Genomic DNA, 132,070 nt, shown 5'->3' on the forward strand with positions numbered 1-132,070 from the left:
CCCTTCAAACAAAAATCCATGGTTTTGTTGTCGGAAAGTCCGATTGTGTGTACGGGGCATTACTCTTGCTCAACTATATGTCTCTATACTTACCAGGTACAGAGAATCCCTTTTTAGGTAAAATCTTCACCAGTGGCAAGTCGGAAATGGTTGTACATGACCAACTAACACAAACTGAGGATATACAACATAAGGTCAGAGATGGACATATCACCTACCTGAGATGTGGTTCCGGATCCCATACGATGACCAGTACATATCTTAATCATATATCGGCAGTGAGAAGCGGAGTCATTATCTGTAAGAATGGCTACTCTGACCTGTAAGGGGAAAGAAGACATAAAGGGAACATGGTGTCCCTGAAGTTGAAGTGTTGAAAGGAGAAAAAATGTGCAAGCGTAAGGATTTAGGAGACTTTGACAAGGGCCGAATTGTAATGTCTAGACGAATGGGTCAGAGCAACTCCAAAACTGCAGCTCTTGTGGGATGTTCCTGGTCTGCAGTTGTCAGGACCGATCAAAAGTGGTCCAAGGAAGGAAATCCAGCGAACCGGCAACAGGGTCATGGGCGGCCAAGGACCACTGATGCACATGGGGAGCAACGGCTGGTCTGTGTAGTGCAATATAATAAAAGAGCTACTGGAGCTCAAATTGCTGAAAAAGTGAATGCTGGTTCTGATAGAAAGGTGTCAGAACATACAGAGCCTCGCCATTTGCTGTGTATGGGGCTACGTAGCTGCAGAGCGGTCTGTACCCAGAAATTAACAATGGAAATTTGGCTACACGGTTATCTCTTCTTCAGAGGATTTGATAAAAGAGGGTCATAAGAGGCGTGGCTTTTACTTACCAATCAAAATCCATCTCTTATCTTCTCAGTGTGGGTTACGATAAACCAGCTAAAATCAGACTTCTATGGGCTACACCACTATTTATGATTGATATAACTTTCATTAACCAGCCCCTCTGCGTTCACCCTTTATGCCCACCATGATAAACAGCTCACCGGCTTACCTTCTTAAGGTCCTCCTGATCTTTCTTTCGTGCCCATACCACCACAATCAGGAGAAATCCAACTAAAGCACCAAGCAAACCCACACCCACTGGGTTATTGGCCACGTTGGCAAAGAGCACTAGACTGTCGCTGAGATCCACCACGTGTGGCATGACCAGAAACGTGCTGGCGAAGAAGGTCAGGTGGTTACACAGACAGTGGGTCTCAGAAGGTGTAGTTCGGGCACCAACCTGCAGATGTATAAGCAAGAAACATTTAGTAGAGCAGCCTTGACTGCTGAGGAGCAATGGAATTAGGTCCCAATTAACGTAACACAGTGGGATCAATTCCCCCACCACCCTTGCCCTTTACCCCATTAAATAAGACACTTACAACCATTAGGTTGGAAAGGGCAAGGCCACAGCTTTATTAAATTCCAACACATAACATGTGAACCTATTTAAACCAGTGCCAGTCACAGTCGTACTGCGAGCACTCAACCACAAGAGGGAAGTGGGGCCTGTCCATACCATAAGTGCTGGACAGACAGCCTACTTCCAATTTTCCATCAAGGGCATAGCCCATGACTAGTGTAGTCCAGATGTACCCCAATTTTACCCATACTGTTAGCCACCCATACTCCACCCTCTTACCAACTTAAATAACGAGACCACACCTTTCATCTGGAGTATAAATGGCCATAACAGCCTTTTATTAAACAACTGTATAAAATTACCTCCAATATTAACTTCAATATGAATAACATATAAACTCAGATAAAACAACATGTTTTAAACAATCTGTTGGTCAATGACGGAGCTACCCCAGTTTACCACATATCCACAAGAGGGTACTGCAGGAACATGTTTCAAAACTGATAAGGCCTCCAGCTGTACCGCTCGGAGACAACCCCCTCCCGCAGTGCAACATACCGGTATTCCTTTCAGGAATACACAGGAGGGGCCATACTATTGCTGACCCCCCACCCCTTTTAACCTTTTATTTACCGCTACCGTCACCGACCAACAACAACAAACCAGCCACAGCCCGAAAGGATGAAACCTTATCCTTAAGGGCCCCTCCACACCCTCAAGGCCCGTTCTATACCTTCCTGCAAACCCATGGTCCAAAGATCCGTCCCCACATCTGTGAGGTGGACCCCATCCCTCCTCAAATAGAGGCCTACATTTATCTCGAACTCTCTGTGCCGAATCACCATGCCCCCTTGTTGAACCAAAAACCTCCCCACCACCCTGTTGACATGTATACGAGCCTTGTTAATCCTTACCACAGACCTAGCATTGCGCCACGAAGTTCGTGCCACAATATCAGACCATAGTAACAAAGTGTTCGGATAAGTAGTGTGCAAGTGCAACAAATCTGCTTTTACATCCTCTATCAGGTCCCTGACCGTCCTCACCCCCAAATCGTTACCTCCAGCGTGTATGACCAACACATCTGGAGGTCTATCTAGCCAGGCAAATCGTTCCACCTCTGAAGCCACTCTGCCTCACATCATTCCTGGTCTCCCCAGCCACTTGATAAAAGCCTCCCTTCTCGATATGCCTAACTGGCGCCCATCTGGTCTCGCATCACCTCTCCTTGCCCCCCAACAAACGTAGGAGTGTCCCAGTATCCAGACGAGGCGTGGAGACACTCCATCTGAAACGAAAAGACAACAAGGCAGGGTGATATCACCAACGCAACAGACCAAAAACACCCACTACCCATATTGTGAAAACCAAACTTATACAACATACGGGTTTAATTTATTTTCCATTTATTTATTCATTTATTTATATATATATTATTTTTTTTATTTTTTATTTTTTTATTATTCCACTACTAATTGAGGGCGAATGTATGAACGGAATCTCTTTGATTCCCATCTACCGATCCTCCGCACCGCTGCTTCATCCAACCCGCAGCTGGCAGCTTCTGTGGCCGCCCCAATGCGGAAGGAGTGTGAGGCGTATGCCTTCTCATCCAAACCTATCATCGATAAGCATTTTCGAAACACCGCCACAAATTGAAACTTTGAAAGGTAAGCACCATTCTCATGACATAAAAATGGACCCTCACCTACCGGTCTAATCTTCCCAAATTCACCAACCGTCCTCACCGGACATACTGGCGATCCCGGTAATGCATGCAGCCACACATCTATGCCCTTTCCCAATTGGTCTGTTTTCGACCTCCTCAGCCGTAAACACACACTTCCCGTGCGTGCCCGCACGTCTTGCACCAAAATACCCCCCGCTTCCTTTTTGGATGGGCTGACCAACTCCCCTACTCGAAACGCCCCAAAAACGCCAACGAAAAAGCCGCTGTAAACAGTAAACATTCATAACTTGAGCTGCACACCAACCCTAGCTGATCACAAATTGCCAACAGGTTGGCAAAAGTGACCGGTCTACGGTTATCTCTTTTCTTGTGCCCTTTCCGGTACCCTTTTAATGCCTGCCGTACCCAAAATTCCTTCGTCCAATCCTCCATCCCCTGTAACTTAAACAGAAACGACAGCGCCGCCAATTTCTTACCAATAGACGATACCCCCACCCCATTTTCCATATTCCTGGACACAAAATAAAGGACCAATAATCTCAACTCTCCCCCGTCATCCTTTGCTCCGGATTCCCGTACAAGTCTCAACCATTCACCCCATACCTTCACATAGGCCGACCATGTGGACTCACTCACAGACTGTTGTATCCATCCTGCGATGACTCCAATGCCAGCTCCCAGATCCAACCCGGGCAAGGAATCCCTTCCTTCTCTGCAGCCGGAGCTAATTCCCTGAACTTGTCCCACTGAAAGCGAGACAGTGAATCAGCCAGCGTATTTTCAATCCCAGGTATATGCACAGCATATATAAAAATATTCAATTGCAAGCACCGTAGTACCAACTATCGCAATAGTCTTATGACAGGTTGAGAAGACGCTGACAAGCGATTGACTACCTGCACCACTCCCATATTATCACAGTTCAGCCGCAACTTTAAATTCTGACAAGCCTTGCCCCATAATTCCATAGCCAGAACTACTGGAAACAATTCCAATAGTACCAAGTTATGAAGGAAACCTGCTTCAACCCAGGATTTTGGCCATGGTTCTGCACTCCATTGACCCTTAAAGAACGCCCCATATCCAGTAGATCCCGCCGCGTCAGTAACCAATTCTACATCGAAGTTGCTTACCGGACCAGACATCCACACTGACCTCCCGTTGTATTCCGACAAAAATTGATACCATACCTTTAAGTCCTCACGATGATCCTTAGTAAGCCTAATGAAATGGGCCGGTGCTTTTACCCCAGCCGTAGCTGCAGACAGCCGTCGGCAAAAAACCCTACCCATGGGTATGATTCTACAAGCAAAGTTCAACTTACCAAGCAAAGATTGGAGATCCCTCAGCTGTATTTTCTTCATCCCATGGACCCGCCTTATTTCCGTCTGCCGATCCAGTAACTTTCCTTGCGGTAACCTACATTCCATTGCCATTGAATCAATAACAATGCCCAAAAAGCTAATCTCCGTGGTGGGGCCCTCAGTTTTGTCAGCAGCCAGGGGAACACCAAACCGTTCTGCAGTGTGTTGCAACGTTGACAATAAAATCGCACACACACTGGAAGACGGTGGGCCTATGCATAGGAAATCATCTAAATAGTGTATCATAAATTCAAGGCCGGACAACTCTCTTACCACCCACTCCAAAAAGGAACTGAAAACTTCAAACATGGCGCAGGAAATGGAGCAACCCATAGGCAAGCATTTGTCCACATAAAATTGTTCCTGCCACTTGCAACCCAGCAGCCAAAAACTGTCCAGGTGTACTGGCAGCAGCCTAAACGCTGCCTCAATATCAGCTTTTGCCATCAGTGCACCTTTTCCATAGCGCCTGACCCATCGAACCGCCGCATCAAACGAAGTGTATGACACGGTGCAGACGTCCGGGTTAATGAAATCGTTAACCGAACCCCCTTTTGGAAATGATAAGTGGTGAATGAGCCGAAACTTATTCGGCTCTTTCTTGGGCACCACCCCCAGAGGGGACAGCACCAAGTCATTCAATGGTTTTGCTTCAAATGGCCCCCCCATCCGTCCTAAAGCCACTTCCTTTTCCAATTTCTCCCCCACCACCCCCGGGTGTTGCAACGCAGATTTTAAATTCCGTGCCACTGGAGGAACCACCGCCAATGAACATGGAATTTTGAACCCCTCTCTAAAACCCTCAGTGATCAGTAACGCCGCTTTCCTATCCGGATACTTACTTAGGAAAGGTTGCATCCTTTCCACCTTCACCGGCGTCATCCCTCTTGTGAGCAAACTCCCCGGTACGTTTACCTTTTTTGAAACACCGAGACAGGGTGTGGGCTCCCCCACAGCCTGAACACTCGTGCTTGAATTTGCAGGACCCCCCAAATTTACAGGATCCTTCATTATACTGCCAGCATACCCCCCATTTTCTGCCGGCCGGTAGTCCTGAGGAGTTAGTACCCCCGGCCCCCCCTTGAAATAACTGAGGCGGGGTCCTAGCCGACGACATCAGCTTCATCCATAGGCTAATATCCTTATGGTCCCAACGCAGAGCCGGACGCACCGCTCTGCGTTGACGAAACTGCTCATCGTAACGTAACCACGCAGTTCCCCCGTACACTCTATGTGCCTCACCTATAGCATCCATATAACAAAACAACCCCGAACAATGTTCAGGGTTCTTTTCGCCAATGACACTGGCCATGATAGCGAACGCTTGCAACCAATTCACAAACGTCCGCGGTATCAATCTATATCTCCTCTTCTCCTCATCCTCCTTCTTGGAATCGTCGGGTTTAACCCTATCCAGGTTAAACTTTTCCAATGGCAACAAGGAGAAAATTTCCACGTACTCACCTTTATGAATTTTTTCTCTCACTTCAGGTTTCAAGTGTGCCCCTAACGGGCCTTCAAAACAAACATATATCTCACATTTTGCAGCATCTGCCAGCCTAACCACATCAGTCCTGCCTTTTGTTTCTGCAGCCCCCTTCTCACCTGCTGTTTCCTTGTCTGCCACCTTCTCTGGCAATGTGGTAGCTGGCACCTCTGTAACCGCAGCCCCTGTCGCCCTTTGTGCATCCCCTTGCGGAGCCTGCCCTGGTCCCTCTCCAAAGCGACCAACCAGGGCCCTTAAACCCTCCAATAGCTCCTGGAGCTGTCCCCCTGACCCCGAACTGGCGGGTGCAGTACTCGCCAGTTGTTGGTCAGTAACCTGACCCACCCCGCTCTGCGAAGGTGTCACCATCCCTCCTGCAGTTGTTGCTATCCCCCCCAGCAAGCCCTGCAAAGCATTGGTAAAGGAAAAGTTATCACTAGACTTACCGGGCTGACCAGGATTCCTCCCAACAGCCGCTGTGCTGCTCTCTCTTGCTGGTTCTGGCTGCTGTAGCCCATCTTCCTCATCGGACAACTCGTCTTCGGACTGTTCCCCTTGCACTGGGACTGGCGTCAGAGGTAGCCCCCCAGGAGAAGCCCTCCTGGAGGCCAGAAGCCCACGCTGGTGTGAGGCCTGCACCGTGCGACGAGTCACTGCTGCTCCCTGCTGCCCTGAACTTCCAGCTACCGGGCCAGCCTGGGCACTGTTTCCATCGCCATCTTGGGACACGTCCCCCCCGCCCGGTAAGCTCCGCCCATCCGCGGTGCCGCTCGATCCCCGCGACCCGGACGCTGCTGCTCTCGGCGCCGTTCTCCCCCTTCTGTCCACCCGCTCACACTCGTGCAGAGGTACTGAGGGGCTGTTCGAAATCCTCCATGCAGTGCCAGCGTGCGGGGAAGTGGCGCCATGTTGGCCCGTGGCCCCGCCCACCGCTCCGTGACCGCGGCGTGTAACCCGCCCGGGCCCCACCGAATCACCCGCGTGGCTCCTCTTGGCTGGCGGTGCCGATTGCTCCCCCCTTGGGCTCCGTGTCAGACGACCCTGTCCATGTCCTGGCCCAGGTGAATAGCGCGCCGGAGGCCGCGATCTCCGCGCACGCGCAGACGGCTCACCTTCACCCCCTGCATGGCTTGCTTCTCCCCCGAGCATCGCTGTGACCTGGCTGCGAAGCCAGTCGGATCCATTCGCCGCCGCCGCCTGCCGCAACCGCGCCAAAATCGACTCAACGTCCGCCATTGTGTCTGAGGAGCAGAGAAATTCTGCCTCCTCGTGTCTCCTTCCCAGCACACTGTTCTGTTTTTGCTCCTCCCCTCTTTTATAAGGCCACTCCTCCTTACTTTCCTGTTATCTCCTCCCACACTTTTCCTTGAAACATTAACCCTATGTGTGTCACTAGACACACTGTCATGCCCGGCCCTGCACTATTCCTCTTCTTTCCATCATTCCGGGCCTCACTTTACAGCAACTTTAACTTCTGGCAAGGTCAAGAAAACCCGCAGCAAGCTGTGACATACCATAACAGAGGTAAAAGGGGGCAGGAGGGTGGGAAGCTCTTCCAAACCGACTCTTCCAAAAGACCCAGAATTCCCTGGGGCACACGTTCCATAAGCTCAGGCCCAACCCACCCACCCATGTTACCACCAATCATTCCCCTTGTCAGGCACCTAGCCATGCCCCCATCAGTCAATGCTCTCTTTCCCTAGGGAGGGGGGGCTCAAAAGGCCTTCATTCTTAACCTTTTCGACACAAAGGAACCCTTTAGATAACTTTCCAGTCTCAGGGAATCCCTGCTAAAAATTACTATATGTACAACCTTATGATACATTAGTGCAGCCAATCTCAACCAGGGTTCCATGGAACCCTAGAGTTCCTCCAGTGTTGGCCAGGGGTTCCTTGAGCTGTCGCTAACTGTCCTCCCATCTGATGATGCCAGCATAATTCCAGATCCAACGCCACTTGGTAGAGCCAGCGACATGACTGCAAGGGTGTCATTCTGGCCATCCCTCTAAGGGTAGCAATCTTCAGACTTACCACCACCAATGTAAGGGGCATCTTCCCAATGATCCCTGATGGATTAATCTAACCACGGTTTCCCTGAGATCTGAAAATGATTTCCAGGGTTTCTCAGGAGTAAGAAGGTTGAGAAAGGCTGCATTAGTGTGATGGTCATTGGGAAGAATTACCCCCTTACAGATGGCTAAAAAAGATTAATGGTGTCAGTGGGAACTTATCTGAGAGGCAGAATTGCTCGTTGCTCATGGAACCCCTTAGCAACCTCTAGAGGAACACTGGTTGAGAAACCCTGCAGTAGATACTAAATCATATCCCAAGAACAAGATAAAACAGCTTTATCTCCTAACCTAAAGTATAAATCCACCTAAAACCAATATTACAGTTGGGGGACCACACACAGTTCTTTTATGCTAGTCGGGACGGGGACTACATTGGATATTTCTAAGTAGCTTTTTTTTTTCTTTAGCAGTGAGCCACTATGATCAAACCCAGCAAATCGTATCCTATACTTACATGACAGCCATAATCATTCCATTCTCTCATATAATCATCCCAGAACACGCACTGGCTGGCGAATAGACTGACCGCGAAGTCCAGAGACGTCCTCTGTGCCCATATACTCTCATTGGTCACCACAACACTGATATAATAAACACCAGTGCCATTAACGAACATGTCTGAGGTCAACACCCAGGTATACAACCCATCTGAATCTGCGGAAAAAGTAGAGTTTTATGATATTAACAGTACTGTTCTGCCCTTCTTTCATGTATTTGTATGTTTTGTATTGAATTGGAAGCGGTTATCATTTTTTTCTGTAGTACGATGACATCTAGTGGCAGTTTTTGGCAGCTACAACTTGTTTACTGTGTGATTTTAGTATCTCCCTCTATCCTCCCCCTCCTGCTTAGTGCTAGTTAGCTTTAGTCTTAGATAGTTGCATAGTTACATAGTCAGGTTGAAAAAAAGTCCATCTAGTTCAGCCATAAAAATAAATAAATAAATAAATAAATAATATCATACAATTCCATATACCCAATCTTATTCCCACAGTTGATCCAGAGGAAGGCGAAAAAACCCAGCAAAGCATGATCCAATTGGCTACAGCAGGGGAAAAAATTCCTTCCTGATCCCCCCGAGAGGCAATCCCTGGATCAACTTTTTCCTTTAAATGTCAGTACCCAGTTATATTATGTACATTTAGGAAAGAATCCAGGCCTTTCTTAAAGCAATCTACTGATCTGGCCAGAACCACCTCTGGAGGGAGTCTATTCCACATGTTCACAGCTCTTACTGTGAAGAAATCTTTCCGTATTTGGAGATGAAATCTATTCCTCTATATGTAAAGAGTTCCCCCTTGTCCTCTGTGTTAAAGTGAATAACTCAACACCAAGTTCACTATATGGACCCCTTATATATTTGTACATGTTGATCATATCCCTCCTTGAACCTCCTCTTCTCAAGAGAGAATAAATTCAGTAGCCTAAAAAAGAATTAGATGTGGCTAGAAACAAAAACTCTGAAATCAGGTCTGACCGAATGTCACATGGAACTTAAGTGGAAGGACACCATATCTGAGCGACCACAAACCAAAAGTGCTATTTAATTCATTTTTAATATTCAAAGCAAACTCCCCCACACATGCTTTATTTTGCTGAGAAACCACATAGAAAAGCCACACCTCCCAACTTTCTGAGATGGGAATGAGGGACACCTATTAGCAAAAGTATGTAGGCATAGGACACACCCACTGTCACGCCCCCCTTAAAGGCGAATTGTACAAAAAATATAATAGATTGGTTAAACCCACAAGTGCTTTTTTTTTACTACTATTCCTTTATATTGGCTTTTGAAATGCAACAATTTAGAAATTGGATGAAAGGTTTAGCACTGGGAAACACTTTTTGATAGATAAGTAATGCATTTTATATACAACTAGAAAAGGTACAATTTCTGGGGAAATTGTGAAAGTGTTCTTGCCTCTACAACTAGAGTGGGCGGAGTAACTGGGTGGGGTGGAGTGGCTTGAGTAACTGTGAAAAGTGTTAAAAAGCTTAATATTTTAAAAAGTATAAATAGTAGTAAAAAAGTTCCATCATTCGCTGAAAGAGCTGAACATTTTTTTCAAAAGTAATTTTTTTTTTCAAAAATGAATTTTTTTTAATCAAAAATGATTTTTTTTTCTTCAAAAATGATTTTTTTTTTCAAAAGTAATTTTTTTTTTCAAAGGTAATTTTTTTTTCAAAAATGAATTTTTTTATTTCAAAAATAATTTTTTTTTCGAAATTATTATTTTTTTTAAAGTAATTTTTTTTTCAAAAATAATTTTTTTTTTTCAAAAATATTTTTTTTTTCAAATATATTTTTTTTTCAAAAATTATTTTTTTTTTTCAAAAATTATTTTTTTTTTTTCAAAAATTATTTTTTTACTTTTTTCAAAAATTATTTTTTTTTTTTCAAAAATATTTTTTTTTTTACATGGGGCGGTCATAATGTTTTGGCTGATCATGGGGTGGTCATAATGTTTTGGCTGATCATGGGGTTGTCAGCTTTTGTCACTTCCCACTCTAGTTTTGAACATTTCGCCATTCATTCCTATGGGACCAATTTCGCCGCAAAAACGTCATTTCGTGGACCATTCGGCAAAACATTCCACAAAGTAATAACACGCCAATCGGGAACAATCCGCTCGTTTCGGTATATTATTTGTCTCTGTAGTGTGAAAACTGTGGGAGGAGTCTACAAGCATTATCAAGTCTAGCAGATGAAGTCACATGCATTTGGGGTGTCTCAGCATCTTGTGTTTACAACCACTGTTTCCTAGCAACGCTCATGCCCTGTTTATGCTTCCCAAATACTGCTTCATCAAAACTGCCCCATCAGAATTACCCCATCAAAACTGCCCCATCATATTCCTCTATTATAAATCAGTACATGGTGTGTCTGTCCCCTCCCCCGGGCTCTGTAATCAGCTGAGATGCTCCAGCCACCTCCCCCCCTGTGTATAACAGAAGCTTTGGTAACCATGGCAACAAAACAAACACTAACAGTACACTCTGATTAATGGCTAAAATTTCCTGAAATGACCTCTAAACAAATGGCCGTATTTTAAAAACTGTACATCCTACAGCGAAGATCTTTATATTGCGAGAATCACAAGACCCAGACCTAGATTTTGATGTGTAGTATGTCTCTGAAATATTAAAAATGAAGGCACAGTCGCAGTTTAGAAATTGCCCTTCAAATTTGGAGGGGGCTAGAGTGTAGTTTCAATGAATGTCAATGGACGGCGTGAGTTGCAAACAAATGGTCATATTGTGAAAACTATCAGGACTATGGCTTAGCCGTGGACATGTTTAGTGGCAGCAGGGATAGCTGAACGTTTTGATATAAGATTTGTGTAGGTGGGCTTGAAAATGAGGGAGTGGCGGCAGTTTAGAAATCATGTTCTGATTTTTCAGCTTTTGTCATCTCCCACTCTAGTTTCCCCATTCATTCCTATGGGACCAATTTCGCCGCAAAAATGACGATATTTCGTGAACCATTCGGCGAAACGTTCCACAAAGTAATAGCACACCATTCGGGAACAATCCGCACGTTTCGGTATATTACTTGTCTATGTAGTGTAAAAACTGTGGGAGGAGTTAGGGTGGTAAATTTGGCTATAATAATAAGAATAATATATATGTGAGATAACAGTAAGTGGTCTTGCTATGCAAGAACACTTAATTATATAGATCAGACCAAAATGAGGGACAAATTAGGAGGAAAGAGGGACAGTCCCTCGAAATCAAGGACAGTTGGGAGCTACAGTATGTAAAAGCATAGCTCTCAACTGTCTCTGATTTCGAGGGACTGTCCCTGATTTGGAACAAAATCCCTCTTTCCTTCTCATCTGTCCCTCATGTTGGTCTGATCTATATAGTTGTAGACAAAATGCACTTTTTATCTATCAAAAAGTGTTTCCCAGTGTTTTATCCAATTTCTAAATTGTTGCATTTGTAAATTTCAGGAGCCAATATAGGGTAATGGTAGGGTGGGGGGGGCAGGCTATTGGGAGTGAAAAATGTCCTATAGTCAGTGGGAAAAAATAATGCTCCATCGTTGGTGTCATTGGGAGGAACTGTGCCCCATCGTTGGTGTCATTGGGAGGAATTGTGCTCCACCATTGGTGTCAGTGGGGGAAATTGAACCCTAATGTTGGTGTCATTGGGAAGAATTGTACCCCATCATTGGTGTCCTTGGGAGAAATTGTATCTCCTCGTTGTCAGTCAGTGGGAGGAATTGTGCCCCATCGTTGGTGTCAGCGGGAGGAATTGTGCCCCATCGTTGGTGTCAGCGGGAGGAATTGTATCTCCTCGTTGGTGTTAGTGGGGGGAATTGTGCCCCATCGTTGGTGTCGGTGGGAGAAATTGTTCCCCATCGTTGGTGTCAACGGGAGGAATTGTATCTCCTCGTTGGTGTCAGTGGGGGGAATTGTGCCCCATCGTTGGTGTCGGTGGGAGGAATTGTTCCCCATCGTTGGTGTTAGTGGAAGAAATTGTATCTCCTCGTTGGTGTCAGTGGGAGGAATTGTGCCCCATCGTTGGTGTCAGCGGGAGAAATTGTATCTCTCGTTGGTGTAAGTGGGAGGAATTGTGCCCCATCGTTGGTGTCAGTGGGAGGAATTGTATCTCCTCATTGGTGTCAGTGGGAGGAATTGTGCCCCATCGTTGGTGTCAGTGGGAGGAATTGTGCCCCATCTTTGGTGTCAGTGGGACGAATAGTGCCTCACTGTTGGTGTCATTTGGAGGAATTGTGCCCCTTCGTTGATGTCAATGGGAGGAATTATGCCCTATTGTTGGAATCAGTGGATAAAATAGTGCCCCAAAAGCTAGATAAAAGGAAGCAAAGGGCTGCATCTGGCCCCAGGGCCGCAGTTTGGAGACCACTGCTCTCTAGCAAGCTCCCTTGCAAAATGCACAGTCTATTTGCCATTAGTAAATCAACCCCATAGTGTGTTGCAGATGCTAGAATATGGACTCTCCTATAGATCTGTATGAGTCACGTAGAATCGTTGTCCTTACCAGGAAGGGAGAAGTTCTGCAGGAGGCTGCTGTTGGATTGTTCCTGGAACCAGAGGTGCAGGGCGATAGGCACCGTGATGTCCGGCTGCAATATCAGCACCACGGTCTGGTTATCAGAGGTTACATTCATACTTAGCATTAATTTCTTGTCCTTCGTCAAGCTCATCTTTGACTCGTTGACCGGTGAGCTCTGATTCTTGACCAGTACAATCTACAAATAAAGGCATGTCAGAATCTAGCAGGCCACAATACACGGTCATTACTGGAATGTATTTTAGTAGTTTTTTTATGGTAGGCATTTTCTCTGGTTGTCAAAAAGTATTGGGACGCCTGCCTTTACACACACATGAACTTTAATGACATCCCACCGTAGGGTTCAATATTGAGTTGGCTCCGCCCTTTGCAGCTATAACAGCTTCAACTTTTCTGGGAAGGCTGGCAACAAGGTTTAGGAGTGTGTCTATGGGAATGTTTGACCATTCTTCCAGAAGCGCATTCGTGAGGTCAGGCCCTGATGTTGGAGACAAGGTCTGGCTCGCAGTCTCCGCTCTAATTCATCCCAAAGGTGTTCTATCCGGTTGAGATCAGGACTCTGTGCAGGCCAGTCAAGTTCCTCCACCCCAAACTCACTCATCCATGTCCTTATGGACCTTGCTTTGTGCACTTGTCCAAATTATTTGGTGGAGGGGGGATTATGATGTGGGGTTGATTTTCAAGGGTTGGGCTTGGCCCCTTAGTTCCAGTGAAGGGAACTTTTAAGGCGTCAGCATACCAAGACATTTTGGACAATTTCATGCTCCCAACTTTGTGGGAATAGTTTGGGAAAGGCCCCATCCTGTTCCAACATGACTGCGCATCAGTGACACATCAAGGTCCATAAAGACATGAATGAAGAACTTAACTGGCCTGCACCTGACCTCAACCCAATAGAACACCTTTGGGATAAATTAGAGCAGAGACTGTGAGCCAGGCCTTGTCTCCAACATCAGTGCCTGACCTCACAAATGCTCTTCTGGAAGGATGGTCAAACATTCCCATAGACACACTCCTAAACCTTGTGGACAGCCTTCCCAGAAGAGTTGAAGCTGTTATAGCTGCAAAGGGTGGGCCAACTCAATATTGAACCCTATTGACTAAGACTGGAATGCCATTAAAGTTCATGTCTGTGTAAAGGCAGCCGTCCTAAAACTTTTGTTAATATAGTGTATATATATATATATATAAATATATAAATATTGTATATCCATTCCAGACAAACACTATAATTTTTTCTTAAACAACCCCTTGTCCCTGAATGGTGTAGGAACTTACCTCAATGTAGTCAGTCAGGTTTGCAACATCAATGGTCCCATCATCTCCATCAAGCTCAATGTTAACCACAGGCCCGTCTATTACCAAAGGACTTAAATGACTGAATGGGTTAACAGACAGAGCTAAGACCTGCCATTAAGGAAAACGAAACATGTCGGTACAGCAAACATCAATACTTCATTTTTAACACCAATCACCCAGACACAGTGGAGGGAAATATTTTGTTAAATAGTGTGATATACACCGATCAACCATGACATTATGGCCACTGACAGGTAAAGTGAATAACATTGATTATCTTGTTACAATGGCATCTGACAGTGGATGGGATATATTAGGCAGCAATTGAACATGTTGTCCCTGAAGTTGAAGTGTTCAATAGCAGATACAATGGGCAAGTGTAAGGTTTTGAACGACTTTGACAAGGGCCAAATTGCAATGGTTTAGATGACTGGGTTTGGGCAACTCCAAAACAGCAGCTCTTGTGGGATGTTCCCGGTCTGCAGTGGTCGGTCTGCAGCAATCTGAGCTCCAGTAGCTCTTCTATTGGATCAGACTACACGGGCCAGCCTTTGCTCCTCATGTCCATCAATGATCCTTGGTCACTCATGACCATGTCACTGGTCCATGGAAGGAGAACCAGTGACATGGTCATGGGTGACCAAGGATCATTGATTGACATGAGGAGTGAATGCTGGCCCGTGTAGTCTGAAGGTCCATGGAAGGAGAACCAGTGACATGGTCATGGGTGACCAAGGATCATTGATGAACATGAGGAGCGAATGCTGGCCCGTGTAGTCTAAAGGTCCATGGAAGGAGAACCAGTGACATGGTCATGGGTGACTAAGGATAATTGATGGACATGAGGAGCGAAGGCTGGCCCATGTAGTCTGAAGGTCCATGGAAGGAGAACCAATGACATGGTCATGGGTGACCAAGGATCATTGATGGACATGAGGAGCGAAGGCTGGCCCATGTAGTCTGAAGGTCCATGGAAGGAGAACCAGTGACATGGCCATGGGTGACCAAGGATCATTGATGGACATGAGGAGCGAATGCTGGCCCGTGTAGATTTGATCCAATAGAAGAGCTACTGGAGCTCAGATTGTTGAAAAAGTTCATGCTGGTTTTGATAGAAAGGTGTCAGAACACACAGAGCATCGCAGTTTGTTGTGCATTCGGCTGTATAGTGGCAGACCGGTGAGGGTGCCCATGCTGACCCGTGTCTACAGCCAAAAGCGCCAACAATGGACAGGTGAGCCTCAAAACTGGACCATGGAGCAATGGAAGAAGGTGGCCTGGTCTAATGAATTCAAGAATTTTTTGAGAAACACAACAAGGTTATGGTTTTGACTTGGCCTCCAAATTCTCCAGGCATCAATGCAAATAAGCAACTGTGGGATGTGCTGGAAAAACAGGACCAATCCATGGAGGCCCCACCTCGCAACTTACAGGACTTAAAGTATCTGCTACTGACGGCTTGGTGCCAGATACCACAGCATACCTTCAGAGGTCTAGTGGAGTCCATGCCACAATGGGTTATGGTGGGTGGTCATAATATTATGGCTGATTGGTTTATGAGTGAATGTGGCCTATCCGTTCACTAGGAATTCGGCCTAAAGGAAGCTTGGATATGTAGGTTGCCATTCAGCATGAAAGCCAGGACACTAACATTTCCTGAGAGGCACACACTGGACTCACCATGACATTTACTGCTTGGTATGTGCTGGTCATATCACTCAGGAGAGAGCAGACAGGGAAGGTGATTCTACAGAAAGCAGGCAGGCTGGTGCTGAATGCTCCGCTTGTCAGGTCTGCCGACTTCACTCTGATGACACAAGACAAGCCACATGACTTTCACCATTTCATTACAAGTCAACTAGAAGGATTTTATTCCCAGTTTTATTTAATTTATTAAACTTTACACTGTAAGATATTGGCTTGTTCATCACAAATGATGCTTGGAATGGCAGCATTGTTTGTACGTGTCTGAGCAGGTGGGCAGTGAAAGAAAATAGCACTATATGGCATGAAGGGATACTGTATGGTATGAAGACATGGGGGCTACTGTATGGTATGAAGGCATGGGGGCTACTGCACAATATGAAGGGAAGGGTGGCTACTGTATGGTATGAAGAGAAGGGTGGCTACTGTATGGTATGAAGGAATGGGGGCTACTGTACGGTATGAAGAGAAGGGTGGCTACTGTATGGTATGAAGGAATGGGGGCTACTGTACGGTATGAAGACACGGGGGCTACTGTATTGTATGAAGACATGGGGGCTACTGTATGGTATGAAGACATGGGGGCTATTGTATGTTAAGAAGACATGGGGGCTACTGTATGATATGAAGACATGGAGGCTACCGTATGATATGAAGACATGGGGGCTACCGTATGGTATGAAGGTGTGGGGGCTACTGTACGGTATGAAGACATAGGGGCTACTGTACGGTATGAAGACATGGAGGCTACTGTATGGTATGAAGGTGTGGGGGCTACTGTATGGTATGAAGACATGGGGGCTACTGTACGGTATGAAGGGAAGGGTGGCTACTGTATGGTATGATGGAATGAGGGCTACTGTATGGTATGAAGACATGAGGGCTACTGTATGGTATGAAGACATGGGGGCTACTGTATGGTATGAAGAGAAGGGTGGCTACTGTATGGTATGAAGACATGGGGACTACTGTATGCTAAGAAGACATGGGGGCTACTGTATGGTATGAAGACATGGGGGCTACTGTATGGTATGAAGACATGGAGGCTACTGTATGGTATGGAGGGATAGAGGGCTACTGTATGGTATGGAGGGATAGGGGTCTACTGTACAGTATGAAGGAATAGGGGTCTACTGTATGATATGAAGGAATAGGGGTCAACTGTACAGTATGAAGGGAAAAGGATCTACTGTATGGTATGGAAGGATAGGGGTCTACTGTATGGTATAGAGGGATAGGGGTCTACTGTATGCTGTGGAGGGATAGGGGGCTACTGTATGGTATGGAGGGATAGGGGTCTACTGTACAGTATGAAGGGATAGGGGTCTACTGTACGGTATGGAGGGATAGGGGTCTACTGTACAGTATGAAGGGATAGGGGTCTACTGTATGGTATGGAGGGATAGGGGTCTACTGTATGGTATAGAGGGATAGGGGTCTACTGTATGCTGTGGAGGGATAGGGGGCTACTGTATGGTATGGAGGGATAGGGGTCTACTGTATGGTATAGAGGGGTTGGGGTCTACTGTATGGTATATACTATAGAGGGATAGGGGTCTACTGTACTATAATCTTAATTCAAAGTTTTTATCTTTTTTTAGGAGTGACTAGCAGTATTGGTTTACCTGGCCACTGTCATACTAGACAGATCGGAGGAGAAGGAATGGTTCTGAATAGAGGAGTTTCCAAGTGACAATAGTGCTGACTCTACAGATTCCATGGAAGAAACCGAGGATTCAATGATGTGAACCATCTTAGATAAAAGACAAAAGTAAAACTCTCTGAGAACCCTTCACAGATATTGTAGGAAGCATAGAATACGGCCTTATCAGTCATGTGGAATCCTTTGCTGCAACTCAGTGCTGCTGATCCCCTGCAGCTCCAGCCTCAGCTACACATCATTGCTGCCAATTTGACAGCCATGTGGGTGCATGGCCCCCGAACGCAACATCCTGTGCATCCCCATACGAGCAAACACAGCCCTCAGCCTCGTTATCATCTGAATATTATCATTAGAAATAACGAATGCCACATCTAAACTAATTGAATGGAACACATTAATAATAAATAATAATAATAAAAAGTTTTTATTATCATTGTTATTTATTATTATTAATTAGTTACGTTCCATTCGTTTAGAAACGGCATTCATTATTTCCGATAATTCGTAACTTCGGATAAATTCGTATTCGTTACGTTCACTAACAGCCAAATTTCAAAGGAAATTCCAATACGTAGAATTTAATAGTTAGTTATTATTTCAGATTTTCCAGTTTTCGGATTTTCGAATTTCGAATTTACGTTTTTTTCGAATATGCAAATTTACGAAATTTCGAATGTAAGAATTTACGAATTTTCGAATATTCAAATTTACAATTATTCTGATGTTTCTGAATTAACAAATTTGTTGAAATTCATTAAAAAAGCTAATTTGGAACGAAACGAATTGCACATGTTTACTCGAGAAGAGGAGGAGCCAGTAGCGCCGTGGGGGGGGGGGACCCAGAAAAGGAGGGTAGCGGCCACTCTGTGCAAAACCAACTACACAGAGGAGGTAAGTATAAGATGTTTGTTATTTTTTTTTTTTTTTTAAACAAAGTTTTACAATGACTTTAGGTCACTGATCACTGCTGTTATAGCATAAAATAAATAAATAAAAATTCCAATATATATACCATCATTTGTAGACGCTATAACTTTCAAACACTTATTGGGATTTTTTTTTTTTTTTTACAAAGCAATGTAGCAGAATAGATTTTGGCTTAAATTTATGAAGAAATTAGATTTTTTTTAATTAAAATATTGTAAAAAAAATATATTAGAATATTGTAGAATATTGCAGAATATTTAAATTAAAATGTTGTAAAATTAAATAAAATATTGGGATTTTTTAATTTATTTTTTTACAAAGGCATGTAGCAGAATACATTTTGGCCAAAATGTATGAATAAATTAGATTTTTTTAAAAATTTAAATATTGTAAAAAATATTATAACATATTGTAGAATATTGCAGAATATTTTAATTAAAATGTTGTAAAAATAAATAAAATATTGGGATTCTTTTTTTTACAAAGACAATTGGCTTAAATCTATGAAGAAATTAGATTTTTTTTTTTAAATTATATAATATTGTAGAATATTGCAGAATATTTAAATTAAAATGTTGTAAAAATAAATAAAATATTGGATTTTTTTTTTTACAAAGACATGTAGCAGAATACATTTTGGCCTAAATGTATGAAGAAATTAGATTTTTTTTTTTTATTAAAATATTGTAAAAAATATTATAGAATATTGTAGAATATTGCAGAATATTTAAATTAAAATGTTGTAAAATAAATAAATCATTGTTTTTTTTTTTTTTACAAAGACATTTGGCTTAAATGTATGAAGAAATTAGATTAAAAAAAATAAAATATTGTAAAAAAATATTATATATTATTGTAGAATATTGCAGAATATTTAAATTAAAATGTTGTAAAAATAAATAAAATATTGGGATTTTTTTTTTTACAAAGACATTTGGCTTAAATGTATGAAGAAATTAGATTTTTTTAAAAATTAAAATATTGTAAAAAATATTATATAATATTGTAGAATATTGCAGAATATTTAAAATAAAATGTTGTAAAAATAAATAAAATATTGGGAATTTTTTTTAACAAAAACATGTAGCAGAATACATTTTGGCTTAAATGTACGAAGAAATTAGATTTTTTTTTAAAATTAAAATATTGTAAAAAATATTATAGAATATTGTAGAATATTGCAGAATATTTAAATTAAAATGTTGTAAAAATAAATAAAATATTGAGATTTTTTTTACAAAGACATGTAGCAGAATACATTTTGACTTAAATGTATGAAGAAATTAGATTTTTTTAAAATTAAAATATTGTAAAAAATATTATAGAATATTGTAGAATATTGCAGAATATTTAAATTAAAATGTTGTAAAAATAAATAAAATATTGGGATTTTTTTTTTTACAAAGACATTTGGCTTAAATGTATGAAGAAATTAGATTTTTTTAAAATTAAAATATTGTAAAAAATATTATATAATATTGTAGAATATTGCAGAATATTTAAATTAAAATGTTATAAAAAATAAATAAAATATTGGGATTTTTTTAACAAAAACATGTAGCAGAATACATTTTGGCTTAAATGTACGAAGAAATTAGATTTTTTTTTTAAATTAAAATATTGTAAAAAATATTATAGAATATTGTAGAATATTGCAGAATATTTAAATTAAAATGTTGTAAAAATAAATAAAATATTGAGATTTTTTATACAAAGACAGGTAGCAGAATACATTTTGACTTAAATGTATGAAGAAATTAGATTTTTTTTAAATTAAAATATTGTAAAAAATATTATAGAATATTGTAGAATATTGCAGAATATTTAAATTAAAATGTTGTAAAAATAAATAAAATATTGGGATTTTTTTTTTACAAAGACATTTGGCTTAAATGTATGAAGAAATTAGATTTTTTTTAAATTAAAATATTGTAAAAAATATTATATAATATTGTAGAATATTGCAGAATATTTAAATTAAAATGTTATAAAAAATAAATAAAATATTGGGATTTTTTTAACAAAAACATGTAGCAGAATACATTTTGGCTTAAATGTATGAAGAAATTAGATTTTTTTTTTAATTAAAATATTTTTAAAAATATTATAGAATATTGTAGAATATTGCAGAATATTTAAATTAAAATGTTGTAAAAATAAATAAAATATTGTAAAAAATATTGTAGAAAGTAAAAAAAAATAGTTTTTTTTTGTTTTTTTTTTTAATTTCGGGTCTTTTTTTAATGATATAATAAAAAAAAAAAAAAAAAATCCAGTGGTGTTCAAATACCACCAAAAAAAGCTCTATTTGTGTGAAAAAATGTTATAAATTTTGTTTGGGTACAGCGTTGCATGTTAAAGTAGCGCAGTGTTTAATAGCAAAAAATGGCCTGGTCATGAAGGGGATAAAACTTTACGGAGTGGTTAAAATAACATAGGTTTCGCATACAATGAATTTTTTTGTTAGTGAACGGCAGCAAACATAAAATATCTCCGAAGCTTTAACAAAGTTGTTTTCGGTGAACAAACAGACCTGGTCAGATGTTAAGTTCTCATAATTCTCCAAAGATGCTTTCATTGTGACATCAAAGCCATGAAATAGAGACTGAGCTGCATCAACCACAACATCTTCGGTGACATTCACATCCTCTATCAATGTACCCGCCAGTTGCTCTCCAAGACTGTGCAGAAGGTCGCTCGCATTGACCTGAAAAAAGTAAAGCAACGTCGACTTCATCACAGCAAAGCCATAAAGTTAGCCAAGGTGAATCTGTAAAGAGTAGCCTAGAGCTCCCCCAGCTGGCTGCAATTAGTACATATGGACGGGGCGTTTATTTCAGCGGGAACGCGGGGGGGAGGGGACGCAGTGGCGGCCCCTCCAGCACTGAATGTACAGTATGTTAATAGCAAGGGGTGTTGGGCCTGCTGGAGGCTCTATTGATGCTGGCTGCTGGGGGATCTATTGCCACTGGTGGGGATCTATTTTTGTGCGAGGGTCTATTGTTGCTGGTGGGGTCTTATGTTGCTGATAGGAATTTACTATTGAGGGAGAGGTCTTTTGTTTTTGTATGCTGGAGGGTCTATTGATGCTGGCGGCTGGGAGATCTGTTGTTGTTGCCGGGGTGGATCTTTTGTTGCTGGGGGTGATAATTTGTTGGGGGGTGGTCCATTGTCACTGTGTGTTGGGGGGGGGTCCATTGTTGTGTGGGGGAACTATTATTGCTGGGGTGGGGTCCATTTAATTTCTGTATGTTTTCAATTTAGGAAGATTTCTTCTCTTTTCTTGTTCTGACGCCTCTCATCTAGACTTATTCATCTAGGTTTGCTTACCTACAAAGAAATGAAGGGTCTACAATTTTTATCATAGGTGTATTTTATATGATAGAGACAGAATATCAACCAAAAATCCAGAAAAAACACATAAAACAAATGTTATAAATTAAGTTGCAGTTCAGTGAGTAAAAAAAGGATTTGATCCCCAAGAAAAACATGACTTAGTAGTTGGTGGAGAAACCCTTGTTGGGAAGCACAGAGGTCAGACGTTTCTTGTAGTTGGTGACCAGGTTTGGACACATCTCAGGAGGGATTTTGGTCCACTCTTCTTTACAGATCTCGAAATCCTTGAGGTTTCTTGGCTGTCGTTTGGCAACTCGAAGTTTCAGTTCCCTCTATACATTTTCTATAGGATTAAGGTCTGGAGACTGGCTAGGCCACTTCATGACTTTAATGTGCTTCTTTTTGGCTAACTCCATCGTTGCCTTGGTGGTATGTTTTGGGTCATTGTCCTGCTGGAAGACCCATCCATGACCCATCTTTGGTGTTCTGGCTGAGGGGAGAAGGTTCTCATCCAAGATTTTACAATACTTGGTCCCGTCCATTGGCCCCTTAATGCGGCCAAGTTGGCCTGTACCTTTTAGCAGAGAACCAACCCCAAAGCATCATGTTTCCACCTCCGTGCTTGACTGTAGGGATGGTGTTCTTAGGGTCATAGTCAGCATTTTTCTTTCTCCAAACACGGCGAGTCGAGTTAATGCCAAAGAGCTCGATTTTGATCTCATCTGACCACAGCACTTTCTCCCAATCCTTCGCTGAATCAATTAGATGTTCATTGGCTAACTTCAGATGGGCCGGTATATGTGCCTTCTTGCGGAGGGGGACTTTGCGGGCGCTGCAGGATTTCAATCCATAGCGGCGTGTTGTGTTACCAATGGTTTGTTCGGTGACTTTGGTCCCAACTACCTTGAGATCATTCACAAGCTCCTCCCGTGTAGTTCTGGGCTGATCCCTCACTTTTCTCATGATCATCCTCACCCCATGAGGCGAAACCTTGCATGGAGCTCCAGACCGACCAACAGTTGTCTCCGTCTCCCCAAGTTTCTTCCTGATGGTCTTGTAGCCCACTCCAGCCTTGTGGTCTACAATCTTGTCCCTGATGTCCTTTGACAGCTCTTTGGTCTTGCCCATGATGGTGAGGATTGAATGGAAGAAGGAGATTCTGTGGACAGGTGTCTTTTATACACATAACGAGTTGTCGTTAGGAGCACCTTCTTACATTAACAGGACTAATCTGTGTACCGCATGAGCACCTACTGTAGCCAGTCTTTGGGAGCCAGAATTATTGTTGGTTGGTAGGGGATCAAATACTTATTTTACTCATTGAACTGCAACTCGATTCATAACATTTGTATCATACGTTTTTTTTTTCTGGATTTTTGGTTGATCTTCTGTCTCTATCATTTAAAATACACCTATGATAAAAATGATAGACCCTTCATTTCTTTGTAAGTGGGCAAACTTACATAATCTTCAGGGGATCAAATGACTATTTTCCCCGCTGTAACTCCACCCAATAAAAATTTTCTATTCCGACACACGGCTAATGTAAGAAATCAGATAAACAGGCACTCTAACGCCTTCTCCAACCCTCCAACTCCAAATGAAAATAACTCTGGCTTTGTCTACTTACCTGTGTCTCTGGTACCAAATACTCACTGGAGTTCACCAACTGTGTCAGTATATTGGAAGCTTTGGACACAAGTGACACCACCCAGATATCTTGCACCACGTCCTCCAGCTTGGCTACAAGGTCGGTTGTGGCCTGTGGGTAAAAATTTGAATTAGCTTAAAGTGTCAATAAACCCAAATCATCAAAAACTGTCAATACACGTTATATTACATGGTGTACATACTCATCATCCACTACAGCATTTGTTTTCTGTAGACTGCAAAAATCCTGTCCCTCCCTCCTAGTCTGTGTCCCCACTGCAGCCTGGGATTGCGTAGAGCAGCTGTTAACATCTACTGAGCATGCTCCAGTTTCAGTTCCCTTCTCAGCTGTTAAAGTGGTTGTAAACCCTTTACAACCACTCTAACCTACAGGTAAGCCTAGATTAAGGCTCACCTGTAGGTGCTTGAAATATCTCCCAGACCTGCACGGTCTAGGAGATATTTGCAAATCGCCGTAGGGCGATCTCTTCTGCGCACGCGCTAGAGTTGGAAAGGGCACGCTGTGCCGTTTGTAGCTCGGGTCATGCCGTCAAAGGCGGCTCCCACGCGCATGCGCCAGAGTGACGTCACGCGCCGTCACGTGACTCCAGCTAGTCACAGAGGCGGAGTTCGCGGCCTCGGAAGGAAGAGGGGTGAAGAATGGACGCTCGCTACTAGCGAGGAAGACGGGGACATGGCGGGCTTCTCCTGCAGGTGTCACATAATGGGCTACTACGCAATGCGTAGTAGCCCATTATGCTTTACCTTTGCAGGGAAACAAAGAGGAAGTAACACCCATCAGGGTTTACTTCCTCTTTAATTTCCTCTTTTTTTTTTTTTTTTTTATCTGTGCAGCCCATGTGACAATAAAGTCACCAAGGTGGGCGTATACACAGTGGTAAATGACACTGCCCTCCTTCCCTCCCTCCCTCCCCCTCCATGTCCCCCTATTGCTAAGCGCTATGGGGGTGGGATAGGAGATGTTGATCGATGGAGGCTTCACCTCCCTGTTAGCCCCCCGCACACCATAGACACAGGCTGGAGGGGGGGAGTGGCACAGCCTGTGATTGGCAGAACCTCCTCCAGATCTATTTACAGTGTGAACAAGTAAAGGCTATTTGTCAATCAATTTAAACTCCGCCTACAGCATTCTTTTGAAAAAATAATAATAATAAACATTTACTTTGAAATATAGATTTGTATGGAGCTATAAAACACTTTGTTGTTAGTAATTATTTATTTTAATTCTCTATTCTGAAAGCTTTTTTTTTTTTAATGTCATGTGACCGGCACAGCACCAATCAGGGATGTGCAAACACAGATTAATACATTAGCAGAGTACTAGAAAACTCCTCACCCGGGTATAAATTTTGCTTGGGTACAACAAACGTTGCATGACCGCGCAATTGCCAGTTAAAGTAGCGCAGTGCTGAATAGAGTAGAGAGAGATCGTCTGTTCCTAGTGAGCAGGAACAGGGATCTCTCTCCTCCTCCAGTCAGTCCCCTCCCCCCACAGTTAGATACACCTCCTTAGGGAACACTTAACCCCTTGATTGCCCCCTAGTGTTAACCCCTTCCCTGTCACTGTAATTTACACAGTAATCAGTGGCTATTTTTTAGCTCTGATCGCTACATAAATGTCACTGGTCCCAAAAAAGTGTCCGATCTGCCCGTCGCAATGTCGCAGTCCTGCTAAAATCGCTGATTGCCGCCATGAAAAAAAAAAAAAAAGAATACTAAAAATGCCATAAATATATCCCCTATCTTGTAGACGCTATAACTTTTGCGCACACCAATCAATATACGCTTATTGCGATTACCAAAAATGTATAGAAGAATACATATCGCCCTAAACGGATGAAGACATTTTTTATTTTATTTGTTTTTTGGATATTTATTATAGCAAAAAGCAAAAAAAAAAATGTATTTTTTTTTTTTTAAATTGTCGCTCTTTTTTTGTTTATATCTCAAAAAATAAAAAACACAGAGGTGATCAAATACCACCAAAAGAAAGCTCTGTTTGTGGGAAAAAAAGGACGTAACTTATGTTTGGATACAGCGTCGCACGGCCGCGCAATTGTCAGTTAAAGCGACGCAGTGCCGTATCGCAAAAAAAGGCCTGGTCATTAAGGGGGTAAATCCTTCCAGGGCTGAAGTGGTTAAAGGAGAATTGTACAAAAAATAAAAAATAAAAAATGATTGGTAAAAACCCACAAGGGCTTTTTTAACCAAAAACAAATGCAGCACTTTTTGAAAGATAAATAGTGCATTTTATATGCAACTTTATAGATCAAGACCAAAATGAGGGACAAATGAGGAGGAAAGAGGGACAGAGGGACTTTGTTCCAAATGAGGGACAGTCCCCCGAAATCTGGGACAGTTGGGAGCTATGCTGGTATCTAAGAATAGAGAGGTTTCCTTTCACTTCCTGCTGTGTCTCCGGGAAAGGAAGTGAAGGGAAATCTCACCAATGGGTCCCAGACCCCCCCCAAAAAATACAGATGTTATAACGAGTTCCTACTTTATCCAAAAATATAGCTTCAGCTATAGATACATACAGTAGCTTCCAAACTGTCCCTGATTTTGAGCGACTGTCCCTGATTTGGAATAAAGTCCCTCTGTTCCTCATTCCTCCTCATTTTTTTCTGATCTATATAGTAGTAGTTCATGCACTGCTTTGGTCCGACTTTCATGCAACTTGAGGGTCATAGACTTGAATGTTAACCCTCAAAAGTTGCATGAAAGTCGTACCTGAATGTTATACAGTGCAACAGTTGTCCACTATCACTGGTGAAAGCCAAAGTCTTATCCAAGTCGCACCCATCCAAAGTTGCACTCCAAAGTTGGATCAACTTTGGTGTCCTACAAGTGTCAATGGAGCTTAAAAAGGTTCCTGCACTACTTTGGTCCGACTTTCATGTGACTTAAGTGCCAAAGAGTGCAATGTAAACCCTCAAAAGCTGCATGAAAGTCGCACCTGAATGTTATACACGCGACAGTTGTGCAACAGTAGTCCATTATTATGATTGGTCAGAGCCAAAGTCATACCCAAGTTGTACCCATCCAAAGTTGTGTCGAAGTTGTACTCCAAAGTCAGCGCAACTTTGGAGTCATACAAGTGTGAATGGAGCTTAAAAAGGTTCATGCACTACTTTGGTCCGACTTTTATGCGACTTAAGTGCCATAGACTGCAATGTAAAGCTTCAAAAGTTGCATGAAATTCACACCTGAGTGTTATACATGCAACACCTGTCCATTATCATTGGTCAAAGCCAAAGTTGCATCCAAGTCATACCCATCCAAGGTTGCACCAAAGTCACAAGTGTGAATGGAGCCCAAAGCTCAGTTTATACTTGTACAACTTGTCATGCAACTTTGAACATCAAAGTCGTATGACAAGTTGTTCCCCACATGTTTTCCAATGGTAACAGTTCATGTATGTGTGGTTTAAATTTGCGACGACTTCAAAGTAGTTCATGCACTGCTTTGGTCTGACTTTCATCCAACTTGAGGGCCATAGACTTCAATGTTAACCCTCAAATGTTGCATGAAAGCCTTGGCTGAAAGTTTTTACATGCAACAGTTGTCCATTATGACTGGTCAAAGCCGTATCCAAGTTGCACCCATCCAAAGTTGCATCAAAGTTTCACCAAAAGTCACACCACTTTGGAGTCGTACAAGTGTGAATGGAGCGTTACCAGAAATGAGACTTACCTGTCTTATGGCGTCAAGGGTCATGTTGTTCAGAGAGTCGGCCTGCGGAGGAGTGAGGGCATCCAGATCGGGCGGAGTGACTGTCCCGGTGGTCTTTGGTTTTGTTGGTGCTGGCTTTTTGGTGGTGGTGCCTTTCCTCCAGTTTGCGAATAGGCTTAAGAAATTCGGGAGTGCAGAACGGCTCTGGAGAGGAGAAGACATTAAGGAGGGGATTCCATGGTCAATTATTTCAATTAACAACCAACTTCCCTCCTACATGTAGGCCTAGAAAATTTTAGAAAATCGTGATTTTTTTTCTTGTTGTGGGTTCACAGGCTATAGATATGAAAGGATTCCTGACCTCACTTTGACTTCAAACTAGAGATGCACCAAAAAAAATGGTGTTTTCGGTATTTTGCCGATAGAGAAAAAAGGTGCCGCTAATGGAGCTGAAAACGTGGCTTTTCCAGGATCTTACTGTGCTTACAGTGTGTGTTTTATAGGTCATGTGACACGGGTTCTTGCTGCGTTTTCCATGCATTTCAACAGGGAGTTGTGTTTTTGGTGCGTTTTTTTTTTTTTAACTGACCAAAAATTCAGCAAGCAATATTTTTACGGAAGCACAACAGACCAGTGTGAAGACCTACATACTTTATAATTGAAAGTAATACATTTCTCTGAAGCTTTTCTTGTGCTAAGGCTGGGTTCCCACTAGAGCACAGAGCGGCTCACAGCAGGGGGGTCCGGTGCGTCTCCATTCACCGGTTCAGGTCCGATTTCAGACGGAATTTTTGGCTGAATTTGGACCTGAAACGGACCAGAAGATGCACAGGACTCCTGTGCAATTCGCACCGGTGAACCGCTCCAGAGATGTGTGAGCCAGCTTTATAGAGAGGCTTTATTCGCAATGGTATGAACCTGGCCTGAAAGTGCCGATAATGGCCGACAAAAAAAAATTCATATTCATTTCAATTCATGATATTAATAAAAAGTCGAATATAATATAATTACAGTGGAACCTTGGATTACGAGCATAATCCGTTCCAGGAGAATGCTTGTAATCCAAAGCACTCGCATATCAAAGCGAGTTTCCCCATAGAAGTCAATGGAAGCGAAGATAATTCGTTCCGCATTGACTTCTATTGCATGCAATACCGCATGTGGCCAGAGGTGAGGGGGGGCGCCGGAGAGCCTTGGAAATACTCGGGGACGGCTCGGCTGAACTCGCAAAGCCTCGAAAAGGCTTGCAAACACTCGGGAACGGAGTATTTCCGAGTGTTTCCAAGTATTTCCGAGTGATTCCGAGTATTTCCGAACGGCTCCGAAGCGTTCCGAGTGTCACCGGCGCCCCCCGCACCTCTGACCAAATGCGGTACTGCACACCCCATTAACTTGAAATTCTGCTCGTTTTGCGAGACAACACTCGCAAACCGAGTCAGAATTTAAAAAAAAAAAGTTGCTAGTCTTTCAAAACGCTCGTTAACCGCGTTACTCATAAACCAAGGTTCCACTGTATATGTAAAATTGTATATTTAAAAAAAAAAAAAAAAAAAACTGTAATTTTTCTTTTCGGTTTCGGCCAAATGCATCCTGCAGTTTCGGTTTTTGGCATCAAAATTTCCATTCGGTACACCTCAGACTTCAAACGCTTGCTTTATTGCAGTTAAAGCGTTTTTAAAGATATTGAAATGGTCCGGCAACACACATTTTTTTAAAAAAAGGTTGGTGTCCATGTGTCTTCAAGGGTGGCCATACACGGATCAAACCCTACATTCTAATTCTAATTCCTAATGAACCGGCCAACACTCTGCAGATTGCCCTGTGGGCACCCTCTTGCCCGGCGTCCTTCCACTGTAAAATCAACTGAGCCAGGTGGAAAACTGTTGGCCAAGCCGCACCTGTATGTGATCAGATGCCGACACTGGTTTTTTTTGTTTTTTTGTTTTTTAATCCAACCGACGTGGCTGTTAAAATAAAACAGCCACAGCTGGAGAATTATCCAAACTCTCTCAGTCAACACTAAAGTAGCCTTTAAAGTAACTCTACTTTTGTGGGGAAAAGAAAATAGCAAATGAAAAAAAAAAAATAATAATAATATAGCGTATATAATTGCTACACAAGTCATATTGTAATTGAATGTTATTAAAAATTCCCTTTACTTTTCAGCCGCTGTAGTTTTCGGTAAAATGCAATATGGCCACCTGGAGGCGCTCTGTACACAGATGGTATACAGAACGCCCCCCCCCCCCCTCCCTCCCGATATATCATTTCCTGCTTGTGTGATTGGCTCACTGATTTTCCCAGAAGTCTGAACTAAGATACAAATTAGTTTTTGGGCATCCCCTGCAACAGAAATTTAACTTTTGGTGAGATACTCCCAAACGAAATCACGTCTAAAGGAATGCAGACCCTGCCACTTCTCCTCATTAGAGCCCTGCAGGTGCAGCAGCTTATTGATAATTACAAAACCACTCCCATACAGATTCATGGACACAGACAAACAAACAGCTACTTCTTCAGAATAACAAAAGGTAGGAATCTGCAACAAAGTTTGTTACAATCCCTTCAATGTACAAAAAATCGTCCAGAGGGGAACATTTTTTCTCAACAAAAGTTGAGTTACTCGTTAACTATTTTTAATCCTTATTAAATAGATACGAAATAGAAATGTATTTACTTGTTTTAAACAGTTTTTTTGTTTTGTTTCCTCAGTTCACTTCCTAGTTTCTGTCCTAGGCCAAAATGTCATATATCCCAGGAGTCTTCAGGAGGGGAGGAGGGGCTTTCTCAGCTAAGCACACCCTCTTGTCTGCATGCCTGAGCTAAGGGCATATGGGTTCCAGGAAGTAAATGTTACATGAATCATTTGCCCTTACTCAAAATGGCCGCAGCTAGAAATGCTAAGAGGGGGTGTTTTTAAAAGTGTTTTCTCAACCAAAGAAAGCAAAGAGACATGGATGGATGGGGGAGTTTGCTTTGAATATTAAAAATGAAGTAAATAGCGTTCTCAGTTTGTGGTGCTCAGATACATTTTAATTCCTCTTTAACAGTTAACCCTTGCAGTGCGACGTGGCCCCCGATGCAAAGGTAGATTTTCATTCTCGGATTTGGTCTTTAGTGCCATATTCAGTCAATAGGGAAGATTTAGTAAACCTGGAGAGTGCAAAATCTGGTGCAGTGCTGCATAGAAACCAATCAGCTTCCAGGTTTTAGGCCAGGTTCACACTGGTACGACATGGAAGTCAGACGACTTCCGCTCCGACTTTGCCCTACTACTTTATGTCCGACTTCTATGCGACTTCAATGACCGAGATCCGACATTGATCTGACAAAACCAGGCCCTTTGAGTCTGGTATGAATCTTGAGGGGGGACCCCACGCCATATTAAAAAAAAAAAAATGGCGTGGGTCCTCCCCCCCAAATTCTATACCAGTCCCTTACCTGAGCATGTCAGGAAAGGGGGGAGGGCAAAAAGAGAGCGCCCACCCTCCTGGACCATACATGCAAGGCCACATGCCCTCACCATAGGGGGTGGGTGCTTTGGGTGCGGGGGACTCTGAGCTCCCCACCCCAAAGCACCCTACCCCCAAAGGCCCTGGTAAGAAATTGTGGGGGGGGACCCACGCCATTTATTTTCAATTTTTTCAAGAGTTCCCCTTCAAGATCCTCAGAGCACAAGCCGCTTGCCAAAGCTGGATCAGTCAAGATGATGATCCGGCTTTGATCCGACTTCAGTGATATAAAATGAGCTGAAGTCGGACCAAAGTAGTGTAGGAACCTTTTTCAAAGTCGGACCGACTTTTGTTGGACCAGTTAAAGAGGAACTGCAGTCTGCTCACATAATTTGTAATAAAAACATCTTTGCCATTCTGAAGCTTCCCTCCAACCACTTTGCATTTTCTTTTATATATACTGGGATTCTGTATTTGCCACATATGCTGCAAAAATCTCCCTCGACTGAGTCTGGCTGTATCCATTTTAACTGTGGGCAGCTGAAGCTGCTGCCTGTTCACTTCCTGGATTTACACAGACACACAGAGGCACACCTCCAGCTCATCAGCTCTCATTGGCCCTCTTATGACTCACCCCCCTCTTCCTTCCTGGCAAACTCTCACAAGACTGAGAGAGAGAGCTGTGCATGATGTCATAAGCTTAGGGTAATGACCAGACAAGAAACAGAAAGTGGGCTGTATAAGGGATTTACTGGCAGAAAAAAAAATGTTACTATCCAAAGTTAAAACAACAACAAGGGCAGAAGATATAATAGATGGAAAGGTGAAAAAATGTCTGAAGGTCCACTTTAAGACGGCTCTCATAGGGAACCATTGATTTATACACTGCTGGGGACTTGAACCGGAAAGCTGGCTAGCTCCCACTCAGGATCTCGGGAACACAGAATGACACGCACACTAGAGGAAGTGAAGAATAAGTTCATTTATTAAGGGGGATGACCCTTGGTTTTATACAAAATAAAAGAAGGATGGATTTCAATACATTAGGGTTCGGTTACAGAGAAAAAAGGTGGCAATTCTAAGAAAAGGAGTTTATCGCCATATGACGTGACGTCTCGTAATATTTTCAGTAAAAAGGTACAAGCTAGAATGTTCTCACAATAAACCAGCCACACTAATCTGTTAGCCTGAACATTTCTAGCAAGTAAACACATTCCATGTCAAATTCAGATAATAGATATGAGATGGAAATATACAGAATAGAAACATCATTAACCCTTCATAAACGTCATGCAACATGTGCGCCCAAAGTTGGGGCGTATGTCCCTCCAGTGTGACCAGTGTGCCTAAAGCCTCGTACACACGATCGGATTGTTGGCCAACAAAACTGTGGACTTTTGTCCCAAGGGCGTTGGCCCAAACTTGTCTTGCATACAAACGGCAAGGAATTGTTGGCCAACAAATCCGAACGTAGTGACGAACTGCGTTGTTTTTCAGCTCTTTAGCACCACCCTTTTGGCTCCTTCTGCTAATTTCATGTTAGTAGAAGTTGGTGAGTGTTGTTTCCCCGTTTTTTATATCGCGCTTTTCATTTCGCGCTTTTTAGTTCGTCTCTGAACGGCCGTTCGTCAAACAGACATGTTGCGGAATCGGAGGAGATAACGTGTTATTTATTATTGGCCTTGGAGTTATGGATTTGATTGAATAATGATTTGATTTGTTATATTTTCTATATTTTTGGATGCATAGAATGCACCTTTTGGTTAAGTTCTATTGGCAGATAGCATGTCTAATTTTATTTATTTTCTTTTTTTAACGCACAAGAAAAAATTGTGTAGAATAAAGCCTCATACACACGATCGGACTTCAAACAAACTTTTCCGTGGATTTCTGTCCAAAGGGCGTTGGCCGTGAACTTGGTATGCATACACACGACAGGACTTTTTCAGCCAACTTTCACCAATTCATGTGGTTTTTCAGCTCTTTCCCGCCACCCTTTGGACAACTTCTGTATTGTTGTCTGATCTTTTGCATTGGTTCTGAGCATGCGTGTTTGTACTTTGGACTAAAGTCCTATGGACTTGTGTACACACGATAGGATTTTGCACCATAGGACTTTTGTTGCCAGAAAGTTTGTCTGTTTGCACAGTCAACATTTGTCCGATGAAAACAGAAAAAGTTTGTCCGATAGAGCGTACACACGGTCGGATGTTGCCTTAAAACAGGTAATTTGCATGTTTGTTGTCAAAAAGTCCGATCGTGTGTATGGGCCTTCATACTTGGCTATGTGTTTTGCTTCAAATGACAGTTTGGGAGTCGGCAGTTACATTTAAAAAAATACAATGTAACATTAACAAGGGACACCAACATAGTTGTATCTTTGATCTTAAAAACTACGGGATAATGGTGTTGTGGTAACTTGCCCAAATTAAAAAAAAAAAAAAAAAGCATAATAATATTATTCTTGATCTCACTAGAAAAAAAAAAGCCTTTGAAAATTTGTTTGCAATAACCAAAAAAACAGCAAAGCAGCTTCATTATTATCCCATCATTAAAGAAGAAGAGAATTGAGCGCTGCATTTCGAGATTTCATCATTTGCCGCGTCACGAATGTTAATTCTCCATTACGAACGCTAGTTTACAAGACCGACTGCTTCCGGCTCGTCCTTGCTTCCGAGCATGCGTGTTTGTACTTTGGACTTTTGTTCGACGGACTTGTGTACACACGCTCGGAAAATCCAACAACAGACACTTGTCCGCGGAAAATGTCAAAACCTGTGATCCAACATTTGTCCGCGGAAAATCCGACAACAATTGTCCGATGGGAGCGTACACACGGTCGGATTTTCCGTCAACAGCCTGTCATCGAACATTTCCCGTCGGAAAATCTGATCGCTTTCTTGTCAAAGCTTAAAGGGGTTGTAAAGGTTCACGTTTTTTCACCTTTTTCAAACATCTGACAATGCCGGCCCCCCCCAGCCCCCCGTTTTACTTATCTGACACCTCAAAAGTCCCGCGCTCGCTCCCGACATCCTCTTCGCCACTTAGCCTGGCCATTGATTGGCTAGAGTGGATGGATTGAAAGCAACGCAGCCATTGGCTCGCGCTGCTTCAATCACATCCAATGAGGCAGCGCGCTGGGGGGGCGGGGCCAAGTGATACAGTCGGAGGCTAGAGCCACCGGCTGTATCACGGGAGCGCGCCCGCAAGAACTAAAAACTATGCGAGAGAACTAGCATGAAGGTGTTTAGTTCTTGCGGGGAGGAGCTGAGACAGACACCGAGGGACCCCAGAAGACCAGGTTCGGGGCCAATCTGTGCAAAACAAGCTGCACAGTGGAGGTAAGTATAGCATGTTTGTTATTTAAAAAAAAAAAAAAATACCTTTACAACCCCTTTAATTGAACAAGCTGAAGTTAGAAGCTGATTGGCTACCATGCACAGCTGCACCAGATTTTGAGTGCTCCAGTAATAGTAAATCCCCCCCCCCATGTAAGTAACCAGACACAAGGAAGCAAATAAAAATCTTTCATAAGGAAAACTGTACAAATGCTCTCATTTATAGAAGAACAATCAAATTTTTGCACAAACCCTTTAGTGACAGGTTCTCTTTAATAACAGGCAGGAGATGTGAGTATCTCCAGTGGCTTACCTTGATATTATGTGGTCTCGGTACATCTAGAAGATAAATGTAATGATGTTCCTGTTAGTTTATTTGTTACATCGTACATTCGGAGGACATGCAGCTTAAAGGGTACATATTCATTTACAATACAAATAATAAAGAATATTGTCTGCTATGCCTTAGAAGCCAGACAAAGCTCATTAGACATCTGCTCAGCACACAAAAGCAGCAGGAAGGACAGAGAGGAGACCACAAGTACAGCCCTACTAACAAGGCAATAGGAAGATTATATTAGTACATAGGCTACTACTTACCTAGGTGGATGCAGCATCAGTCCCCCAACGGCTCTAGGACTGATAACCAAGTAATCAAAGACTGCTGATCGCTCGGTTCTCAGAGCTCCCTGAGCAGAGAGCTGGTGAACAGTCAGTCACAGGCTCTCTGCTCTGCCCCTCCTCAACCCCTCCTCGCTCTCTGGAGCGCTGGGCTGTGGAGGGGGTGGAAGCGGCCGGCTCATGCTCTCAACGGCTCACTGAAAGGCTAAGCTGGGTGCCAGTCAGGGCCGTCTTTATTATTGATTGGACCCATCCTGGGCAAACGTTTTCTTGGGCCCCTCCATGCAATTTTACTGTCCACCGGCTCTGAGACATACAAATAGCAGCTAGACTCAAAATCTGAATCGGATCAGGCAGTGCTTGTGATTGGTTGCCAGAGGTTACAGCTATCATTACCGCTTACTGACTGGTTGCTAGAGGTTACAGCATAACATTACCGCTTTCTGACTGGTTCCTAGAGGTTACAGCACACATTATGGCTCACTGGTTAGTTGCTAGAGGTTACAGCACATAATTTCTGTATGTTGATTGGTTGCTAGAGATTACTGCACATCATTACTGCTCACTGATTGGTTGCTGGAGGTTACTGCACATCATTACTGCTCACTGGTTGCTGGAGGTTACTGCACATTATTACTGCTCACTGTTTGGTTGCTAGAGGTTACAGCACATCATCTCCTCACTGCCTGCACACCATGGACTGGAGTGGTGAGGGGACCCATCAATAGATAAAAAACTTTCAGGGATCCTAGAAATCCTGGGATCAGTGGTCAATGCTGATTTTTTACCGATTACCAATATAAAGAGGAGTTTCAACACTGGCCAACAATGTAATGGGGGTTTACACTGACCACTATTGTAATAGAAGCATTCACAGTAACCACCAATGTAAGGAGGGATTTACACTGATCACTTATGTAAGGGGGGCCTTCACACCGGCCACTAGTTTGAATAAAAGGATTGTACACCAAACCCCAATATAATGAAAAGATTTACACTGACCACCAATGTAACCGAGACATTTAGCCTGCATTCACATTTGTGTGTGTTGGAAACGCATGAACAATCGCTTTCCTGATACCACAGAAACGTGCTGCCCTTTAGCAGATACACAGCAGTGCCATTAATGAATGTTAATGAAACCCTCACACATTTGCTGACATGTGCCGTGGAACCATGTGATTTTGAAAAAGCATTAGGGACTTTCTTCCGCATTTCTAGCACACAGAGCAGCCCATTGAAATGAATAGGCTGCCCTACACATGACCTACATCTTTATCCACCCTGTCAGTACACCATTGCATCCTAAAACCCCTGCTAACCTCTGCACCCCAAACCTCCCCCATCCTCTCCACTCCAACCCCCCCACCCCTTTAACTCTACCTGCTTCCTCTGCTCATCTTTGCACCCACCTTCCTTACCTCTACACATCCTCCTCCTTGCTCACCTGTGCACCCCAAACTGTAATTCCTTCAACTGCCTACCTCTACACACCCCACATAAGAAGAGAGAGGGGGCAGGGCGGGGCAGGGCGGGGCTGAGCCGCGGCTCTGCCCCTGTTGCAAGCTGGTTGCTCAGGGGAAGGAAGGGGCCAAGAGCACCGGCAAGGAACCTGAGAAGAGGAGGATCGGGGCTGCTCTGTGCAAAACCATTACACAGAGCAGGTGAGTTTAACATGTTTGTTATTTAAAGGGGTTGTAAAGGTTCAAAAATAAAAATACCAATACCAAACATGTTATACTTACCTGCTCTGTGCAGCCCCGATTCTTCTCTTCTGGGGTGCCCCCGCCGGGGCTCCTGGCTCCTCCTCTTTATTGGGTGCTCCCAGGGAGAGCCACTTTGTATGGGGGCACCCGTGCGGGCCCATTCCCAAGTTCTGCTGCTGCGTCTATTGACACAAACTCAGCCCCGCCCCCCACTCCTGTGTCACTGGAATTGATTGACAGTAGTGGGAGCCAATGGCTCCTGCTGCTATCAGTCTATCCAATGAGGAAAGAGACAGCGGCTGGAGACGCTGGTCTCGTGCACATCGCTGGAATGGATGGGCTCAGATAAGAAAAAGAGGGGGGCTCTGGGGGGCAGCTACAGCAAAGGTTTTTCACTTTAATGCATAGAATACATTAAGGTGAAAAACCTTGAGACTTTACAATCCCTTTACCACTTGCCGACCGCCACCTGTACATTTACGTCGACACAATGGCACGTACAGGCAAATAGGCGTACAAGTACGTCCCTTTTAATTTGCCACCGTGCCATCACGTGCGCTCCACCGGCGGCACGCGCGCACACCTGCTGCGAGCTCTATGAGCGTGATCGCGGGTCTCGCAGACTAGATGTCCGTGGGTATCCCAGCGATCGTCTCACGGAGAGGAAGAATGGGGAAATGCTGATGTAAACAAGCATTTCCCCATTCTGCCTAGTGACAGGAAACTGATCACCACTCCCTGTAATCGGTAGCGGTGATCAGTGTCGTGTCACACGTAGCCCCCCCCCCCCCCACAGTTAGAATCACTCCCTAGGACACACTTAACCCCTACAGCGCCACCTAGTGGTTAACCCCTTCACTTCCAGTCACATTTACACAGTAATCAATGCATCTTTAATCGCACTGATCACTGTATAAATGTGAATGGTCCCAAAATAGCACCAAAAGTGTCCGATGTGTCCGCCATATTGTCGCAGTCACGAGTAAAATGATTTGCTGATTGCCGCCATTACTAGTAAAAAAAAAAAAAAATTAATAAAAATGCCATAAAACTATCCCCTATTTTGTAAACACTATAACTTTTGCGCAAACCAAACAGTAAACGCTTATTGCGATTTTTTTTACCAAAAATATGTAGAAGAATACATATCGGCCTAAATTGGGGAAAAAAAATGTTTTATATATTTTTTGGGTATATGTATTATAGCAAAAAGTAAAAAATAATGCTTTTTTTTTCAAAATTGTCGCTATTTTTTTGTTTGTAGCGAAAAAAAAAACAAAAAACGCAGAGGTAATCAAATACCACCAAAAAAAGCTATATTTGTGGAAAAAAAAAGGATGTCAATTTTGTTTGGGAGCCACGTCGCACGACCGCACGATTGTCAGTTAAAGCGACGCAGTGCCGAATTGCAAAAAGTGCTCCGGTCTTTGGCCAGCCAAATGGTCCGGGGCTGAAGTGGGTAAGAAAAAAAAAATGCCTTTAATATCACTTTAGTCCCTGGTGACTGTGTGCATTTTTTGGGGGGATGTAAGTGCCAGAGGTAGCTACGGACTGAGTCTCAGAATACTGGCCATTCCCCTGTCCTCAGCAGAATCGTGGATTGTGAGCCTAGAGAAGAGTGTCCTCTTGTTACTATGCAGGAAATACGGTACTATGCCCTGACCCCTCTTCTGTTTAAAGCTCTTCAAGCAATACGTTTCAAAAACACTTTCCCCAGTCTAAATTATTGGAGCTGGAGTGCATGGACTGGTGCTTATGAGTAAGTGGGGCAGCCTCTATCTATACTAATGGTAAGAACCAGCTAGAACCAGTGGCTCTTGCAGGGGTAGCACTGCATTACTTTCCTGCAGCAGCAGTTGTATAGGGTGGCTAAAGAATTCTGTGCAATACAAAAGGTACCCAAAAAGATGTGCCAATGCTCTCAGTGATTGGCACTCAGCAGCAGAACTAGTCTGACACGCCCCCCTCCCCTTCTGTACAGTACAAGCCTGTGTGAGAACACTGAGGGGTGTGGCTATTACTCAGCTCTGCCAGCACAGAGCGCTGGAGTATAACAGCAGGAAGCAACATTTTTATGGAGAGAAAAATCTATTTTAAGTTTTTTTTCTAAGTAACAATCTGTCACAAGCAGGGCTTTTTTTCTCTCAGAGAATAGGTGCAGGAACTCGCCTTTTCTGAGTCACTCCTTTTCTCCGCCCCCTACCCACTTTGGAGCACTATTCCTCGGTTCTACCCCACTACCCACCTCCCAGTACTGCCCCTTTTAGACAATACAGAACCAAGTTTAACTTTGTGGTGCTAAGTAATCTGTATGGAATTTGGTAGCGATAACAGGCAAAGCAGTAAAATAGATCCCCAGTTGCCAGCAACAATAGATCCCCCTAACAACAATGGACCACCGGACCACCAGCACAAATCCCCCCCCCCCCATCAACAATAGACTCCCAGCAACACTGAACTTATTCTCTCTGGAGAAGAGACGATTGAGAGGGGATATGATTTCAATATACAAATACTGTACTGATGACCCCACAATAGGGAGAAAACTTTTTCGCGGAAGGGAGTTTAACAAGACTCGTGGCCACTCATTAAAATTAGAAGAAAAGAGGTTTAACCTTAAACTGCGTAGAGGGTTCTTTACTGTAAGAGCGGCAAGGATGTGGAATTCCCTTCCACAGGTGGTGGTCTCAGCGGGGGCATCGATAGTGTCGAAAAACTATTAGATAAGCACCTGAACGACCACAACATTCAGAGATATACAATGTAATACTGACATATAATCACACACATAGGTTGGACTTGATGTCTTTTTTCAACCTCACCTACTATGTAACTATGTAGCAACAAGAGATCTCCCCACAGCCAGCATCAATAGACTCTCCAGCAGCCAGCAACATAAGACTCACCCCTAGAAACAATAGGTCCCCAACCAGCAACAATAGACCTCCTCCGCAACAATAGCCCCCCACCCCCTGCAAAAATAGATCCCCTATATCTAGAATAGATCCCCCAGCAGCCAGCACCAATAGACCTGCAGCACACCCCAGCACCCCTTGCCCTTACATGCAGTCAGTCTTTGAGGTGCCGGAACTACGTTCCCCCATGTTCCCGCTGAAAAAAAGCCCCACACACAAGTCATAATATATGAAGATAGAGGATTTAAAAAAGATATGCATTTTAAAAAAACGACTAGTCTTGGAGAGGATAATAACTATTAAATCCACCAAAGCTGTATTGCATTTTACGCGCCCTTCAAATTTACTTAACCATCCAATGAGCTTCATCTTGTGAATAATTACCAACTGAATTGTACTTACCAAACGAACAGATAAATCCCAGTATTTCATCACAGTTTGATGCACGTTCCAAGTTATCGGAGCCTTGGAATATTAGGGGACAGAAATCATCTTTGGGCACCTCCTTCTGTCTTCGCCTATCTGTGAATAGGTGACAATTGAATCAGATTTGGGTTATTCTCTTGTATGACACTCTGACCCCAGGTTACCTCCAGGGTATGGACATTTTATGCCATGTCCATGTATGGGCGACCTCTATGGCATGCCCATATATGGGTGACCTCTATGACATGCCCATGTATGGGCGACCTTTATGACATGCCCATGTATGGGCGACCTCTATGACATGCCCATGTATGGGTGACCTCTATGACATGCCCATGTATGGGCGACCTTTATGACATGGGCAACCTCTCTTTATTGATTTCTCCTATTTTATCCAAATTTGTTGTAGGAATGTTCGATCAATGTCCGACCGTGTGTACAGGGCATTATACTTCTTGGATATCCAACAGCAACCTATCCAAGGTATAATTTCTGACTCTGGTCCTGTCCGTCTGAGAGTTTTGGTGGTTTCCATCCATCCTGTTGTGTTCTGGCTTCTCCTTTTACATGACCATATTAAAAGCAAAGTTAAAAATACAGCAATAAAAGTATGACCCATCATGGTGAGCAATGGAAGTTGTCGAGTAGACCTGGGAACTTGAGCGCAAAGATCTCAGCAATAGAGAGAGGTGCCATAACTCTTTAGGATTCATCAAAAATTTCCATTTCGAGTAGACCAGTGGTCTCCAAACTGTGGCTCATGGACCAGATGGGGCCCTCTGCTTGCATTCATCTGGCCCTTAGGGCACTATTCCTCCCACTGATACAAGGCACTATTGTTCCTACTGACACCAATGATGGGACACTATTCTTTCCATTGACACCATCAGTGGGGAAACTTCCTCTAACTGACACCAATCATGGAGCTGTATTTTTTCCACTTATACCAACGATGGGGCACTATTCCTCCCATTGATACCAACAATGTGGCCCTATTCCTCCCACAGTCACCAAAAGATTGGGCACTATTCATCCTGTTGACACTAATGATGGGGCAATATTCCTCCCATTAACACCAACAATAGGGAAATATTCCCCTCACTGACACCAACAATGGGGCACTATCCTTCCATTGATACTAATGATGCGGCACTATTGCTCCAACAGTCACCAAAAGATTGGGCACTGTTCCTCTCATTGACACTAATGATGGGGCACTGTTACCCCCCCATTGACACCAACAATGGGGCGCTATTCTCCACATTGACACTAATGATGGGAAACTACTCCCCTTACTGACACCAACAATGGGGCACTATTCCTTCCACTGATACCAATAATGGGGCACTATTCCTTCCACTGATACCAATAATGGGGCATTATTTCTCCTCCTATTGGCCTCAAGCGCTATGTAATTTTTTTTGCTCCCAGTGACCACAAAGCTTAAGATATTGTTTACTCCCATTTTCTACTCCCACTGGCCACAGTTCGGTCCCCCCTAAAGTCGGAAGGACAGGGGGGGTTGGGACCAATGTCATGTTATTTCTGTCAATGTGCCCTCATTTCTTGTATTATAGCAAGCTGAAACAAGAATTTAGGGGAAGTCTGCAGAGCAAAAAAACATGATATTGATTCTAAATAAACATATGTACCATATATGCTGCCACGCTAACATAGTGAAAATAATATGATAAAAAAACCAAAAGTCCATATCAAAATGGAATCTAGCAAAGAGTGTATGAAATAGTCCAAATCCAATGTATGTCTTGAGAAAAACATCACTGATATTGTGCAGAGTTCGTGCTACTTTATTAATGTGGTCACCACGAGAGCCATTACCATTGTAAGAAATGTACCCTTCCCAGACTGAAATGACCCCACCACAGTCTTATTCGCCTGTTATAAATACTTCCAACCGGGAGCATTCAGTTAACACCCATTGGTTCCAATAGGTCAGGCTGGCTTTCTGTCCAGGATTAGTAAGGACAGTGGTGACCATATGTATAATCGAACATCCACATGGAATCAAAGCAAGAAAAGCCACATAGTGTAAATCGGCTAAAAACTTCATCATGCCCCAGATGATGTTCTATGGGGTGAAACGTGCGTTGGGCCGAACCTACGCATGTGACACTGTCACGCTTCTTCCGAGTTGGAACCTTTTGCTATACAGCTTGAAATTTTGACTTTTTATGCGCTTAACCATTTTTATCATCTAAGTAGAATGTGTAATGTGTTTTACCATGAAGGTTTTTAGCCAATTTACACTATGTGGCTTTCCTTGCTTTGATTCCATGTGGATATTTGATTATACATATGGCCACCACCGTCTTTACTAATCCTGGGCAGAAAGCCAGCCTGACCTATTGGAACCAATGGGTGTGAACTGAATTCTCCTGTTTGGAAGTATTTTTAACAGGCGAATAAGACTCTGTGGTGGGGTGCTTTCAGTCTGGTAAGGGTGCATTTCTTACAATGGCGATGGTTCACGTGATGACTACATTAATGGAGTAGCACGATCTCTGCACAATATCAGTGATGTTTTTTTTAATCAAAGGTTTCCACAATTGGAAACAAGAGGGGATTTCCATCGTAGGATGATGGCTTTATGAGCATTGTAAAGTAGTATCCCTAAGAGGGTTCTAACCGCTCGGCTGTGGGCCAGAGGATTTACAAGTCCCGGTAAACATACATCCACTGTCAATGGGATTTGGATTGCCAGTGACTGCCAGAGTAGTTGCAGAAACCCCAATCCAAAAGGTCTCAACCAAGGAACATTTCCAAAATACATGTATAAAGTCCGCTGCTGGTGAGGCACACCTCCGGCAGGAGTTACAATTTGGGCAAGCGCATGGGCATAAAATACACTCTATGCATGATTTTGAACTGGACTAGTCTACCCCTGGCTGAAACCAGATGGGAAAAAGAGCACGCCCACATTTCCTCCCACCCCTCCGAGTCCTGTTTGGGGAAGTTCGTCACCCATTTTGCTTTTAGAGCGTCTAGGCCTATGTGCACATTAGGTAATAACATCTTATACATGCTAGACAAGGGCTTGGGTAGAGAATCATCCCTAAGCGACTCCTCCAGACTCAAAGTATAGAGGGCCACCTGGGAATTTTCAAATTGGGTATTAAAATCCGTGTCCAATTTGCAGAAACCTAAACAAATGTGAATTAGGTAGGTCGAATTTTTGTTTTAGCTCATCAAAAGTATGTAGTTGGCCCCCAGTACATATTTGACCCACATATTTAATACATTTGAAGTGCCCACACACTATGATCAGGTATTGACATAAATTCCGATAGCTTCGGGTTATACCAAAGAGGGTTATGTGGTGAGATAGGACATAGAAAATTAGCTGCTAGCCATACTTTCACAACGGTTTTCATGACCGTTGTCAAAGAAAAAGGTGCACTGGGCCCACCATAAATTAGGTTTTTTTAGCGCTTCGTAGGAGCCCAAGTAGGTCAACTCAAAAACCACTGCTGCGTTGGATTTGTCTGAGACCAGCCAATTGTGTGCATGCGACAACAAGGCAGCTAGGAAATATTTATGAAGATCAGGACAAGCCAGACCTCCCCCCCCCCCCCAGAGTCTTCGCAGTACCCTCAATTTAAATGTTGGCTGGCCTAGGCCCCAAAAAAAGGAGGTCAGGATAGTATTTATGAGGCAAGAAAAAATTTTTGGGTATCCACACAGGGGCAGTCTTCACACCTTAATCCCATAGAAAACATGTGGAGGGAGCTGAAGGTTTGAGTTACCAAATGTCAGCCTCAAAACCGTAATGGCTTGGAGAGGATCCGCAAAGAGGAGAGGGACAAAATCCCACCTGAGATGTGTGCAAACCTGGTGCCCAAACACAAGAAACCTCTGACCTTGGTGATTGCCAACAAGGACTTTGCCATCAAGTACTAAGTCATGTTTTGTGAAGGGGTCCAATACTTACGTATTTCACTCATTAAAATGCAAATCAATTTATAACTTTTTTGAAATGTGTTTTTCTGGATATTTTTGTTGTCATTCTGTCTCTCGCTGTTAGAATAAACTTACCATTAAAATTATAGACTGATCATTTCTTTGTCAGTGGGAAAATGTACAAAATCAGCAGGAGATCAAATACTTTTTTCCCCTCACGGTATATGATACATATGTTTATTTCGTTTGTCTTACTATTGGTTGCCAGCAGCTGTGTTTATGATCACTAGTTACACCAGAGCATTTTCTATATTTGTCTGATGATATTGACTCTACCCCCTGTCCACTCAACCCACAAAAAAAAAAAAAAAAAAATACATTTTGACTCTAGACATTCCAACCCTGTTGATGTTCCTGTGTACTTACGACGCTCGTGGTGGTGAAGCCTCCTTTCCACCCTGTACGGGAAATCCACCCAGTATTTTTCTCCATCATCAATCAGTGAAAGTAAGACATTCAGCAAGTTGACGTCTTCAATCTGGACCAGCTCTCCTTCCCATATCCGGCACCAGTATTCGGCTTCATGATAAGTTACCTCTTTTGGAACTATCAGGATACAGTTCTCAGCTACATACCACTGGCCGTCTGGGCAATTAGCAGCGCTCACATGAAATCCAGACATATACAGCCACAACAGAGTGCTGATAAACCACATAGCACTGGATTTACAGGACAGAACCTATATCTATCGTATGGCTGAGCCACTATGGACCTGCGGGACAGGTAAATAGGAAGCGGTAGGTTCAGGTAAGCCCTCTGTTCCTCCAGGCAGGAGATAATGAGAATGAAAAGGACAAGGCACACACAGTAGTGGCAGGTGCAGGTCTCCTAAACATACAAGACAATACTGTACAACTGTCTAAACACACACGGGGATGGTTTTGTGTGCTGCAAATGGTTTTTTATTGTACATGAAGAGGTAATAGGTCTTTACAGCATGATACATGATACAGGCAAGAAGGAAGGCCAGTAAAATTCTGGCCTCTGTGCGTAAAGTGATCTACTATTAGAATTGACAAATATCGCACATAAACCCCTTGTACCTGTTCAGAGCCCATTACTAGTATTCAATTTTTAAAATTCTTTTGCAGATATCTACTAAAAAAAAACAAAAAAAAAAAACAATGGCTGCTCTTGCTGGTTTTAAGGTGATAAGAAGGGTCAAACTCAAATTCTACCTACCCCCAGTAGCCATATGATGATTTATATCAGCCTTTCTCAACCTTTTCAACACAGAGGAACCCTTGAAATAACGTTCCAGTCCCAAGGAACCCCTGCTAAAATCTACTATATCTAAACCCATGATAGATTAGAGCAGTGGTCTCCAAACTGTGGCCCAGGGGCCAGATGTTGCCCTTTGCTTGCCTTTGTCTAGCCCTTGGGACAATATGAGCCTAAACGGATCGGAAGGGGTTATGTATGGCTAAAAAAATCGAAAGATGTTTGACCACCATAACACACTGACTGGAGACGGCGCTGTTACCTCTTTCCTATGAAGACCAGAAGTTAATTGAAGCAGCACTGAGAGAGCAGGAGTAAACAAAAAGTTTACTGGGGAATGTTTATTTTATTGTGCTAAGCTAAAAAAACGCTGAGGGTTTAATACTACACATAATTATCACTTTTCACCTGGATGTACCTTTAAACTCCGCACCCAAATCTCTAAAGTTACACATTTAATAGATTCAATTGAACAAAATAGAATTAAAAAAAAGTGATCATAAAAAGAATTCCTTTTTTTCACAATATACATATTTCAACATATCAGAAATGTGACATTTTATAGGTCCCGATTATTCTGATCATCAATAAAATACAGTTTACTGTACAAGAAAAACGATCTTCACTGTTTTTCGGGGCTCTGGATCAGCTTAGTTAAAAATTGTCTTCCACGGAGCAGAGATTCAGGTAGATCCGATGTCTGGGCAATGAATTGGTTTATCTATTGTCGACTTAAGCTGTCACAATGCCGTCTCATCAAAGGTCTGATATTCCTCTGCGACATAAAAAGAAATTAAGAGCGTTAGGCTCAGGCTAAATAATGGAGGTCCAGGAGTGTTCCAGGTGGTCTTAAAGCACCATTAATGGTCATCTACTGTTTAGCACACCATTCTGATCTTGACTCTTTCCTTAGGGTGCTTCTGTTGCAATCGGCATATGTAGAGATTTTTTTCTCAAAGAAAAGGTGCAGGAAACCCCCACCCCCCCTCTTCTGAGTCACTTCTTGTCTCTGCCCCCCTACCCACCTCTGAGCAACATTCCTTGGTTCCACCCCCTACCCACCTCCCAATACCGCCCTTTTTAGAGACTATAGAACCAAGGATCACTTTGTGGTGATAAGTAATTTGTATAGAATTTGTTAACAAGAAAAGCAGTACAGTAGATTTCCAGCAGCAATAGACCCTTCCCAGCAACAATAGATTCCCACAGCAACAATAGACCCCCCAGCAGCAATGGACCCCAACAATACACCCCGGTAGCAACAACAGATTTACCAGCATCAATAGGATCCAGCAGCCAGCAACAATACACCACTCCCTCAACAGTAGCTCCCTTCCAACAACAATTGGCCACCCCCCCCCCCCCCAGCAACTTAAGCCCAACCAATAACAATAGTTCCCCCACCAGCAACAATAGACTGCCACGCAAAAGCAATAGACCCCTCCCTCAACAAGGAGGGGATTTAAATCGCAACCCTGAATATTGATCAGGGCCTAACCAATCCCTGGTGAGGTGTGCCCAGATGGTGGCTGGGAAGCTGATAAATAGCCTGGAATCCTGGAGAGATTGTCTTTCCCCACTAGGAAGAGTTCCCAGTCTCAAGGGGGCTGTTGAGATCTCAGTGGTGCAGGGACCTTGAAGTGACTTGGAACTGACTGCAGTTCTCCAAAGGGATCTGGCCTAGAGAAGGACTTTCTCACTCACAGGATTGTGTTTGGAGGAAACTGTAAGTTGTGCAACTGTTCTGGGGACTTGTGAGTAAAGACTTTGAAACCAATCCTTGTAACTGTCTAGAGTACTTGAGACTGCACTGTTTCCATCAGGTATACAAGGCGCCCAGATGCCAAAGAGATTTACCCCATGGTCTTCAGCTGTGAGGGAATAGACTGTTCACTACCAGTGGCGGCTGGTGGGTTTTTTTTTTGGGTGGGGGGGTTGGCAGCGGGCTGGTTGCGGGCAGCGTCTCCTGTGTCCTCTCCTCCTCCTCAGTGTCCTCTCCGTCGTGTGGCTCCTCCCTCCTCCTCCTAAGCATCCAATAGGATCGCCTGTCCTTTCAGCCAATCAGGTGACGGGTCTCAAAAACCGCTTCCTGATTGGCCGGCAGGAGGATCAAGATCTGCTTCCTGATTGGCCGAGAGGAGGATCAGTGTGGCGATAGCGAATATTCATTCGCTATTGTCACACAACTGGGAGCCCACCCTTTTTTGAAGCCTATTAGAGCCTCTGGCTCTAATCACGTGCCGAGTCATGACGAATCCGGCGCCCTGTATGCATATCAGTGGGCCGGACGCATAGATGGCGGGGTGCGGCGCATGTGCGCCCCTAATGGACAGGCCACCGCCTTTCACATTAGCTTCAGGAGAAGAATTTCCTCTAATTTGAGTTTGCTATTTGTATTGGAAAATCCGAATCCCTAACCTCTCTCCTGCTACCAGTTCTAGAAGCAATAAACGACATAAAGACAACCCCTAGACTGTTTATTGGAGCCAGAGTGAATGGACTATGACCTGGGTACAGGTGGCCTTGACCAGTTCCAGTTAACATCTGTGGCCACTGCTGGGTAGCGCTACATGAAAATCCCATCAAGATGAGAAGAAACCCTACCCCTGACAGTTGTCGATGGAACAAGTGTCCCTGCGTTAAAATTTCCATCCATTCCTGTTTCAGGGTCAAGTGTAAAATGTTAGATTCCCCCCTCACTTTCTCTCTTGGTGATATTGGCCCCAGTACAAATAATGAGATTAGGTCTCCCTAAATGGAGATAAAACAGAGGTTTTAACCCTTCCCCAATCTATTAAAACATTTTGGCTGGAGTTGTCTTTAAAAAAAAAAAAAAAATGAAGGAATTTGTTTAATATAATGCTGGATTGGTAATCCAGAAGACCAACCTGGTAGTCCCAATTCTCCATCCAGAAGATCATCTTCCTCTTCATCCACCTTTTTCAGCACCAAAGCAAAGAACACTGCAAATCCCACCACCTGTCAATGACACACAATTGACTTTTGCACCGAGAAAACACCATCATTAGCAACGTAAAAAAAATTATGTATGGGAATGTTTCCTGGAAAGCTAGGGTAGAAAAGGACTTGAAGGCCATCACTCACCTTGAGAGGCTGCAGAATGAAGATGCTCTGGAAGAGTGACAGAAACATGGAGACAATCCATCGGATAGAGCTTTGCTTCCCATACAGGAATCCGTACATCATGGTGAAGTAGGTGGACACAATGCTTATTGATATCAGAAGGGACCACCCAATGTACAGGAACCACCAAGGGAGACGTTTCTTTTTTATTGCCTTCTTTTGAGGGGACCTATAGAAGTACAGTTTTACTGCATGGAATATAGTGCATGCACAGCTCAGTTTACATTATCACTGCAAGCCCTGTGTGCCGGGATGGCTGGCTCCTGCGCATGCACAGGAATTACGTCATCCCCTGCTGGCCAAAAGACAGGAACCTGGGGAGAAGATGCTTGTGCCGGTGAGGTAAGTATAAGTGACTTTAGTTCTGCTTTAGGGTGCTAACTAGCACTAACAGCATGCTTAAATGACATATAACACTGCCTTTGAAGCTACTTTTTCAAAGTCTCAAAGTGTATATCCAACCCCAAACATTTTTTTCATGTGAGTGCTGCCTGTCTGCTGGACATCTCTTTCCACAACTTCATGGTTTCCTGACATGCTTTCCAGTTTCTCCTCTGCTGTTTACTTTCAGTTTTTAAGAGCTACATATCCTATATTTGCTGCCTTCAAACAGAGATTAATGTACTGACTCCGCCTCCTAAAACCCCTCCTCTCAGCACCTCTGTAGTTCAGTAGGCAGGTTCTGTGAAATGTGTGACACCGCAGTGCCTGCTCACAAGGCATAGTGACTATGTATCAGGACCTGAATCACCTGCTGGCACTGTGATTCCCAGTGGGTGTCCCCCAGCAACCAGCAGTTTCTAGTAATCAGTCTCCACCTGATGCTGGCTGCTGGACGGGTATATAGGTCCTCCTCTGCCATTACACTTTGTGTCAGTGTTTTGCCTTGTTTGCTGCCAGATACTATATGTCATTTACCCTGCTCCTGATTTTGATCTTGCTCTTGCCCTGCATCCTGTACCCTGCTGCCTGATTTCTGCTCCCCATTTTCATGATTCCAGTTCTGGTTAGGGTTGCCACCTGGCCTGGATTCACCCGGACAGTTCGGGTTTTGAATCAGACCACCTGAAACCGGGACCAATTATTCAGACCCGACCTTGGCTTCCCAGCAGGGTTGCTGGCTGCAGTTGTCTGTTACACTCCGGGAGAGGAGAAAGGACTCGATCTACTCCTCTTCCTCCCGCCTCTACCCTTTTGTGTCTGCCCACACTGCAATCCCCAGCGCTGTGCCCCAGCAAAAGGAAGTGGGGATGGGAAATGATTTGAAGCCCAGCAGCCGCAGACACATCTGCGTGAGAGGTGCTGACTGCCAAGGGGTGAGTGAGCTCCCCATCCATCCCTGTCTGTGACTGAAGTCTCCCCTCTTTTCTCTCCTGCCTCTGAATGAGTACACTAAGGTAAAACAGGGTTCTTAGAGCACCCCTTACTTTAGAGTTCGCCTTTACATTAGAGTCCACAGAGCTCCCCCTTAAAGTGTAAGGGGCAACTCTGCGGACTCAGATGTAAGGGGAAACTCTGAAGGCTCTGATGTAAAGGGGGCTCTAGGAACGCGGATGTAAGGGGAATGCAGGGAACTCTGATGTAAGTTGGGCTTATGGTTACCAGAGACACCCTCACATCAGAGTTCCCCTTTAAACCAGGGGCTGCAGTTATTCCCCCCTTACATCAGATTCCTCTCCGTACATCAGAGTTCTCAGTGTTCCCCCATAAATCAGGGTTGCCAGAACATCCCTTATGTCAGAGCCCCCAGAGTTCTAACTTCTATCAGAGTCTGCAGAGTCTCCCCTTATAGTGTAAGAGAACTCTGCAAGTTCAGATGTAAGAGAAAACTCTGCGCATTCAGATGCAAAGGGAAACTCTGTGGACTCTTGTTATTAACTTCATAAAATTAGGAATTTTATTTAATTGCAACATATATGTATAGTTTATGCTATAAAAAAATTGCTGTGTCCCGCTAAAGTGTTCGGGTTTGACTTGAAGAAAAGGTGGCAACCCTAGTCCTGGTTTTCCCCTTCCCATCTGTTTCCTACATCTCCAATTTAACCGCGTTCCCCATTTTTGTACATATGGTATATAGTTTGTTTGTAGTTAGGCTTCCTGTTACTTAGTTAGGCAGTTTGGTTCAATGGGTGTAACTTACTACTATTTTTAAGTTTGCTGTTTGCTGGTGTGTAGATGTCTTTTGTTTACTATGCGATGGTTGTGAACATTATCAAATACTTGACTTTTCCTCCATTGTGGAGGTCTGGCACTCCAGGGGTCCCCCCACAACATGCGACTCACCTTTGTAGGGGCACTGGTGGTATGGATTTCTCCAGGACATTCATTAGCGCCTGTAGCTGTGTAGAGAACTCTTCGTACTGCTGCTTGTCTAGGACCTGCTGGTTCTCCAGTTGCCTAAGATCAGTAGACACTTTCCTGAGCTTCTGAGAGACATAATTTCCACAGAACAAGGCATGCAACTCTTCACCAGAGAGCTGAGCCAACGGTATGGAGACTGTCAGGGCTAAACAAAAAGAAAAAACCCAACACCATGAAACTTCCTAATCATGACCTAGGGGCATCTTAAAGTGAAACTTTCATATAATTCAGTAGCAGAATGCATTTCAAGCAAATGTTTTTACTTTTATCGGAAAATATTTCTTGATGTATCTTTCCCATTTCTGATTTAAAAAAAATTGGTCTCTACTTTGTTCCACAAAATAACAATTGCCGAACAAACTGAGCCGATGCCCCCCATCCACACATTTGAGGTGGATGGGGAAATCCTCCCCACTGTGACATTGACCATATGAGCTGATCGAGTGGAAATTTTCCAATAAGCCCATTCATAAAAAATTGATTGATTGAACAGGAACAGCCATACCTGGATCAAAATTTGGCCAGTTCCTTCTGAACTGGCCTGAATTTCAATCCATGTATGGCCAGTTTAAGACAGGAAATATGTTACTGGCAGGATCACCAGGTGAGAATAAACAAAAGAGCGGGCCCCCCCCCCCTCCCGCCGCGATGCGTTGCCCTCCGCCGCTTACCGGAGCCGGCAGCGGCGGAGTCGATCACCTCTGTCCCCTGGGCTGACATGGAGACGAGTGAGGGGAAGATGACCCCCACCCGTCTCCATGACACTGCAGGGCGGAAGCAACGTCACTTATGCCCATAGCTCTTAAAGGGCCATTTTATTTTTTTTATTTTTTTAAATGACAATTTTTTTTTTATTATTGCATTTTAGTGTAAATATGAGATCTGGGGTCTTTTTGACCCCAGATCTCATATTTAAGAGGTCCTGTCATGCTTTTTTTCTATTACAAGGGATGTTTACATTCCTTGTAATAAGAATAAAAGTGACACTTTTTTAAAAAAAAACAGTGCTAAAATAAAAAATAAAAGGTAAAATAAATAAGCTTGAGCACGAGCTTGCGTGCAGAAGCGAACGCATATGTGAGTAGCGCCCGCATATGAAAACGGTGTTCAAACCACACATGTGATCGGTAGAGCGAGAGCAATAATTCTAGCCCTAGACCTCCTCTGTAATGCAAAACATGCAACCGGTAGAATTTTTTAAATGTCGCCTATGGAGATTTGTAAGGGTAAAAGTTTGTCGCCATTCCACGAGCGGGCGCAATTTTGAAGCGTGCGCAAATACGGTGTGACAGAAAGTATTGCAACGACCGCCATTTTATTCTCTAGGATGTTAGAAAGCAAAAATGTATAATGTTTGGGGGTTCTAAGTAATTTTCTAGCAAAAAATAAACTGTTTTTAACTTGTAAACACCACATCTAAAAAAGAGGCCCGGTCTTAAAGTGGCTAACCATTCCTTTATAGGAAGATGGTGGCACCCAGTGGAGGTTTAGCCCGGTCTTTGAGGATGGACTGGAACTGAATTACCATTTAATGATTATGCATGGAAAAGGTGATCAGTCTGTATTTGACTTCTGTGGTTTCTGTAAACATTTGAGAAGTAAAGGTTGCTTTAACATTATGTTGGGTAGATAGACTAGTGCAAAAATCACAAACATTGAAGGTGTTGCCCAGAGCCAACCAATCAGGTCTAAGTAGTGATAGCTCTCATCAAGCCACTCTGCTGTGGCTATACACTTCCAGGCTGGCCGTTGACCCAAGCAAAAGGGGAGATCTCACCGGGGTCCCTGCAGGCTAACACGTTTCAAAGGAATGTCCTATTTCATCAGAGCCCTACTGAAGAAGGACATTCCGAATAGTGTTAGCATGCAGGGACCCCGGTGAGGTCCCCTCTAAAGAGTACAGTGCATCCAGAAAGTATTCACAGCGCTTCACTTTTTCCACATTTTGTTATGTTACAGCCTTATTCCAAAATGAATTAAATTCATTATTTTCCTCAAAATTCTACAAACAATTCCCCATAATGACAACGTGAAAGAAGTTTGTTTGGAATCTTTGCAAATTTATTAAAAATAAATAAACAAAAAAATTCCATCTATCCATCGATTGACTTGTGTACAAGCAGACTCTTGGGTTAGTTGGCAACATTAATCATTGTATTCTGTCGACAGGGAAGGCTTCCCGCGGGCAGAATACAAAAGCTCAGCGGGAGTGATTCTCCCATCCACATCATAATAAGATGAATCATGTATGGCCAAACCTTAGACTTACTTCCAGAAGGTATTTGCTTTTGCAGCAGCTGTGAGATGATCTGTAGAAGAACAGTAAATTCTGGACTTGGCTCTTGGTTTAGGTCCACTTCCATGTTATTCCACGAGTTTTGGCTCAGTGTTCGTGCCACCATTGACAAGTTCTTAAAAAAGTAAAAAAAATATTGTATGAGGAAGGAATATTTATCCCAGAGGGCAGAGAACTACCATTCATACCACTGGAGGTCAAAGACCACTGAGCCATATCTGTAACCTCACCTCTAGTATGGTGGCCAGACTCTGTTGGCTGGATGGGCCCTTTTTGGCATTGGCAGTTTTGTTGCCTTTCTTATCTCCTGATTTACGTTCCTTGGGCTGAGTGTTTCTGAAGATGTAGATGATGAGCAGGTTGACGGGAAACATGAGCAGAGCACTTTCAACCGCTATCATGATGTCTTTCCAGGATATGTTGATGTCACCTGCAATATAAGAAAGAAATATTAATGCACCTTTTTTTTGTTTGTTTTTGTTTTTACTTTTTCTTGGACTTCTTTCTTATGTTTCATGTTCATATCCCCCTGCGTGGCAATTTGTTATCTGGTTTCCCCTTTTTCATATCTCAATAAAAACATTTTACCAGAAAGAAAGGTTAATGCATAACCTAAACACAATAACAAAAATCTATGATGCTAATAACGACGTCATCCCGTAAGTGGGCGCAGTTATCCGAAGCATAGGAGTGTGGTAAATAAGGATGCTGGCTGCTTGGTATACATGCCCGGTCTGAGATTGCTAGGTACAATTGGATCGGTAGCATTTATGGCTCTGGGGTTTTTGAGTTGCTGCGCGTTAATACACATTTAATATCATTTCCTATTGGACTTCTTATATGTGGCAAGATTTATCGATTGTGTGGTTTTTGGGAGCGCCACATTTTTTAAATTTAAATTTCCTTTTTTTTTAACCTGGTGAGCCTGCCAGTGACACCCTACCTGTCCTATGGTAACAATGCCCACTCACTGTATTATATCTATTGGGAGGCAGTGTTGTCACTCTAGGAGTAGATGACAGAATACCTCTCCTTCTCCTCTTCTGCAATACATGGGGGGGGGGGGTTCTGCAGTCCAGTACAAAATTATCATCTTACAACATATCTGGCAGAATCAACACACTCAATGGTATATTTACCAGACCAAAAGGGAGAAAATAAGAGAGGTTCATTGTTAAAGCAGAACTTCACAGCATGTGAGCACCACAAACCAAAAACTCTATTTAATTCATTTTTAACATTCAAAGGAAACTCCCCCATCCCTCCATGTCTCCATGCTTTATTTTGCTGAGAAATCACTACAGTGGAAGGAAAATGATAAATGGTTTTCAACACTTTTTACAAATAAATCTGTGAAAAGTGTGGGGGGGGCATTTCTATTCAGCCCCCTTTACTCTGATACCCCTAACTAAAATCTAGTGGAACCAATTGCCTTCAGAAGTCACCTAATTAGTAAATAGAGTCCACCTGTGTGTAATTTAATCTCAGTATAAATACAGCTGTTCTGCGAAGCCCTCAGAGGTTTGTTAGAGAAATTTAGTGAACAAACAGCATCATAAAGGCCAAGGAACACACCAGACAGGTCAGGGATAACGTTGTGGAGAAGAATAAAGCAGGGTTAAGTTATAAAAAAAGTTCCCAAGCTTTGAACATCTCACAGAGCTCTGTTCAATCCATCACATGAAAATGGAAAAAGTATGGCAGAACTGCCAAGACATGGCCGTCCACCTGACCGGCCGGGCAAGGAGAGTATTTGTCAGAGAAAGCAGCCAAGAGGTCCATGGTAACTCTGGAGGAGCTGCAGAGATCCACACAGGGCCGTCTTTAAGGCAGGGCAAAAGGGGCAGCTGCCCTGGGCCCTGTCATTGTTGTGGGGCCCAAAGCAGCTGCCTCATACTTGCCAACTATCCCAGTATAAATTCCCTTGTCTCTTGAAGTTTTAGTCCTGTGCTGTGTCCTGATATCTCAGTGTGAAGTGCTGCTACTAATGCTGCCCAGCTCTGCCCTATTGCTGTGTACAGATGACTCACCTGCAGACCCTGTGTTTACATGGAAATAACCAGAATTCGGCGCAATACAAATCCCAGAGCGCTAACAGAGCGCATTCGCCGTAATACAAACCCCATATCAAATCAAATATGTAAATAGCTGCCGCAGGCGGCATAGATATGTAAATAAAGGCGGTATACATATGTATATGAATGAATGATTTGTAAAGCGCTGCAAATGCGAACTGAATCGCCTCAAGGTGCTAGATGCATTCTCTGTTGTCAGCTTCTTAGAAAAGGAAGGTCTTTTGTTTTTTCCTGAAGGCCTAGTGGTTTTCTTCCATGCGGATGTTGGTTGGAAGAGCATTCCATAGTCGAGGTCCTTGGACTGCGAATCTTCGTTCTCCCTTTGCTTTGTAGCGGTATTTGGGAATGATGAGGAGGTTTTGGTTAGCAGATCGAAGACTGCGCTTCGGCGTGTAGTGTTTTATTGTCTCCCGGAGATATAGCGGAGCGTTTCCTTGTATGCATTTGTGAGGCAGAGGGTCTTGAATGTGATCCGATTCTTCACGGTTAGCCAGTGTAGGCTCTTTAGGGATGGGGAAATGGATTCCCAGGGTTTTTTTCCTGTTAACAGTATTGCCGCCGTGTTTTGGATGAGTTGCAAGCGCGCAAGTTGATATTGGGGTAGTCCTACGTAGAGCGGATTCGCGTAGTCGAATTGATGATTGTTCCCATCATGCCCCCTGCAGTGAGGAGATGATGTGCTGTAAGCTCTAGCAACCAATCAGTGAGCAGTATTACTGTACAGTAATTTCTAGCAACTAATCAACAAGCAGAAATCATGTACTGTAACATCTAGCAACTAATCAGTGAGCCTTAATGTGTGATGTAACCTCTAGCAACCAGTCAGTGAGCGGTAATGATACACTGTAACCTCTGGCAACCAATTGCAATCAATTGCAATCGCTTCCTGACCTGATACAGTAAACTGATTTTAAGTCTAGCTGTTATTTATTGTATGTCTCAGAGCAGGTGGAGAGCAAAACTGTATGGGGGGGGGGGGCAAGAAAACGTTTGCCCAGGGTCCAATCAATATTAAAGATGGTCCTGGACCCACAGCTCAGGTGGGAGAATCTGTCCACAGGACAACTAATAGTCGTGTTCTCCACAAATCTGCCCTTTATGGAAGAGTGACAAGAAGAAAGACATTGTTTGAAGAAAGCCATAAGAAGTCCTGTTTGCAGTTTGTGAGAAGCCATGTGGGGGACACAACAAACATGTGGAAGAAGGTGCTCTGGTCAGATGAGACCAAAATTGTACTTTTTGGCCTAAAAGCAAAACGCTATGTGTGGCGGAAAACTAACACTGCACATCACCCTGAACACACCATCCCCACTGTGAAACATGGTGGTGGCCGCATCATGTTGTGGGGATACTTTTCTTCAGCAGGGACAGGGAAGCTGGTCAGAGTTGATGGGAAGATGGATGGAGCCAAATACAGGGCAATCTTAGAAGAAAACCTGTTAGAGTCTGCAAAAGACTTGAGATCGGGGCGGAGGTTCACCTTCCAGCAGGACAACGACCCGAAACATACAGCCAGAGCTACAATGGAATGGTTTAGATCAAAGCATATTCCTGTGTTAGAATGGACCAGTCACAGTCCAGACCTAAATCACATTGAGAATCTGTGGCAAGACTTGAAAATTGCTGTTCACAGACGCTCTCCATCCAATCTGACAGAGCTTGAGATATTTTGCAAAGAAGAATGGGCAAAAATGTCCCTCTCTAGATGTGCAAAGCTGGTAGAGACATCCCCAAAAAGACTTGCAGCTGTAATTGCAATGAAAGGGGGTTCTACAAAGTATTGACTCAGGGGGGCGCCATACAAATGCCCCCCACACACACACACACACACACACACACACTTTTCACAGATTTATTTTTATTTGTAAAAAAATGTTGAAAATCATTTATCATTTTTCTTCCACTTCAAAATTATATGCCACTTTGTGTTGGTCTATCATATAAAATCCTAATAAAATACATTTACGTTTTTGGGTGTACCATGACAAAATGTGGAAAATGTCAAGAGGTATGAATACTTTTTCAAGGCACTGTACATTAAAGATTATATAGGGAGGAGCAGGGGAGCTGGACCAGCACAGGCAGTAATTAGAAACTCCCAGGGAGGAGGCAGTGTTAGGAAACTGACTATTAGTAGTCTAGCAAGTTCAAAGGTATGTTGCAAGTGAATAAAATTAATTTATAGAAAGTAAAAACACTGCAAGTAGGAAGTCAAAATACTTGATTTTGTGCTTTTTACCCCCCTCATATTTATGTCGGTGACAGAGCCTCTTTCACAGATATATATTGGCAGGCGTTGATGTTTGAGAATTCAGATAACCGGCACTTACCTATACTGAAGATTATGGGGTAGTTGGATTGAGGCATTTCCCAGAACATCAGATTGATGACCATGGTACAGAGGAAAAGACACATGCAGCAGGACATTTTCTGAATGCGGGTGAATACACTGCGCGCCGGGTGATTAATCACTGAAATCCAGATGTTGTCATCGCGTAAGCCCCGTAACGTTTTCTTCATGAAGATATTCCTTGCGGGAGAGAACATACACAGCTGTGAAAACCTCAGATCAAAACGTTTTTTTTTTTTAATTAAAACCAAGAATAATGTCCATCAACAGGAAACCCGTGCCAGAGGGGCCAGGACAAGGGGTGGGCAGGAGGGGCGGCTGCCCTGGGCATTGTATCATGTGAGGTGGGGGGGCACTGTGTGGAGATTGGGGGGGGGGGATTTTTTGTTCAGAGGAAGATTTGGGGGGGGGGGGGGGCAGAGGGGAAAGAATTGATCTAGAGGGGGAAATCTGGGGGGAGGGTCTGCTAGGAGTGGTGTTTCAGGGGGATTTGTGTTTGGAGGGGGGTGGGAGAAGAGGATGTGTGCTAGGAGGGTCGATTTGGGGGGGTTGTGCTAGAAAAAGTGATATGGTAGAGGGGGGAGGGGATTTGTGCTAGGAGAATATTTTTTTTGCGGGGGGATGGGTGGATTTGTGCTAGTAGGGATGATTGAGGGATGTTTGTGCTAGGAGGGGAGATGTTTGTGCTAGGAAGGGGATTTGGAGTAGGGGCAAGAGAATGTGTACTTGGAGGGGAATTCTGAGGGGTGGACGACTTTTTTTTGGGGGGGGGGCTTTGTGTTGGGGGGATTTGGGGGATGGTAGGGACAGAGATTTGTGCTGGGAGGGGGGATGTTTGTGCTAGGAGGGGGATTTGGATTAGGGGGGGAGAGAATGTGTTCTTGGATGGGAATTTTGAGGGGTGGATGACTTGTGCTAGGAAGGGTGAGGTTTTTTTTTGGGGGGGGGGGGCTTTGTGCTGTGGGGATTTGGGGGATGGTAGGGACAGAGATTTGTGCTGGGAGGGGGATTTCAGCAGGGGGGTGGATTTGTACTGGGAGGGGGGGGGGTTTGCTTAGGGGGTAATCATGCAGATTAATGCCCAACTTTATTTGGGGGGGGGGATTTTTGTTGACACCACATAATGCTCATACATTTTGGATTGAGTAGCGCAGTTTGTCATGTTTACCCTGGGCTCTAGGTGACCTTGTCCCAGCACTGCGTTTCAACTTTTTACATTATACACAGCTGGCACTAAGTGCTTCCAGTAAGCATCTCCAGCAATCTGGGGCACTCGATCCTTCACTTCTTCTCATCATTGTGTCCACTTAAAAAAAGTGACTTCACCACTCTCTAAACTTGTTGAACGGTGGGGTGGGGCAGCTGCAATCCAGGGTAGGACTAGGAACCTTTGGCCTTGAGGGTGTTTGACAACCATCTAGCTATTTCTTGGGAGAGACAGATGTCTTTGAACTACAGAACATGTACCATGCAATATGTGCCATGGTACCTCATTCATCAGTGGGTATCCTGAAATGTGGATGTTCCTAATGCATACCATCATACCAATGATGTTCCTAAGCAAGCCATACATCAACGAACAGTTTAAACAGAAAAAAAGTGCTAATTCCCCCATCAATGCACTCAAGATGGATGGGACAATCATCCGGTAGCGCTATGCCAATGGGCAGCTTTGGCAGAATACAATGATCAGTTTTGCCAGCTGTTGTGCCAAGAAAATATCCCCCCCACCATTACACACCACCACCAGCCTGAACTGTTGATACAAGGCAGGATGGATCCATGCTTTCATGTTGTTTATGCCAAATTCTGACCCCGACCATCTGAATGTCGCAGCTGAAACCTAGCTGAAATCAGACCAGGCAACGTTTTTCCAATCTTCTATTGTCCAATTTTGGTGAGCCTGTGCGAACTGTAGCCTCAGTTTCCTGTTCTTAGCTGACAGGGGTGGTCTTCTGCTGCTGTAGCCCATCACTTCAAGGTTGGATGTGTGGTGCATTCAGAGATGGTATTCTGCATACCTTGGGTGTAACGAGTGATTATTTGAGTTCCTCTGGCATTTCTATCATCTGGAACCAGTCTGCCCACTCTCCTCTGACATCAACAAGGCATTTTCCTCCACAAAACTGTGGCTCACTGGACTGAAAAATCCCAGTAGATCAGCAATTTATGAAATACTCAGACCAGCCCATCTGGCACCAACAACCATGCCACATTCAAAGTAAATTAAATCTCCTTTCTTCTCCATTCTGATGCTCGGTTTTAACTCCAGCAAGTTGTCTTCACCACGTCTAGATGCCTAAATACATTGATTTGCTGCCATGTGATTGGCTGATTAGCAATTTGTGTTACCAAGCAATTGAACAGGTGTACTTAGTAATGTGGCCGGTGAGTGTACCTCAGTCAGAAAGTTGTTAAGCAGGCATGGTCCACTGTTTTCCCTGTTATAGGGCGTATACACGTTCGGACTTTGTTCGGACATTCCGACAACAAAATCCTAGGATTTTTTCCGACGGATGTTGGCTCAAACTTGTCTTGCATACACACGGTCACACAAAGTTGTCGGAAAATCCGATCGTTCTAAACGCGGTGACGTAAAACACGTACGTTGGGACTATAAACGGGGCAGTGGCCAATAGCTTTCATCTCTTTATTTATTCTGAGCATGCGTGGCACTTTGTCCGTCGGATTTGTGTACACACGATCGGAATTTCCGACAACGGATTTTGTTGTCGGAAAATTTTATCTCCTGCTCTCCAACTTTGTGAAGGAAAATTGTGAAGGAAAATGTCCGATGGAGCCCACACACGGTCGGAATTTCCGACAACACGCTCCGAACGGACATTTTCCATCGGAAAATCCGACCGTGTGTACGGGGCATTAGAAAACCTACCTTGGGAAATCCTATACAGCCATCGCTAGACTTCATGTAGATTAGTGGCTGCAAATAGGCAGAAATGGAGTTCTGAGAAGCAAAAAAAACACAACAAAAACAGGCGGATGAGCCACAGTTTTACCGCACCCTGACTGCCGAGTCACAAGTTGACACAGCAAATAGCCATGTTAGTACACTTTGCTAGGGCTGTGGAATGATGAAAATGATACCACCTGTTGCAGAAAGGAGGGGGAACTATCACCAAATCTTGTCACATGTCTAAATCTAATCTAATCCTTTCTTTGTCTATCCAAAACTGAAAGAAAGGTGGCTAAAGATACAGTATAAATAATCATGTACTCTACCATCTCCTTCCCACTACCAGTATTTGGTTACCTAAAACTTCTTAACTCTTGATCATTAGCAGCTGTGAAGGTCTTGCTGGAAGTGTCTCCTTTCGCTGGTTCGACTAGCCATGCATTGCACAGAAAGTACCAAGTTTTCTTTAGTTGGACATCTTGAACCTTCACTTGGGTTATGTACCTGTGGTAGAAAAAAAAGAGGCCCAGGTAAAGTCTCATGAACGTGGCATAAAATCATAAAACTTGCAGCCTTTTCTATCAGACTGTCATCTCACCATCTTTTATGAGGACCTGATCCATCATGGCTGAGCGTGATGCTCTTAATCTCACCCAGAGGATACGGCAAAAAAAGTAGGAAGATATCCTTACTGCCTTTATTGAACACTTTAGATTTGTTGTCCGATAGGAGAATCGGGCCAAACTGACCATGTAATCCACCAATAGACAGGTACACCTAGAAATAAACAGGATATCATGTGCCAATGATGTTCTGCAGACCAATGTTCTCAATTACATTTATTTTATGGTTAACATTGTAAGAAAAAAAAAAATGAAGTTCAGTTTTTCTCACCTTGGCGCTGGTACCTGCCCCCTGCCGATGCCCGGTATGCAAGGTTATCAGATAGAGGTATAATCCACAAGGATCATTATCTCGAGGTACCATTACTCGATTCTGGAAGTAGAAATAATAATTATACCATGCTTTTTCTAAGACAGGCAAACATTTTTTGTAGGTTTGGAACATCTTGAGCAGCCTTTCTCAACTTTTCCAACACAGAGGAACCCTTGGTCTCACGGAACCCCTGCTAAAAATGAATATATTTACAACTCATGATACATTAGTGTGATGGTCAGTGGAAAGAATGTTCTTTACATTTGTGGTCCTTGGGAAGAATTACCCACTTACAGATAGCTAAGAAGATCAATGGTGTCAGTGGGAGCTTATCTGAGAGGCTGAATAGCTCAATGTTCAAGGAACCCCCAGCAACCTCTGAAGGAGCCCTAGTTGAGAAACCTTGGTCTAGAGAACACTTAGAACCTCTGACGGGTTTTTATTTTAAAATCAGAGAAAAGACAGCACTCCAATATGCAGAAACGTAAAGTAGCAGAAAGCTTAAATAATATAGAAACCAACATTTTGTTGGCACGCAGGCCTTCTTAATCGAAGTGATGAGAAATAGCACAGTGGTAAAGGAGGCCTGCATGCTTCCATAAACATGCTGTCTATTCGATTTTTGTAAACTTTCTGCTATTTTACTTTTCTACATATTGGAGTGCTAGCTATTCTCTGAATTTGAAATTTAACTGTGCCACTGTGTGGATAACGGTCTCCCCCTACATTTGATAGGCGGTGAGGTTTTTTATTCCTGTGTTTCATCTGGAGAGATTCAGCCTTTGTATTTGTCCTTGGTGACTGTTATTGTATACTGTAAGTATTGGAAAATCCCAAATGTTACAGTTGTTGATGTGTGCATGATGGTGATGGACCAATAGAAGTGAAAATTAGTTCTGATGGATCTACCGTAAAGTGACTTTTTCCTTCAAAAGACTAGATTCGTGGTTGAAATTTAAAATAGACCGACCCTGTTCTGGTCCTAGGCTTCTACCTCTCTGATATCAACAATGGAAGGACTTATGCCGCGTACACACGACCGGTTTAGCCATCGTAATAAACTCCGACGGTATCTCAGACGGAATTCCATTAAAGCTGTCTTGCCTACACACGGTCAACCTAAAGTCCGACCAAAGTCCGACCGTACAGAACGCGGTGACGTACAACACTTACGACGGGACTAGAAAAAGGAAGTTCAATAGCCAGTAGCCAATAGCTTCCGTCTCATACTTGCTTCAGAGCATGCGTCATTTTTGGTCCATCGGAACAGCATACAGACGATCGTTTTTTTCCCGATAGGAATTGGGTCCGTCGGAAATATTTAGAACATGTTCCATTTCTAGGTCCGTCAGAATTTTCGAAAAAAAAAGTCAGATGAAGCCAACACAAGATTGGTATATACGATGAAAAGCTTCCGTCTGACTTTTTCTGTCGGACATTCCGCTCGTGTGTACGCGGCTTAAGACTAAATTGTTAGATGTATACTGAGGAGTGCCTGGTACAAATATTCATCTCACTTTAAGGATGTTTTGGAACATTTAATGGCTAAAAGCATTAAATAAACCCAAAGGCTTTTCCCCTGAAGTGCACTGGTTGTATTTGATGCTTTTACCATTAAATGTACCAAAAAGTCCTTCAAGTGAGATGAATGTTTCTACTAGTCAAATATTTCAGTTGTCACTGAAAGAGGGGGTGTTAGAAAGTCTTCCAATGAGTACACAAGGTGCCGGGTTTTTCGGTCTCTTGATTGGCCAGTCTGGGATGATATCCTTTACATGTGCATGGAAGCCAATCATTCCGGCACAGCCAGAGTGCAAATTTATTGCACAGAGGAGCACAGAGATATACAGATGAACTTTATGGGCCTAAAAATAAGCAACATAGTAAAAACGATTTTATTCAAAAATTCTCTTAGCATGTTGATGGGGGGCAGCCAAGGAAGGTGAAATACAAGCACACAAAACTTGAGCTTAAGTGCTAGGGATGGGTTTGGGGTCAAGGAGATGCTTTAAATATCTGCCCCAAAAGCTACCTGCACAGGACTCCTGGTGTCCAAAACAAATACAATGTGTAAGTACCATTACCTGCACCTGGTCTCTGAGGTCCCTCCGCCGTGCCCATAGAACACCAAGAATGTAGCAAACGTAGAAGCATGCCAGCAATATGACAATGACAGGATTCTGTGAGATCTGAGAAAAATATTCTGCTGTACGGGTGACGTCGATCTGCACCGGGAGCACCAGGAACGAACCCCCGAAGAATGAGAGGTGATTGCAGAGACACTGGACTGCGTCTGTGGTGGTCTGGGGGCCAACCTACAACATACACAGAAGCAATACACACAGGCCGGTAGGAAAAATAGGTTAGCCAGTGGAAGATTTATATTCGACAAAGAAAGTATGGCAAAATAATAGGTAAAATCATCTATAAGTAAGCTTGCATAAATACGTGGTTCTCTTTCAGGACCTTCTCCTACCAAAATACTAACGGTAGGAGGTATTTCTAAAAAAAACGTCTTCTTTCTTTTCTTTTATGTCACAAATGTCTAGCTTATGTCTAGTTTTAATCATTTGTATCAATAAATGATAAAGATGAGTTTTTTTTTAAATTGTATTGGTGTGGCTTTTGCCTGGGGCACCTCAAAAGTTCACTGTGGGTAAAAAAACAAAGATTTCTTCTATAAGACTTGGTAGTTTTTCCCCATCTACTGCAGGCAGTACAAACCTACAAAATATGGGCTGCCATTGCTGACCTCCTTTTGAAAATGCTAGCTGCCTGACAGTTAGTGGCTTTGACACTTTTGATTCACTGACCCAGATTAAGCATGCTATGAAAGTTGGAAAAAAAGTCAGAATTCCTTATTGTATTTATATGTTAAAGTGGAGTTCCACCCATTTTTACAACACTTCAGCATCCCTCACTAAACTGTGCACTGTAAACAAATTGGATATTTTTTTCTTTTTTTTTCTCAGCACCTACTGTATATCTGCTGTATTCATTTTTCACTTCCTCCTCCCTGGCCGCGGCCCATCGCATCATTTCCTGTTTGCAATGCCTTCTGGGAAGGGGCAGCAACTTCCTCTGACACTGCCGTTGCTGGAAACCTGACTTCAAACCTATTACACTGCTTGTGCTGCACTGAGCATGTGCGAGATCTGCAAGGATGAGATCCAGGAAGAAATACAGTCTGGCTTCAAATGCCCACACTTAAGATGGCCACGGCCTGCTGTAAGTTTATAAAATAACAAACTACTGCTATAAACTAACAAAACAGACCTTAGTTTACAGACTAACTTTACTAGAATACATTAAGCTTGTGTATTATAGGGGTATTTTTATTTAAAAAGTATAAATTTTGGCTGGAACACCACTTTAAGGTCAGGGACTCTCGAAACTCTCCTGCACATCAAGACATCTCTCTCTCTCCAGCTGCTCATCCAGAGCCACAAATCTGACTTTCCACTAATTCATTCACACAAAGCCCTGAAGAAGGGGCTGCCTTTGAGCCTCGTAAAGTGTTGGAAATGTTTTTGAAATGTATGTTTTTATGCATTCTTTAGTTATAGAAAGTTTTCACAAATACAATAAGCAGAAAAAACATAGAAATACACAAGATACATGGATCTAACTATCCACTTACAAGTTCAGAAAGGGTACCATTAGGATACCACCAACAGTCTAGGTCTAGAATATTCCACATAGACACAACACAAACCCATCTTGGACCAACAGTATAGCTCAACAGTTTTCAAGAGACTAGTTCGTTTGTTAATCAATAGCCTGCCATGAAACCCAACGCAATGTGAAAGGCTATACGGGATGGACGATAAGAGGATAAGCATTGAAAAGACGGAAAGGGAGAGAGAAGAAAAGAAAAAAAAGGGGGGGGGAGGGGGAAGGGAGAGGGCAGGTAGGGCAGCACCACCCGCGGGAGGAGTAACAAGATTAAACCTATCGTCTAAAGCAGGGGTCTCAAACTGGTGGCCTCTAGCTGTTGCGAAACTATAAGTCCCATGGGGCATTGCAAGGCTGACAGTTACAAGCATGACTCCCACAGGCAGAGGCATGCTGGGACTTGTAGTTTCGCAACAGCTGGAGGGCCGCCAGTTTGAGACCCCTGGTCTAAAGTAATTACACCCAGTAGACAAATGGGTTTCAAGAACGTTGAGGGTCAATGTTCTTGAAGAAAAGGGAGAGAGAAGAGCAAAAGGAAAAAAAAAGAAAAGGGGGGGAGGAAAAAAGGGGAAAGGGGGAACCTTGTTCTTTAAGTGGACCCAGCGTTCCTCATTTAGCACCACTACACTCTTATGTCTGGGGGAAAACCTTTCTTTAAAAACCTTTGGGAGTCGAGCTGCCAGAAATCACCTCCCCCCAACTAGGTCCAGCACTACCTCACCCACCTACCAAGAACGTATAAAGAGAAAATATCTGTAGACTAGCAATTCATAAAAGTACAATTTTTATTGTCACATACTATAAAACATCATTTAAAAATGGCATAGACAAATGGTAAAATGCTAAGTGTTTATAACAAAAGAAAAAAATAAGCCTATTTTCTCTTTTTTTCGTTTGTTTAATCCAAGAGTGGCGCCTGTGATCCTGTCAAGCAAGATGTCCCTGGTCCTGCTGCATGGTAGGTGGTGGGCATTCCCCTAGTACGATGCGCTTTGATCATCATTGTTCAGTGATCCCTACAGTTGTAAGTTACAACATGCTTCAACCTCAAGTTGGACTTTGAATACCTCTCGAAGCCGGCAACTGCATTCCTGAGATCCACAGATAAAAGGGGGGGGAATGCTTCCAAAATGCCTATCCAGAGCGATGCATCAAGAGACGCCGCTCTCCCAACCAGGCATTTTAGCATAGGAATCAGGATCAGCTTCAGTCTGCAAGTCCTCAGGTCTCTACGATTAATCCCTGGTGGGCGGGGTGAAATGTGTCAGGGGGCGTGGCCTTTTGGTGGAGATTTGCAGGCTGAAGCTGATCTTGATTCCTATGCTATGATGGCTGGTCGGGAGAGCAGCGTCTCTTGTACTTGATGTACTGGTTAAATCGGTTGTAAACCGCAGCTGGTAAAAAAAAAAAAAAATACCTGTAAGGCAATTGTATAATGTGCTAGTATGCATGGCATACTAGTATATGATAGAATACTTACCTAAAAGCGAAGCCCTCCTGCGGCGCCCGCTCACCGCTGAGAGGGATGACATCTTCCTGCTGTGTGATTGGCCGGAGCCGCGATGACGTCGCTCCCGCGCATGCTCGCGGGAGCCCTCGGTTCCGGCACAAAGCTCTGAATTTCTGGTAAGGTATGCCAGACCTTCAGAGCGCATGCGCCAGTGATGTCACTGGCTGCATGCAGGGTGAATATCTTCTACCATATTTACCACAAATATCCATAGACCTTAACTCTTAATTATTTATATTTAACCTACAAACGAGATTTTTTAATCATCTCTATGTCCATTTAATCACCATTCATACAACCCATTTTTAGGCTCTCTCCTTAGGGGTTTTTTACACCAGCTTTCTCGTGTTCCCTAGCCGGATGTTCTTGGTCCTGGTCCTTGTGGTCTCACTCTGGGGTTGCGAGGTGCTCAGTTCCTCCCCCTCGCCCGTCCCATTTGTGACGGGGTAGGGGTTGACCTCCGCACCTCGACGTCATGCTTATGCACCCTCTCGCGCGGCGTCTCTTTGAGCGCCGATCGATGATCGGGCGTTTGTTTTCATCTCACGCGGCGGCGACTATGGAGTGTCTCTCCTCTTCGCCGCCTTACGTAGACGCATGACGTTGGCGGGGTCCCGCCCCCTGTTGGCGGGTATTTCAGTCGGGAGGGAGCCATGGGCTACTCATAGGTTGCTACCATCGTGTTGGGACAATCTCATTCTTATCCTGTCAGACTCAGGTATGTGTGGTTTTCCAGGACCTCACACTCATACACCTATGCTTACTTATTTCTTATTTTATATATATTATATATATTTACTTAGTCCCTTATTGTAAGTATTGCAGGATCCTCATGGACACCCCCTTCTTGGATGTGCCCAATATACAGTTACCCTAATTATCCTGGGCTCTTTACCTTTCACTTTGGTTCCCTCCCCTCCTATGTGTGGTCCTCCTCCTGCACCCGGCTGGCTGGCCCCTCCAAAAAACCCCACACCTCGCCTACCCACACATCCAGGGTGGGATGATGATGGGGGGATTGCACTGGGCTGGGTTTCCCCGCCTCAACCCCGGGGGAGATCAACTTATCCAGGCCATACTCATCCTAACACTCCTGACGATTGGCTTTAAACGCCATGAAACGCGTTGAGTCCATACTCAAGGGTGCCAGGTTTACAACATGTTTTATCATGAATTCATCTTATCATGTTTATATCTATCATCACCAATCATGTATATTATTTCTTTATTATTTGCTTTGTGTAAAACCAATCATGTCCTTCTATGTATAAATAATAAATATGTGACTATTGTGCATTGAATATGTTTATATCGTGCCTATATTGTACACAAGAAATATTTTATTTTGTTCATTTTAGGGACTACCCAATGGGGATTGGTTACAATTAATAGGTTAATATTCCTTATTTGCAGAGACACACCTCATCTAAAGTCCCATATTCTTTTCTTTTAATTGTTCTTTACTATACCAAAGCTGTTGTCATGATCACTTTTAACACTTGTCTATGTCGTTTTTAATTGGTGTGTTATAATATGACAATTAAAATTTTACTTTTATGAATTAATAGTCGGGATGAATGTAAAATCCCAATCCACAGATATTTTCTTTTTATACATTGATATGAAAGGATGATAGCATTCCCAGGGGTGTAAAAAAACACTCAACTTTTGTTGAACTTACCAAGAATGCTTAATCCCGAAGCATCAGAATCATAGCCAAGCAAAAAAGATTTTTTTTTTTTAAGGAGGAATCAGCACTGGCAAAGTTCCCATTGCTCTAAGAATCCAGAGGCTTGGCAAAGATATCTTCATTATGACCCAGAGGAAAGAACTAAAGCCTCGTACACACGATCGGATTGTTGGCCAACAAAACTGTGGACTTTTGTCCGAAGGGCGTGGCCCAAACTTGTCTTGCATACACACGGCCACACAATTGTTGGCCAACAATCACGAATGGTTTTTCAGCTCTTTAGCGCCACCCTTTGGGCTCCTTCTGCTAATTTCATGTTGGTAGAAGTTTGATGAGTGTTGATTCGCGCTCTTCTTTTCACGCGTTTCATTTCGTGCTTTTCAGTTCACGCTTTTCAGTTTCTGAACGGCCATTCGTCAACCAGACATGTTGCGGAATCGGAGCAGATAACGTGTTATTTATTATTGGCCTTGGAGTTATTGCTTTGACATTATTTTTTTGGTTGAATAATAATGATTTGATTTGGTATATTTTCAAAATTTTTGGATGCATAGAATGCACTTTTTGGTTAAGTTCTATTGGCAGATAGCATGTCTAAATTTGATTTGTTTTCTTTTTTTAATGCACAATAAAAAAAATTATGTAGAATAATACTTGGCTATGTGTTTTACTTCAAATGACAGTTTGGGAGTCGGCAGTTACATTTTAAAAAATACAATGCAAAAATAACAAGGGACACCAACATAGTTGTATCTTTGATCTTAAAAACTACGGGATAATGGTGTTGTGGTAACTTGCCCAAATTAAAAAAAAAAAAAAAAAAAAAGCATAATAATATTATTCTTGAGATCACTAGAAAAAAAAAGCCTTTGAAAATTTGCAATAACTCCATCAGTATCACCAGCAAAGCAGCTTCATTATTATCCCATTAAAGAAGAAGAGAATGGTGCGCTGCATTTCCAGATTTCATAATTTGCCACGTCACAAATGTTAATTCTCCATTACAAATGCTAGTTTACAAGACCGATCGCTTCCGGCTCGTCCTTGCTTCCGAGAATGCGTGTTTGTACTTTTGGACTTGTGAAAACACGATCGGAAAATCCGACAACGGACATTTGTTCGCGGAAAATTTTAAAACATGCTAGCCAACATTTGTCCGCAGAAAAATCCGAAAACAGTTGTCCGATGGAGCGTACAAACGGCCGGATTTTTCCGCCAACAGCCTGTCATCACGCATTCCCATCGGAAAATCTGATCGTGTGTACAAGGCTTAAGAGACAACTACTAATGCCCGTACACACGGTCGGACGTTGATCGGACATTCTGACAACAAAATCCATGGATTTTTTCCGTTGGCTCAAACTTGTCTTGCATACACACGGTCTGACAAAGTTGTCTGAAAATCTGATTGTTCTGAACGCGGTGACGTAAAACACGTACATCGGGACTATAAACGGGTCAGTAGCCAATAGCTTTCGTCTCTTAATTTATTCTGAGCATGCGTGGCACTTTGTCCGTCGGATTTGTGTACACACGATCGGAATTTCCGACAACAAGGTCCTATCACACATTTTCCATCGGAAAATCCTATCGTGTGTACAGGGCATAAGAGTGAATGACTCCAATGAAGTCTTCAAGGCATACGGGAAACTGACAGTGATTAGCCAATTATTTATTTTAGGTAGTCTATGAAGTCCCACTCTGGGTTGGCTGTTCAGTGAGAACACGTCATACTGACGTGGTAACAATGATGTTGATTTACTAAAGCTGGAGAGTGCGAAATCTGGTGCAGCTGTGCATGGCAACCAATCAGCTCCTAACTTCAGCTTGTTCAATTAAGCTTTGACAAGAAAACCTGGAAGCTGATTGGTTTCTATACAGGGATACACCAGATTTTGCACTCTTCAGTTTTAGTAAACCAACCACAATGTGACACATAGTGTGTCATCTCGACCGGTCAACTGGGCCAGAAGTCTTGCCATAAGTCAATACTAACCATGCAGCCATCAAATTTCCACTTCTGAGGGTTCGGATCCCAGTAAGCGCATTGCGCTGAATAAGCAGAGACGCCAAACCGAAGGCTGTTTACTATGGAACCGTTGGAGGGGGCCACAAGGAATATCTGTTTGGCCTTGGGATCAGAGAACATTGCTGGAGTCACTATCCATGTGTGGGAGTCTAAAGAAGAGGAGAGCTACAAGCATCAACATTATACATCATACATATGAGACATAAACATAGGTACTCTATCTATTCTGCATAAATTATATACACTATATTACCAAAAGTATTGTAACACCTGCCTATACACGCATATGAACTTTAATGGCATCCCAGTCTTAGTCCATAGGGTTCAATATTGAGTTGGCCCACCCTTTGGAGCAAGGGTCTTCAAACTATGGCCCTTTGTTCAAGAACTACAATTCCCATCATGCCTAGCCATGTCTGTGAATGTCAGAGTTTTACAATGCCTCATGGGATGTGTAGTTCCGCAACAGCTGGAGGGCCGTAGTTTGAGGATCCCTGCTTTGGATCTATAAAACCTTCAACTCTTCTGGGAAGGCCGTCTACACGGTTTAGGAGTGTGTCTATGGCAGTGTTTCTCAACTCCAGTCCTCAAGGCACCCCAACAGGTCAAGTTTTCAGGCATTCCATTATTTTGCACAGGTGATTCTATCAGTTTCACTGCCTTAGTAATTACCACAGCTGTTCCATCTGAAGGAAATCCTGAAAACATGACCTGTTGGGGCGCCTTGAGGACTGGAGTTGAGAAATACTGGTCTATGGGAATGTTTGACCATTCTTCCATAAGCGCGTTTGTTGGGTCAGGCACTGATGTTGGACAAGAAGGCCTGGCTCGCAATCTCCACACCCTTTGCAGCTATAACAGCTTCAACTCTTCTGGGACGGCTTTCCACAAAGTTTAGGGGTGTATCAAAAGGTACACCCAAAGGTGTTCTATCAGGTTGAGGTCAGGACAGTCAAGTTCCTCCACCCCAAACTCACTCATCCATGTCTTTATTGACCTTGCTTTGTGCACTGGTCCAAATCATTTGGTGGAGGGGTTGGGGGATTATGGTGTGGGGTTATTTTACAGGGGTTGGGCTTGGCCCCTTAGTTCCAGAGAAGGGAATCTTAAGGCGTCAGCATACCAAGACATCTTGGACAATTTTTATGCTCCCAACTTTGTGGGAACAGTTTGGGGATGGCCCTTTCCTGTTCCAACATGACTGCGCACCAGTGCACAAAGCAAGGTCCATAAAGACATGGATGAGTGAGTTTGGGGTGGAAGGACTTGACTGACCTGCACAGAGTCCTGAACTCAACCCGATGGAACACCTTTGGGTGTACCTTTTGATACACTACACATAAGCCTTCCCAGAAGAGTTGAAGCTGTTATAGCTGCAAAGGGCGAGGCCAACTCAGTATTGAACTCTACGGACTAAGACTGGGACGCCATTAAAGTTCATGTGCGTGTAAGGGCAGGCTTCCCAATACTTTTGGCAATATAGTATAAATTAATAAATAAAAATTCCTGCACTTATCCCTCTACCTCTCAAATATAAGTGAACAAAGCTATTAATGCAAATCACAAACAAAAGAAATCTGCAACCAAATTATTCCGAACACAAGACTAAATAACCAGTAATTAAAATAAGGTGCTCTATCTCGTGCCAAACTCTGAATAACTTCAGATAATTGTGAATATATTTAAAACATGAAACTTGTGCAAAATATTGCACATTTAAGTGTAAATCAATATTAAAATTAAACACTCTATGAAAAAAGAAAAATAAATAAAAAAGGAAAGAGTTTTTAAAAAAAAAAAAAAAAATAGTGTCCAAAATTAGTCCAAAAAGACCCTTTTTAAAAGGGAATTAACACCAAAACTCATACAGTGATCCAAAAATTTGCTTTATGAATTTTGGCACCATTGTATTATCCATATTTCACACAATTGGGTGTTCACTCAGTTAATCCCCTTCTAAAGGGGTCTTTTTGGACTAATTTTGGACACCATTTTTGTTTGAAAAGACTCTTTTCTTTTTATTTATTTTTATTTTTTTCACAGAGTGATTGATTTTAATAATGATTTACCCTTCAATGTTCAATATTTTGCACAAGTTTATTGTTTTAAATCTATTCACAATTATCTGAAGTTATTCGGAGTTTGGCACAAGACAGCGCACCTTATTTTAATATGGTGTATATTATCTGTCACTAAAGCAAAAACTAGGAATTTTTGGTTTTACCTGTAAGATCATTTTCTTTGAGTACATCAAAGGACACAGGGCGCTTCATCTTCATAACTACTTATGTTATACTGCCACCTTTAGGGTACTTTCAAACTGCCAGCGCCTGGGCGGCATTTTACCGTCGTTTTTTGCAGCGCTTTTCGGCCACTAGCGGGGGGGTTAAAAGCGCTTTTAACCCCCACTAGCGGCTGAAAAAGGGGGTTTACCAATCCATCTGGCGGATCGAATCAGATCTGGTGTCAGTTGGGTGTAAAATGGACAGGCGATCCCGTTTACATCTGACCACCCATAGAGGAGAGCAGGCTGTTTCTCTGTCTGCACAAGCGGAGCGGACACAGACCAGCCAAGTCTAAGTCTAAAAGTTATAAAATAAATAAAAAAATAATAATTAAAAAAAAAAAAGACATTAAACCATTAGCGTTTGCAATTACTTAGCTACAGAAAGTGCAATATATATATATAATTGAAGCAGTTGCTACCTGTGTTATTGATCCGAGTTACAACTGCTTTTGGCAAAATGTTCTTCCCATGGTACAGATCCAGCTCCACCCCGTGGTTTACCGACACGATAATAACCAACGAGCTGCCCGATGTGGGGGCCATCAGAGACAGCTGTAAAGCTTTGTCTGTACCCGTCTGGATCTGTGTTGAGTTAGTCGGACTTTGGGGGAGAAAGAGCTGCCATCAGAAAAACAGCATTAGTAAAAAAAAAAAAAATGACAAGATCATTACTTAAAAGAGGAACTGAACTCTGGAGGCTGTGCCTAAAAATGGTGGGAAGTGGGCTCTGGACTAGTCATCGGTACTGCCTGTGTTCTCTCTGCAGCTGATTTTTCCCCTTCACCGACTTACTATGCCTTTTTCTGCACTGTGTCTCTGTGTGGAGGTGGCCATCTTGGAAGAGGCAGGGCTTTGTTTCCTCATGTCAGCTCCACCAGCAAAGAGAACATTAACCAAGCTTAATAGTCACATCACCAAATCTTGCTCCAAATCTCCCTAGACTTGGGGTCAGATGCAGCAGTGCTTTAAATTTTACACTGCATATTCACTTTTTGAGTTCAGTTCAGCTTGAATGAACGCTGTTACCCTCCTCTTTTTTTTTTTTTGGACACGACCGGCGCGGTGTCAGCGCCGATCCTGGGGAGCTGCAGGCAGGAGTTTTTAGGCGAGGCAGCGGCTTTCGGCCTAGTCCGCGGCGTCCGGCCTCGCTGACTAGGCCGAAGCTGCGGCCTTGCCTAAAAACTCCTGAACGCAGCTCCTCAGGACCGGCGCGGTGTCAGCGCCGGTCCTGGCAAAAAAAAAAAAAAAATCTAAAAAATCGATTTGCTGAAATCTTGAATCGATTTTACCTCTCACGCCACACGCCTCTCGATTTTACCTCTCAACTCGATTCAAGATTCAAATTGATTTTTTCCCCAGCCCTAAGCGGGATCAGGGGAACCTGCATGGGCAAGGTGTCAGTGTCCCTAAAGCCTAACTTCAGCTCAGCATTATTTTTATAAAAGACAACAGGATCTAAAAACCCTCACCGAACAAATCACCATCTTGGGCGCTTCACCAAAAAGGACAGGACTTTTAACCTCTGCAGTAGTTTACATCTTATTGTTGGGTGCATATTGGCCTTTTTGTCTTGGGTGCTAGAGGACCTGGTCCCAGTGCCGGGACAAGGTCATCCAGTGCCCAGGGCAAAGATGCCAAACTTCGCCCCCCCTCTCCCCTAGGGTTAGGGTCAGGGTGCTCCCCACCCCTGCAATATACCATTGCGCCAGGGGCAGCCGCCCCTCCTGCCCACCCCTTGTCCTGGCCCTGCCTGGTCCCCAGCACTAATGACCACAAACCTGAAAGTTATCTGTTAAATTGTGAACACCGATCTCTTGATTCTCCGAGAGGACAGACAGGCCAATGACGGTGCCAGTGACATTGAAAGAAGGGTCTATAATAAAGGGGTTCTTTGCAAAACTCATCATCTGTAGAGAGGAAAAAAATGGCATTTATTACTCCCTCATAGAGTGAGATAACTTGAGCTTATCAAATGATCACATTTACATTGAAAGCATGCAGATGGACAGCTTTACTAACTTTACTATTAGAGTACTAGGCAGGGCTGCTGTTAGAAATCACGGGGTCCCGTACAGCCTACCTGACAGGTGAATGAGCCCTTACTTATGTTTTTTTTTAAATTATATTTTCCGATTTTTTTATCTTTTACATTTTTTAACAGCCCTTTTTGGAAGGGGGGGGGGGGCCTTGGTAAAATATCAGGGGTCTAAACCCCTGATGTCTCACTTTTGAGATAGAGAAAGTGATTGAGGAGACAAATTCCTCCACCTCTTTCTCTGCAGCCTCAGCTGCGCTGCGGAATCAATGAACACGAAGCGCTCTGTACAGAGGCTTCATGCTCATTCACAAACTGAAGCATAGCACAATTTACTATGCTTCAGTTATGAATGAACGCAGTGAGTGATCTGTACCGAGCAATCGTTCAGGAAATAAAGAAGCCGGTAAACATGACCTATTTATCAGCCCCTCCTGCACTCCATCCTGAAACATTCCCCCTGTGTGCCCGCAACAACTGACAAACCGCGGGAGGGAGAGTTGGAGAAGCTGGCAGCACTGCGAGGGGACACACCCAGGGGGGTTCGGAGCTGCAGAAAAGGGGAGGAGTCGGATCTTGGACAGGAAGGGTGATTGGTGTGGTAGGGGCAATTACTGGAACCAATCCCCCTTTGGCTCCCCCTGCAGCAGCTGAAAGATGGTGGGAGGGAGAGGAGAAGCTGGCTGTGCTGCAGGGGGGATTGGTTTTAGGAATTGCCCCCCTACCACTTTAATCACCCACTTCTGTCCACCATCTCCTTCCCACTGCCTGTCAGCTGCCCAGGCCCCTCTGCTGAACTGATGGGGCCTGAACCCCTTACAGGAGGCTGGTGCTACCCCCTTAGCTGTGGCCCAGGTATTAGGTACGCTGTACCACACAGCCCCGAATGGCCAGGACCAGACCAGAGAGCTGTGTAGCCTGGGCCACTCGCTGATCTTAGGCAAGTACAAGTGGGTGTAGTATGAAATAGGGAGGGTGGAAGGCTTTTAGGATACATTTTTAGAAAAGTATACATATCCCTTATACACACGGCTGGACTTCCCGACAGAAAAAGTCCGATGGGAGCTCTCGGTCAGACATTCTGACCGTGTGTGTGCCCCATCGGACTTTTTCTGTCGGCATTTCCGACGGACTCAGATATAGAACATGTTCTAAATCTTTCCGTCAGAAATGCCGACGGAGTTTAGCCCGTTGGCAAGTCCGGCCGTGTGTACGCGGCATTACAGGAAACTGGTTCTGACAGAAATATAGGGTCTGCCATTTCTGACCTTCTTCTCAAAAGACTAGCTGCCTGGCTGTCCTCAATCTCACTACTTTCCGCTTGGATACTTGATTTGGGTCAGCTGCCTATACATGTGACTGACAACCTAATTTACAAATCTCCATTAGTTCTGCCAACAATTGTGGTATGCAAGGGCCTGACTGACCAGGTAAAAAAATTAATAAATTATTTAGGTAACCCCTCCTTTTACACAGTTTATGATGAGGCTGTAATCTGTATGACCAGCTAAAGAAAGTAAAGAACTTTACAAGAGTAATTTTTGGTTGATGCCCAGATTGGGGCTGTCTGTCCTCCATTGTTTCTTTCATGTGCACCTCACCTGAATCTGAACGGAAAGTAGATTTGACAGCAATGACTGTAGAGCTGACTGAGATGGGAAAACCACTTTCACAGATTGGCCAGGAAAAGAAAAGATCTTGCTACCAATTGCTGATGAATTCACACTGGTGGGGAAAACACAGTTATCAGTGATGGTCAGCTTATTGTCCATTAGTGACGGTCAGATGATTGTCCATTAATGATGGTCAGCTTATTGTCAATTAATGATGGTCTACTTATTGTCCATTAAGGATGGTCATAATGATGGTCAGCTTATTGTCCATTAATGATGGTCAACTTACTTCCATTAATGATGGTCGACTTATTGTTCATTAATTATGATCATGATGATGGTCAGCTTATTGTCCATTATTTATGGTCATAACGTCGGTCAGCTTATTGTTCATTAATGATGGTCAACTTATTTCCACGAATGATGGTCAGCTTATTGTCTATTAATGATGGTCAGTTTATTGTCTACAACACATGCAACGGATACATTGAATAATAAAGTTTTCATTTCAAATTACCTGCTCAGGAGCATGGAGAACAACGGGGTCTGCAGAATGACCGGGCCAGAAAAATTAGCAAGTGTGGCAAGCTGAAGGTTATTTAGAATGTCCAATGCAGAGTTTGTGAAGAATTGTATCTAAGGAACAAATTTTTATTAGACATTTTATCAGTGTATGCGGTTAGTAATTTACAAGAACTGAGACCTGCAGAGGCAGCTATACTCCAAATAAACGATAAAGTATTTCTCACTGGCATAGACTAATACAACATAGAACCTGTCTAGGTGTAGTAGGTTACCACACACTGAATATTTGGCCTATATTGTCAGTTTTTTTTGGTTAACTACATTTAAAGAGGAATAAGTGCCATCTTCCACCGATATTAGGCAAACATCCTACTCACCAGATCACCATGACACCCATTACAGGTAGTCAAATGAACATGGGTAAATATGAAAATGTATCCTCCAGTATAATACAGCCCCCAAACGGTAGGTCTGCCAATGATAGTGTTAACATAAATCAAAGGGAGAAGAGAGGACTCCTCATAGTGTAATATGTAGCAAATTTATTCCATAAAAACATCTAGCACTTACAGTTCAGTAAACTTAAATCAGCCCATAAAAACGAGCAGGCATGCTGATTGCGTTCCACCTGCCCTCCAAATAGATGACATAATCAGGGGTCCTTGATGATGTCAAACGGTACTGACGAAACGCGCCAGGTCGGTTAGTGTGTGACACGCCACTTCCGCCATCTATCTGGAACGCAAGTGGAACGCAATCGGCGTGCCTGCTCATTTTTATGGGCTAATTTAAGTTTTTGAACTGTAAGTGCTGCATGTTTCTATGGAATAAATTTGCTACATATTACACATGAGGAATCTTCTCTTCTCCCTTTGATTTATGTAATATATATAATTGGTGAATATGCCCATGTGAATCATATACAAATTCATATAAATTCAAATGTCCCTGGAGTTTGCCAAAGAGGCTGATGAAACAAAGATTGAACCCTTTGGCCTGAATGGCAAGCATCATGTCTGGAGGAAACCAGGCACCGCTCATCACCTGGCCAATACCATCCCTACAGTGAAGCATGGTGGTGGCAGCATCATGCTGTGGGGATGTTTTTCAGTGGGAGGAACTGGAAGACTAGTCAGGATCGAAAGGAAAGATGAATGCAGCATTGTACAGAGACATCCTTAATGAAAACCTGCTCCAGAGGCCTCTGGACAACAGACTGGGGCGAAGGTTCATCTTCCAACAGGAAAACCACCCTAAGCACACAGCCAAGATAACAAAGGAGTGGCTACGGGACAACTCTGTGAATGTCCTTGAGTGGCCCAGTCAGAGCCCAGACTTGAACCCGATTGAACATTTCTGGAGAGATCTGAAAATGGCTGTGCACCATATATTTTCAATAAAACTCTTTGTACAAGAAAATGGCTGTGCACCGATGCTCCCCATCCAACCTGATGGAGCTTGAGAGGTCCTGCAAAGAAGAATGGGAGAAACTGTCCAAAAATAGGTGTGCCAAGCTTGTAGCATCATACTCAAAAAGACTTGAGGCTGTAATTGGTGCCAAAGGAGCTTCACCAAAGTATTGAGCAAAGACTGTGAATAATTATATACGTGGAAATTGTTTTTATTCTTAAAAAAAGTGGACGGTGTCAGTAGAACAGTGGATGGTGTCAGTAGGACAGTGGATGGTGTCAGTAGGACAGTGGATGGTGTCAGTAGAGCAGTGGATGCACTGTATATTGAAGAATGGAGTAATGAATAGTTGTTGCGTGCACTTTATTTGTAACAATATATTGTCCTGCTTTTTTTTTCTTCTGCTCTGTTGCTACATGCCAGGTCCTGCACTGCCATCTTCTTACATCATCAGGAGCTGGCTGTCTCCTATGGGTTCTTGCAGCCAGCCCCCTGATGACGCAAGTGTGCTTTAGATTGCCCCGTAGCCTCCTGGGATGCGTGATGTGAGTATCACAGTGAGGGGTTCTCACATTACTAGCTACCAATACAGCAATGCCTGGATGGAAAACTAAAGTACTGAGCAGGTGGACTGTGCTCCATGTATTCATCTCAAGGTGTAACCATCAATCTCACCTACAGGGGACCTTTAAAGAGTTACCTCTTGTGTAGTCCATGTGATTTGAGAACATGAGGACAAAACAGTCCCTACTATGCTATTTACACCAAAATACACCACGTTGCTCAGGTTGGTAAATAAATCCGATGATCTGATGTCTGGATTTGTAAGGGTGTCCGTTAACTGATCCAGAAGAGACAACGTATAGTTCTGCAGGCAGAGAAACACAATGTTAGTCTATATCGTTCTGTAAACAAGACAACTTTAAATTGGCTAAGCCACAGGTTCACGTTATTGGCAACCCAACCAGCTGTTTATTATTATTATACAGGATTTATATAGCGGCAACAGTTTGCGCATCGCTTTACAATATAAGTATTCTATTCAATCCTTTGACGCTCCTTTCTGCCACCGGGAGCAAAGAATAATACCTGCAGATGTGAAGATCACGACTTGCTACCCTTTCTGCCTAATCACCTCCAAAATGGTGGTGCTTAGTGATTGGCCATTCAGGCACCCGGTGCTGTGACATGGTGGACAAAGGGAAAGTTCCGCATAAGTCCCAGCTTAAAGGGCGTCCATTCTTCAGTCCTGTTGGCTGAACACAACAAGAAGATAGGCACCTGGTGGGACGGCTGTTAAACAGAACGTGTTGCTTTGCCTTTCACAAGTACAAAAACACGGGTTAAGCACAAAAGCATGAGGCTTAGTTCAAAAAAAGGCCAGGATTAGGAAAGAGTAGGAAAGGGTCCAACCTATGTTGTGCCCCTGCTAAGGAGATTCGGTCTCACTATCAGTCCCGGCAGCCGTTGTCACTGGGACAGAAAGCAATGGAATGTTCAATATTGTTGCGTTGTCAATGGAGGAGAAGTGAAAATGTTCCAATGGAGAGACCTGTTCTGATGACAACTATCTAAGATTCCAAATTTTCTTTGGAGAGATTTCTTCTTATTTTCTGCTGTGACTCCTGGACAAAAAGTGAAGGAAAAATTCCCTGATGGGACAAACAAGCAGAAAATTCCTGCCAGTTAGACATGTGCGTTTTCGTTTCGATACATTTTTTCGGATGAAAATTAAATTTTCGGAGATTCGGATGTTTACGAATCTCCGAATAGTCAGAGTAACGAAAGTCAATGAATCAGAAAAAGATAATTCTATTGAAAATTAATGAATGCGTTTGTTTCTTTCGGATGACGTTACATGATGGGATAGTAGTTTGGTCTCATGGGGAAATGAATTCAATTTTCAAATTTGTTCGATAATTCAGATTCGGATAACAAATGGATCCGAATTTCTTTCCATTCTTTTCATTCGGATGCACATGATGCCAGTCAATATTGTCCAATTGGCTCAATTTGCGGGGTAACATCATCTTTCACATTATACAAAAAAATTGGGCTAGCACTACTTTTTTTAATTCATGAAATTGTATTTTTTCCCAAAAAATTGTGTTTAAAAGAGCGCTGCAGTGTGACTTAAAATATTGTAACAACATTTTATTCTCTAGGGTCTCTGCTAAAAATATATATAATATATATATATAAGTAGGAGTAGCTCCTTACTTAACCCATTCACAATTTTTTGAGTGGGTTTTTTACTTAAAGGAGCAGCTGCCATATGATTTGTAAAAGGTTTAAGGTTGGGGTCATTTGTAATTTTTTTAAAATAATTGATCGAAGATGATTTTGATTGATTGATCTGTTTAGCACTACTTTGCACATGCCATAGAGATTGTCTGTATTTTTTTCAAGAAGTGAGAAGTAAAGCACTCCAATGGCTACTCAAAAATATCCAGAACAATAGACAAAAATAAGCACATTAAAACCAATCTTAAAAAAAAACAATTTGGCTGAAGTTATACTTTAAAAACTATTTGTGCAGCTCCATGAGTGATGCTATATAAATCCCTATTAGAAAGGCTGCAGAGAAGGACAATGCCAGCAAAAATACATAATTAAAGAGTGTCAGATAATAAATGAGCGATGACATAAACATTGAGGTATAGAAGACATTATCTGGAGTGTCACCAGTTGTGTTGTATTGGTGTCCTCTTCATCTTGGATCCAATGATTTAATAGGATGAGCAGGCTCTGTAGTAAGAAGATACAGATACAGGAATAATATAAGTACAACTATAATCACAATCACTATATGGATACGGCTCCTATAGCTAATTCTATATAATTTATATTGGTAATATGCATGGCTACCCCTAAATATAGTGTGACCATAATACATATAGCTATATCTACTCTATACCTGTAACACATATAGCTAGAGCTACACTATGGGGGTGATTTACTAAATGCAAATAGACTGGTCACTTTGCAAAGTGCAGTTGCTCCAGAGCTTAGTAAATCCCAATCATGTGCAAGGAAAAGAAAAAAAAAACTAATTTTTTTTCTTGCACGTGATTGGATGATGAAAATCAGCAGAGCTTGCCCTCATTTACTAAGCTCTGGAGCAGCTGCTCTTTCAGAGGGCAACTGCACTTTGCAAAGTACACAGTCTGTTTTGCCTTTAGTAAATCAACCCCTATATCTATAACAATGGTTCTCGACCACCAGGCCGAGGGCCCACTTTTGGACCATGACCTACCTTCTCCTGGGCCTCCAGCCAGCAGCAGATACCTTAACCTCCCACAGTGCCTCTTAGCACCCATCCCCCCCCCCCCCCCAACCTCCCATAGTGGCCCAAAGTGCCCCCAGGCCCCCTAAGAGCCCTCCACAGCACCCCCAATCTACAACAGTGTTCCACATTGCACCCCAACCTTTCACAGCGCCCCCCCCAACCTCCAACTATGCCTCCCAGCCTACTGCAGAGTCTCCAGCCCTACACAGCGCCCCCAACCTCCAACAGTGCCCCACAATGCACCCCAACCTTTCACAGCGCCCCCCAACCTCCCACAATGCCTCACAGCCTACTGCAGAATCTCCAGCCCTCCACAGCACCCCCAACCTCCAAAAGTGCCCCACAATGCACCCCAACCTTTCACAGCGCCCCCCCCCAACCTCCCACAATGCCTTCCAGCCTACTGCAGAGTCTCCAGCCCTCCACAGCACCCCAAACCTCCAACAGTGTCCCACATTGCACCCCAACCTTTCACAGCACCCCCTCCAACCTCCAACTATGCCTCCCAGCCTACTGCAGAGTCTCCAGCCCTCCACAGTGCCCCCAACCTCCAACAGTGCCCCACAATGCACCCCAACCTTTCACAGCACCCCCTCCAACCTCCAACTATGCCTCCCAGCCTACTGCAGAGTCTCCAGCCCTCCACAGCACCCCAAACCTCCAACAGTGTCCCACATTGCACCCCAACCTTTCACAGCACCCCCTCCAACCTCCAACTATGCCTCCCAGCCTACTGCAGAGTCTCCAGCCCTCCACAGTGCCCCCAACCTCCAACAGTGTCCCATATTGCACCCCAACCTTTCACAGCGCCCCCTCTAACTATGCCTCCCATCCTACTGCAGAGTCTCCAGCCCTCCACAGCGCTCCCAACCTCCAACAGTGCCCCACAATGCACCCCAACCTTTCACAGCGCCCCCCAACCTCCCACAATGCCTCCCAGTCTACTGCAGAGTCTCCAGCCCTCAACAGTGCTCCAAAATTCCAGCAGTGTCCCACAGTGTCCCCCCAAACCTTATACAGTGCCCCCCAGGCCAACTGCAGCATCTCCAGCCTTTCATAGTGCCCCAACCTCCTCCAACACTGTCCCACAGTGCCCCCTAACCTCACACAGTGCCCACAGCTCTCTATAGTGCCCCCAACCTCCAACGGTGTCTCATAGTGCCTCCCAACCTTCCACAGTGCCCCCAGTCTACTGCGGAGCCTTCAGTCCTCCACATTGTCTCCCAACCTCCCACAGTGCCCCTCAGCTTCCTCCAGAAATAATATCCCCTACAGAACCCTCAGTCTGCTACAGAGTCCCCTAACCCCTCCGCCACCCCCCTCATGCCCCCCCCCCCCCCCCCCCCACAGTGACACTGAGCCCCATCCAGAGTCTTCCAGCATTTCAATACATGTTTTCAATTCCCATACTTTTACTGTGTGAGTATAATGTGTATTGCTACACCTACCCTCTAAATTTAGCATAAAATGCTATAGCTACACCATAACTGCAACCCATATAGCTTTATCTCCTCAACTGAATACCTACAGTATATAACAGCTATATTTACTCTGTAACTGTAAGTGTTCCTGCACAGGGCTGGCTGAGCCAATTCAACGTAAATAAGATATTTCCTCTGCCCAGGTGCAGTGTACAGTCTCCCATTAACATGAAGGGCTGTGCAATTGTAAACATGAGTACGGCATACAGTTTATACTGAACAAGCTCAGCTGCCTGTGTGCTCCTACTGGTATACTTACTGTGAGGTTGTGACCCCCTATAAGGGGTTTCTGAACTTGCTGAAATGCCATTTGGAGAATATCTAAAAGTTGAATGGAGAGACACAGTCATTTAAGTTAAAAAGACATTTACTAAATATACAGTGCATCCGGAAAGTATTCACAGCGCTTCACTTTTTCCACATTTTGTTATGTTACAGCTCTATTCCAAAATGGATTAAATTAATTATTGTCCTTAAAATTCTACAAAAATATCCCATAATGATAACGTGAAAGAAGTTTGTTTGAAATCTTTGCAAATTTGTTAAGAATAAAAAAAGGAAAAAAAATCCCATGTACATACAGTGCCTTGAAAAAGGTATTCATACCCCTTGAAATTTTCCACATTTTGTCATGTTACAACCAAAATCTTAAATGTATTTTATTGGGATTTTCTGTGATAGACCAACACAAAGTGGCACATAATTGTGAAGTGGAAGGAAAATGATAAATGTTTTTCAAATTTTTTTACAAATAAATATGTAAAAAGTTTGGCGTGCATTTGTATTCAGCCCTCTTTACTCTTATATTCTTAACTAAAATCTAGTGTAACCAATTGTCTTCAGAAGTCACCTAATTAGTAAATAGAGTCCACAGGGATAACGTTGTGGAGAAGTTAAGCAGGGTTAGGTTATAAAAAATGTCCCAATATTTGTACATCTCACGGAGAACTGTTCAATCCATCATCCGAAAATGGAAAGAGTATGGCACAAAAGCAAACCTACCAAGACATGACTGTCCACCTAAACTGACCGGCCGGGCAAGGAGAGCATTCATCAGAGAAGCAACCAAGAGGTCCATGGTAACTCTGGAGGAGCTGCAGAGATCCACAGCTCAGGTGGAAGAATCTGTCCACAGGACAACTATTAGCCATAAGAAGTCCCGTTTGCATTTTGTGAGAAGCCATGTGGAGAACACAGTAAACATGTGGAAGAAGGTGGGTTCAGGTCTGGCTGGGCCACTCAAGGACATTCACAGACTTGTCCTATAGCCACTCCTTTGTTATCTTGGCTGTGTGCTTAAGGTTGGTTTCCTGTTGGAAGATGAACCAGACTGAGGTCCAGAGAGCACTGGAGCAGGTTTTCGTCAAGGATGCCTTTGTACATTTCTGCATTCATCTTTCCCTCAATTCTGACTAGTCTCCCAGTTCCTGCCACTGAAAAACTTTCCCACAGTATGATGCTGCCACCACCATGCTTCCCTGTAGGGATGGTATTGGCCAGGTGATGAATAGTGCCTGATTTCCTCCATACATGATGCTTGTCATTCAGGCCAAATAGTTCAATCCTTGTTTCATCAGACAAGAGAATTTTGTTTCTCATGGTCAGAGAGACCTTCAGGTGCTTTTTGGCAAACTCCAGCCAGGCTGCCATGTGCCTTTTACTGAGGCGTGGCTTCCCTCTGGCCACTCTACCATAGAGGCCTGATTGGTGAAATGCTGCAGAGATGATTGTTCTTATGGAAGGTTCTCCACTCTCCACAGAGAAATGCTGCAGCTCTGTCATTGTGACCATCGGATTTTTGGTCACCTCCCTGACTAAGGTCCTTCTCTCCCTATCGCTCAGTTTGGCTGGATGACCCGCTCTAGGAAGAGTCCTGGTGGTTCCAAACTTCTTCCATGTACGGATGATGGAGGCCACTGTGCTCATTAGGGCCCTCAATGCTGCAGACATTTTTCTGTACCCTTCCCCAGATCTGTGCCTCCATACAATCTTGTGTCGGAGGTCTGCAGACAATTCCTTGGACTTCATGGCTTGGTTTGTCCCCTGACATGCACAGTTAGCTGTGGGACCTTTATATAGACAGGTGTGTGCCTTTCCAAATTATATCCAATCAACTGCATTTACCACAGGTGGACTCCAATCAAGTTGTAATAACATCTGAAGGATGATCAGTGGAAAGAGGGGGCACCTGAGCTCAATTTTGAGTGTCATGGCAAAGGCTGTGAATACTTATGTACGTGGGGTTTTTTAATTATTTTTTTTTGGTAATATATTTGCAAAGATTTAAAAAAGACTTCTTTCAAGTTGTCATTATGGGGTATTATTTGTAGAATTTTGAGGAAAATGATGAATTTAATCCATTTTGGAATAAGGCTGTAACATAACAAAATGTGGAAAAGGTGAAGCGCTGTGAATACTTTCCAGATGCACTGTATATACAATATATTGATATTAAAAGGACGTTTTGCTTGCAGGAGCAAGACTGAAGTCAAGTGGTAGACAAAATTACTGAAGGACTCCCATGTAAGAACAATGTTGGAGTTGTGGTCTGGATGAATCCAGCTGAGGCCGCTTTTACCTGCTAACCACTTGGGATGGGTGAGGTGTGCGGCGGCTAGGCTATCTCTTCCTATGTCTGCAGCCTGCACCCTAACTAGTCAGCAGCATCCAACTCATCTGACCATGACAGCCTGAGTGGGGACCCTTAACCATTTATGGTAGGTCACAACAATTTTTATATATATTTCCTAGTGTACAAGATGATAGATAGATAGATAGATAGATAGATAGATAGATAGAGAGATAGATAGATAGATAGATAGATAGATAGATAGATAGATAGATAGATAGATAGATAGATAGATAGATAGATAGACAGACAGACAGATAGATAGATAGATAGATAGATAGATAGATAGATAGATAGATAGATAGATAGATAGATAGATAGATAGATAGATAGATAGATAGATAGATAGATAGATAGATAGATAGATAGATGCACAAACAGACAGGGAGGGACACTGATCGAAATTCAGCTGGCCCCTGCTAAACCAGCCAAATTTGGATCCATCTATGGCCTTAGTTTTGAATTTGGTGAGACAGGAATAGAACTTCTACTGGGTAATGTGTCTTGTGTGAATAATGTGAATAAGACATTGATTGCATATTTCATATTTCCCTATTAACGTTGTCTAGTTGCCTCAAAACCTCTAATATCCTGGTTATCTTGGTTACTGTAGCTGACTTGTACCAAAGGAATGTCACTGCAAACTGACCCAAGTCCTTGAAAGGCCATAGTGTTGCTTGCAGTGGGAGTCAATCATATTCTTACATTCAAGTCCTATATCAGGACCTTTTGAAGAGCGAGGGCCACTTAAGTGATTTGGTAAATGGTAGAGGGCCACAATGAAATGAAACGGTTCAGAATTTTAATGTTTTTTTATTTTGAATAGTATAATAAATATCTTCCTCCTGCAGCCGCTGAATTCCAGCGGGAGAGGAGTAGAAGCCGGCTTTCAACGGGTGCAGGAAGAAAATGGAGAGGATTGGTTCCTGTATATGTCACCCCCGCCGTCCCTCCTGTCCAAGTGTAAAGCGGAATTTGACAAGGAGGCTTCATGGGCCCCCTGGAGCATTGGGCGGGTTCACCATTGCTCTCCAGGCTGCTAGAAAGGTCCCAGCTGAAGTGCACGTGGTATCACTCCTTCTGGGACAAAAGCTCATGCTACAGAGGAAGCATCAGCTTATGTGGCTCCTTCTCACTCTGCAGCTGTCTACTTCCTCCTTTGCCGGCGCCGGCTCGATGCACTCTGAGGCTCTGGGATGGCAGGCCGGCAAGCCCAGATTGCGTTCATCAGGTTGCTGAACCCAGGCATGCGCTTCTCATGTTTGAGGTCAGTGGCCACATCAGAGGACTTTGAGGGCCACATGTTGAGCACCCTTCACCTATATATACTATAGGAAAAGCTTGGAGTAACTGTCTCGTCTCCAGAGCTGCATCTGGTCTGATTATCTGGGCACGCCGTGCAAGCGGGAGGGCCCCGTAGCGGGAACAGCATCTTTAGTTAAGTATTCTTATATTTTCTAATATTATTTGTTATCTGTGGTCTCCCATTGCACATATTGAATACAACCTCCAAAACATAAACTATCACGTATCCGTGATAACATAGACATAACAGTCATAGCTGTCATAAAGGTGATTTGTATTTATGGCTTCAAAGTATGGAGCGGCAAAATAATTTTGAATAAACAAGCCGAGGAAAGACAGTAGCCAGAGGTACTAGTGAGACTAGAGGTCTGCTCTATGTACCTGGAGCGTCAGCCTGCGAGATAACAAACCTCTTTGTTCTCCTGGAAGATAGCTGTCTCTGTAAAACAATATAATGGCAGTTAGTGGCAGTTTTCTGTTTATTTAAGAAGGAGCTGTTCCTAGAATATAGTATGGAAGATACAAGCATAACAAAACAGTATTATGTTTGGAATGACAAGAACATAACAATAATAATTGTTCATGATGAATGCAAGCAGACAACTGGCTTGTGGGGAGGTGCAGCGTGGTGCGGCGGCAGTAAACACTCAGAGTCCAGTTGCGGAGAACAGGACTTGTATTAATGTTACAGTTCACCAATTCACAACAAACCCAGCGGGAAAGTGTCCGCAACCTGGAACACTCACAGAATGCGACAGCGATGTGCAGCAGAGCAGGTCTTGGGCATGTCATTAGCATCTGTCTTGAGGGGCGGAATGCGCCCTGGCCGGTCCGTACCCAAATAGAGAAGTGTCCAGGAAGGACCATTTCCTATCCTTTCTCTACACGTCCGGAACCTCTCTCTGCCGCAGGGCAAAAGGGGCAGCAGCCCAGGGCCCTGTCATTATTGTGGGGCCCAAAGCAGCTGCCTCATACTTGCCAACTATGCTGATTTAAATTCCCTCGTTACTTGAGGTTTTAGTCCCGTGCTGTGTCCCAATATCTCAGTGTGAAGTGCTGCTACTAATGCTGCCCAGCTCTGCCCTTTTGTTGTGTACAGATGACTCACCTGCAGACCCTGTGTTTACATGTAAATTATCAGCATTCATATGTAAATAGCGGCAGCATTCATATGTAAATAGCGGCGGCCGGCGGCATTGATATGTATATCATGACCCCTGAGGTCACATCCACAGTAATCTCTAGCAGCAAATCAACAAGCAGAAATTGTGTGCTGTAACCTCTAGCAACTAATCAGTGAGCCATAATGTGTGCTGTAACCTCTAGCAACCAGTCAGTGAGCGGTAATGATACACTGTAACCTCTGGCATCCAATCGCAATCGCTGCCTGGTCTGATTCAGTAAACTGATTTTGAGTCCAGCTGCTATTTATTGTATGTCTCAGAGCAGATGGAAAGAGAAACTGCATGGGGGGGCCCCAAGAAAAGTTTTGCCCAGGGTCCAATCAATATTAAAGACGGCCCTGTATGCTTCAGTTTGTGAATGAACAGGAAGCCACTCAGCACAACACTTCCCATTTGTTCACTCTCCAGTGCAGCTGAGGCTGCAGAGAACTGTCCTCACTGCCTTTTCTCTGTCTCAAATATGAGACATCGGGGGTCTGTTTAGACTCTCGATATTTCACCAAACCCCCCCCCCCCCTTCCAACAGGGCTGCTAAAAAAATGATAAAAAATAATATTGTAAAAGACAATAAAAAATCTACTGACAGCATCCACTGGCCTATCGACACAAATCTCTGTTCTGCTCATATATATATATATATATATATATATATATATATATATATATATATATATATACACACACATGTGTGTTTGTGCCCTGGGGTGCACACCCTAATACAATAGGTTGTGGGTGTGACCGAGGCACTATGGTCACAGTATACACTTTAATTTTATAACATAAACGTTGTAATAACAATACAAGCAATAGTTATATATGAAAATCCAATATAAGCCTACTTAAAAAATCTGCTTTGTTGTGAGTGCTGCCTGTCTGCTGCCTGTCTCTTTCCACAACTTCCTGGTTTCTCTGCAGGCTTTGCATCTACTCACTTCCTGTTTACTCTTCATTTCTAAGGACTACATATCCCATGGTACCTTGCTTCCTTGCAAGTAGTGACTAAATCCGCCTCCTGAAACTCCTCCTCTCAGCACCTCCTGTAGTTCAGAAGACGGGCTCTGTGAAATGTGTGACACAGAAGTACCTGCTCATAGAGCATAGTGACTACATGTCACCGAATTCAAGGAAGTAAATGCGCGGGGATCTTCACAAAGTAAGTTTGGAAACCTCAAGATGGTTCACATGAAAGTGATACTAAAGTCTTGTTTTTTGTTTCTTTAAAAATAACAAATATTATACTTACTTACTCTGTGTAATGGTTTTGCACAGAGCAGCCTGGATCCTCCTCTTCTCGGGTCTCTCTTCGGCACTCCTGGCCCCTCCCTGCTGTCGAGTGCCCCCACAGCAAGCAGCCGAGGCACTCGTGCAACATCGCTGAATAGAGATTGGGCTCAAGTAGGTATTAGGGGGGCTGAGGGGGGCTGCTGCACACAGGTGTTTTTTTATCTTAATGCATAGAATGCACCCTCTGCCTTTACAACCACTTTACAGTGGTTGTAAAGCAGGGGTCTCAAACTGGCGGCCCTCCAGCTGTGGCGAACTTACAAGTCCCATCGTCCCTCTGCCCGTGGGAGTCATGCATGTAACTGTCAGCCTTGCAATGCATCATGGGACTTGTAGTTTCCCAACAGCTGGAGGGCCGCCAGTTTGAGACCCCTGTTGTAAAGGCACAAGGTTTTTTACCGTCATGTCCAACCATGACACTACCTGCCTGGAGTTTGCATGTTCTCCCTGTGTGGGTTTCCTCCAGGTACTCCGGTTTCCTCTCACACTCCAAAGACATGCTGGGAGGTTAATTGGCTTCCGTTCCAAAATTGGCCCTAGTATGTGAATGTGAGTTAGGGATCTTAGATTGTAGGGACCGATGTGAATGTACAATGTATGTGTGGAGCGCTGTGTAAATTGATGCCGCTATATGGGAATAGGGATAATTGTAGACACGCACCCACACTCACTCAGGTTGAACTGGATGGACTGTAACTATGCATTCTATGTGAAGCCCCCCCCCCCCCCAATACTTACCTGAGCCCCTCTCGATCCAGCGATGTCCGTGAGAGCCTTGACTCTCCGGGGACTCGCACCCTTGATCAGCTTTTGGCAGCAGCGGGAGCCAACGGCTGTCAATAATAGCCAGTGAGCCAATCAGGGGACGGAGGGTGCAGGGCTGAGCCGCGGCTCTGTGTGTGAATGGACACACAGAGAGATACGTGGCTCAGGAGCGTGCCTGCTTGGGTGCCCCCACAGCAAGCTGCTTGCTGTGGGGGCATCCAGCAGGATCAAGGGGCCAGGAGCGCCAGTGGGGGACCTGAGAAGAGGCGGATCCGGGCTGCTCTGTGCAAAACCATTACACAGAGCAGGTAAGTTTAACATGTTTTTTTTTTTTTTTTAAACAAAGGTTTAGTATTGCTTTAATTGCAGAAGGTTAGGTATAATCAAAATTCAATATGGAAAGAAATACTGTATGTAATCTTACATTTGGACCATAGATACACTTTAACTTGACATTGAACATGCAAACTCCAGTTTTGGGTATAGATGACCTTTAGGCCGGGTTCACACATGTGCGGTGCGAATTCCAGCTCCGGTTTCTCTGTGAAGAGAAAAAACAGCTGTTCGGCGGTTCCCCGTTGTAGCTGCAGATCAGTGAGCAGGGAGAGGGGGGAGAGGGGGGAGAGGGGGGAGGTGTAGTGAGGGGAAGGAGAGAATTTGTGTTCAGAACGGAATGCATCTGCGAATCAGATGCGTTCCCATAGAAGATAATGTGCTTGTAATTCGCACCGCAATGCCCAGAAAACGCACACGTTTTTTGGGCAATGCGCAGTGGGAATGCAGCGCACATATGTGAACAAGATGCATTTAAATGAATTTATTTTAAAATGTCCTGCGAATTGGATGAGGTGTAAGCCGCATCTAATTTGCATAGGTGTGAACGGGGCCTAAAACTGCGAACTGATGAGTTTCTGTGGACAACATTCTTGTTCCAGAAAGGAGCCCAGCATTGTTTCAAACACCCCTCATCACTATATGTTGTAATATAAATGATAGTATATGATGCCCTATATTGTATGTCTTACCTGTACATGGTTTTCCATAGGTGTGGCGGATCTGTTACTCCTCTCAGTGCTACAGCTTTGTCCGTCTGCAAAGAAACAATGCTGACAGTTACCATTCTTAAACCTCGTACACACGATCGGACTTCAAACAAACCTTTCCGTGGATTTCTGTCCAAAGGGCGTTGGCTGTGAACTTGGTTTGCATACACACGGCAGGACTTTTTCAGCCAAATTACCGCCACCCTTTGGACAACTACAACTTCTGTATTGTTGTCTGATCTTTTGCATTGGTTCTGAGCATGCGTGTTTGTACTTTGGACTAAAGTCCGATGGATTTGTGTACACCCGATCGGACTAGCCGACGTAGGACTTTTGTTGCAGGAAAGTTTGTCTGTTCGCACAGCCAACATTTGTCCGATGAAAACCGAAAAAGTTTGTCCGATGGAGCGTACACACGGTCGGATGTTGCCTTGAAACAGGTAATTTGCATGTTTGTTGTCAAAAAGTCAGATCGTGTGTATGGACCTTTAAAGTCAACCTGAACTTAAAAGTGAAGATTTGCTATGTTATTGGAATCCTCGTTAAAAAAAAAAACAGCCTCATTTTAAAAATGGATTAAAGCGGAGTTCCACCCTAAAAAAAAAGTTTTCCTTTAAAAGACTCCTTTTAACCTATAAACAAACATTTGGAGGAAAAAAATTTTTTATATTGACCAGAAACGCCCTGTTGCTATGTAATCCTCGTAATCTGCCACTTCCTGGTCCACGGAGCTCCTCGTGACTTCCTCCCTCGCCTGTGTTCATCATTTCCCAGGAGTCTGTGGGCAGTACTGTGATCAAAAATCGCGCTATTTCCTAAAGGAAATGACGCGATTTAGGGTGGATCACAGCGCTGAGATGTGTTTATCTATGTTGCCATAACAATGGGGACGGGACCTTCCTCCGTCGTCACCCGTTGTTATGGCAACTTTAGAAACAATCGGCGCTACGGCCGCCGGTGAATCGCGCATGCCCGAGATCGAGAGGTGCATGCTGGTTACCCAGCATGCACCTCCCCAAAGCTATTCCAGGAAGCGATCTCGATTGGGCTTCACATGCCTACAATCAGGATGGAAACAGCCACAAACAGAGCCATGAAACATTACAGTAAGAAGTTTATATTTTTGATAAATCGATGGTGTTAATTGTATACTCGTTTTTTAATTTCATTAGTAGTAATGCTAGGATGAAAAAAACTCTGCTTTAAATTCATTATTTTCCTCAAACTTCTACAAACAATACCCCATAATGACAACAGGAAATAGGTTTGTTTGAAATCTTTGCAAACGTATTATATAAAAAAAATATCCCATGTACATAAGCATTCACAGCCATTGCCATGAGACTCAAATTTGAGCTCAGGTACATCCTGTTTCCACTAATTATCCTTGAGATGGTTCTGCAACTTGATTGGTGTCCACCTGTGGTAAATGCAGTTCATTGGACATGATTTGGAAAGGCACACACCTGTCTTTATAAGGTCCCACAGTTACCAGTGCATGTCAGAGCACAAACCAAGCCATGTAGTTTAAGGAGTTGTCTGTAGACCTCCGAGACCGGATTCTATCGAGGCACAGATCTGGGGAAGGGTACAGAAAGATTTCTGCAGCATTGAAGGTCCCAATGAGCACAGTGGCCTCCATCATGCGTAAATGGAAGAAGTTTGGAATCACCAAGACTTTTCCTAGAGCGGGCCGCCCGGCCAAACTGAGCGATCGGGGGAGAAGGGCCTTTGTCAGGGAGGTGACCAAGAACCCGATGGTCACGCCGACAGAGCTGCAGCTCCTCTCTGTGGAGAGAGGAGAACCTTCCAGAAGAACAACCATCTCTGCAGCACTCCACCAGTGAGGCCTGTATGGTAGAGTGACCAGACGGAGACCACTCCTCAGTAAAAGGCACATGACAGCCTGCCTGGAGTTTGCCAAAAGGCACCTGAAGGACTCTCATACCATGAGAAACAAAATTCTCTGGTCTGATGAAACAAAGATTGAACTCTTTGGCTTGAATAGCAAGTGTCATATCTGGAGGAAACCAGGCACCACTCATCACCTGGCCAATACCATCCCTACAGTGAAGCATGGTGGTGGCAGCATCATGCTGTGGGGATGTTTTTCAGCGGCAGGAACTAGGAGACTAGTCAGGATCGAGGGAAAGATGAATGTAGCAATGTACAGAGATATCCTTGAAGAAAATCTGCTCCAGAGCGCTCTGGACCTCAGACTGTGGAGAAGGTTCTACTTCCAACAGGACAACGACCCTAAGCACACAGCCAAGATAACAAAGAAGTGGCTACGGGACAACTCTGTGAATGTCCTTGAGTGGCCGAGCCATGACTTGAACCTGACTGAACATCTCTGGAGAGATCTGAAAATGGCTGTGCACTGCTGATGGAGCTTGAGAAGTCCTGCAAGGAAGAATGGGAGAAACTGCCCAAAAATAGGTGTGCCGAGCTTGTAGCATCATACTCAAAAGGACTTGAGGCTGTAATTGGTGCCAAAGGAGCTTCAACAAAGTATTGAGCAAAAGCTGTGAATACTTATGTACATGGGATTTTTTCATTTTTTATTTTGATTATATTTGCAAAGATTTCAAACAAATTTCTTTCACGTTGTCATTATGGAGTATTGTTTATAAAACTCCTGTTGCTGCCTATGGTCAATGCAGGGCGGGGTCTGTAAAGCTTAGCAACATGGCAGCCTTGTCTATAAATAAAGTATTGATACTTGCTTGAGCTGTGGTATCACCTCGAAGACCGCAATAAGTGCCCTCTCACATTGCTCTACATTGGGGCAATTGCAGCATTATTGAAGACACTGAGTGCTGAGCAACATGGGCCTCATCCTTCATGGAGGATATGCCACTGAACCCAGGGCAACCAATCAGAAATTGTCTTTCTCTTATCTTACTTTGGTAAACTAAACATCGGACTGGCTGCTATGAGACTCATTGAGTAAAAGTAAGTCACACAACAGAATTTAGAGCCTTTGGCCTTGCTTCCTCCATCTCTGATTTTGCTCCATGCACAGAATCCATCCTACTGGGTATCTGCATCTTTCTTCTTGTTTCTGGCCTCTTTATTGTATCACATCCTACATAAAGACGTGTCTTCCAAACAACTACAGGATGTGAAATGGTCAAAACCGGAGATTGTTGACTGTTAGCTTACCTGTCTGGCAGATGAAGCCATTATGTTGTAGGCAGGGTGCCTCCTGTAGAACCCCTGAGTAGGACAGAGTTGGGCATAATCTCTGTACATCTGCATCTCCATGCCACAAAATATCTGCTGTTGGAAAAAAGATATATGATAAAGTTACTGCAACACCATGTTGGAGACACCAATTAACATAAGATAGTTGTTGGCCAATTTGGCCAAAAATAGCTTTGTGTTTTGGGGTAGTTTTCTGTCTTGGTCTCATAGTAAAGCAGGGTGCACAACAGAGATTTTTGCTAATGCAATTGTGCTACTAAAATCTGCTGTGATTAATTTCTAGCAATAGCTACAGGTGGAAGTAGCAGCCATGGACTGCACAAATTGTGCTACAGAAGGTCAGTTCATGCTACTCTTCATTATCCCTTATGAGTATCAACCTGTTCTTTCAAGGAACAGATAAATAAGAGCCGCACTACGATCTACACTCTTTCAAATTTTTTTTTTTTTTTTTCAGTTCAATAATTTTTATTGGGTTTGGTGAACAAAATAAGCACCAGAGTTGCCCACGCAGGGGCTACATACGAAGCATTTAAAGGTAAGAAACACAGAAAGGTGCAAATGGAAAACAAACAAGCAAGGCAATACATTGGGTAAGCCCATATGGGGGACCCCTATGCCTAGTTCCATATAATCAAAAAAATTCTAAAGGTGGGACCCCCTGTGTCAGCGGGGTAACCCCCGTACAAATTAAAAGAAAATATTTAAGAGCGGGATTGGGGGGTAGAGACCCCAGAGGTGAAAGAGAGAAAGTAAGAAGAAGAACAGATGTGAGGAGAAGAGAAAAAAGGAAGAGGGAGTAGGGGGAGAACCATTGCCTTGGGACCGCCAACCGACAATGATAGACGACCACTACTGGCTGGGTTTAGAGAGGGAAAAGCATACTCAATCCAAGGCTCCCAAATGCTGAGAAACTTGGAATGGGAGTCCTTCAGGACTTTTGACATCTGTTCATTAGCCATGATATCCATCAAACGGCCGTTAACGCCCTGAAATGAGACTGTGGGTTTTTTCCAGGCCTGGGCAATAGTTCTCTTGGATGACAGGAATAGGTAAAACATTTTTTTTTTTAAATCTGTAATGCTGCAACCTTAATGTCTCCACCCAGAAACCACCACTTCACTATAAATGGTTTGGTCACAAGGTCCTTGTGACCAAGCCATTTGTGGTGAAATGAGTTATGGAAGGGGTGGTTTCTGGGTGGAGACATTAAACAACTTTATTGTTGATGACTAAACAAAACTATTTGGAGAGTGGAGATCGGAGAGTGGCTCTCATTCATCTGTTCCTTAAAATGGTGAACGAGGACAGGCTTCTTTGTGCCAGGACCCCGTTTGTCTGTGGACAGGCGAGAGGAGCAGGTCTGGAGCGATACTACAGGTTTGGGATGTTTCAACGAATCTGTCTTTTCAGCCCTACATCCAATTACTGTCCAAATCTTGCTGCCTTCACCTCCATAACATTTCCAAAATATGTGCCTTAACCAATGACACCACCAAGCTACTATATGCTCTCCTTGTTATCTCTCTCTTTGACTATTTTAGCTCTCCCTTCTCGGCCTACCTGTACACACATCTCCTCTCCAGTCTACCATGAACGCTGCTGCCAGATTCATCCACATTACAAACTGCTTAATTACCGTCTCCCCTTTCTGCCAATACCTCCACTGGCTTCTGCCTGCCTAAAGAATAAGATTCAAAATACTAACTACAATGTACAAAGATGTCAACAACTCGTCTTTGAGTTATATCACCAACTTCATCTCAAAATATCTCTCAAACCTGGTTCCATTAACTGTCGATATTTGTATTTTGGGATTGGTTAACTCCTTGGCCCCTAAAAGGGCACTGAGGACTCTATTAGGCCTCTTCTTATACTATGCTAGGAAAGCCATAAACCTAAAGTGTAAATCTCCTTTAGCCCCCACGCTTTTTTTTTTTTTGGAAGCACCTAGTTAACTTGGCCATTCCATTACAAATTTAAATATGAGTCTAGTAATTGTCCTAAAAAATTCTCCAGATTTTGGGATATGTGGCTTAATACCACTTCTACTACTGCCTCATTCACTGATGTTGTATGTGAGGCCCCCCTCCAGATTTCTGGAAATCCCTGCAGCATAGTAGTGGGATGTATTTGGATGGGGATGGAGTGAATGTTAATAGCTCAGGAGATGCCTTTGACAAGTAGACACATTTTCTTCATACTTTACTTAGTCAATGTTGTGATAAGAGTGCATTTAGGAGTTAGCTATATTGTTTGTGTATTCTTATTATTTACTTTGTTAGCCAAGGCATATCCAAATTGCTCTGTTTTGTACCTTTTATTGCATAAAAACTGTATAGTAGAGTAGCAAAGTTGCAAAAAAAAGTAACCCAAACTGTCCTCTCCGCTCCTCCCAGGACCTCCTGCTCTCTAGCACCCTCCTCCAATGCTCGCCACCAGGACTTCTCCAGACCCATTCTCTGGCACCTTCTATGTAATCTGTCGACTATCGCCTACTTTAGGCGATCCATGAAAATTCATCTTTTCAGCGAAGCCTACCAAACCTAAACACAACAGCAGAAATTTCCACACAGTTAGAACTTGCCCCCTCCCTTTTAGATTGTAAGCTCCCATGAGCAGGGCCCTCATAACCCACGTGTTCTGAGTTGTATCAGAACTGTACTGTCTTTCTTTAAATAGTAAAGCTCTGAGCAAACTGTCGGCGCTATATACATTCTGTATAATAATTGCTAATGAATAATTATGGGAGATCATAGGCAAATATTGCTCTAGCACGGAGGTGATCTTTTGGGAAAGGAAGAAGATATAGGGGCCAGAGCTGGTCTGGGACAAAAAAAAGTTGAAAAAATGAGGCAGATCATTTTTTTGTATCGGTCCTTAACCAGTTGCCGACGGCTGAACGTCCATGGACCATGGTATATCTGAATGATGCCTGAAGCTACAGGCATCATTCAGATATCGGCATTTTCAGCCGGCGATTTCCTACACCATGGGATCAATCATAGCGGCTAGATTATTCTTACGGGTGCTTCTGCGATCGGTGAGTTGGAGAACGGATCCACCCGCACGATGTCCACCGCTTCCGGCGGCCCAGATGGTCGCCAGAGTCTCTATGATCGTCGGAGGCCGGGCGCGATGTTATGACGTCATGCCTGGCCTCTGCATTCAAAAAAACGGTGCCGCCTCGGCTGGGAAGTCGTGATAGTTGTTTTTTATTTTTTTTATCATTTTAGGCTTCCCAGCCTAGAGGTGAGATGTGGGCTCTTATTGACCCCATATCTCACTGTAAAAAGGTCCTGTCATGCCATATTCCTATTACAGGGGACGTTTACATTCCTTGTAATAGGAATAAAAGTAATCGAAACATTTTTTTTTTTTTTTAAAGTGTCAAATTAGAACATTTTAAGTAAAATTAACCCGTGTGCTCGCACGCAGAAGCGAATGCATACGTAAGTCCCGCCCACATATGAAAACGGTGTTGAAACCACACATGTGAGGTGTCGCCGCGAACGTTAGCGCGAGAGCAATAATTCTAGCCCTAGTCCAACTCTGTAACTCAAAACATGTAACCAGTAAAAAAATTTTAAACCGTCGCCTATGGGGATTTTTGAGTACCGAAGTTTGGCGCCATTCCACGAGCGTGTGAAATTTTGAAGCGTCATGTTAGGTATCTATTCTATTTGCTCGGCGCAACTTCATCTTTCACATTATGCAAAAAAATTGGGCTAACTTTACTGATTTATGTTTTTTTTTAAAGCATGAAACAGTTTTTAAAAAAAAAAAAAAACGCGTTTGAAAAATTGCTGCGCAAATACCGTGCGAGTTGCAATGACCGCCATTGTATTCTCTAGGGTCTCTGCTAAAAAAAAAAAAAACATATATAATGTTTGGGGGTTCTATCTAATTTTCTAGCAAAAAATGATGATTTTTACATGTAGGAGAGAAATGTCAGAATTGGCCTGGTGGGCAAGTGGTCAATTAAGGTAGTATTGTGGTTCAAATGCAATGATTATAGATTAGAGTGAATTTGTCTATAGCCAATCAGTCTTGACCATTAAGGTTGAATAGCGCAGTAGAGCCCATACTGACACACAAACCCTCGCCCATATGGCAAATGCCAGAACTACCACTGCTATAGGTTATGCAAATTGCTTCTATATAATCCAAGCATAAATAAACCTTGTGAGGCTGCCACCTGCTGACAGCAGAAAAGTAGTGCACTTGTGCTAAATCACTGTGACAGGCAAGACAACCTCTTATCCACATGACCGGCAAAATAATAAACAGCAAATCATCTCCATTTATTCACTTCTACTCACTCTCTGTTTTCAAAGCTACAATTATTCTTTCTTGTATTGTATTATTTGTAAACTGGAAGATAAGACCGTTCCTGGTTTTAAAGCAGTTATTACAAGGAAAATATAGAAAACCATGAATAGCAGAGCAATTGAGTGGAGGAATTGACATGATGGGCATTTCCAGTATAATCAACCCTCCCGTTGTTGCTGAAATACAGTGCCTTGAAAAAGTATTCATACCCCTTGAAATTGTTCACATTTTGTCATGTTACAACCAAACACGTAAATGTATTTTATTGGGATTTTATGTGATAGACCAACACAAAGTGTCACATAATTGTGAAGTGAAAGGAAAATGATAAATGGTTTTCAAACTTTTTTACAAATAAATATGTGAAAAGTGTGCGGTACATTTGTATTCAGCCCCCCTTTACTCGGATACCCCTAACTAAAATCTAGTGGAACCAATTGCCTTCAGAAGTCACCTAATTAGTAAATAGAGTCCACCTGTGTGTAATTTAATCTCAGTATAAATACAGCTGTTACGTGAAGCTCTTGGAGGTTTGTTAGAGAATCTTCATGAACAAACAGGCCAAGGAACACACCAGACAGGTCAGGGATAAAGTTGTGGAGAAGTATAAAGCAGGGTTAGGTTATAAAAAATATCCCAAGCTTTGAGCATCTCACGGAGCTCTGTTCAATCCATCATCTGAAAATGGAAAGAGTATGGCACAACTGCAAACCTACCAAGACATGGCCGTCCACCTAAACTGACCGGCCGGGCAAGGAGAGCATTCATCAGAGAAGAGCCAAGAGGTCCATGGTAACTCTGGAGGATCTGCAGAGATCCACAGCTCAGGTGGGAGAATCTGTTCACAGGACAACTATTATGCCCCCGTACACACGATAGGATTTTCCGATGGAAAATGTGTGATAGGACCTCGTTATTGGAAATTCCAACCGTGTGTAGGCTCCGTCGGACAGTTTCCATCGGAATTTCCGTCACGCAAAATTTGAGATCTGGTTCTCAAATTTTCCCACAACAAAATCCGTTGTCGGGAAAATTCCGATTGTGTGTACACAATTCCGAAGCACAAAGTGCCACGCATGCTCGGAATCAAGCAGAAGAGCAGCTATTGAACTTCACTCTTCTTGGCTTGTCGTACGTGTTGTACGTCACCGCGTTTTTGACGCTCCGAATTTCCGACCAACTTTGTGTGACCGTGTGTGTATGCTAGACAAGTTTGAGCCAACATCCGTCTGAAAAAATCCATGTATTTTGTTGTTGGAAAATCCTATCGTGTGTACAGGGCATTAGTCGTGCACTCCACAAATCTGCCCTTTATGGAAGTGTGACAAAAAGAAAGACATTGTTGAGAGAAAGCCATAAGAAGTCCCACTTGCAGTTTGCGAGAAGCCATCTTAGAAGAAAACCTTTTAGAGTCTGCAAAAGACTTGAGACTGGGGCGGAGGTTCACCTTCCAGCAGGACAACGACCCTAAACATACAGCCAGAGCTATAAAGGAATGGTTTCGATCTGTGTTAGAATGGTTCAGTCAAAGTCCAGACTTAAATCCATTGAGAATCTGTGGCAAGACTTGAAAATTGCTGTTCACAGACGCTCTCCATCCAATCTGACAGATCTTGAGCTATTTTGCGGAGAAGAATGGGCAAAAATGTCCCTCTCTAGATGTGCAAAGCTGGTAGAGACATCCCCAAAAAGACTTGCAGCTGTAATTGCAGAGAGAGGGGGTTCTACAAAGTATTGACTCAGGAGGGCGCCATACAAATGCCCCCCCCCCCACACTTTTCACATATTTATTTGTAAAAAATCTTGAAAACCATTTATCATTTTCCTTCCACTTCACAATTATGTGCCACTTTGTGTTGGTCTATCAAATAAAATCCCAATAAAATACATTCATGTTTTTGGTTGTAACGTGACAAAATGTGGGAAATTTCAAGGGGGTATGAATACCTTTTCTAGGCACTGTACAATGCACTATGGATGTAAATGTTAGTTTAATTAAAATCTTGCAAACATACAGCTTGTTTTTAGAAACATATTTAAATATATACAAAAATGAATAAGTACATAAATGAATAAAAACAAACAAGCTTACATTAGCAGATGACAGAAAAGAAAATGACTTTTGCCAAAAATAACTTAAAGGGGTTGTAAAGGTTTTTAAAAAAAAAAAAAAAACATGTCATACTTACCTCCTCTGTGCAGTTGGTTTTGCACAGAGTGGCCCCGATCTTCCTCTTCTGGGGTCCCTCAGTGGTGCTCCTGGCTCCTCCTCTTCTTGAGTGCCCCATCGGAGAAATGCTCTCCTTTGGGACACCTGTGCAGGCGTGCTCCCGTGTCCTGCTTCTGCGTCTATTGACACAAAAAGCAGGACTCGGCCCCGCCCCCTGGCGCCCGCGTCATTGGATTTGATTGACAGCAACGGGAGCTAACAGCTGCGCTGCTATCAATCTATCCAATCAGGACACGAGACACCAAGCGGAGTGTGGTGTCTTGTGTCCTGTGGGAAACACAGGGCTCAGGTAAGTATAATGGGGGCTCGGGGGGGCTGTTGAGTGACAGAAGGTTTTTCACCTTAATGCATAGAATGCATTAAGGTGAAAAACCTTGAGGTTTTACAACCCCTTTATATAGAAGTTAGAACTATATACAAAGAAACATCATTTTATTATCAGTAAACTACTAAATTAAAAAAAAAAAAAAAAAAACACAACCCAAACCTCCACCTAAACACCCCCTCGGGTTAAGAAATGTTTAAACATTGATCCAATGCATGCAGCCTCTTTTCCAAAATCTAATCGTAAGAAAATATTGGGGACGTGAAAGGACAGAAAGAAACAAAGGATAGTCAGGAGATAAGCCAAAAGGTCAGGGCAACAAGCAGATAAGGATAGTCAAAGAACACGCCAAAGGTCGGGATATGAAGCAGACAAGGACAGTCAAGAACAAGCTAAGGTCGGTAAACAGGATCAGACGTAGGACACAGAGCAATGAGCACACAGAAGCCAAAACACACAATATTGATCAGCAGAACTGGCTTGCAGTACACAGGTTAATATAGAGTTCCTTGATAGGGGCTGGGGTGGAGCCATGCTTTGAGGAGCGATTAGGTAAGCAGCCAGGTAAGAGTGGCTGGCCTCTTAATCTGAACACATGGAGAGGTAAGCTGACAGACAAACATTACTGCATAACCATGACAAGCCCCTTATGCCCACTCAGCGTAACTCAAACGAGAAAGGAAAGGGATACCCAGAGCCCCACCCACTAAAGCAAGAAATGGTTCATCGTTTCCTCCACGACCCCAACCCAACTCTCGTGGACAACCACGGTTCTCCACAGAGCGATGTTTCAAGTTGCCCTTCACATAAAGTCTGCCATGGCATGAGCGCCCGGCCAAATCCCAATCCCAAGTCTTCCCTCTTTTTCCCTTTTTTTTTCTTTTCTTTTTTTTTCTCTCTTTTCTCTCTTCTCTTTGTCTCTATTACAAACTCAAATGTCTTTGTCGATAAATGATTTGCATTCTGGATCCTGTAATGATATTTCCATTTTTCTATTCTGTACAGTACTATAATCAGGATCCCCTGGTAATGGACTGTGTATTTTGGATGAGATGATTCATCTCTTTGGGTTTATATTAAATATAGCTTATCGCTTTTGTTAGTTCATATTGCATTGTATACTGTATAATTTGTAATGGAATATGCATTCCTTTCCACTTAACATGGATGTTCTCCCCTTGTAATTGGCCTTTTTCAAAAATCGTCAAATTCAATGGCCGTTCTGACCCCCAGATGTTGATTTCCGAGGGACCGGGTGTTCAGTCAGTTTGGAGGATGCGTTGCCACGTCCGGATGACGCTTGCTGCGTCACCTTCGAATTGGTGTACCCTTTGCGAAGAAGCAGAAGTGACGTTGACGCGATTGCGCGTCATGACGCATATCGCGTCACCTCCTCCCGCGCATGCGCATTTAATAGGGACGCCATCGCCATTCTTCCCGGGTTAATGCACCGTGAAGCCACGCGTTCCCTCCTCCTGGATTGCTGACCTTGGATTCTCCTTGGGAGATCTTCAACCTCTAAATATGGGACCTTGTTTGGGTTTTTGATATACAAGACAACCGAAGTAAGCATATACAGTTTTTATTCAATGTGGGGCCAGCCTTATGGGGAATAACACTCCAGACTGACCCCACTCCCCTGGAATTGAGACTCATTCTCTTCTCAGGGATTTACCATCCTTTTTTCTTTTTGCTTTCTTGTAGCCCCTGGCATCACGGACTCCATGCCCTATAGGTTATCCGTGGTTGATCTTCTTTGGATGGGAATATTGGGCATTCACATGGGGCAGGCTTCTAACAGCCTTGACAGGGTATCCATTTTCTATGGAGGAATGCTTCTGCCAAACATGCATATTTTTTGTCAGTGTTTGTTTGATGATGAATGGATGCACATTTATAGGTATGAATTTGCATTGATGTTTTACTAATATGGGCTGTTTTTTCAGAAAGTGGTATTTTCCCTGAAGAAGATTCATAAAATGAAACGCGTTGGATATCTCTTTCTGCAGCGTTCCTTATTAGAATTCACAATTAAATGGAGCAGCAAGAAGACTGGGACTACCACTTTATGTTTCTAAATAGTCTTGTGCAATGTCTGCAAATTTTATTCGTTCAGTGTGTCATGTTTACAATGTTTCAATGATGTGTTGTAATTTCAACATGAGAGATTTTTTAATAAATTTTCTATAAATAAATACAATTTTTTTTGCATAATTTATGTATATTTTTTATTGCCCATAAAATTCAGTTTTTTGAGGTTATTTACAAATCAAACGCAGACCCTTCTTCATAACAGGGCCCCTGGGCAATCAGTCAAGGTCAATGCTCACTAAAGGCAGATTCAAAAACCCTCCTCTCCAGGCCCTTCCTAGGAAGAGACTTAATTTCATTGCCATCACTTGCCACTTTTGAAGCATTTTCAGGCATGGGGCAATGTAATCAGAGAGCTTACCATGTAGGATGCTCAGGCTTTTTACTGGCCCACCATTCTCCCAACTGTGCAGAAAAGGCCTAAACCAAGACTGAAAAATACCAACCCACCCATGTGGTTCCTCTGTTACCAAAATTATGTTTCAAAAACTTCAGAGAAAAGAATACCACCGGGTTGACCATACCTAGGCCACCCACCCGCTTCTTAATGAGGTTCAGTCGGTTCCCCCATAACAGTGGGAAGAAACAGCTGTAGATTGTCGCATAGAGAGACACTGGCAAAACACAGAAAAGGCTGACATATAGAAATACCGGGATCAGGTAAGTTTTATTTATGTCAATCTTTTCCCTGTAAGAGAGTTTCCAACCCTTTCAGCTGGCAACCTTGGCATCAGCATCTTGCAGCCTGCTTACCCAATTTGCAGGGCCGTAATCACCGGGGGACCAAATTGGATGCCTAACACTTTAATTTCCTGTCTGGGCTCTGGGGAGGCTTTCACCCTCCTCTCCCATCCAGAAAACCTCACTCTTACCCTGATTGATCTTTGGGCCAGACTACTCAGCATACTGCTTCATCATCATTACCTCCTCCTCCTGCCTCCTCTGCCCCAGAGATGAAAACAGATGCGTCATCAGCATAGGCCACGACCCTCAAAGGAGGCTCACCAGGAAACCCCAAAGGCGATCTGCACAATGGTCTGTTCTCTAACCTCTGGATGAAGGGACTCAAACGGCACCCTGGACACACACAGCCAACCTCAAAGGGCCACCCGATCCAACCATTCACAAGCATGAAGTTTTCAGCCCCTCTGTATAAGGTCTTCAGCCAATCGATAAAGCCCCCCTCCAGTCCATACTTGCCAAGAAGCAGCCACAGGTACTCATGATTGACCTCATCAAAAGCTTTAGCCTGATCAAACTGCCAGCAGGAACTCTCTTCAGCCTGCAGCCCTAACACCTCTGAAAAAATGCTTCTACCCGATCCGAACAGTGCTGGGGGTGAGAAAGTAGATTGTAATATGGATGTATTCACCCCCATAGCTCTTGTTTAAATCATAATTGCACTACTATCTATCAGAGATTGGCAATACACACTGGTATCCTGTAAATGGCATGACGCCCTTTCCCTTTTACATGAACCCCTTTATTATTATTTTGGGGCTTCTTCTCAGAATCCATAAACATTCTGGTCGGTTTACTGTCTTCCAACACTAACCCCGACACCAACACTCCCTGTAGAACCAGCTCTCACATTCACCCCCGCCCTGTAACACTTATGCCGCGTACACACGATCGGAATTTCCGACAACAAATGTTCGATGGTAGCTTGTTGTCGGAAATTCCGTTCGCTGTAGGCTACCTTTTTTGTTGGCATTTCCGACAACAAAAATTTGAGAGCTGGTTCTCAAATTTTCCGACAAAAAAATCCGTTGTCGGAAATTCCGATCGTGTGTGTACATTATTGAACTTCATTTTTCTCGGCTCATCGTACGTGTTGTTTTTATTTATTGGATTTATTTCCGACGGATGTTGACTCAAACTTGTCTTGCATACACACGGTCGCACAAATGTTGTCGAAAAATTCTAATCGGCAAGAACGCGGTGGCGTACAACACGTACGACGAGCCGAGAAAAAATGAAGTTCAATAGCCAGTGCGGCTTTTCTGCTTGATTCTGAGCATGCGTGGAATTTTGTGCGTCGGAATTGTCTACACACGCTCGAAATTTACGACAACGGATTTTGTTGTCGGACAATTTGAGAACCAGCTCTCAAATTTTTGTTGTCGGAAATTCCAACAACAAATGTCTGATGGAGCCTACACACGGTCAGAATTTCCAACAACAAGCTCACTTCGAACATTTGTTGTCGGAAATTTCAACCGTGTGTACGGGGCATATCGCTAACTCTCCCATGTAACCTTCTCACACTAACCTTCCCTGTAACCGTAGTAATCCTCTCTTGACAAAACGTAACCCCTTGTCTGCATACATTCCTCACCTGCATTGGATTTCTCTACACCAAAGACTATCCTGCGCGCAAGGATACCAGTACTGAGGTCCTGGCACTAGAAGATTCTGTTTTAGAGCAATGGTGCTTAGTGTGTTTGCCGTAATACTAGTAAAAAGTAGTTTAGAGTATACAGTATGTACTTCATCAACAAAAATGATAATATATCATTGATATATCATTGGGGGTGATGCATTTTTTTTTTAATTATTTCCCCATGGCTTTACCATTATGATCAACGGCACCACCATTGGTCCCTCCACAAATGCCAGGGTACTGGGTGTAATCCTAGACTCTGACCTCTCCTTAAGCCCCCACATCCAGTCGTTGGGTACATCTTGCTGCCTCAACCTATGCAACATTTCCAGAATTCGCTCCTTTATTGACTAACGACACCACAAAACAACTTATTCACCCCTTGGTCATTTCCTGCCTTGACTACTGCAACTCACTCCCCACTGACCTACCCTTACATAGGCTATCCCACCTTCAGACTGTTATGAATGCTTCTGCTAGAATTTTACACCTTACTAACTGATCGGTGACTGCTTCTCTCTGCCAATCCCTTTACTGGCCTCCACTCTGTGTCCTCTACCCCTCTCTGCCAATCCCACCACTGGCTTCCAGTAGCCCAATGTAAAAATGTAAAATACTAACCACAACATACAAGGCCATCTATAACATCGCCCCCCAGCTTCATCACCAACCTCATCTGCAGATATCACCCAAATCGTCCTCTCCGCTCCTCCCAGGACCTCCTGCTCTCTAACTCCTTTGTTACCTCCTCCCATTCTCTCCTCCAGGACTTCTCCAGAGCTTCTCCCATCTTCTGGAACTCCATGCCCAAGTATGTCCGGTCAGCCCTTACCCTGTCCGCCTTTAGATGATCCCTGAAAACTCACTTATTCAGGAAGGCCTACCCCACCTCCATTTAAGGACCGTCCCCGGGCCACCTCAATCAGATATTACCTTTTGTACCACCTCCCCCTCTCTTTAGATTGTAAGCTCCATGAGAAAAGGCCATCCTGTCCCCTCTGCATTGAACTGTATTATAATTGTTCTGTCCCCCCTCTACACTGTAAAGTGCTGCTCAAACTCTTGGCGCTATATAAATCCTGTATAATAATAATAATTTCAAAATAATATATTAATTAGTATATTTTTATATAATTATGTCAACCATAATTACCAATACTAATATAGTATTGATGGTATAGAAACACAGAAGTGTGACAGCAGAAATAATACCATCAAGTCCATCAAGTCTGCCCATTTTTTTATTTATTTATGCTTTTAAAATTTTTATCTGTAATAAAAGTATAAAAAAAAAAACAGAATAATAATGGCAGACAGAATAGCAAGTTTTTTGTTTTTTTTTTTTCAAAATTTTTTTCTGAGTAGAGATCTCCGGCCAAAAAGTAAAAAAATTAAAAAATAAATAAACAGAAAAATGACGGCATACCAAGGGGTCCATTAAGTTTGCCCACTTTTTTATTTTTTTGCTTGTTTGTTTTTTTACTTTTTGTTTTGTTTTGTTTTTTATTTTTTTCAAACAAAATTCTGAGTATAGATCTCAGACAAAAAATTAAATAAATAAACATAGAAGGGTGATGGCAGACAGAATACCGAGTGGTCCAATTAAGTCTGCCTCTTTTTTTTCGTTTTGTCTATTTGAGTATTGATCTTGGACAAACAAAGTTTAAAAAAATAAATACAGTGCCTTAAAAAAGTATTCATACCCCTTGAAATTTTCCACATTTTGTCATGTTACAACCAAAAACGTAAATGTATTTTATTGGCATTTTAAGTGATAGACCAACACAAAGTGGCACATAATTGTGAAGTGGAAGGAAAATGATAAATGGTTTTCAAAATTTTTTTACAAATAAATATGTGAAAGGTGTGGGGTACATTTTTATTCAGCCCCCCTTTACTCTGACACCCCTAACTAAAATCTAGTGGAGCCAATTGTCTTCAGAAGTCACCTTATTGGTGAATAGAGTCCACCTGTGTTTAATTTAATATCACTATAAAGACAGCTGTTCTGTGAAGCCCTCAGAAGTTTGTTAGAGAAGCTTGTGGCCAGTACACACGATCCGAAAATCGTACAAAAAATACTGCTTTCGAAGCGATCGTACGATAATCAGAACGTTAGTACAGAGCTTTCGAGAGCCGATCATGACAGTTCATCCAATATTATCTGATCAGACAAGCAACGAAAATTATTCTCATACGATTCCAGATCATATGATTTTCGTTTAATCAGTACAGTTGTTGTCCGAAAATACAGTAGAAATACACGACAACCTATGACATCACTTCCGATTTTTTATTCTGTCGTACGAGAATTTTCGGAACTTTAGTAAGCTCTTCATGTTCGATATACGACTAGCATGCAAATAAAAAAAAAAAAAAAAAAGGACAATTTATCGTCCGATTTTCAGATCGTTTGTACGGGGCATAAGTGAACAAACAGCATCATGAAGTTCAAGAAACACACCAGACAGCTCAGGGATAAAGTTGTAGAGAAGTTTAAAGCAGGGTTAGGTTATAAAAAAATATTCCAAGGTACGTCGTTGGTTGAAACGTGACAAAATGTGGAAAATTTCAAGGGGTATGAATACTTTTTTCAAGGCACTGTAAATAAATTAAAAAACAGGGCAGACTTGATGGACCACTTGGTCTTTTTTTCTGGTATACATACAGTATGCCTAATCAATACCAAGTGGCATTGATAATTAATTTTATTGTAAAGGGTGCCATTAGATAAATGATTGTAACATAGTAGTGTGGGTTATGCCGCGTACACATGATTGGATTTTTCCGACAACAAATGTTGCATGTGAGCTTGTTGGCGGAAAGTCCGACCGTGCGTACGCTCCATCGGACAATTATTGTTGGACTTTCCGCCAACAAATGTTGGCTAGCAGGTTCTCAAATTTTCCCACCAACAAATGTTTGTTGTCGGACTTTCCGATCATGTGTACACAAGTCCGTCGGACAAAAGACCACCCATGCTCGGAATCAAGTACAAGCCGGAAGCGCTCGGTCTTGAAAAACTAGCGCTTGCAATGGAGAGATATCACGTACGTCTTGTATGTCACCACGTTCGTAATTGTTGGCCAACATTTGCGTGACTGTGTTAATGCAAGACAAGTTGGAGCCAACATCCTTCGAAACAAAAATCCACGGTTTTGTTGTCGGAAAGTCCGATCGCGTGTACGGGGCATTAGTATGTCAAGTGGCCTTTGGTGTACATAAAACGAGATTGTGATGCCCTTCAGAAGCAGGGACTGATCACTACATGGATCAATGTTCTCTGTAAAGGGCTGCTAAAGATTTGCCAGCGCTTTTTAAGTAAAAAAGCACCGTGCTTCGTAAAGTTGGGCATTGTGCCGTACTTTACTTTGAACCCATACGTCTGACAATCGGCATTTATTTGGGGGAAATTGGCACTTTCCATTTCTTACCTTCAATGTCTTGCCCAACCCACCAACTTGTTCCATTCAGGTGATCCCTCAGAAAGGTCAAGACCGAATTTTCAGACGCAATGGCCAGCTGCCCTCCGCAGTTGGAGCAGGACTCCCTTGCCCTCCAGAAATCAGTCCCTTGATCCACCAAGCGATAGCAGGAACCCAAAAACACAAATGCTGGCCCCGGGCATGGCGTGGAGTCACAGATACCCAGCTGGCAGCATCGGAAAAGTGCACAGATCAGCAGAGCGGGAATTACAAGCATCCTAATCTGGACGGAGGATTTCCCATACAGTAACCGTCATCTGGAAGCCCAGGGAGCAAAATGTGAGATGTATTTATGAAAATCAGGTAATAAGGATAGCAAGCAGAAGAGGAGGGAGATGTAAAGATCCTCATCGCCCATCCAAATTCTGTACACTCCAAACAGAGAGAGTTATTATGGCCGTGTGAGGCCGAAAGTCATTATTCATCACTAAGAACAGCACTTGCAAATAATCCCCTAATTGCATTTCTTATAAATATTCAGTATTTACTTAGTTCCAACCTATTAGGCTTGGCTTTACTCTCAGAGAACATATTATGACATCCATTATTGTAAGGACCATAAGTAGCATGCTCATTCAAGAATTCCTACATACTGTATGTTACAATCTGACAATCAATTCAATTGTTTATTATTCTAATCCAATTAATATAACTCAGCATAAGAAGAGGATTTATACTCACCTGTCCTGCTGTAAATTCTAAGGATCTTCACTCCCTTGCAGAACATTAGAATCATTACAGTTCATCTGGAAAGTATTCACAACGTTTCTACATTTTGCTATGTTACAGCCTGATTCCAAAATGAATTAAATTCATTATTTTCCTCAAAATTCTACAAACAATACCCCATGATGACAACTTGAAAGAAGTTTGTTTGAAATCTTTGCAAAAATTCCCATGTACATAAGTATTCACAGCCTTTGCCGTGACACTCGGAATTGAGCTCAGGTACCTCCTGTTTCCGCTGATCATCCTTGAGATGTTTCGACAACTTGATTGAAGTCCACCTGTGGTAAATTCAGTTGATTGGACATGATGTGGAAAGGCACACGCCTGTCTATATAAGATGCTACAGTTAACAGTGCATATCAGAGCACAAACCAAGCCATGAAGTCCAAGCAATTGTCTATAGACCTCTGAGACAGGCACAGATCTGGGGAAGGGTACAGAAAAATGTCTACACCATTAAAGGTCCCAATGAGCACAGTGGCCTCCATCATTCCTAAATAGGAGAAGTTTGGAACCACCAGGACTCTTCCTAGATTGGGCCGCCTGACCAAACTGAGTGATCGGGGGAGAAGGGCCTTAGTCAGGGAGGTGACCAAGAACCCGATGGCCACTCTGACAGAGCTCCAGTGTTTCTCTGTGGAGAGAGGAGAACTTTCCAGAAGAACAACCATTTCTGCAGCACTCCACCAATCAGGCCTGTATGGTAGAGTGGCCAGACAGAAGCCACTCCTCAGTAAAAGGCACATGACAGCCCACCTGGAGTTTGCAAAAAGGCACCTGAAGGACTCCCAGACCATGAGAAACAAAATTCTCTGGTCTGATGAAACAAAGATTGAACTATTTGGCCTGAATGGCAAGCGTCATGTCTAGGGGAAACCAGGCACCGCTCATCACCTGGCCAATATCATCCCTACAATGAAGCATGGTGGTGGCAGCATCATGCTGTGGAGATGTTTTCTAGTGGTAGGAACTGGGAGACTAGTCAGGATCGAGGGAAAGATGAATGCAGCAATGTACAGAGACATCCTTGATGAAAACCTGCTCCAGAGTACTCTGGACCTCAGACTGGGGTGAAGATTTCTCTTCCAACAGGACAGCGACCCTAAGCCCACAGCCAAGATAACAAAGGAGTGGCTATGGGACAACTCTGAATGTCCTTGAGTGGCCCAGCCAGAGCCCAGACTTGAACCCGACTGAACATCTCTGGAGAGATCTGAAAATGGCTGAGCACCAACGCTCCCCTTCCAACCTGATGGAGCTTGAGAGGTCCTGCAAAGAAGAATGGAAGAAACTGCCCAAGAATAGGTGGACCAAGCTTGTAGCATCATACTCAAAAAGACTTGAGGCTGTAATTGGTGCCAAAGGTGCTTCCATAAAGTATTGGGCAAAGGCTGTTAAAACGAATGTACATGGGATATTTTTTCGTTTTTTTTTTTTTTTAAATTTGCAAAGATTTGAAACAAACTCCATTCACCTTGTCATTATGGGGTATTGTTTGTAGAATTTTGAGTAAAATAACAAATTTAATCTATTTTAGAATAAGGCTGTAACATAACAAAATGTGAAAAAAGTGAAGCGCTGTGAATACTTTCCTAATTCACTGTATACCCAACACATTCTGATGCCTGGACCCCCACTGCGCACTGTGGTTCCTTCCATTGTCCTCTATGTCACTACAGCACACACTAGTGTTGTAGGAGTCAGGGGAAGAAACCACTGCGTGTGGCAGGGGATGCAGTCATCTAAAACTTCTAGATGTGTCCAATGTGTACAATCGTAGAACAGCACGGAGATTCTGGAAAGAGTGGCAAAGAAGGTGAGTATAAAGCCTCTTCTTTTGCATTTCCTGTTTGTTTTTTTGTGAATTTATAACAAAAATACTGAATGGGATGTTTAACCACTTAAGGACTGAGCCTCTTTCTGAGATTTGTTGTTTACAAGTTAAAAACATTTTTTTTGCTAGTAAATTGCTTAGAACCCCCAAACATTATACATTTTTTTCTAACACCCTAGAGAATACAGTGGCGTTCGTTGCAATACTTTCTGTCACAGCGCAGCGGTCTTACAAGCGCACTTTTTTTGGAAAAAATACACATTTTTTAATTAAAAAATAAGACAACAGTTAATATAGCCCAATTTTTTTTTTAAATTGTGAAAGATAATGTTACGCCGAGAAAATTGATACCCAACATATCATGTTTCAAAATTGCGCCCGCTCGTGGAATGGCGACAAACTTTTACCCTTAAAAATCTCCATAGGCGACGTTTAAAAAAATTCTACAGATTGCATGTTTTGAGCTACAGAGGAGGTCTAGGGCTAGAATTATTGTTCTTGCTCTACCGATCGCGGCGATACCTTATGTGTGTGGTTTGAACACCGTTTTCATATGCGGGCGTTACTCACGTATGCGTTCGCTTCTGCACGCGAGCTTGGCGGGACGGGGCGCGCTTAACATTTTTTTTTCTTATTTATTTTACCTTTTATTTTTTATTTTTACACTGTTCTTTTAAAAAAAAATTGTGTCACTTTTATTCCTATTACAAGGAATGTAAACATCCCTTGTAATAGAAAAAAAGCATGACAGGACCTCTTAAATATGAGATCTGGGGGGTCAAAAAGACCTCAGATCTCATATTTACACTAAAATGCAATAAAAAAAAAAAATTAAAAAAAAATTTTCATTTAAAAAAAAAAACAAAAAAAAACAATGGCCCTTTAAGAGCTATGGGCGGAAGTGAAGTTTTGACGTCGCTTCCGCCCTGTAATGGTATGGAGATGGGTGGGGGCCATCTTCTTCCCCTCACTCGTCTCCATACCACACACGGAAGAGGACCCGATTGCCTCCGCCGCTGCCGACGGCTCCGGGAAGCGGCGGGAGGGCGGGAGATAAAAGTGATCTTGCGGTGAATCCACCGCAGAGACCATGATTATGGGAAACCGAACTGCCCGCTGAAGAAGAGGATACCGGGGTTATGACAGCTAGCTGCTACCATAACAAAGATACCCCTCTTCAAACAGCCGACATATATCGGCGTGCGCCGGTCCGGAATTGGTTAAGGTACCACATGATCAATATGCAATACAGCCAAATCTAAATTCTCATAACTTATATTTTTACACCATATAAAAGTATTATATATATATATTAAAAACAAGTCTCATCTAGTAATACCATTTGCAATCATATTTTTTCAAAAGACACTATATTGCCAAAAGTATTGGGACGCCTGCCTTTACACACACATGAACTTTAATGACATCCCAGTCTTAGTCCATAGGGTTCAATATTGAGTTGGCTCCGCCCTTTGCAGCTATAACAGCTTCAACTCTTCTGGGAAGGCCGTCCACAAGGTTTAGAAGTGTGTCTATGGGAATGTTTGACCATTCTTCCAGAAGAGCATTTGTGAGGTCAGGCACTGATGTTGGATGAGAAGGCCTGTCTCCCAGTCTCTGCTCTAATCGTCCCAAAGCTGTTCTATCACAGCTTCACTTGCGTGACATTAGCGAATTAGTGTTCGCTAATGTCTTCCTGCCTCTCCTCCCGACCAATCAGGGAGCGGGCCCTGAAACCCGATTGGCCGAGAGTCCTAAGACCCAAATGGCTGGGAGTCCTAAGACCCAATTGGCCGGGAGGAGAAGCGACTGCCGGGACTCGGAAGGCGATGCAGGGGGGAAGCCGCCAAAGCTGCGAGCTGGATGGGGTGAGTGCGGGCCTGGTGGGCGGCCTGGCAGGCGACGGGTAATTGAGCGAGCGAGTGGGGCGGGGCGGGCGAAGCGGCGATCGAGCGATCGATCGAGCGACTGGGGCGGAAAAAATTTGAGCACCAGCCGCCACTGTGAGAGTGACTCTCGGAGAAGTCAAGCATGAAATAGAAAAAACCTCAGTCCATGAATTAAAAAGTATAGTGCTGTAGACGATGAGCGGGTCACTTTGTCGGTGTATTGAGGTAATTATGACTGTCACTCAGGAGGATATTAGGCTTGCGTGCATAGCACCCGTCCTCTGTACAGTGCTGGATGTTTGCGCTGTGTGTTTACTCAGGGTTCAGCGCACAGTTCACCCTCATCAAGTTATTGTGTGTTTGTACGCCGTGTTTACTCTTATTTGAATTCCTCGCCTTACATTTGCAAGCCGATCAGCTGGTCTGATCGTCATGCGTCACGTAGGACTGCTGGGGATGCCCTGCGCTCTTTGTATCCTAGTTAGGGCTTCTCATTTTACTTTCTCATATTTTGTCTCCGTTTTTATGAGTTGGACCTAACTGACATTTGCGGTTGATGGGAGGCCGTAAAAATAGGCAGTTGAGCATGGCTTTGCCGCAGGCCCCCTCCCCCCACTTCCCCCCTTAAAGTGTTACTAAACCCACAACAGTAAAATCAGTCTGTATATGCAGTAAAGCGTGCTTGTTATACTCGCTGTGGAACCTAAGGGGTTAATCCTCCGCATTGTGTAAAAAGGCTGTTTGAAGGCTTTGCATGAAATCAGGCCGAGACAGAAGTACAGTTAAATCACACTTGTTTAATATTAAAAGTAAAAGGAACAAACTTAGTCAAAACATAGCCAAAGTTCAGTAACCGGAACGGATAGTCAGCCAAGACAGAAGTCAGGGATCAATGTAGTAGAACAGCAAGCAGGACCTGGAGCCAGAAGGGATGTCAGCAAAGCAAGTCTTGAACAGGATCGCAGGAGATAGTTTCTGTGATGTTGACCAAAGCAAAGGCAGAGATGCTTTGGGCTGGACGGCTTAAGTAGGCAGGACTGACGAGCAGGATATCATCAACAGCTGAGTAACTGTGGAGAGATAGGAGCTGGAAATTAGCAGACAGCTGAACGGCCAGCTCAGAAAAGGAAGGGTTGAGCCCAGCCCTGACAGTCTTCTATCATCCTTCCCTTCTTCCAACATCCCCAAACCATCTCCTGATAGAACAGAGGCTAAAGGGACACTCTGCACATGCTCAGTTTGGTGTGTATTGCTAGAGAGTTTTTTTTTTTCTTGGGAGGGTGCATGTGGTCAGCACAGGGCCAATCAGCACTGTCCAGACAGAAAGACAGGGGTCATGCAGCCTCATAGGACAGTCAGAGTAGAATGAAAACTCTTCCTGCAAGCTTTAACAAAACACTGATAGAAGTCACAAGACTGCTATATACTGCTGATGAGAAAAGGTATTTAGCAGTTTATATTTACTAAAATAATTGCAGAGAAAGCCTTCGACAGGCTTGGCTGGCCATGGTTCATGTTTGCGACCCTTCACTCGGGTCGGTGTCAAAGGTCCTTTTCTGCAAGCCGTTACCCATTTATACTCTTCCCCCTCGGCTTTAGTTAGAACTCGGTTTGCCACTTCCCCCATTTTCCCTATTTCCAATGGAACTTGGCAGGGGTGTCCCCTTCCCCCTCTCCTCTATGCGCTTTGTATTGAGCCTTTGGCAGCCCATATTAGACAGAATCCAAACATCCATGGTATCCCAGTTCGTCTTAGAGACTTCAAGGCTTTCCATTTTGCAGACGATGTCTTGCTCACACTCACGCAACTACGTGTCTTCCTCCCAAACCTTCACAAGGAACTGGATCGCTATAGTTCTCTTTCGGGTTACAGAATGAATACCTCTAAGACAGAGGCCCTTCCCCTCAACATTCCCCACCAGACATTATCCCACCTCTCCCAATCATTTAACTACTCTTGGAGGACCTCCACTCTAAGATATCTGGGTGTTAATCTTACACCCTCCTACGACACTCTTTATAAAGCCAACTTCCCTCCATTATATACTTCGATTAAAGCCTCTCTTGCCAAGTGGAGAGCCCAGAAGTTGTCTCTTTTTGGTCGCATGACAACCATTAAGATGGCGATTCCGCCCAACCTTCTCTATCTTTTTGAAACGTTGTCTATTTCCATACCCATCCTCACATTTTAGATCTCTCCAAGGCGACTTACTCAATTTTTTCTGGAACTACAAACGACGCCGTATTGCTAGGTCCACCCTTTATGCCTTTCCATGATCAAGGAGGTCTCGCCTTTCCGAACATAGCCAAGTATTACTTGGCAACTCAACTACGCCCTCCCGCTACCCTTCATGCCTAGAACCGCGGGACACAAATTGAGAAACTGTGGTTAGCCCCGGTCCATCCAGACATCCATGCTATGGAGCACTGATGTCCCACCTAAAACCTTACCATTGCTGGGACCTATGAGACCTAGAAACCTTGTGTGGACTCTCTGGCGCCTCGCCAAATCGTTGTACCCACTTATCTCCTCTACCTCATTGGCAACCTTTTTTGTTCACACCCAATATCCCAGACAGTTTAACCTCGTAGATGTCTCATTTCTGGATGGAAAAGGCCCTATTTCACTTTGGTCAGTGGGTGGATCCTAGAACCAGAACGATTTGCAGGAAGCCTATAACCTGCCCAGACAAGCCTTTTATAGTTACTTACAAATAAGACATTTTGCACAGTCCTTAGTGACAACCCTCCAGTTCTCCCCCCTGACGGAATTCGAGAAAATCTGCTTAGAGGGCTCATCGACCAAAGGGTATGCTCTCCCGTACCTATCAACTCATAACCGCAGACTTATCGCTGTCCGGGCCTCGGCATGCCTATATGCACCAGTGGGAGCAGGCCTTGGGTGAGGAATTTTCCTTGAAAACGTGGCAAATTATCCGGTCACTGGCCTCCAAGAGCTCCATTTTTACCTTGTATAAAGAGAACCAATATAAGATCCTCTATCATTGGTATAAAACTCCAGACCTGCTCCATTCCATATATACCTCTGCCGACTGCCGGTGCTGGCGCTGTGGACATAGGTACGTTTGTACGTTGTACCATATTTTCTGTACGTGCCCTTTGATCATCCCCTACTGGCGGATGGTCCACTGTTTACTCCATTCCGTCTTTGGTCCCTGGGTGCCTTTCAATCCTAAAACCTTCCTTTTGGGCCTTCCACCCCCTTCTCTCTCTAAATTAGCTAGAAAACTTCATGCACGCGTGTTTACTGCTGCACGCTGCTTAGTTGCCCTTAAGTGGAAGAAACGGTACCCTCCCTCTCTGATTGATTTGCACTCCAGGATCCGGGACGTGAAACAGATGGAACACCTGACTGCTTAGTTGAACGATTCTCTCGATGCTCACAATCGGGTCTGGGAATTGTGGGGCCAGTTAGAATCTCCTTCAACCTGAGTCTCCCTACATTGGAGATGCCCTGAGTGGGCAGTGACTTGGGATTCCGGTGGGTTCCTGACATAGGTGGGTGCTCTATCTTCTTCTTCTTTTTTATTTCTTTTCTGTTCCCCTGTATTTTCTATTTTTTTTTTTTTAATACTATGTTCGTTTCAGTGCCTCTTTGCATTCGCAGGATTAATATGCCTTACCCTAATTTCATGAGCAATTGCAACGCAGCCATACGGGGTTGTACAGAACCTTCTTACGTGCTGATTTTTTTTGGGCATGTGTGCAGATGTGCCAAGGGGCTCTGCCAAGTCCCAAAGGCTAAGCAGAGCCCTTTGCCACATCTCTGCATGCACAGGACCATTAAAAATTGAGGCAGCAGCAGGGAGGGGGTGAGGCCATCAGTAAGGGGGGCCGAAAGTTCCTCTTTAAGGCACTGTCACCTTATGGCAAGCAGTGTGTTACTGGCAGGATTGCCAGGGGTAATTAGAAACAGAAATCCTGAAAAACGAATATAACCATCAACATTACAAGAATATGTAAACCTAAAATTTCATGTGCCTGCTGTACCATTTATTTGTGTTAAAAAGTATCCTTCCTTTTTGTGAAATACCTGGTGTTCCTGGCAATCTTCCTGCTTTCCGATGGCAGACTGACCACACTAGGCATGAGAGCTCAACCATCCCAGCATGGTCAGTTATCTTACTATTCTGGGAGAACAGCCTGCCTGTCTTCCAGTGATCAGACTTGTGCTGACATGCAACCCTGTACAGCCATTCAGTGTTCTGATGTTTCTCCACCCCCAGCTCTCTAAGCCTCTACTGCAGCTGAGAACAGAGATTACCATATATACTCGAATATAAGTCGATCCGAGTATAAGTCGAGGCCCTAATTTACCACAAAAAAATGGGAAAAACTTAGTGACCCGAGTATAAGACAAGGGTGAGAAAAGCACAGCTACTGTAAGTGGAAAAGAGGGTCAACAATGCCCATTTGCAGCCTCACTGTGCCCATTAGCAGCCTCACTGTGCCCATTTGCAGCCATAGGTCCTCCGAACTTCAAACTCGGTAGTTAAGGGTTCCTAGATGCCCCCTAGCTGCAGCCAAAATTTGGGGTCTCCGGACCCAAAGGGTCCCGAAATTACATTGCTGCAGATGGACACAGTTGACTGACTTTGGGGCCCCGTATCTCGGGGCCACTTAGAGCTACGAACCCCAAATTTGGTGTGCAAACCCAGTGGAACTAGCAAAAAATATCCAAAGCTGGAGTTTCTAGCAGCAAGTGGCCCCGAGATACAGGGCCCCAAAAATCGGTTCAGAAAATGTCAAGCACTTTTCTGCAGCAGAGAATGACATTTTCTTAACTGGCTTTGGGGCCCCTTATCTCGGGGCCACTTGGTGCTAGGACCCCGGCTTTGGATATGTTGTGGTACCAGTTCCACTGGGTTTACACACTAAATTTGGGGCTCCTAGCACCAAGTGGCTCTGAGATACGCGGCCCCAAAGTCGGTTCAGAAAATGTCAAGCACTTTTCTGCAGCAGAGAATGACATTTTCCGAAACGATTTTGGGGCCCCATATCTCGGGGCCACTTGATGCTAGGAACCCCAAATTTGGATATGTTGTTGTTCCACTGTGTTTGCACACCAAATTTGGCGTTCCTAGCACCAAGTGGCCCTGAGATACGGGGCCCCAAATTCGGTTTGGAAAATGAAATTTTTTGCTGCAGAAAAGTCGAGGGGGGCACTTTCAGCACAAAAAAATGTGCTGAAAAACTCGACTTATACTCGAGTGTATACAGTATCTGATCATTTATAAAAAAATAAATAATAATAAAATAAGCTGTATATATATATATATATATGTATATATTAAAATTTGGGTGGGAGCTGCCAAAGTTTACTTTTCCCATTAACAAGCTAGTGATTGGTTGCTCGGAACGCCTAGAAACCAATCACCAGCTTGCTTATAGGAGAAGCCAAAGCAGGAGTTCCACGCGTTTTTTAGTTTATTAAAAGTCAGCGGCTACAAAAAGTGTTGCTGCCGACTTTTAATAAACAGACACTCACTTGTCCCTGCGGTCCAACGATGCGGCTGCCCGGAGCCTCGCTCCTTTCCTCAGCGCCGTCATAGCAACTGTGGGCACCCGGCCATGACAGCTTACGGCTTCACGACCGGGCACACACTGCGCATGCGCGAGTCGCGCTGCGCTCTGCTATTGGCCAGCCAATCTTCTGGGACTTGTGTTGTGCCCCTGCTTTTAAGACCTCATACCCATGGATATAACTCCATTCGTCCCTCTTTTGGATACACGTGTTTCCGTCTATCTTTTGGGTCCGATGTATACTGTATACTGTGGATGTGAATAGCTTGTGTACACATTTCTTTATACCATAATTATTTATATAGCACGGACCTTTACATTAGAACCTGATGTGGAATTCAGGAAATGTGATGTCATAAGGTTACTATTATCAAGGGCTGGTTTGTTGGAGTGATTTGTGTTTATTGTAGTGTCTTCATATGACTTATACTAACCGCAGTAGGTGTCTCTACTTATATGCAAATATGGCCTTAGTGCTGCAGGTTTGATGATTTGTGTGCGTGGTTTTTTTTTTTGTTTCTGTCTGAATTGCAGTTTGTATTTCATCTGTTTTATCTGCCTATTTCTTAAATTTCTTATATTTGTTAATGCATATGATACCAAAGTGATGCACATGTTGTTTTATTTATTTTTTTGTGAATCTATTTGCATTATTGTAATTCAAAAATATATTATTATTATTTAGATTTTTTTTTTTAATGCAAGACAGTCTATTTCCATTATTGCAGTTCAAAAATATATTATTATGATGTAGCACCCTGGTGTTTAGGAAGGGTTGCTCACAATTTTTGTCTAAGTGTCCTGGCTAATTGTTAGAAGATCCACTAACTTTTCCCTAAATCTGGGTTTGATGCACTTTTCTCTTTTTTTGTCACTGGGTGGCACTGTTGCCGGTGACATTGGATTGACATAGGGGCATAGCAAAGCCAGATCATGAATGGATGGGGTGTCTCAGCCAATTGGCAGGGGTCTTTAGTCCCTTGGCCTACTGGGAGAGCCTATTTGTTTGGGAGGAGGGCTGGTGTTACCACTAGGCAAACTAGGCAGACGCCTAGGGCGCCCGGCCACTGGTGTTCCTACTCTCTTCTCTCTGCAGCAAGCAACTAAGTCTCAGCATCAGCAGGCAGTCGCCGCTCCGCTCGCACATAGTGTCAGAGGCGCAGCGGTGGCGGAGGACTGTGTCTGTGTCCCGACTCCCGAATGAATGGAAGCAAGCAAACATTCATTGATGAGCACTGGTGAGGCTGCATTGATGGGCACTGGTGAGGCTGCATTTGATGGGCACTGGTGAGGCTGCATTTGATGTGCGCTGGTGAGGCTGCATTTGATAGGCGCTTCATTAAAAAGTTGGGGTATACATGAGCAGGGCAAAGGGGGTGGAGTCAGGGGTGGAGCCAAGGGTGGCAAAATGAGGTTTTGCCTAGGCTGTCAAAAATCCTTGTACCAGCCCTGGAGGCAGGTGATCGCTGTTCTGTGCCACCCGGACGGCTGTGTGGGTGGACGTGTGTTAGAATGCTCCGTGGGTTGCTAGGCCAGAAGCCTGAGGCCTATCCCGGGAGTACCTTGCTGCCAGGCTGCCTGAGGCCTATCCAGGAGTAGGAGAAGCAGTGCGGGGTTGGGAGTCCAACCAAGTTGCAGAGGTTCAGCCGGACAGGAAACCAAGTTGTTGCTATCTGGAACGATCATTCCTGGTTGCCGGCGGCAATCACGGAACTAGGGTCGCCACCTGTCTGAGATTCACAGTTCGGGTTTGGAATCATGCGTCTGGGTTTCAGATCACCTGAAACCCGGACACATTATTCAGACAGGACTATGGCTTCCGAGCAGGGTTGCTGGCTGCAGTTGTGTAAGCCGAGAGTCTGTCTGTTACACTCTCTTTCGCACTGCCCAAAGCCAACACTAACAATACCCCGGTGCTGGAAATTTGAAGTCCAGCAGCCTCAGATACATCTGGATGAGAGGTGCTGACTGCCAACATGTGAGTGAGCTCCCCATCCATCCATCCATCCCTGTCTGTGACTCAAGTCTCCCCCCTTCTCTCTCCTGCCTCTGAGTGAGTACACTAAGCTAAATCAGGGTTCTCAGAGCACCCCTTACATCAGAGTTCCCCTTTAGATCCGAGTTCTCAGTGCCCCCCCCTTAAATCAGGGCTTCCAGAGCATCCCTTATGTTAGAGTCACCAGAGTTCTCCCTTACATCAGAGTCTGCCGAGTCCCCCAGAGGGAACTCTGCGAGTTCAGATGTAAAAGGTTAACTCTGTGGACTCTGATGTAAAGGGGGACTCTTGTGATTAACTTAATATGATTAGAAATGTTATTTAATTGCAAAATACATATCTGTATCATTTATACTATTAAAAAAAAAATTGCTGTGCGCCGCTAAAGTGTTCGGGTTTGATTTGAAGAAAAGGTGGAAACCCTACACGGAACAAGGCCAGGGGTACAAGGGGAGCAGCCGCCACTAAGGGACCGTCTCTCCTGTTATCAGAGGCCAGTTTATGGAAGTCTGAAAGAAGTACCGGAGCAGCCTTTTTCACTAGCCGGGGGACGGTGAAGAAGTGGGAAAGCCTCAGCAAGTGCCAAGCCAGGGACCCAGTGGGTTAGCGGGGGTGACGCTTGAGGAGTATACAGCGGGTTAGCCGGGGTGACGCTTGAGGAGTATACAGCGAGTTAGCCGGGGTGACGCTTGAAGAGTATACAGCGAGTTAGCCGGGGTGACGCTTGAGGAGTATACAGCGGGTTAGCGGGGGTGACGCTTGAGGAGTATACAGCGAGTTAGCCGGGGTGCCGCTTGAGGAGTATACAGCGGGTTAGCGGGGGTGACGCTTGAGGAGTATACAGCGGGTTAGCGGGGGTGACACTTGAGGAGAATACAGCGGGTTAGTGGGGGTGACGCTTGAGGAGTATACAGCGGGTTAGCGGGGGTGACGCTTGAGGAGTATACAGCGGGTTAGTGGGGGTGACACTTGAGGAGTATACAGCGGGTTAGCGGGGGTGACGCTTGAGGAGTATACAGCGGGTTAGCCGGGGTGCCGCTTGAGGAGTATACAGCGGGTTAGCGGGGGTGACGCTTGAGGAGTATACAGCGGGTTAGCGGGGGTGACACTTGAGGAGAATACAGCGGGTTAGTGGGGGTGACACTTGAGGAGTATACAGCGGGTTAGTGGGGGTGACACTTGAGGAGTATACAGCGGGTTAGGGGGGGGTGACACTTGAGGAGTATACAGCGGGTTAGCGGGGGTGACGCTTGAGGAGAATACAGCGGGTTAGCGGGGGTGACGCTTGAGGGGTATACAGCGGGTTAGTGGGGGTGACACTTGAGGAGTATACAGCGGGTTAGTGGGGGTGACACTTGAGGAGTATACAGCGGGTTAGTGGGGGTGACACTTGAGGAGTATACAGCGGGTTAGGGGGGGTGACGCTTGAGGAGTATACAGCGGGTTAGCGGGGGTGACGCTTGAAGAGTATACAGTGGGTTAACGGGGGTGATGCTTGAGGAGTATACAGCGGGTTAGCGGGGGTGACGCTTAAGGAGTATACAGCGGGTTAGCTGTGGAAGAGCCCAGAGGATCCAGTGATGACTGGGATCTGGAAGTCTAGTGAGGGACCGGGAGCTCAGTGAGTGAAGACCTACAGTGGGACACTGTGAGATGTAAGTGAAGACCTATACAGTGGAACATTGCATTACGAGCATAATCCGTTCCAGGAGAATTCTTGTAATCCAAAGCACTCGCATATTAAAGCGAGTTTCCCCATAGAAGTCAATGGAAACAAAGATAATTTGTTCCGCATTGATTTCTATTACATGCAATACCGCATGTGGCCAGAGGTGGGGGGGCGCTGGAGAGCCTCTGAAATACTCGGACAGCTCGGAAAGCCTTGGAAAGGCTCAGAAATACTCCGTCCCGTGTTTCTGAGTATTTCCGAGTCATTCTGAGTATTTCCGAATGGCTCCGAACCGTTCCGAGTGTCCCCGGTGCCCCCACACCTCTGGCCAAATGTGGTACTGCACCGCCTATTAGCTTGAATTCTGCTCGTTTTGCGAGACAACACTCGCAAACCAAGTCAGAATTTTTTTAAAAAGAAAGTGGCTCGTCTTTCAAAACGCTCGTTAACCTGCGTTACTCGTAAACCAAGGTTTCACTATACCAAGTTACTGTGAGTTACATGTAAGGATTACTATTGACTGTTGCAAGTTCAGTTGCCATAGGAGAAAGCAGTTCTACAAATACAGGCACCATATCCGGCTGGAAGGCCCTCTACCTGTATAGCTGTCTGCCTATTTGTCTCGGAGTCTGCCAAAAACCATTGCATGAGCCTAAGGGTGTCCTGGCCCTAACCCTCTCTCCTCCAGTTCTTGTTAAGAGACAATAAATCTCTTTTGTTCGCATCCAAAAAAAGTGACTGGCGCCCAACCATTCCATCTTGCATTACACCCACTATGCCTAGTAACCCACTCTGCAGGGAAGGATGTCAGCTCTCCCTGATTCTGGAGGTCACCATTAGGCCTTTGGAGGTCAGGGCCAGCGCTACAATTATTATTATTATTATTATTTTTTTTTTTATGCAAGATATTCTATTTGCATTACTGCAATTCAAAAATGTATTATTATTTTTTTTTATAATTTCTTTTACACAAGACATACTAAGATAAAAAACAGAAATATTACTGCGCTTCTGTCAAAAACATGAATGATAAGCTGCAAACGTAACTGTGAGATATTTATCACAACCAAAAATAGAGAAATTAAAGTGTTGCGCTATTGAAGTGACATGTGAAAAAAAATTGTGCGCAATATTGAATAAAGTCTCAAGTTCCAGTCTGTTTCAAAACAAGTGATATAAATTCCAAATATAGTAAAAAAAAATAAAAAGAGATAGTAAAAAAGATGATGATAATATGTGAATTGGAGAGTCTTATAGCCGGGGGTCAGAGATGAAATAAATCACATTCCCTCCACTGTAGAGGCCAACCACCACCAAGCCAGATACGGTGCATTCTTACCAGAAGAATAGGACCCCCTATCAGGAAGGTCAAACGAGCTTTGGGGGTTACAAGGGTAGTGTGCATTTTCCAGCAAGGCTCACAAATACAGCAGAGGTGCCATCTCCCGCTGCGACCGCCAATAAGACCACCAAACTCCCACAGCGTAATGCAAATGAATGAAAACACTATACAGTATAGTGTAAAACCTTACAAGCTGCTATTTTATTAAAAAAGAGTAACACTCACAAAATCAGATGAGAGGTACGCATAAAAACACATCCAGGCAGGTTAAATGGCATCCGCCTCAACTTCCGGGTAGCGCAATGATGTGGACATGTAACTCCTACCTACGCGTTTCGTCACAATGGGACTTCTTCCGGGGCATGAGCGTCACATCCAGTCATCACTTAAAGCGGAGTTCCACCCAAGGGTGGAACTTCTGCTCATTTGTCTCCTCTCCCCCTCCGTTGCGACAATTGGCACCTTTCAGGGGGGGGGGAGGGGGGACAGGTATCTTTGACAGGTATCCTGTTCCCACTTACGGGAGTCTACGCCCATGACGTCACCACGGGGCTCCCTCCTCCTCCCCCTGTCGCCGGGCCAGTAGGAGAGAGGAGCGGGGCCTTCGCGCATGCGCAATAGGGGTCCCGGCGTGAAGCCATAAGGCTACACTGCCGGGTTCCCTTACCCGCAATGACGGCGGCAGCACCCGCCAGCTGATGGAAACATCAGCTGCGGTGCCGACATCGCTGGACTCCAGGACAGGTAAGTGTCATATTATTAAAAGCCAGCAGCTTCCATATGTGTAGCTGCTGGCTTTTATTTTTTTTATGTTTTAGGCGGACCTCCGCTTTAAATAACCATAGGCAGCAATTTGTTTTTTACATATCACTTCAATAGCGCAACACTTTAATTTCTCTATTTATATTACTGCAATTCAAAAATCAATTAATATTATTTATATTTTTTTTACACAAGACATTATATTTGCATTATTGCAATTCAAAAATACAATACTATTATTATAATTTATTTTTATTGTAGAGGGTGTATAGTGTATAGTATTAGATAAAGAAGAAAGGAGGAGTGAAGACCCTTCGTTATGCACCTTGGTACACTCCGGTGCCATTTATTTTTCATTGTACCCCAACCAGGGCTTTTTTTAAGTGGGAGAGTGGGGGAACGCAATTCAGGTGTCTTGCCGAGATAGTTCCCCCGGCGGATAAGGACCCCCCCTCTACTGCGCAGGCGCAGCGCTTGCGCAGTAGGAACAACAAGGGAGCCGCCGAAAAGAGCCGAAGCTGAACACCTGAGTCAGCTGTACACGGCTCCTGCGCACTACATTCTACTCTATGTCCACGTTAAAGCCCCACCATCCAAGTGGACATAGAGTCAGAATAATAATATGCCGAGCGCAGCGAGGCCGTGCCCGAAGCGTGGCGAGCGTAGCGAGCCCGCGAGGGGCCTGTTACAAACTCTTTTTTATTAAAATAGTCTTCACACGCAGGCGCCGTGTACAGCTGACTCAGGTGTCCTCATCAGAGGGGCCCCCTGAATCAGGCGTCCCCATCAGAGTGTATCCCTTTGATTAGGTATCTCCATCAAAGTGTATCCTTTACATCAGGTGGCCCCTTGGATCAGGTGTCCCCATCGGAGTGGCCCCCGCTTGGATCGGGTGTCCCCATCAGAGTGGCCCCCCCCTGGATCGGGTGTCCCCATCGGAGTGGCCCCCCTTGGATTGGGTGTTCCCACCGGAGTGCTCCCCCTTGGATTGGGTGTCCCCATCAGAGTGGCCCTCTTTGGATTGGAGTGGCCCCCTTGGGTCAGGTGTCCCCTGTGCTGGGGACTCATCAGACTCTCCTTCATACACATATTGTGTTACACGCAGTGGAAGCAACAAAGTAACATCTCAATGGAGGGGGGATCAGGTTCCCATCAGACCCACTATAACTTTTGTGCAAACCAATCAATATACGCTTATTGGGATTTTTTTTTTACCAAAAACATGTAGCAGAATAAATATTGGTCTAAATTGATGAAGAAATTAGATTTTTTCAATTTTTTTATTGGATATGTTTTATAGCAGAAAGTAAAAAATATAGTTTTTTTTTCTTAAATTGTCGGTCTTTTTTGTTTATAGAGCAAAAAATAAAAAATGCAGAGGTGATCAAATACCACCAAAAGAAAGCTGTTTGTGGGAAAAAATTATATAAATTGTATTTGTGTACAGCGTTGCACGGACGCACAATTGTCAGTTAAAGTAACGCACTGCCGTATCACAAAAAAATGGCCTGGTAATAAAGGGGGTAAATCTTCCAAAGGTCAAGTGGTTAATGATTTAGCTTTTTTTTTTGGCATATTTACCTAACATTTGTAACGAATATTCAGTATTTACCTCACATTTGTAAAGAACTTGTGGTATTTACCTCACATTCGCAATGAATTTGCAGTATTTACCTCACATTTGTAAAGAACTTGTGGTATTTACCTCACACTCGTAATGAATTTGCAGTATTTATGTCACATTCGTGATGAAGTTGCGGTATTTACCTCACATTCTTGCGGTAGTTACCTCACATTCGTAACGAATTTGCAATATTTACGTCACATTCGTGATGGGGTTGCGGTATTTACTTCACACTTATAATGAATTTGCGGTATTTACCTCACATTCATAATGAATTTGCGGTATTTACCTCACATTCGAAATGAGTTTGCGGTATTTACCTCACACTCGTAATTAATTTGCGGTATTTACGTCACATTCGTGATGAAGTTGTGGTATTTTCCTCACATTTGTAATGAATTTGCGTTATTTACCTCACATTCATAATGAATTTGCGATATTTACGTCACATTCGGGATGAATTTGCGGTATTTACCTCACATTCTTAATGAATTTGCTGTATTTACCTCACATTCATAATGAATTTGCTGTATTTATGTCACATTTGTGATGAAGTTGCGGTATTTTTCTCACATTCATATTTACCGCACATTTGTAAAGAACTTGTGCTATTTACCTCAAATTCTACATTTTACTTTGAGGAATTAACTATTTTATTATTGCATGAGATATTTAAAATATATATATATTGGATGTGATAATACTTAGTGAATATAACCCAGTGTCTTAGGCTTCTGTTAAAGGTTTGTGAATTGGGCCTCTTGTCTTTGAACTACTAGAAACCAGCCACCTATGTGGGTGTAAAAACAAGGAAGCAGGGTGTTATTAGGTGTACAAACATGGCAGCTGGCTCCATAGCGCTACACAATAAAATCTGACAGAATACCGTCCAATTGGGTGCATAAATATGGCGGGCGTCCTTCAATTCCACATCACAAAAAGGGGTGATCTAATTGGGTGTACGAACATGGCGGTTACATGTGATAGAACACCGATTCAAAGTAAAGGACGTTTCGTCAGATTAGGCGACCCGTCAGAATTGGTAACAGAAGTAGTTGGGTGTACAAATATGGTGTCTGTACCTCGGTACCGCGTCACAAGGAAGCTAACACTAATTGGGTGTACAAACATGGCGCCAGCACCGCCTCCTACGTTTTGTAGGCGATGCGCAAGCTGCGTGGGTGTACGAACATGGCGGCTGACGGCGCACGCTCGCAAGGAACCTGAGCGGGGAGTCCTAAGATGGCTGCCAGATGGCGGAAGCGGGGTTCTCTGTTAACCCTCTGATCAATAAAGTTTTATAGCGAGAACAGCGATATGCCGGGATGATGGCGGCGCCCACTGGTTGAGGTAAGAGGGATAGGTGGAATGTAGGGGTGTGGGTGGTGGAGATGGATGGACTGTGTCCTGTCAGTCCTGGGGGCCCCTGAAGGCAGGTGTGCGGCTCCCAGCTGTAGCCGGTGATGGCCCCGTGTGTGTCCGGGGGAACCATAGAGACCCGGGAGTCATCCTCATCCACAGGCCTCCATATCACTGCAATGTACAGCCCTGCCCCCTCCCTGTATACAACCTAAAGGTGTCCCCCCCCCCCCCCCCCCCCTCAGAGGGGCCCCTAAGACGAGGTGTCCCCTCCCCCAATCAGAGGGGCCCCTAAGACGAGGTGTCCCCTCCCCCAATCAGAGGGGCCCCTAAGACGAGGTGTCCCCTCCCCCCATCAGAGGGGCCCTTAGGATGAGGTGTTCCCCTCCCCCCCCTGCATCAGAGGGGCCCCTAGGATGAGGTGTTCCCCTCCCCCCCTGCATCAGAGGGGCCCCTAGGATGAGCTGTTCCCCTCCCCCCCTCCATCAGAGGGGCCCCTAGGATGAGGTGTCCCCCCCACCCCCATCAGAGGGGCCCCTAGGATGAGGTGTCCCCCCCACCCCCATCAGAGGGGCCCCTAGGATGAGGTGTCCCCCCCCACCCCCATCAGAGGGGCCCCTAGGATGAGGTGTCCCCCCCACCCCCATCAGAGGGGCCCCTAGGATGAGGTGTCCCCCCCACCCCCATCAGAGGGGCCCCTAGGATGAGGTGTCCCCCCCACCCCCATCAGAGGGGCCCCTAGGATGAGGTGTCCCCCCCACCCCCATCAGAGGGGCCCCTAGGATGAGGTGTCCCCCCCACCCCCATCAGAGGGGCCCCTAGGATGAGGTGTCCCCCCCCCCCCATCAGAGGGGCCCCTAGGATGAGGTGTCCCCCCCCCCCCCCATCAGAGGGGCCCCTAGGATGAGGTGTCCCCCCCCCCCCCCATCAGAGGGGCCCCTAGGATGAGGTGTCCCCCCCCCCCCCATCAGAGGGGCCCCTAGGATGAGGTGTCCCCCCCCCCCATCAGAGGGGCCCCTAGGATGAGGTGTTCCCCCCACCCCCATCAGAGGGGCCCCTAGGATGAGGTGTCCCCCCCCCCACCCCCATCAGAGGGGCCCCTAGGATGAGGTGTCCCCCCCACCCCCACCCCCATCAGAGGGGCCCCTAGGATGAGGTGTCCCCCCCCACCCCCATCAGAGGGGCCCCTAGGATGAGGTGTCCCCCCCCCCCACCCCCATCAGAGGGGCCCCTAGGATGAGGTGTCCCCCACCCCCATCAGAGGGGCCCCTAGGATGAGGTGTCCCCCCCCCCCACCCCCATCAGAGGGGCCCCTAGGATGAGGTGTCCCCCCCCCCCCACCCCCATCAGAGGGGCCCCTAGGATGAGGTGTCCCCCCCCACCCCCATCAGAGGGGCCCCTAGGATGAGGTGTCCCCCCCCCCCACCCCCATCAGAGGGGCCCCTAGGATGAGGTGTCCCCCCCCCCCACCCCCATCAGAGGGGCCCCTAGGATGAGGTGTCCCCCCCCCCCCACCCCCATCAGAGGGGCCCCTAGGATGAGGTGTCCCCCCCCCCCCACCCCCATCAGAGGGGCCCCTAGGATGAGGTGTCCCCCCCCCCACCCCCATCAGAGGGGCCCCTAGGATGAGGTGTCCCCCCCCCCACCCCCATCAGAGGGGCCCCTAGGATGAGGTGTCCCCCCCCCCCACCCCCATCAGAGGGGCCCCTAGGATGAGGTGTCCCCCCCCCCCACCCCCATCAGAGGGGCCCCTAGGATGAGGTGTCCCCCCCCCCACCCCCATCAGAGGGGCCCCTAGGATGAGGTGTCCCCCCCCCCACCCCCATCAGAGGGGCCCCTAGGATGAGGTGTCCCCCCCCCACCCCCATCAGAGGGGCCCCTAGGATGAGGTGTCCCCCCCCCCACCCCCATCAGAGGGGCCCCTAGGATGAGGTGTCCCCCCCCCACCCCCATCAGAGGGGCCCCTAGGATGAGGTGTCCCCCCCCCCACCCCCATCAGAGGGGCCCCTAGGATGAGGTGTCCCCCCCCCCCACCCCCATCAGAGGGGCCCCTAGGATGAGGTGTCCCCCACCCCCCCCACCCCCATCAGAGGGGCCCCTAGGATGAGGTGTCCCCCCCCCCCCCCCACCCCCATCAGAGGGGCCCCTAGGATGAGGTGTCCCCCCCCCCCCCACCCCCATCAGAGGGGCCCCTAGGATGAGGTGTCCCCCCCCCCCCACCCCCATCAGAGGGGCCCCTAGGATGAGGTGTCCCACCCCCCCCCACCCCCATCAGAGGGGCCCCTAGGATGAGGTGTCCCACCCCCCCACCCCCATCAGAGGGGCCCCTAGGATGAGGTGTCCCCCCCCCCCCCCACCCCCATCAGAGGGGCCCCTAGGATGAGGTGTCCCCCCCCCCCCACCCCCATCAGAGGGGCCCCTAGGATGAGGTGTCCCCCCCCCCCCCACCCCCATCAGAGGGGCCCCTAGGATGAGGTGTCCCCCCCCCCCCCCCATCAGAGGGGCCCCTAGGATGAGGTGTCCCCCCCCCCACCCCCATCAGAGGGGCCCCTAGGATGAGGTGTCCCCCCCCCCCACCCCCATCAGAGGGGCCCCTAGGATGAGGTGTCCCCCCCCCCCCCACCCCCCATCAGAGGGGCCCCTAGGATGAGGTGTCCCCCCCCCACCCCCATCAGAGGGGCCCCTAGGATGAGGTGTCCCCCCCCCCACCCCCATCAGAGGGGCCCCTAGGATGAGGTGTCCCCCCCCCCACCCCCATCAGAGGGGCCCCTAGGATGAGGTGTCCCCCCCCCCGACCCCCATCAGAGGGGCCCCTAGGATGAGGTGTCCCCCCCCCCACCCCCATCAGAGGGGCCCCTAGGATGAGGTGTCCCCCCCCCACCCCCATCAGAGGGGCCCCTAGGATGAGGTGTCCCCCCCCCACCCCCATCAGAGGGGCCCCTAGGATGAGGTGTCCCCCCCCCCGACCCCCATCAGAGGGGCCCCTAGGATGAGGTGTCCCCCCCCCCACCCCCATCAGAGGGGCCCCTAGGATGAGGTGTCCCCCCCCCACCCCCATCAGAGGGGCCCCTAGGATGAGGTGTCCCCCACCCCCCCCACCCCCATCAGAGGGGCCCCTAGGATGAGGTGTCCCCCCCCCGACCCCCCCCACCCCCATCAGAGGGGCCCCTAGGATGAGGTGTCCCCCCCCCCCCCCACCCCCATCAGAGGGGCCCCTAGGATGAGGTGTCCCCCCCCCCCCACCCCCATCAGAGGGGCCCCTAGGATGAGGTGTCCCCCCCCCCCCACCCCCATCAGAGGGGCCCCTAGGATGAGGTGTCCCCCCCCCCACCCCCATCAGAGGGGCCCCTAGGATGAGGTGTCCCCCCCCCCCCACCCCCATCAGAGGGGCCCCTAGGATGAGGTGTCCCCCCCCCCCCCACCCCCATCAGAGGGGCCCCTAGGATGAGGTGTCCCCCCCCCCCCCCGACCCCCATCAGAGGGGCCCCTAGGATGAGGTGTCCCCCCCCCCCCCCCATCAGAGGGGCCCCTAGGATGAGGTGTCCCCCCCCCCACCCCCATCAGAGGGGCCCCTAGGATGAGGTGTCCCCCCCCCCCCACCCCCATCAGAGGGGCCCCTAGGATGAGGTGTCCCCCCCCCCGACCCCCATCAGAGGGGCCCCTAGGATGAGGTGTCCCCCCCCCACCCCCATCAGAGGGGCCCCTAGGATGAGGTGTCCCCCCCCCCCCATCAGAGGGGCCCCTAGGATGAGGTGTCCCCCCCCCACCCCCATCAGAGGGGCCCCTAGGATGAGGTGTCCCCCCCCCACCCCCATCAGAGGGGCCCCTAGGATGAGGTGTCCCCCCCCCCCCCCATCAGAGGGGCCCCTAGGATGAGGTGTCCCCCCCCCCCCCCCATCAGAGGGGCCCCTAGGATGAGGTGTCCCCCCCCCCCCCGACCCCCATCAGAGGGGCCCCTAGGATGAGGTGTCCCCCCCCCCCCCATCAGAGGGGCCCCTAGGATGAGGTGTCCCCCCCACCCCCATCAGAGGGGCCCCTAGGATGAGGTGTCCCCCCCCCCCACCCCCATCAGAGGGGCCCCTAGGATGAGGTGTCCCCCCCCCCCCCATCAGAGGGGCCCCTAGGATGAGGTGTCCCCCCCCCCATCAGAGGGGCCCCTAGGATGAGGTGTCCCCCCCCCCCCACAGAGGGGCCCCTAGGATGAGGTGTCCCCCCCCCCCCCCCCATCAGAGGGGCCCTAGGATGAGGTGTCCCCCCCCGACCCCCCCCCCATCAGAGGGGCCCCTAGGATGAGGTGTCCCCCCCCCCACCCCATCAGAGGGGCCCCTAGGATGAGGTGTCCCCCCCCCCCCCCATCAGAGGGGCCCCTAGGATGAGGTGTCCCCCCCCCGACCCCCATCAGAGGGGCCCCTAGGATGAGGTGTCCCCCCCCCCACCCCCATCAGAGGGGCCCCTAGATGAGGTGTCCCCCCCACCCCCATCAGAGGGGCCCCT

The 132,070-nt window shown here is 44.6% G+C and overlaps 3 protein-coding genes and 1 long non-coding RNA gene across 4 annotated transcripts in view; 1 reads left to right on the forward strand and 3 right to left on the reverse strand.

Annotated features, from left to right (window-relative positions):
• Positions 1-27,315: 27,315 nt before the first annotated feature.
• Positions 27,316-39,842, reverse strand: LOC141112798 (uncharacterized). The gene is made up of 3 exons (XR_012236644.1): positions 39,723-39,842; positions 34,392-34,417; positions 27,316-27,492 (listed from the first exon to the last, which is right to left on the reverse strand). It is a non-coding gene; the product is annotated as an uncharacterized lncRNA (long non-coding RNA).
• Positions 39,843-44,605: 4,763 nt separating this feature from the next.
• LOC141112795 (polycystin-1-like protein 2) lies at positions 44,606-61,078 on the reverse strand. Its single transcript, XM_073605859.1, has 10 exons — positions 60,980-61,078; positions 60,684-60,862; positions 60,443-60,589; positions 57,152-57,351; positions 52,977-53,176; positions 52,720-52,861; positions 50,373-50,595; positions 48,051-48,258; positions 47,834-47,924; positions 44,606-45,720 (listed from the first exon to the last, which is right to left on the reverse strand). Exons 1-10 carry the CDS (start codon positions 61,070-61,072, stop codon positions 45,686-45,688), a joined length of 1,518 nt encoding a protein of 505 aa, XP_073461960.1. The 5' UTR covers positions 61,073-61,078; the 3' UTR covers positions 44,606-45,685.
• Positions 61,079-73,975: 12,897 nt separating this feature from the next.
• LOC141111765 (uncharacterized) lies at positions 73,976-109,077 on the reverse strand. Its single transcript, XM_073603905.1, has 10 exons — positions 108,778-109,077; positions 93,941-94,057; positions 90,758-90,822; positions 86,881-86,938; positions 82,825-82,886; positions 80,481-80,543; positions 78,496-78,663; positions 76,378-76,496; positions 75,849-75,972; positions 73,976-74,119 (listed from the first exon to the last, which is right to left on the reverse strand). Exons 1-10 carry the CDS (start codon positions 109,043-109,045, stop codon positions 73,976-73,978), a joined length of 1,188 nt encoding a protein of 395 aa, XP_073460006.1. The 5' UTR covers positions 109,046-109,077.
• An 18,316-nt stretch (positions 109,078-127,393) lies between these two features.
• The window catches only part of DHX38 (DEAH-box helicase 38), a 56,553-nt gene continuing 51,876 nt past the window's right edge, over positions 127,394-132,070 (forward strand). The window contains exon 1 of the mRNA XM_073605861.1: positions 127,394-127,567. The gene's annotated coding sequence lies outside the window, so the exon portion shown is untranslated. The remainder of the gene's footprint in view (positions 127,568-132,070) is intronic.

This window comes from Aquarana catesbeiana, linkage group LG11 (genome assembly GCF_042186555.1).
Source record: "Aquarana catesbeiana isolate 2022-GZ linkage group LG11, ASM4218655v1, whole genome shotgun sequence".
Lineage (NCBI taxonomy): Eukaryota > Metazoa > Chordata > Amphibia > Anura > Ranidae > Aquarana > Aquarana catesbeiana.

Coding starts and splice junctions, on each gene's coding strand:
- LOC141112795 (XM_073605859.1), bottom strand. CDS start 61,072: ATGGTACCTCGAGATAATGATCCTTGTGGATTATACCTCTATCTGATA. Junction 48,259..50,372: donor CCACCAGTGCCCCTACAAAG/GTGAGTCGCATG, acceptor GTACTTCTATAG/GTCCCCTCAAAAGAAGGCAA. Junction 45,721..47,833: donor TGGAGAATTGGGACTACCAG/GTTGGTCTTCTG, acceptor TTTATGTCGCAG/AGGAATATCAGACCTTTGAT.
- LOC141111765 (XM_073603905.1), bottom strand. CDS start 109,045: ATGCTTGTAATTCCCGCTCTGCTGATCTGTGCACTTTTCCGATGCTGC. Junction 94,058..108,777: donor GGTTGGGCAAGACATTGAAG/GTAAGAAATGGA, acceptor TTTTTCCAACAG/CAGATATTTTGTGGCATGGA. Junction 90,823..93,940: donor TGGCTTCATCTGCCAGACAG/GTAAGCTAACAG, acceptor GTTTCTTTGCAG/ACGGACAAAGCTGTAGCACT.